The sequence below is a fragment of the Lonchura striata genome, chromosome 14, assembly GCF_046129695.1.
Source record: "Lonchura striata isolate bLonStr1 chromosome 14, bLonStr1.mat, whole genome shotgun sequence".
NCBI classification, from domain to species: Eukaryota; Metazoa; Chordata; class Aves; order Passeriformes; family Estrildidae; genus Lonchura; species Lonchura striata.
This window is the reverse complement of record NC_134616.1, coordinates 15,282,254-15,403,100: the sequence shown is the minus strand read 5'-3', so window position 1 is coordinate 15,403,100 and position 120,847 is coordinate 15,282,254. Positions and strand designations below refer to the sequence as shown.

General features: G+C 56.1%; 10 protein-coding genes across 17 annotated transcripts; 1 reads left to right on the top strand and 9 right to left on the bottom strand.

Annotated features, from left to right (window-relative positions):
* Positions 1-6,230: 6,230 nt before the first annotated feature.
* LOC110477974 (regulator of cell cycle RGCC) lies at positions 6,231-9,684 on the bottom strand. Of its 2 annotated transcripts, none has more exons than XM_021544245.3 (5): positions 9,626-9,684; positions 8,672-8,827; positions 8,127-8,207; positions 7,761-7,823; positions 6,231-6,748 (listed from the first exon to the last, which is right to left on the bottom strand). In XM_021544245.3, exons 2-5 carry the CDS (start codon positions 8,823-8,825, stop codon positions 6,741-6,743), a joined length of 306 nt encoding a protein of 101 aa, XP_021399920.2. In that variant the 5' UTR covers positions 8,826-8,827; positions 9,626-9,684; the 3' UTR covers positions 6,231-6,740. The 2 variants fall into 2 exon arrangements, with proteins under 2 accessions (XP_021399920.2, XP_031360621.2); XM_031504761.2 differs by having other exon boundaries at positions 8,672-8,860; positions 9,626-9,667.
* Positions 9,685-14,200: 4,516 nt separating this feature from the next.
* Positions 14,201-21,342, bottom strand: ARHGAP36 (Rho GTPase activating protein 36). Its single transcript, XM_077786622.1, has 9 exons — positions 21,197-21,342; positions 20,706-20,713; positions 19,529-19,591; positions 17,523-17,741; positions 16,807-17,002; positions 16,231-16,286; positions 15,926-16,076; positions 15,336-15,484; positions 14,201-14,524 (listed from the first exon to the last, which is right to left on the bottom strand). Exons 1-9 carry the CDS (start codon positions 21,309-21,311, stop codon positions 14,201-14,203), a joined length of 1,281 nt encoding a protein of 426 aa, XP_077642748.1. The 5' UTR covers positions 21,312-21,342.
* A 3,004-nt stretch (positions 21,343-24,346) lies between these two features.
* Positions 24,347-49,192, bottom strand: ENOX2 (ecto-NOX disulfide-thiol exchanger 2). Of its 4 annotated transcripts, none has more exons than XM_077786571.1 (15): positions 49,141-49,192; positions 41,615-41,753; positions 40,092-40,223; positions 38,356-38,511; positions 37,456-37,662; positions 36,343-36,576; positions 35,280-35,492; positions 33,701-33,807; positions 31,528-31,642; positions 30,979-31,160; positions 30,341-30,448; positions 29,497-29,553; positions 28,411-28,519; positions 28,061-28,146; positions 24,347-26,779 (listed from the first exon to the last, which is right to left on the bottom strand). In XM_077786571.1, the coding sequence occupies exons 3-15, from the start codon at positions 40,186-40,188 to the stop codon at positions 26,648-26,650; spliced, it is 1,803 nt and encodes a 600-aa protein (XP_077642697.1). In that variant the 5' UTR covers positions 40,189-40,223; positions 41,615-41,753; positions 49,141-49,192; the 3' UTR covers positions 24,347-26,647. The 4 variants fall into 4 exon arrangements, with proteins under 4 accessions (XP_077642697.1, XP_021399899.1, XP_021399898.1 ...); XM_021544224.2 differs by having other exon boundaries at positions 41,615-41,752; positions 49,130-49,190; XM_021544223.3 differs by lacking the exon at positions 49,141-49,192 and adding an exon at positions 45,926-46,283 and having other exon boundaries at positions 41,615-41,752.
* Positions 49,193-52,777: 3,585 nt separating this feature from the next.
* On the bottom strand, positions 52,778-53,923 carry GPR119 (G protein-coupled receptor 119). The gene has a single exon (XM_021544244.2). The coding sequence runs from the start codon at positions 53,816-53,818 to the stop codon at positions 52,778-52,780; it is 1,041 nt and encodes a 346-aa protein (XP_021399919.2). The 5' UTR covers positions 53,819-53,923.
* A 2,616-nt stretch (positions 53,924-56,539) lies between these two features.
* On the bottom strand, positions 56,540-63,608 carry SLC25A14 (solute carrier family 25 member 14). 3 transcript variants are annotated; one of them, XR_002466681.3, is made up of 9 exons: positions 63,498-63,608; positions 63,268-63,415; positions 62,475-62,569; positions 60,700-60,785; positions 59,795-59,870; positions 59,248-59,372; positions 58,010-58,145; positions 57,578-57,658; positions 56,540-56,969 (listed from the first exon to the last, which is right to left on the bottom strand). XR_002466681.3 is itself a non-coding variant. In XM_021544242.3 (9 exons), the coding sequence occupies exons 1-9, from the start codon at positions 63,559-63,561 to the stop codon at positions 56,928-56,930; spliced, it is 873 nt and encodes a 290-aa protein (XP_021399917.1). In that variant the 5' UTR covers positions 63,562-63,608; the 3' UTR covers positions 56,540-56,927. The 3 variants fall into 3 exon arrangements, 2 of the variants coding, with proteins under 2 accessions (XP_021399917.1, XP_021399918.2); XM_021544242.3 differs by having other exon boundaries at positions 59,775-59,870; XM_021544243.2 differs by having other exon boundaries at positions 59,775-59,870; positions 63,342-63,415; positions 63,498-63,532.
* A 349-nt stretch (positions 63,609-63,957) lies between these two features.
* RBMX2 (RNA binding motif protein X-linked 2) lies at positions 63,958-66,156 on the bottom strand. Its single transcript, XM_021547794.2, has 6 exons — positions 66,140-66,156; positions 65,945-66,060; positions 65,822-65,873; positions 65,624-65,753; positions 65,343-65,523; positions 63,958-64,800 (listed from the first exon to the last, which is right to left on the bottom strand). The coding sequence occupies exons 1-6, from the start codon at positions 66,142-66,144 to the stop codon at positions 64,394-64,396; spliced, it is 891 nt and encodes a 296-aa protein (XP_021403469.2). The 5' UTR covers positions 66,145-66,156; the 3' UTR covers positions 63,958-64,393.
* A 274-nt stretch (positions 66,157-66,430) lies between these two features.
* Positions 66,431-69,660, bottom strand: RAB33A (RAB33A, member RAS oncogene family). The gene is made up of 2 exons (XM_021544240.3): positions 69,400-69,660; positions 66,431-66,931 (listed from the first exon to the last, which is right to left on the bottom strand). The coding sequence occupies exons 1-2, from the start codon at positions 69,625-69,627 to the stop codon at positions 66,473-66,475; spliced, it is 687 nt and encodes a 228-aa protein (XP_021399915.1). The 5' UTR covers positions 69,628-69,660; the 3' UTR covers positions 66,431-66,472.
* Positions 69,661-71,393: 1,733 nt separating this feature from the next.
* Positions 71,394-74,916, bottom strand: MARS2 (methionyl-tRNA synthetase 2, mitochondrial). Its single transcript, XM_031504805.2, has 3 exons — positions 74,715-74,916; positions 74,256-74,590; positions 71,394-72,623 (listed from the first exon to the last, which is right to left on the bottom strand). The coding sequence occupies exons 1-3, from the start codon at positions 74,914-74,916 to the stop codon at positions 71,421-71,423; spliced, it is 1,740 nt and encodes a 579-aa protein (XP_031360665.2). The 3' UTR covers positions 71,394-71,420.
* Positions 74,917-74,992: 76 nt separating this feature from the next.
* AIFM1 (apoptosis inducing factor mitochondria associated 1) lies at positions 74,993-89,830 on the top strand. Of its 2 annotated transcripts, none has more exons than XM_021547807.2 (17): positions 74,993-75,088; positions 77,093-77,220; positions 78,896-78,971; positions 79,588-79,617; positions 80,043-80,155; positions 80,248-80,378; positions 80,944-81,034; positions 81,639-81,723; positions 82,459-82,535; positions 82,923-83,031; positions 83,668-83,775; positions 84,590-84,678; positions 84,759-84,899; positions 85,505-85,647; positions 87,646-87,770; positions 88,289-88,485; positions 89,618-89,830. In XM_021547807.2, exons 1-17 carry the CDS (start codon positions 75,022-75,024, stop codon positions 89,687-89,689), a joined length of 1,782 nt encoding a protein of 593 aa, XP_021403482.2. In that variant the 5' UTR covers positions 74,993-75,021; the 3' UTR covers positions 89,690-89,830. The 2 variants fall into 2 exon arrangements, with proteins under 2 accessions (XP_021403482.2, XP_021403481.1); XM_021547806.2 differs by lacking the exon at positions 77,093-77,220 and adding an exon at positions 76,182-76,324 and having other exon boundaries at positions 74,995-75,088.
* Positions 89,831-94,279: 4,449 nt separating this feature from the next.
* Positions 94,280-117,604, bottom strand: BCORL1 (BCL6 corepressor like 1). Its single transcript, XM_021547816.3, has 14 exons — positions 117,577-117,604; positions 110,180-110,318; positions 107,476-107,566; positions 104,672-107,224; positions 104,238-104,412; positions 103,691-103,771; positions 103,089-103,535; positions 100,856-101,085; positions 100,563-100,769; positions 100,318-100,484; positions 100,054-100,199; positions 99,127-99,204; positions 95,698-95,851; positions 94,280-94,666 (listed from the first exon to the last, which is right to left on the bottom strand). The coding sequence occupies exons 2-14, from the start codon at positions 110,263-110,265 to the stop codon at positions 94,390-94,392; spliced, it is 4,692 nt and encodes a 1,563-aa protein (XP_021403491.2). The 5' UTR covers positions 110,266-110,318; positions 117,577-117,604; the 3' UTR covers positions 94,280-94,389.
* Between the last annotated feature and the right edge of the window lie 3,243 nt (positions 117,605-120,847).

Here is a 120,847-nt window from a genome sequence, read left to right as displayed (position 1 = left end):
CATCCAAAGGGTTTAACCCCTGCGGGGACAGGCACTCCACCACTGCCCTGGGCAGCTGTGCCAGGGCTGGACAGCTCTTCCCACGAAGGAATTCTCTCCATATCCAACCTAAACCTCCCCTGGCACAATCTGAGGAGTCTCCTTTTGTTACCTGGCAGAGGCAATGCCCACCCGGCTGCACCCTCCCTCCAGGAAAGTGCAGGGAGAGGAAAGGTCTGTCCTGAGCCTCCTTTTCTGCGGGCTGAGCCCCCCCAGCTCCCTCAGTCGGGGTGAGCTGCTCCGGGGGGAGGAACACGGACCCCATCCCCATTTCCTGCCCATTGTTTTCCACGCTCAGGAGCACCACCAGAAGGAAGAACAAATCCCCCTGGCTGGATGTGGAGCCCAGCCCCATGCCAGCAAGGCAGGGACAGCCCCAGGCTGGTCCCAGCCAGCCGGGAAGGCACTTTGTGGAGGGAAACAGGAAACCCTGAAATAGCAGAAGCTGGAAACACGTGGCCAGGGGGAGCTGGGAGCATCCAGTGTCCCCCCAGCTCCCTGCACAGGCCCTCGGCATCATTCCAGGATTAACCCACTGCCTCTAGTCCTATGGCAGATCCTCATCTCCCACCCACCTGATCCCAGCAGAACCCGGCCCAAAGCGCTGGGTGCTCCAGGAACCATCCCTGATTGCTCTGGGTCACCCTGGATCCAGCACCCCACTTGGAGAGGGCGCCCAGGGGAGAGGTGCTCCCCTGGCAACCCTCAGGGAGGACACAACCAGCTCCTGCTGCAACCCCTACTGCAATGCCAGGCCAGAGCTCTGTCCCAGAGAATCAGGGGACCCAGAACTGCGTCTGAGCTGAGCACACCGAGGGCAGGCAGGGAGGAGGAGGGAAGGGGGGGATGCTCCAGAGCAGGCACGGCTGCAGGAGTGAGCAGCAGGATGCTTCATCCCCCTGGCTCTGCACAGAGGGGCTGCCAGCAATGCCCACCCAGCACTGGCCATGCAGGGCTGACAGCTGGAATGCAGCTGGAGCCAGCAGAGAGCCAGGAATAATGGCTTCAAACAGACAGAGGGCAGGGGTAGACGGGATATTGGCAAGAAATCCTTCCCTCTGAGGGTGGGCAGGCCCTGGCACAAGGTGCCCAGAGCAGCTGTGGCTGCCCCTGGATCCCTAGAAGTGGCAAAGGCCAGGTTGAACAGGGTTTGGAGCAACCTGGGACAGTGGAAGATGTTCCTGACATGACAGGGGGTGGAATAGGATGTTAAAGTTCCCTCCCAGCCCAAACTAATCTTGGATTCTACAAAAAAAAAAAAAAAAGTAACTATCACAGCCAAATGGGAAAAGCTGAAAACTACAATCTGAAGTATTCAGCTTCACAAGCTGAACTTTACAATCTAAACATTCCCCACAGCAGTTGGACAGGCAGGACACGGGAGGGACAGGTGGGACACAGCGAGGAAGGAGCATGGCTGGGCACTGTGCTCCCAAAACACAAAGAATTGTATGGGAACAAGCAGATATTCCACGTCCAAAGCTGGAGCAAGCTGCTGGCCTCTGGGCACGGAAATGGGGGATTATGGTGAGGAGGGTATTTGCAGGCTCAGCCCTTGCCTGAATGGAAGCTTGGAGGCAGGGAGTGGTGGCACAGGGCTGGATTCTCCTGGAATTGGATTAACGGGTTCAGCTGTGAGGTTAATGCCACTCAGCCAGCAGGGAGCCTGGCCCGGTTCTGCCACGACCCTGCTGCTCCCTGAGCTCGCCCTGACCCAGCTCAGGCTCGGCACCGTCACACCGAGGGATGGCAGCAGGGCTGGTGGCATCAGGACAGCTCCTGACGGGGCAGGGGGTGGCAGGAGGGAGGTCAGGGGCAGCATGGCTTCTCCTTGCTCCATCCCGTGCCCCAGCCCAGCAAAGCTCCAGCGGCCACCGGCACGTGCGGCTCATCCCTGGCCGCTCCCGGGGGACAGCGCGGCCAGCCCCGGCCAGGGGAGCAGAACAATCCCGGGAAGTGACCGGACCGGGGGGACACCAGGGGACAGGATACCGTGCTGGCCACTGTCACTGCCATTGTCTCTTTGGATGAGGTCAGAGGCTGAGCGGGGAACAGGCCGGAGGAAGCAACACCGAGCCCAGATCACAGCGCCCGCCACGCTCTGAACCTCACCGGGGACTCGGGGGAGGCTTCTCCTTCCATCCGTGGGGGCTGGCACCCCTGGGAGGGGCAGCTCTGCTGTCCCCTGGGTCACCCAGAGGCTCCCCAGGGACACCAGGAGTCGGTGAAATCCCAGCACTGCGGAGGATCCTCCCAGCTCTGGGGTGCAGCAGCAAGCCCTGGCAAACCCAAAAGGATCCAAATTCTCCCTGTCCTGTAAATGTGGAAAAATCCAAAAATCCCTCCATGCTCCAAAGGCTGGAGCCCCTCTGCTCTGGAGCCAGGCTGGGATAGCTGGGACTACTCACTTGGGGTAAAAGAAGTTCCAGGGAGAACTCAGAGCCCCTTCCAGAGCCCAAAGGGGCTCCAGGAGAGCTGGAGAGGGACTTAGGACAAGAACAAGGAGGGAGAGGACACAGGGAATGGCTTCCCACTGCCAGAGGGCAGGGATGGATGGGATACTGGGAAGAAATTCTTGGCTGTGAGGATGGGCAGGCCCTGGCACAGGGTGCCCAGAGCAGCTGTGGCTGCCCCTGGATCCCTGCACATGTCCAAGGACAGGTTGGATGTGGCTTGGAGCAGCCTGGGACAGTGGAAGGTGTCCCTGCCCATGGCAGGGGGTGGAACAAGATGGGCTTTAAGGTCCCTTTTAACCCAAACCATTCTGGGATCCCAGAAAAATATGTGAGGGGGCTTTACAGGACAGAAAGCCTGTGACATCCCTGAGGTTAGGTTGTCTTCCAAAATAGCTACAGCCTCTTTCACAATCACAGCCAGACGGTCTGGGCAGCTGAGGACTTCCCCTCCCCAGAGAGCTGAGGTTCCTCTCCAAATTGCAGAGTGACAACAGATTCTTTTAGGGGAACTCCTTCTCCTCCTCTTTCTGCCCCCTCAGTGGCTGGGGAGATCCAGGTGGGAGCAATTTCACTGAGGAACATCACACCTCGGCAGGGTGAGAACTTTCCCAGCTCCATCAGCCCCTGGTATGGACATGGTGGTCCTGCCTTGAGGGATGCATCCCTCCATCCCTTTTTCCTGGGGAAACGAGAGGGGGGAGAGCAGGGAGGTACAGGCAACCCCTGCCCAGGGGGGCTCCCTACAGTGGTGCCCTCCATGCAGAACAGGAAAGACATGACACGGGGCCATCTCCAAGAAGCTGTCACCCCCATGTCTCAGCAGGTCCATCTGGGTCCCCAGGAAGGCAGGAGGTCTGCTCCAAGCCAGAGCTGCATCCCCCAGCCTGGAAAAGGGGCTGCCTGGGGACCAGGGGAGGAAATGTGTGGGAGCCAGCGCCTGCTCCGCCAGCAAACACCCCTGTGGGCTGTGGCTGGGAGCTGGGCTTGTGGGAGCCAGGCTTGTGGGAGCCAGGCTTGGGAGAGCCAGGCTTGGGGGAGCCAGGCTTGGGGGAGCCGGGCTTGGGGGAGCCAGGCTTGGGGGAGCTGGGCTTATGTGAGCCGGGCTTGGGGGAGCCGGGCTTGGGGGAGCCAGGCTTGGGGGAGCCGGGCTTGGGGGAGCCAGGCTTGGGGGAGCCAGGCTTGGGGGAGCCGGGCTTGGGGGAGCCAGGCTTGGGGGAGCCAGGCTTGGGGGAGCCGGGCTTGGGGGAACTGGGCTTGGGGGAGCCGGGCTTGGGGGAGCCGGGCTTATGTGAGCCGGGCTTGGGAGAGCCGGGCTTGGGGGAGCTGGGCTTGGGGGAACTGGGCTTGGGGGAGCTGGGCTTGGGGGAGCCGGGCTTATGTGAGCCGGGCTTGGGGGAGCCGGGCTTGGGGGAGCCGGGCTGGCTTGGGGGAGCAGCTGCACGCTCCTGCAGCCGCCTCGCTCACGTTACCCACTTCCCGCTGCCACACTTCTGAGAAAACAGCCAGGGGCCCTCGGGGATGCAGCAGGGAGCAGTGACAGCCTCGCTGGTGGCCCCGTGCAGCGGCACAGCCCCACTCCAGCCTGGCCAGGGCTGCGTTGGATGCTTTTCCTGCTGTGGGGAGCAGGACCCTGGGGAGGAACTGCCTGTATGGCAGGACGTGCGTGTTCGCTCTGATGGATTTTGCAGCACCTCCAGGGCACGTGCAGGGCCACAGACCCTCTGACCCACAGACATTCCTACACACCAGAGCCTCCAGCTCATGGACCCCCCAGCCCCTCAGCCTTATAGCCCCGTGAGTGTGGGAGCAAGGTCAGGGTTCCTCCCAGGCTGCACAACAGCCCTTGGACAACTGTCCCTCCATGGGACAGTGGATGTCACAACCTCAATCTCAGGGCCCCTGTGGTGTGTCCCCAAGCTCTTGCTGGGGTTCCCAGGAAAAAGAATCCACCCCCTGTCCCCACAGAAGAGCCCCCATGCCCAAAGGGAGCTGTTTCAGCAATATGCAGAAGCCACAGAATCATGGGATCATTTAAGTGGGAAAAGCCCTCCAAGACCATCGAGTCCAACTGTTCCCCCAGCACAGCCAAAACCACCATTAATCCATGTCCCCAAATGCCACATCCCCATGTTTTTTGAGTATTCCCAGGGGTGGGGGCTCCACCATTACCCTGGGAAGCCCAGCACGGAGGTTTAGGATGATCTGCTGCCAGCACAGGCAGTCACAGTGACACCCCCTGAGCCCCCAGCCCCAACCCGAGTGGATGCTGACGTCTGTGTCACTGGGGCAGGAGAGGCTGGGACAGCTCAGCCATGGGGTGGGTGCCACCCACCCACACACCCCGAGGGGCTGGAGGAGCCCGGGGTGACACCCCAACCTTCTCCTGGCAACCCCCACAACAAACAAACCCCTGGAGCATCACCAGAGCTGTGCTGTGGCTGTGGGGTTATCAGCCTCAGCAGATCTGGGGCTGGAAAATATTTATTTTTCTAGCTTGGCAACATTTGCCACTGCTGTGGGGGTGGAAGGGGGCGAATGTCACTGGGGACAGTGACAGCCCGAGTGTCACTGTCACCCATCAGGACGGTGCTGGCTGGGGTGGGTTTAAAGCTCCTTCCTGCACAGGCTGGGGAGGAGCTGCTGCTGCCCAGGGCCAGGACAGAACAGAACAAACACCAGAGTCAGAGCAAGACAGCGAGGGCAAAACGCTGAGTGCAGTGACTCAGAGGGGAAAAACGCCCTCAGTGACACGGGGGTTGCTGCCATCAGCACGGTGGGACAGTCCCCACACCACCCTGGCCCCAGTGATGGGGGCTGTGTGTTCTCACAGAGGGTCACAGGCAGATCCCTGAGTGTCACAGACATTTCTGAGTGTCACCACCCCGGCACACACTCACTCTCATCTCCTGGCTGCCTCTCGGGGTCCATTTGGGACAGACATCAGTGGTCACAGCACACAGCACGGGGACAGCAACAGCCCAGAGTGTCCCCCTGCCATCCCTGCCACCCTCCTGCTGGACCTGCACTACCAGGCTGGGATCTGTGTGCTCAGAGCCTCCCCAGCAGCACTGAGTGCTGGGGCTGGCAGAGGGGGTGTCCAACATCCTCCTGCTCAGCACCAGGGACCAGGGATGAGGGCAGAAACCGAAACTGCCCATTTCCTGCTCAGACAAGCCACAGCAGAGCCACACGTGACCCTGCTCCGGTGGAGATGACAGGGAGGGAGGGGGATGAGCAGAACCACAGGTTCCTCTTCTGTCATCCCAGTGCTCAGGGTGGCACCTCCCGGGGACGGGAAACTCCAGGGGAAACACAGGAGGGGAATCCTGGGGGGACCCATCATCCACAGCCAAACCTCACTCAAAGCTCAGCTTGGCAGAGGGCTGCAAACCCACATCCCTGGGCCTTGTTCCTGGGCTGCTGAGGGGCAATAGCCAGGGGAAGTGGCACCAGAGCATCTCCCTTTGGAAGCAGGACCCTACATCCCAGAAGGGTGACAGGCAGTGGTCCATCTCCCTGAGCAGGCCTGGACTCTGCATCCTCTGCCACCCCAGTGTCCAAGCACCAAGGGGGAGGCAGGACAAGAGATTCCTGACATTCCTCTTCAGGAGGCACATGCTGCTGAACTTGCTTCCCTGAGGTTTCCCCCTTTTCCAGTGCCAGTCCCACCAGCTGGCAGCCCCAGGCATCCCTGCTCCCACTCTTGCCAATGGCAAAAAGATGGACACAGAGAGGCAGAGGTTTAAAATCCTGTTCACAGATCCATGTCCCCTCTGTACAGCACAAAATATATTTTTACAGTATTTACAGCAGCAGCTGGGGCAGAGGCACTTGGTGGGGGGGGCAGAGAGGGGCCCGATTTGGGGCTCCCCATGCAAAGCAAAGGTCAGCAGTGACAGATGCCACCAAGGAACCAGGCTTCCCAGCCTGGTGGGGACACGGGGGTCACGCTAACGTCCTGCAAGCTGATCTTCCCCAAAATTACTCTGGGGGCTTCAGCAGCAGCCCAGCTCCCCCCCAAACCCCAGAGCCACCAGACCTTGTCCAGGGCAGGGCCAAGACACCCAGGGCTGTCCTCTCCTGGCGCTGGCAGGGCCTTGCCACCATTGTCCCACGGCCGGATCCGTCCCCATGCCCATCCCTGTCCCCGGAGCCGTCCCCACCCCAGCCAGGGGTGCAGAAGCAGAGGCAGCATCAGGGAGACTCAGGGCTGGGGCTGCTCCTCTCCAGACTCCACGGCACAGCTCACATCTCTGCAGGATGACACAGAAGATGGTGACAGTCTGCAGGGTTAGAGCAGAAATCTGGGGCAGGGGGTCAGCTCTGGTCCCCTCCCTCCTTCCCAGCATGGCTGGGCCTGCAAAGGAACACTTCCCACCAGCCACCTCAATTTGGACACCAGGGATGGGAACAGATACCAGAGCTGTGCCTTACACAGTCTGCATGGGAGGAAATGTTTCTTTAACCAGGTTCTCTCTGCCTCCAGCCTGTCACGCAGGGCCCCTGTGGGAGGAAGTGGCTTCTGCCTCTGTTTCCCCAGCAAAGCAGCCATTGGGGAGCAGCCAAATTCTCCAAAGCTGCTGGGTACAGATGCCAGAGATGCCCAGCACAGCATCACCCCCCCTCTCACAGGGACACCCCCAGGCTCTTACCAGAAGGGAAACATCTGGAGGAGGAGAGCATGACCAACGGGCTGGGACTGCCCTCCCTGCCACCACACAGACCCACTCTCCTCCCTCCTGATGGGCTAGGTCAGGATACACCACAAGGGAAGATCCTTTTTTTGCTGCTGCTCACCTTCCCCACCAAGTAAAGTGCAGCCTCTGAGCAGCAGCTGGAGGGAGGCTGCAGGCAGAGGGCCACAGGCCTCTGTGCATGTTCCCAAAAACATCAGCAGCTCTGCTGCTGTTGGGCTTCACTGCCAGGACTAACCTGGCCTTCATGTCCCCAGTCCCCTCCCCCAGGCACCTGCACTGCACCTCATCTGAGGAAACTGAGGCAGCAGGGGGAGGAAGACACTTAAGCCATGGAATTTCTTCCCAAGCTGAAAGAGCTGGAAGAGGGAGATGACATCCATGACCCCTCCCCAAAGGAAGAACGGAAGGGCTCCACCACTGCAGCCATAATCAAGTTGCAAGCCCCCTGCAGCGGGACCCCCAGGCAGAGGAGGTGCTGGCCAGGCTGTGCCGAGTCAGGGGCAGCGAGGGAGCCCAGCCCAGGTGTCCCCTCCCCTGGGAAGGGCAGGGATCAAGGCTGGACATGTACCCTCCAAGGCTTTATCCAGGTCTGCGATGAACTCCTCCAGCTCCTGCGTGTCTCCGAGCTTTGCTAGTGGGGAAAAACAGGGTCAGGTCTTCCCATTCCCCCTCTCACTGGGAAGAGAGAGAGACCCCAACCCCTTGTTCCTGCACAGCTGCTCCAGCTGTGTCTGTCCCAGCCAGTCCAGCCTCAGCTGGGAAAATGTCAATCCCACTTCTGCCTCTTCCAGGCTCCTGCCAGGACACAGGGGCTCACTCCCACTCCCCAGGGCCCCATTGGCACCCCCCTCTCCAGGGCTGGCTGCCATTGCCAAGCCCAGCTGAGCGCAGAGAAGGAAACCCTGCAAACCCCTTTGGGTGGGGCCAGGCTCACCTTTGGTGGGATAAATGTCAGCTGAGCTGTTGAGGTGCTCCTCACTGGAGTTGAGGCTGCTTCCTGGGGATGTGCTGGCACCTGCAGAGACAGAGCATCAGTCCCTGGCCTGGGCACAGGCACCTGATGAACACTTTGCAGGAACACGGCCCGATCACACCCATGGCACAGGGTGGCACATTTTTGGAGACCCCATCTGCTCCTCTCCTGCTTCCAGGAATGCTTGGAGAAATGGAACTGAGTTTCTTTCTCAGGTCAAAGAGCACCAGAGGTTGTCTGGACACAGTTACAAGGACAGGGTTGTTACAGAGACCCGGGTTATCCCCAGCCTCTCACAGTGCTGCAGCAGCCTGCCTGGCACAAGGAGCCCTGGCAGATGTTGGCAGCTCCTGGGCCAGTATCCAGTGGTCATCCTCTCACCCAGCCCAGCAGGGCAGAGCCAGGCAGCATCAGCAGGAAGATGTGTTCCATGGAGGAACCACAGAGCTCCCACCCAGGCAGACACCATCCTCCCCAGGGCTCCTCACGCCCAACCCCAGACTCACTCTCCAGCTCATCGATGCCACTGTCATAGACCCTCTGTCCCGCTTTCCTCTTCAGCTCCTCCAGGTGCTGCTGGTACTGACTCGCAGGGCCCCGGGCGAAGTCCTCCATGACCTCGTCGAACTCCCTCAGCAGCTCACTGAGCTCCTCAGCCATCGCTGGGGGAAACGTGGTGATGTTGGGCTACCCACCTGGCAGGCAGGGCCAGCAAGAGCCTCTTGGGAGCAGCCCGGGCTGGGGAGGGGCAGAGCCAGGCTCCAGGTCCTGTCTGGTCCGAGCACACCCAGCTCCTCGGGCAGCTCAGCCTTCCCTCCAGCTCATCCCACAGCTGGGCTGGGGCCAGCCCAGTAAGAGCTGGTCCTACACAGGCTTGACAGAAACCCAGAAGGGTTTGATTAGGAAGGGACCTTAAAGCCCATCCCATTCCACCCCTGCCATGGCAGGGACGCCTTCCACCACCCCAGGCTGCTCCAAGCCCCATCCAGCCTGGCCTTGGGCACTGCCAGGGAGCCAGGGGCAGCAGGGCTGCTCCAACAGCCTGGCGGCACACGGAGGAACAGAGCAGGGCACAAACCCCGGCCGGGGCAGCCCGGGAGCCCCGGCTGCATCCCGCCCCGGGGGATGCCCGGGAGCCCGGCTGCATCCCGCCCCGGGGGATGCCCGGGAGCCCCGGCTGCATCCCGCCCCGGGGGATGCCCGGGAGCCCCGGCTGCATCCCGCCCCGGGGGATTCCCGGGACCCCCGGCTGCATCCCGCCCCGGGGGATGCCCGGGACCCCCGGCTGCATCCCGCCCCGGGGGATGCCCGGGAGCCCCGGCTGCATCCCGCCCCGGGGGATTCCCGGGAGCCCCGGCTGCATCCCGCCCCGGGGGATGCCCGGAGGATGCGGGGGACACAGGAGCGGACCCCTGGCGGGTTCCGGGAGGCGGCATCCCCCGGTTCGGCTCGGTACTCACCGGCTGCTCGGCTCCCCGCGCTCCGGTCCCGGCGCCTCCCGCTCCGCTCCCGCTGCTTTTGGCCCCGCACCGGGGCTGGGCGGGGTCCGCGGGAGGCTCCGCCCCAACGGCCGCGCGGGACCGGGGGAGTCCCGGGCCACCCCCCAAACAGCCCCTAACAAACACCTCCTAACACACACCCCCTAAAAAACACCCCCTAACACACACCCCAAACACCCCCAACAGCCCCTAACATACACCCCCTAACAAACCAACACCCCAAACACCCTCTAACAAAAACCCCTAACGAACACTGCAAAAACCCCTAACAAACACCACAAACACCCCTAGAAAACACCCCCTAACACACATCCCCTAACACCCCCAACAGCCTCTAACATACACCCCCTAACAAACCAACACCCTAAACACCCCCTAACACACACTCCAAACACATACCCCAAACACCCCCTAACAAACACCCTCTAACAAACACCCCAAACACCCTCTAACAAAAACCCCTAACAAACACCACAAACACCCCTAAAAAACACCCCCTAACACACACCCCAAACACCCCCAACCCCCCAAACAGCCTCTAACAACCCCAAACACCCCCAACAATCACCCCAAACCCCCTAATAAACACCCCCAACAAACACCCCAAACAACCCCTAAAAACACCCCAAACACCCCCTAACAAACACCCCAACAAACCCCCAAAACATCCCAAACACCCCCAAACAAACCCCTCAAACACCCCTAAACAAACAGCCTCTAACTCTCCCCATCCCATCTCGCTCCTGACCAACCCCGGACAGGAGGTGGAACAGGGGGGTCAGGCTCAGCTCCCGGGGAACACAGGACAGGGAGGGTCAAGCTGTGCCAGGGGAGGGTCAGGTTGGATATTAGGGAAAATTCCTCCACGGACAGGGCTGTCCTGCCCTGGCAAAGGGCCCAGGGCAGGGATGGAGTGCTTTAAATCCTGCTGGGATTTAAAGCCGTGTGGATGTGGTGCTTGGGGACATGGGTTGGGGTGGCCTTGGCAGTGCTGGGGAATGGTTGGACTGGGTGTTCTTGGAGGGCTTTTCAGCTTCCCACAGGTTTCCCAGAGAGCTGTCAAGCCCAGAGCTCTGAGTCTGGCCCTGCCCTGGATCCTGATCAGCAGCATGAGGGAGGTTTAAAAAAAGAGGAGCTCGGGCTCTGCTTTCTTTGCTGTTGGCTCTAAACCCACCCATGGATCCGAGCAGCCGGTCCCACTCCTGCAGATACTCCCTGTTGTAACCTCATACAAGCCCTAGGCCTGGCTCTGCCTGTGAAACCCCATGGTTGGAGGGGCTCAAGGGGGCTTTGGTGGGGCTGGAGCTAAAAACCAGCCAGAACCACCCCAACAGCAGCAACTGCCCCCAAAAACCAGCAACCGCCCCCCAAAACAGTGACCAGCTCCTGAGAGCCACCACACCCCCCCAAACTCCCCCAAACATTCACCATCCCCCAAATGCCACCACTGCCCCTAAAGCCACCACCCCCCCTCAAACAATCACCCCCAACAGCAGCAACCCCTCCTGTGCCAGCACTGGAGATCAGCAAAGATCAGGACAGAACCTCCCCTATTGTTCCTGAGGTGACTCCCAAGGCTTGAAGAGGCAAAGAGCCCATGGAAACAGAACCTGGAGCGTGACAAAAGCCAGCCAGCCCTTCCAGAGCAGGTCCAGAGCCAGGCCAAGGCTCCATGAATGACATTTGCAGCTGACTGGGGAGAAGGTTTATTTGGTGAGGCTGGAATAGAGCAGCTCCGAGCCAGCCCCGTGTGCTCCAGGGCTGCTCCCACGGGAGGCAGAGCAGAGGCTGTGGCCAGGCTGCCCTCAAGCGGAATTTCCAGCAATATCCCATCAACACTGCCAGGGATAAACCCCTACGGCGACTTCGATGGTTCTGGAGTAGCCAGAGAAAGCTGGAGCTTCCCAGTGAGCTCCCCCTGCCCCGTTATGGTGCTGGGAAAGAGAAATCCAACAGGACTTTTCCAGAAAAGAGCTGCCTCCTGTGTCAGCATCCCTGTTCCATCCTAGAATCATGGATCACAGAATGGTTTGGGTTAAAAGGGGCCTTAAAGTCCATCCCACTCCAGCCCCTGCCATGGACAGGGACACCTTTCACTGCTCCAAGCCACATCCAGCCTGGCCTTGGAGACTTCCAGAGATCCAGGGCAGCCACAGCTGCTCTGGACAACCTGTGCCAGTGTTTTACCACCCTAGGAAAGAATTTGAAAGGCTGGAGGCTGCTCTTGCAGCAGGTACAATAGCACCCAGAGCAGTGGCTGGACACAATGTTGGTTTCACAGCTGACACTCGAGTGTTCCGGTGGCCTCTGGATTTATCTGCTCCTCCAGACACAACAGCTCTGCTGCTCTTTGGAGCTTATCAGCTCCCAGGGGGTCTCACCGGCTATCTCACAGCACAGGCTCCCCCAGGAAATACTTCCCCACCCATCCCAACTGCTCTGATCTGCAGGGAAGGGACCTTTGCAAAATAAGAGCTCATCCCTGAGCAGGGCACCTGAGAAGGTCTGGGTGCCTTCAGGCCAGGACTGGGTGCAGGTGGTGGACTATGGAATACTGTTTGCAGAAGTACCATTTTATCCCCAGAAGTGCTCTGCTGTGGCTGCCCCATCCCTGGAAACATTCAAGGCCAGAAGGCCAGGCTGGATGGGCTTGGAGCAGCCTGCTGCAGTGGAAGGTGTCCCTGCCTGTGCCAGGCCTCACCACCCTCACAGGGAAGAATTTCTCTGAATATCCCATCTAGCTGTGCCCTTTAGCAGTGGGAAGCCATTCCCCTTGTCCTGTCCCTCCAGGCCCTTACAAAAGCATTTGGATAGATGGATAAGCTCCCTCTGAGCCGTCTCTTCTCCAGGCTGAGCAGTCCCAGCTTCCTCAGCCTGTCCTCCCAGGAGTGCCCGCAGGTTTAGGGATGATTAAATCCATTCCCCGAGGTGCTGTGAGAAGGAGGTGGCAGGGGAGGGCCGTGCTGAGGACATGGCAGTGCTTGGACCTGCAGGGAGGTGCCAGCCTGGCCGGTGACCCCCGAGTACAGCTCTGCCCCCAGGGCACAGGGGCTGCCCCCAGAGGGAGGCAGGGGCTGGGTTTTGCTGGGAAAAGCTGCCTGGTTTTGTCCAGAGAGCCTGGCCAGGGCTTGCTAGATGCCAACATGCAGGTTGAGGAAGGAGACGTTGCTGTACAGCTCCGAGGAGACCGAGCCTCGCTCCAGGCTGTGTGTCCAGCCGGGCCGTGCGGACGGAGCGAGGTCCTCCCCGCGACCCTCACGCTCTGGGCTCCTAAGGAAGCAAAAAAGAGAGAGATGCTGTTTGCAAATGCTTCTTCTGCTCACTGCACTCCCCAAATGGGCTCAAGCAGTGATCCCAAAGATTGCCACCCCCAGACAGTACCAAAAGGAATGTGAAGACAAACAAGAAGCTGTAGTATGGATCACAGAATCCTAGGTTTGGGTTGGAAGGAACTTTGAAGAGCATCTAGTCCATGGGCAGGGATACCTTCCATTGGACTAGGTTGCTCCAAGCCCCATCCAAACTGGTATGGAAGTGGCCTGTGGTCCAGGAAAACCCTTCCCACAGGACAGTTCATGTTTACTGAAGAGTCACCAGGTCTCCTGAAGGCTCTTGAGGATCCCCTGTTTTCAACCATGCCCTACCTCCAACCCCAGGGAGCAAACCCCCTCCTGCAATATGTGCCATGGTGGACCCAGCTCATGGGACACGAGGTCCTTTCAGCCCCACCACCTTTAACCTTAGGGAAGGGAATGAGCTCCAGTTCTGAGCCTCAGTAGGACTGTCCCATCTTGCACCCAAAATGTGGATGTATGGACAGCCCCACACAGACACACGGGGCAGGCAAAGACTGCAGGGAAACGTGGACACCAAGGATGGAGGAGGTTTGGAGAGGGCTGGTGGTGGAGCAGGAATCAGCGTGTGACACTGAGAGGGAGGAGCAGGGGAAGGGCTGGACAGGAGCCCTGTGGATACCAAAGCTCTGGAGAGAGCTGGCACAGGCTGAGGAGCAAACAGGGACAGCAGGGAGCTCCGGGGATGGGAAGGACGGAGTGTGAAGGGCTTTTGCTGGGGAGCTCGTGACCAGAGGCTGTAGGAAAGAGCAGTCTGGAGGAAGATGAGCAGGGTGTGCTGTCACCTGTCCCTGTGCCCTGAGGAGCCCCTTGGGAACTTCCTGCGCAGCAGGTACTCGATGACATCGGGGTCTGTCTGGAACAGCCTCCTCAGGATGTCACACTGCATCTCTGGAGACACCTGGGGAGACACGGCCACACCACTCAGGGGGTCCCTCTCGGCAGGAGGCTGAGCAGAGGCAGCCAAGGAAGGACCCCAGGATGTGGTCACAGACCCAGCATGTTGGTGTCACACCCCACACACCTCCCAGGCTCTGCAGGATCTCAGCCCCTGCTTTCCCCACACTATCCCCAGTCCTTTGGCTCCCTGCAGACCCCAAAAATTGCTATAAGGCTTTTTGGGGATCTGAAATGCCACATTCCAATAGGCCTGAGGGGACTTTTACTGCTGCCTGCAAGTGCACTATGGGAGGGTGGAGAGAGGAAGGAGCCAGAGCCTTCCCAGAGGACAGGCACAGACCGAGGTGTGCATCTCTGACAGGGACAAAATCGTTCCCCTGCTGCTCTTGGAAGAGTTCAGAGGGAAGGAGGGGCTGGCCTGAGGAGCCCCACGTACCATGAACAGGGAGTGGTGGTGCTCAATCAGCCTCTGGAGCACCAGGATTATGGCAGCGCTGTCCTCAAAGTTCAGGGCACTGGCATCTTTCTCTCCAGGCTTCTCCTTCTGCAGGATGTTGGGACCAAAGACTGTAGCCAGGTTTGACACTGTCATTTTATTCCCAGGGATCTACAAGGAAGCACAAAAGGAACCTGTGGACTGTGGATGCAGTGGCATGGGATGTCCCAGGATATCCTCACCCACCCCAGGGCAGGGACAGGAGGTGAGGTGAGGGCGAGATGTTGGTCTGGGTGCAGTTTGGTCCTCTCTGAGCTGGTGGCAGGGCCAGCACAAAGGGCTTGAGGTGCTGGAGCACACACTCCTCCCATTCCCACCTGTCTTGTCAGCGTTCAGGAACACACATAATCACAGGATATGATTATATGCAGGTGCTTTTATTGAGAGCTCTGGGAATGAGGGGTACAGACCCAAATCTGACTCTGACACGGCTTTTGGGCTGACCGTATTTTATATTCTACCGTTATATAACTTACATATGAATTATTAAACTCATATTGTTCTCTTGTATACATTGACATGAGTTTCTCGTCATTTTTTTAGGCCCCTGACCACAGTTTCTCATGATTATTCTTATGATTAAACAGTAATTATATTTAATTACGAAACAATCATCACATCTAACAATTATATCATTTATCGTGTACTAGCTACACAGGTGCAGTTCTAGCAAGGTACGCAGTCTTGCTGTACTTAGGGTGTTTATTTTCTTTTCGGGGCCTACTAAGCTTAATTTTCCTTTTAACGATGTTAAAACCCTTTTGCTATCAGTCTCACCTTCCCACCTTTTCCAACCACAATGATCCTGGGATTCCGTGAAGGATTTGTTTTTTTCCCAAAGCCTTCACCCAGGCTTGCAGCAGCTGTGCTCAGTGCCAGCCACAGCAGCCCGAGCCCCTTTCCCCCTCTGGAGCAGCCTTACCTCGTGGCCCTCGGGGTCCCAGGAGCTCTCGGCGTGCCGGGCCACCCGTGCCAGGAAGCGCAGGAGCCGGAGCAGGGTGTCGCTGTGGCACGGGGGCAGCAGGAACAGCAGCAGCTGCAGGGTGTCCAGCTGGGCTGGCCCCTCCAGGGCTGGGGGAGCAGCTGTTAGTGAGGGTCCCAGCCCACCAGGCACTTCTAGCCCTCCCCTGCATGCTTGGGAATGAGCTCTGGTGGGAGCCAGGCCGCTGTCCCACCCTTCATCCCATGGGATGGAGAACCCAGCAAGGGCTGTGGTGACGTTGGATACTGCGCAGCCCCACAGACTATCCTGGACCAGAGGGATTTTTATAGTCCAATTCAAAAGAAATCAAACAAAACCCCCACCAAACCCACTGTGGCAGTGCCAGGGAGCACAACACCCATCCCATCGCTGTGCAGAGGCTTTGGAAAAGAAGGGTGGTGACGAAGGATCCATTCCTGGCAGTGTCCAAAGTCAGGCTGGACAGGACTTGGAGCAACCTGACCAAGTGAGAGGTGCCCCCGACACAAACCCTCCTGTGGCTCTGCAGGCTCTGCTCCAAAGGTACTCACTGGCTGTGCTGAGGAAGGCTCCATAGAGCTCTCTGGGAATCAGGGAATCGGGCATATCCCGGAGAAATTCTTTGAGCAGGGCAGCCACATCATGAACACTTTGATGTTCATCCAAGAAAACATCCAGCCCTCGGTCAAACTCCTCCCTCAGCTTGGAGATGGAAGAAATGGGAAGGATGAAAATCAGTCAGTTTTAGTCTGTTTCAGACCTCTCCACACCAGTGTCAGCTCTATCCATCCCATCCACACGAGCCTCTATCCCTGACAAGGCACAGCCAGAGGATGCAGTCAATGTCCCCCTTTACCTGCTGGACTCTTTTCTTGGAGCTCCCGACACGGAAGATGCCAACAGTTTGGAGCCCTGGGGGACAGAGAGGTTAGTGCAGTGCATTCCCACGGCTCCCTGCCACCCTGGCTGCTCCTGGGAGCACCTCAGCACCATGGTTGGGCTTCTCCTGCATGGCTTCCCCTTCTCCAGGCAGTGAGGAAAAGGAAAGGCTGTGGAGCCATGAGATTTCCTTGGGTTGCCCATGTGAAGGGAGATCTCATCCCTACAGTCACTGTGAGCGAGGGCTGGATGTGCCGCAGAGGTTGAGGCATCAGGAGATGGTCACTGACACACAGTGACATTCCCTCCTCAGTGACATTTCCCTCTGGTGCTGCATCCAACCCTGAGGACTCTCCACAGGAGGCTTACTGGAAGATGCCCTGCCCCAGGACTCACAGAAGCATTCAGGTTGGGAAGGACTTCTAAGACCATCGAGTCCAACCTTTGGGTGAATCCCACAGTGCCCATTAAACCCGGCACCTCCTCCCACCTTGGGGGTGGCCAGGCCAGGATGTGCTGGTGGCCACACACAGGCAGCTTTTCCAGCCCTTACCGTGTGTCTCAAGGTGTGTGCAGCACCTGTCCACAATCCGTGGCACCTGCCAGGTGATGGGGTTCAGGCTCAGGGGCCTCTTCTTGCCCCGGCTCCTGCGAGGGCCCAGCTCGTGGGGGTGGGAGAGCTGCAGGGCCTCCAGCAGCTCGGACGCGTTGTCACTCAGATCCGTGATGGAATCCACGGACATGGCCCCCTGTGATGGAGCAGAGGGTGTTTGTAGGTGCAGGAATGACCCCACAGATCCATCACTGCCGTGACCTCATGGGTTTCTGGGAAAGAGCAGCATCCAGTGCCACCCCTGCCATGGGCAGGGACACCTTCCACTATCCCAGGTTGCTCCAAGCCCCAGTATCCACCCTGGATTTGGACACTTCCAGGGACCCAGGGCAGCCACAGCTTCTCTGGGCACCCTGAGCCAGGAGCTCCCCATCCTCATGGGGAAGAATTCCTAATTCCCAATCCCTGTGCTCTGGACCCTTAAATGTCCCCCTGGTAACCTCAGCTCCATAAGAGCTGCGCTAGTGAAGGTCCTCCCAGTCCATCTCTGAGGGGACTGGGGACATCACCATTTCCCTGAGGACAGACTGGGACAGGCCCAGCCTGGGACACAACCAACTCAGTCAGTCAGAAAAGCTCCTGGAAAATCCCATTTATTGCCCAATTCAGACCCCCCCATCCCACAGCACCAGCCCAGCCCATTTTGGGGACCATACCCTCCGCTGGCTCCAGGAGCTCTTGTCCAGAAGAGATGGGGAAAGCGGCTCCTCTGGGAAGCCCCCGTCGGGAGCCCGGATACAGCTGGTGCCCATTCCCAACCTCCTCTGCCTCTGAGCCCGGAACCTGGTCACCGTGGCCTCCACCTCCAGGCACAGCCGCCGGCTCCTGCCCACGGCCTCCTGCAGCTGGCGGCAGGCGCGGTCGTTGGCAATGACCTGGGGGAGCGGGACCCCGAAGGTGTGGGGAGAACAGTCTGGGGGAGACACGGGAGGAAGGGACAGGCACGGCAGTGAGGGAGATGCACGGATGAACCCCACGTTTCCTGCCCCCAGGAGCGCCTGGAGAGCGTGGTGCGTTCCCAAGGAGCTGCTCCTCCTGGAGAGCAGGAAAGGTGTGGTGGGACCCTGGTGCCAAAGTGCCAAGGGGGAGGGCACAGCATGGGAAACGGGGTGCTGGGGGGACAGGGAGGAGACACAAGGGCTTGCTCCCCATCAATGGGCTTGCTGGAGCCTGTCCCAGCATTTCCTGGAGTTTCCTTCCTTAAACTGGCTATAGCCCCATAAAGATGCCATTGGCATCTATGAAGCAACAAGTTCGTAAATCACAAAAAGATCCTTTCCAAATTCTAACTGTGAGAAATGGATTTGTAGAGAGTTCTCAGGGCCTAACAGAAGGCCCACACAGTATACATCCATATGCAAACTTTGAGAGAAGAAATGCTGACTAAGAAATATCATAGAATAAGACAAAAATTGTTGAGAGAAAAATTGAGCTAGACAAAAAGTCTCAAAAAATGACCTTACAAATAAGACTATATACTTTAGAGAAATAAAACTATGAAAAACGCATTATATTAGGATCCACGAGGGGTGCTTTTAGAGGATTGGCTTTAAGGCATCTACAGCATAGCTTAGCAAAAAGCTGATAGGCCAAGAAATGCTTATAGTGTATTGTAATTAGGAAATAGTTGTGATTGTGATGGTGTGCATTACAACATCTATATTGTTTCACTCTTCTCATGAGATTAAAAATCGAATAAAAGTTTTTAAAACACCTCTCAGATGCGTTTTAAGAAAAAGAAGAGTATTGTCCAACAAATTGGTGCCCGTGTGAGGACACAGATAATCTGGTTAAACTGTCTGACCTGTCAGAAAGCCTCGAGGTCATTTTTGTAAAGTGTTGTTGAGAGAAATGCAAATCCCAGGATCCTAACTCTTGCAAGAAGAGAGAAGTTGGATTTCTACCCTCATTGCTGCCTCAATCAGGACAAAGATCCAACAAGGACTTGCCTGTTATTCAACATCAGGTAAGCCTCAGGGAAGACGTTAGGACACAAGATGTCCAATTTGCCTAGAAATGTTTATAAACACCTTAAAGATCTGGTCAAATCTAATTGCTGTAACGTTTCAAAATCTGAGTTAAAGGATTTACTATTATGCATTCAGAAGCAGTTTCCAGCTGCGGATGAAGCTTCTATGTTATCACTCCCTCTCTGGGAGCTTTTAGGACTGAAACCATAAACACAGATCAAACAGCTGTTAAGTTGCTACCAGCATGTTGTACAATGATTGATATGTTTAAACATTCTACTAAATATTCTAAGTAAAATGTGAGGCATTAATGTGAGTAGTTTCCTTGCATGGGCTTTGTACTGGTCTGGAGAACCTCATTCCCACCTGGCTCTGCTCTAGGATTCTGTGTACCCCAGGGCTGTCACTGAGGTCCTTCAAGGAAAGCTAAGATAGAACTGGGGGCAGCAAGACTGGGGCAAAATGTGCAGGTAGACACATTTATAGGTGTTCACCTTGAAAAGGCATTTCACATTGCACATATTCCACACATCTTTCCGTGCCTTCCAGGCTCCATCCATTCCAAGAACAGAAGAACAACCTGTGATGAAGCATCCTGCTGGATTTGGGCACCTCCCACCCCACCCCAACAAAAATCACCCATTCCCCCTGAGAGCAGGGACCAAAGCCCAGGTAAAAGTGATGCTGCTCACCTTTCCTCTCCTTTGAGAAGCTCTCCAGCTTCTGCCGGATGGATTTAATGCCTTTGGAGCCATCTAGGAGGAGAAGAGAAGGGGAAGACTCAGCATAGGCTCCTGTCCCTCTGCAGCCTCCAGCCAGGGGACACTGCAGTGACAGCCACAGCCCTGAGGGGATCCAGGAGACCCCTGGGATACAGTGGGCAGCACAGGGACCAGCCCTGGAGATGGACATCACTGCCTGGAGAACAATCCTGGAGATGGGCTGCAGGTGAAGGAGTGGAGGGACCCCGTGGCTCTACACGAGCAGCAAGGCCCAGAAAGGCTTTTGGGAATGTTTTACAGAGCACAGACATAAAAAGTTGTACAAAACACCATCACAAATCCCATCCTGCTCTGGAGGACTCCCACCTCACACATCCAGCAGCAGCGAACTGAGAATTCACTCACTGCCCACCCTAAATCCTTCCAGGACACATCACCCTATTCTGGCTCATACTCTTCATTCCTGAGGAATTCTCTTCCTAGGAACAGCTTATATCTACTTGTTTGGGTTCTTTTGTAAGACTTAGAGGAAAGCTCTGACAGCTGGAATGAGGAACGTGAGCCCAGAAGCCAACATAAATTATCCAGCAGCACACTGACCAACAAGGAAGGAAATATTGGGGTTTGGGGTTTTTTTTGGCACTGCACCGGTCCCTAGAGGAGCTGCTGCTGCAGGGTGTCACTGCAAGCTGGATCACAACAGTTCAAAATAAAACAAAATAGAAAAGGAATCAGGATGTTTGTGGTCAAAGTCCTCCAGGGCTGGAGCCTTGGAGCAACTGGGACTTCTGGGAAGGAGAGGGGAGCTGTGCTGGACTCATGGCATGAAATCTTTGGGATATTAAGATGGGAAACCAGACTTGGGTGTCACATCAAGCAGTTGGTGCTCAGTGTGAGGCTGGGCACTGGGAGATGCTCCATCCATGGGAGAGGATTCCAGGGACCTGGGGTCTCCATCCTGCCCTGAGGTGGTGGGATGGAAGGGGGGCTGGAGACCCCCAGGCTCCCTCTGCACCACCAGCCCCAGCCCTGGTGAGCTGGTGGCATCCCCTGCCCTGCTGGGATGCCAAAAACAGCCCAGGGCACAGGAGGCACATCAAGTGGATAAGAAGTGAATTAGGGAAGGAGTCTGAAAACCACAACTCACTGGGATTGCTGGTGGGGGACACAGGCAGTCCTGGGAACCCTGACAGGGCCTCTGTGCTCAGTTCCTGTGGAGCTCCTAAATTTATCCACCCTTTAACGTGCCAGTGCATTATCCACGCTCCCAAAAGCCCCTTTCCAGCATCAGGACTTAGTGCTGGCCATGGATCCAAACAGCAAATCCCGTCCCACCCCAAGGGCACTCAGACAATCCCAGTGGAGACCTCGCCAAGTTGTCCCATCTGGTTTGGGTTTGGGAGGGTCACGTTCTCACACTGCTGCGGACACGCAAACCCCTCCAGACTGATTGGGCCTTCGGGGCTCAGAGGAAATAAAGGAGGAATGAGAAATCAAATGGACCAAAATGTGTCACAAATTCCATAACCATCATCCCGGGCTGTGGTGCAGGGTGAGCAGCATGAACGGCTCAGCCTCAGCCCCCCTTGGCAGGAAGGGGTCCCCTGTCCCCTCCTGTCCCCTCCTGTCCCCCTGTACCTCTGTCCAGACTGAGGTGCCCCACGGGCAGCCTCTCCTGCAGCCGGAACAGCGCCAGCTCCTGCAGACTGGCCCTCTCCAGCTCGGACAGGCTCTGCAGGGCCACGGGCTGCATCCCAGGGCTGGGGCCTGGCACAGGGGGCGAGCCAAAGGTCCTCTGGAAAACGCACCTGTGTGAAAGGAACACATGGCAGCGATACCTGCTTGGGGAGAGAAACACCTGGGAGCACCCCAGGGAGCCTCTGCAGGAGACATTTGTCCCTCTGTCACCTCTCCTAAGAGCCAGTGGGGCTGCAGATCCCCAGCCACATCATCTCGCTTCAACCTTCCAAGCAAAGGCCTTGGAGGCAGCAGGAGAAGAGATTTAGATTTGATATTGGGGAGGAATTTTTCCCTGTGAGGGTGGGGAGGCCCTGGCACAGGTGTGGCTCCTCTGTCCCTGGGAGTGTCCATGGCCAGGTTGGATGGGGCTTGGAGCAGCCTGCACTGGTGGAAAATGTCCCTGCATGGAAGGAGATAAGCTTTAAGGTCTCTCCCAACCCAAGCAATTCCACAGTTCCATGATTTATCTCTTTTAAATCACAAACAACTGCACACAATCAGAGGTGCTGAAGCCCTTTACCCCAGGCACAGGCTGGACTACAGCCCATGGACACACCCTGGACACCCCACCTGCTCCCCCAGAGCTTTGGGGAGCCCTCCCTGTTGTGTGCAGGCTCTGGGAGAGCCCACACGGGGACCTGGTTCCTCACCCCACACTGACCTGGCTGCCTCCATCCGGTGCCACCTGTGCCACCAGTGCCCCAGCACTGGCACCACCCAGCACGGTCCAGAGAGCAACAGCAGCCCCAGGGAGAAGATAGGACTGAGGTCAGAGTACAGGCTCTGAAAAGAACCTCCCCAAAGAGGCTTAAGGCAAGAATGAGAAATTAATGCCTGGAAGTATCAAGGGATGCACTGAGACCCTTGAGGAACGGGAGGAACAGGACAGGGCTCCTGTGTCAGTCTCTGCCACTTCCCTCCAGCCCCCCAGACTGGTTCCTTCTGGCCAGGTTTGAAATTTCAGTTTCTAAAGGTTAGAAATTGGAAACTTAGAAATTAGAATTTAGAAAGTTACATAAATTAAAGAAGAAAACAAATATAAAGGAGTTGTTCAGAGTTCCCTGTAAGGAGACACTGAAAAGGGAATTCAACTACATCATAGAATCCCACACTAGTTTGGGTTGGAAGACACCTCAAAAACCATCTCATTCCACCCCTGCCATGGGAGGGACGCCTTCCACTATCCCAGGCTGCTCCAAGCCCCAATATTCACCCTGGCCTTGGGCACTCCAGGGAACCAGGGGCAGCCACAGCTGCTCTGGGCAACCTGTGCCAGGGTCTCACCACCTTAGGAAGGAATTCCTTCCCAGTATCCCATCCATCCCTGCCCTCTGTCAAACTAAAGAGACACAGCGCAGGGATTTTTGTAACTTCCAACCTGCTCCCCCGGGGCAGGAAATTCCTTGGGTATCACAGATGAGAGCATCCCCACATGCCAGGGACAGCTCCTGAACCTCTGCTGCACCAGGAGCTCCCAGCAGGGTGGGAGCAGCTCTGCTGTGGGTGGATGCATGCATGGATGGATGGATGCATGGATGGGTGGATAAAGCCCTGGAGATACACAGTGCAGGGAATTACCTTTGTGCAGGTGAAGCTCCACACTCCAGCAGAGCCCATGGCCACATCCCTAGCCCAAGCAGAGTCCTGGGGGATGTGGCCATGGGGGGAGGAGGAATCCCAGTCACGAGAGGGAGCAGCAGAGGGAAGGCAGGAAGGAGAAGGCAGGAAGGAGAAGGCCGGACAAGCTGCTGTTTATCTTCCCAACCGCAGGCGCCACTCGAGGAGCCCTGTGACGTGCCACCACCACTGGCACTGCCAAAGCTCATCCTCCAGGAGTTAAACCCCAAACACCTGCCCTGCGTCTCACCCCAGGTGAGGATTTATGTCCCTGGGAATAGCTGAGATGGAGACCAGCACCTCCAAGGCAGAGGCACAGCAGCAGCGTGGGTGTCCCTGCAGGGGACAGGGATTGGTGATCCCTCTGGATCCCATGGGCCAGGAGCTCACTCAGCCTGCACAGGCACCAGGCTCCCCACAAGGAAGGAAAGGCCAGCCCACAGCAGGGGCAAAGCCAGAGCCCGACTAAAATCCTCCTCTGGAGGGGATGCCAGAGCATGAATCTCACAAATTCAAAAACAAGACTAGTGCTTATTTCAGGAAATCTCATGGGGAAAGCTCAGTGCAGCTGCCCCCTCCATTCCCAGGGAGCAGGGGCTGCTCCCCACTTTCAGCTGCAGTTTCTCTCTCCCCAGCTGGAGCAAGGGGCCCACCTTTACCTCGCCCGTGTCCTCTCACGCAGCACCAGCAGCTCCTGGAGCTCCTGGCTCTTCCTTTGGGACAATGGTTTTCACAGCAGCATCTCCTGCAAGGCTCCAGGGACCCTTCCAGCCCACAGGCAGGAGGAGAAGTGGGGAAGTGATGATGGAAAGGAGCTGCCACAGCCGAGGGGAGGAGAGAGGGGATGAGAATGTGAATTTTCTGCCAAAGAAATGAGAGCCAGAAACAACGTGTGGAGAGAGGGCAGGGCTGGATGGAACTGCACTTCCCACGCTGGACACGGAGCCTTGGCAGGGATTGCTCATTGCTCAATCCCCTCCATCCTCAGCTCTGCCTGCTCCCATCCATGGGCAACCAGGACACCCCTGAAGCATCAGCTGTGCTGCCAGATGAAACCTGAACTGGGAATGTGCTGCCTGGGCTGGCTGGGGAGGACCAGGGGATGATTCCCACCTCAGCTCTCCATGCAGACCTTCCTGGTGCTCCACCACAGCATCTTCCCTGTGACAGAGTGACTGGCAGGGTCTGGCACACGCAGGGTCCCTGCAGAGCTCTGCTGAGGACCTCATGGGGTGTGGATCTACAGCTCAGGTTGTTCCCAGAGGGTTGCAGACCTTGGAAAGCCTCCCAAACCTCTACCAACACCCAAAACTGGCACTTCCTTGCCAGTTACAAACCCATGAGCCCTTTGGGGGCCACAGCAAGGCTCCTGGCCCATAATCATGGAATGGTTTGGGTTGGAATGACAAAGAAAGCAGCAGGGCCAAGATCTGCCCATAAAAAATGTTTATTCCTTAAAAATACAGCATTCATCTGCAGGAACACAACTATTCAGAACATTTTTAAAGGGTTTTTATCTGCTCCCAGTGTGGCAAGCGCTCAGTGTTGGGAGCAGGGAGAGCAACAGTCCACGTGGGAACAGCCTGGTCCCAAGAGAAGGTCTCTGTCACCCATCCCTGGATGTCACCTCAGCAGCCTATCTGCAGGATGGATTGCTCCTGGGAGAAACCTCAGCCCCTCTGGAAAAGCTTTGGGAGAGGGGAAGCAGCAGGACTCTGGGGTGCTCTTAGCCCTGGCTCACTTTCACAGCACCAGCCATTGCCCCACAGGTCCTGGCTCCTCTCCCCTCTGCTGCCCCATGGAGCAACCTGCCTGCTCTCTCCAACAGCCCCCTCAGACCCCCAGGAAATGGCTCTGGCTGCCCACGGTGCCCTGGCCCCATCCCAGCTCCCACCCTGCAGCCAACAGAGGCTGGGACCCCCAAATCCTTGTGCTGGGGGAGCTGCCACGCTGGGGAGCCCAGCCCCATCCCCACTGATCCCACACCTTCCCTGACTCCGGGGTGCTCTCAGGGCTCTGCAACTCTCCTGATTCCTGGAGTGTCTTCCTTGATTTTCCAAGGAGAGCTCTCACTGAGTACAGGCCACCCTGCCCTCTCTCCACCTGGCTGACCCCAAGGGACAGGAGGCACCGGTGCCACATTCCCACCTAGCACAGCAGGGGTGTCTCCTCTGTGACCACCCCGGGCTCCCAGTGCCCAGGGAGAACTGGTGCCAGGCTCTGCCAGTGGGAACAACAACAAGGAGGATGGTTCATCGGGGCTGGAGGATAAAATCCAAGGAATGGAAGGGCAGGAAGAAATCCAAAGGATCTGGAGAGACCTCATGGCCATGGGGTGAGTGGGAAAGGGAGCAGGAGCACAGGGAGTGCTCTCCTCTATCCTTCCCATTGCAGGGAATGGTGAGGGGAGAAACAGAGCCAGCAGGTCAATAGCTGGCTCCAAGCCTGGTGTCCCCAGTGAAATTTTGGGGTTTTGGATGAGCAATTGGTTCACACAACACTGGGTGTCTGTGCCAGGTACACAGAACACACCAGAAATGTCCCTGTACTCACCTGGGCACCACCTTGGCCATGGCACAGGGTGGAGAAGTGCCTGGCAGGATGACACCAGGGTTGGGGATGTGTCACACATTCAGGAAATGCCTGAGAACAGGAACTTAGGAATTGGGGCTTCTCCCCAAAGAGGAGGTGGGATCAACAGCCCAAGTGAGGGGCACCAACAGCTGGGGCATGGGGAACAAACAGGAGAGGCTGGAACTGTGCCAGCTGCCATGCTGGGAGCACGTTGGGATGTCCAGCAGAACAGGAATACTGCAGGGGATGGCTGAGAGCTCTGCAGGTGACACCAGGCTGGGAACGTGCGGCTGCTGCGGGCAGGAGGATCCAGAGGCTCCAGGCAGGCTGGGATGGGCTGAGCTGTGCTACCCTGCACCTCTGCACAGCTGGGCAAGAGCACGGCATGCACTGGGAACACAAAGAACAGGACCAGGAGCAGAGGAGTCTGTGCTGCTTGAGCTTGGTCTCAAAAGCAAAGTAGGTGGAGGAACCGGGTGGTAAAAATCACCAAAAGCCAGGCTGATGTAGCTCTGCTCTATCCACATCCCCAGAAAATTAAACACCCTTCCCATGTAAAAGATTCCATACAGGCTGACCCACAGCAGAAGTGGCACTGCCAGAATCCCCCTCTGCCCCCACCCTCAGCTTAACTGCTAACAGAGAAAATAGCAAAAAAACGAAGCAATTCCTTGGCTCAGAGGCCCCTGAGCAATCTAAATCTTCTGTTTAAACATACCTTGTTTTTTTACTCATAGAAATATCTAAAAAATGCTTTTTTTTTCCCATTTGGTGATCTAGAAACCAGAAGATGCCCCTTTGTTGTGGCTTCAGGACAGTCTGTGGCTGTTTCTAGCAGAAGGAAGGTCGAGGAGGAGGAATTTGGGCACACAAGCACATACAACATTGGCAGAACACAGAGTCGACACGCTGTGCTTCAAAGGGTCAGGCAGGAGCTTTTTTCCCCAAATATATTGAACAGCACTTGCCCATTAACAAATAACTGATCAAAGCAGCTGCAGAACATGGAGGCTCTTCCCGTGCTGCTCTGGACTTGGTTTCACTTTTACACTTTGTACCCCGAAGCCGTGGTGTGAGGGAATCATCAGGAACAGAGGGAGGAGCATCCTGACTTTTCTCGGCATCCAATATCCCACTGTTTCCAGCATAAGCCAAAGCTCAAGTCATTTTCAACCCATCAAAGCCACAAAACTTCCACCTCTTCTCCAGGCTGGCCCCAACCCCGCTCAGCTCCTGCCGGAACGTGTTCTGCAGTCGCGTCATGAGAACTTCCACCTCGGCCGTGCAGATCTGGGGGGACACAGAGAAAACAGGACTGAGAGGGAAGATGGAAGCCCTGATGGCTAGTGATAATTCAGACTCAAACAGGTAGATGGCTGAAGTTCATCCAGGCTTTCCCTGAACTCCTGGAGATAATGTTGGGACACGAGGAGCTGTGACAACAGCCAAGACTGGGGTTGCAGAATGTGCAGAAGGAACCTGAGGTGTGCCCAAGGTCCTGCCAAGCCACACTCAGGGCTACAGGCAACTTCTGAAGGGCTCTTCCAAGGCTCCAAACCATCTTAAATTTTGTGCTCTCTGCTGATTTTCTTGGTGAGAATGATGGATTGGGAATAGAGGAAAGATATTCCCCTTACTTTCCTGTTGGCAGCATCAAGAAACCAAGTTGTACTTCCAAGTGCTCCCCCTCCTCCTGCCTCACCTCAGGCCCAAAGATCTGCTCAGGTTTAAAAACAACCTCCCAAACTAACCTGAGCTCCTACAAGAGTGAAGGAGGAGACAGAAGAGCTCAGAAGGAACACAAAGGACAATGGGAACAGCCCTAAAGTGTGAGCGAACACGAGGACCCTGATGCCATAGCACAGGTTAAAGGGTGGGCTCTGCACAGGAGTTCTCCCAAACAGGAGCTCCCAGGAACCCTTCTCTGAACTGTGGATACCAGAGAGGAAGTTCCAGAAGGCAGCTGAGCGCTATGATGGCAGTTTTATAGGAGCTCTAAACCAAAATAAAGGCAGCTGGTGGCTCTACAGACAAATTCCAAGCTAGAATGAGGAGATAAAATTATTAACTCTGTCTTTATAAGGCTGGAGTGAGCAAGGCCATGAAGCCATGTTTTCTTAGGAAAGGGTAAATTAAACATCCATTTATATACACAAGCAGCTGGATAAGTTCCAATCCCAAGATAGGATTCTCATGCCTGTGGGGCCTCCTGTCCCTGGGGCTCTTTAAGGAAGACAGCTGGAGACCAGGATAGAGGAGAATGAGATGTAATTCCTTCCCACATCCAGAAGCCTTTCACAGTTTCTCCCATTTACTCCAAAAAGGAGCACAAAGCCAGCGGGACATGGGAGTGCTTGGGGATGCAGTTAGTGGTGAGCCCCAAAGCTTTGGGCAACATGGGACAGTGGCAAGTGTCCCTGCCCATGGCAGGAGGTGGAACTGGATGGGCTTTGAGCTCCCTCCCAACACAAACCATCCTGTCATCCAAAAATTCACCCCGTCCCTCATCCTCTTCCAGCAGATTCCTGCAGGGAGCAGAGCCCAGGCCGCACTGTCCTGGCCCACACCCACCTTGCTGTCCAGGCGCTGCAGGTAGGAGCAGATGTACTCAATGCTGGCTCCAAACGGATGCACGTGCAGAAACGTTGAAATTATCCCTGGGGAAAGGAACACCACAAAGGTAATGGTCATGAGACAAAAGCCAGCTGGGAACACCAGCCCTGTGCCCCTGCAGGCAGTCAGGGATCACAAGGTCACACCCTGACCCCAGCAAAGCTCGAGGTTTTCCTCAGTTCCAGGACTCCCACCTCCCTTGGGATAACCAAAGGAGCCAGAGGTGGGCAGGAGGAGTGCAAGGTCACCTTGAAGCAGGTCCTCCCATTTCAGGTCTCCAGAATCACCACTGAGCAAGCAGAACTCACCAACTAAGAGAACTTCTCGTTCAGATTTCACAGGGCTGTTGCTCAAGGTCTTCTCCACTGGACATTCCTTCTCCTGGCTGCAGGCACAAACTCTAGACATGCTGCTCTCCTGCAAAACAAACCCACAGGGCATGTTCCAGACAACCTGGCACACCAGGAACTGGCTTGGGCAGGCTCCACAGAGCCTGCAGGGGTGTTCCCCAGGTTTTCTGAGTCACTGTATCCATCACTACTGTATCTGAAGTTTATTTTCAAAAATACTCCCAGCAAAGCACAGCTGTGTCCATGGTGCTGGGTGCCATCCACCAAGTGAGATGAAAAGGTCACAAAGCTCAGCAGATGCCACCACACACCCTGCATCAGCCCTGCTCCCTGACATGCCATCTGCTCCAGAAGGGCCTGGCTTTAAACAACAAAATACAAACCAGACCATGGCCTTGCCATGACTGATTAAGCTGCAGAGGTTTATTTTTCAAATGTCCATGCTGACACAAATGAGATTAATCAAATGCCATGGGGCTGCAAAGGGCTTAGGATCCGACTGTCCCTGACTTGAGTTTGTGGTACTGAATTAAAACAGAATTGGGCACAATTTATTATCCCTGACATAAACACAACAATGCAAGGACGGTGGCTGCACTAAAAGCAGACCTTGCTTTTATTCCCTAGTTTCATGCGGAATTCCAGTGGCCTGAGAGCTGTGGACAGCTATAATTGGGAACAGCTTCCAGTGACCAGTGAGATGGGCTGGAGGGAGGCCAGTGACCAAGATAGAACTGAATGGTCCCCTGGGTTTGCTCAAGTTCTTACAGCAGTGCAGTTCTCAGCTCCCAGGGCCGAGGCTGTGCCCAAATGGCCTGAGCTTCCACATTTGCTTCCAGAGGAGAAGGAGCAGCTCTGCCCTGTGGAAGCTGATCCAGGGACTGCAGCCCAGCAGCTGCACTGCAAACCCACAGCCTGCCTGCTCCTGAAGATCACAGAATCATGGGATGGGTTGGGCTGGGAGGGACTTTAAAGCTCACCCCATTCCATCCCCTGCCACAGGGACACATTCCACTATCCCAGCGCAGCAGCTCTTGGACTTACATTCCCTTGGCAGTCAGCTGCATCTCCCTCCTTGTCCTCTTCATCTGCCATACTCTGCTATATATGGGCAAAGGAAGGAAAGATTACTGATGATAATCTGTTGTTTTTGTTTTGAAGATCCTGCTCTGATGATTACTGGAATACACAAAACCATTTTTAGGTACTAGAAGGGCATTATCGTCCCTAGCTCCTGGCACAAAAAAGTGGGACTAAGGATGGAAAATGAGATAAACCCAGTATCAGGCTCTGTGGGCCAAGAGGGAAGTGCTGCCTCATGTTTCTTTTGTAATTATGTCTGTGCTATGGAGGAAAGGACCCAGCAAGTGTAGAGTCAGATCCACAATCAAATCAGAGAGGATCAAACCTGAAAAGCAGCACTGTGGATTTCTGTTTGCAATTCTGCAAGGATTTCTGTTTGGAATAAACCCAGTAAGAATAAAAATATTAAAACACTCACAAAAATTTCCAGTTCCCAAGTGTTTTATGGAGGGCAGATCTAAATGTGCTCCTAAACCACAGTTGAAAATATCAGTGTCTGATAACTGAGGCCTTTTTTCTTATCTTTTAAAAGCTCATGCTGCAGAAAACCCCATTCCAGATGTGATACCATTGTACACTGTTCAGTGACAGTCCTATTTGATTCATACAGTTGCTGAGATTGTCTCACAGGTACATGAAACAACTTCAGTCCATTCCATCCTGAAATTTGACCGGTAGTTTGCACTCACTTTCCAAAGACAACTGCTCAAAAACAGGGCTGGGCATTCTCACCAGGAGCAGAAAGACAGATGTCCTTCACCACAAAACCCAAAGACTGCACAAGGAAGACCTGCATGGCACATACCTGTTCTTTCAGGTTTTCTAGTAATGTTTCTATTTTAAGTTTGTCTTCTTTCACTTTTTCCAACTCAGCTTCTCTCTTTTTGTACTCCTCTTGGACTTTCAAAAGATGCTGGAAGAGTAAAAATAAATTCTTAACCTGCCTTCCACCAACTATTGTTTGAAGACCATAAAATTTAGAAGGGCTTTTCCATGAAGACCAGAGAGATCCAATCCAGAACCATTACAAGATCAAGTACAAAAGAAGGATCCACCTTAGAAACACCTTTGCCTATTAGCATAGAAAAAAAGCACAGTTGTGTAAACATTGGGCAGTAATTCTATCCCAAATGAATGGGATTTCCCACTTCCTAACCCAGCTGGTTAAAGACAGACTTGGTACTTTGGAAGTCACAGTAAAGAGCACACAAGGAATCCTTCAACTATGGATTGCTTTGGTGGGACTTATCAGCTTATACACAACCCCTGGTATCAATATTTACTTTGGTTGGTTTTTTTTTAGCAACACTGGACACAACAAAGTTGCTCCTCCCTACCAGTTTGGATCCTAAAATCCAGAGTGTTTTTCCAAGTGTTTCTGCCGCCCATCCCAGCCTCTTTCCCCTGCAGCACGGTCCCAGCTGTGGAAAATTCCAGGCTCACCTTCTGCATGCCCTGCAAAGCCTGCTGGAGGAGCTTCATCTGCTGCTCCTTGGTGGTGTCCTCGTCCCTGGAGGCCTTGCCCTGCTCCTGCTTGAGCAGCTCCACCTCGTTGCGGTAGGCGTCCAGCTGCCAGCGCAGGCTGTCGTTCTCCTCCTTCAGCGCCTCCACCTGCGACACCAGCGCTGGGGACAGCACAGCAATCAAACAGTGCACAGCAAGAAACCCCTGGCTGCTCCCCCAACCCTGCACACCGGCTCAGCAGCTCAGGTTACAAATCCTGAGCACACAAAGGAATGATATCCCAGCTGTTTGGGATATCACAGGGCTGGAGCCCCTCTGCTCTGCAGTCAGACTGGGAGGGCTAGGGCTGTCCAGCCTGGAGAAGAGAAGGAAGGATCCAGGGAGACCTCAGAGCCTAAAGGGGCTCAAGAAAGCTGGAGAGGGACTTTGGACAAAGGATGGAGTCGCAGGGCAAGGGGAATGGCTTCCCACTGCCAGAAAGAAATCACTGAAGAGAAGCATGTTATGAGCTGTAAAATGGGATTTTACCTGACTCCTCCGTTTCTTTCATCTCTGATGGATCTTCTATTTCTTCATCAGACATTTCCATCTCCTCCTCTCTCCGAATGCCCATCAGCTCATCATTGTGGATGTTACGGATCTCCTGGGGTTCAGAAGCAGAGAGGGTTTCAATACAGATTTTGAGGAACAGGTTGGCTGGATGAAAAGTTCCTGAAATCTAGGTCTGCAAAAAACAACTCCAGGACATGACTTAAAAACTGGCACAGATTATTAGATCAAGGGCAACATCCAGCACAAGTCACTTTGTCAGAACTGCTGGGATTACGGACTCTTCCATCTCCCTTCTGCTCTTGTGATGAGGCAGCTCAGCCTTGCTGTGCAAACCTTGAGGACCTGGACTCAGCCCTAGTTCTCTGGAGCCAAAAGTGCCAACCTGAGGTGGGACAGAGCAAACCAAGCTACAGCTGCACCCCTGCATGTATGGGGACCTCCTCAAGGTGACCCCAAAACGCTGAGAGACACTTTACCCAGCATTTGGTATCTACAATGAGGTGAAAGACATTTCAAATAACACCTAAAAATGTACCATATACTAGCAGCATTTTTATAAATATACAAGTATCTGCCAAAATCTGTACCAAGAAGCTGCATCCTGTGGCTTCCACCTTCCTTTAAGAGCAGTCCCTAAGCTGGGAGAGCGCAGCAGACTGAGCCTGGAAGCTGAAGTGCTCCTGCAAGAGGCCTCACCAGTGGTCTCACAGCCTTTTCCTACTGGGAGAACTTACCTTGGAACAAAAGACAGCTCCAACTGGAGAGAGAGCTCCCACCCCAGCCACAACCAGCAATCAGAAGGCAGGGAAGAATGGGAGCACTGGGCTCAGAGTGAATCTGAGTCAGATTGCACTTGGCTCCTCTGGTGCAAAAGAAACCTTGGTTCCTCTTTTAGCTGCTACAAAGGTTTGACTCAGTGGGATCTGGCAAGTCCCATAGGTACAGTCTCATGGGGAGATCACAGCTGGAAACTTCCCAGCCCAATGTGGGCATTTAGACTGTTCCAGCATGGTGGAGGATCAACCACCTGCTTGGTACCAGCAGGGCCCTGGCTGGGCATGATCCAGAGTCTTCCCAGGCTGCAGCTCTGCAGGAATGGCCTGGACACCCCAATCCATAGGAATCACAGGCCTGGACACCTCCAGCCTGCATGTCCCTGTCCTGAGGTGATCATGGATCAGCAGCCTCTCAGCTTTGCTGAGATTCACTCTGGATGTTAAATAATCTTAGAGGTGAAAGACACCTCCCTGCTTTGCTGGGATAGACTTGCTTTCCAAGTCTGGAGTAAGGAACTCAATATCCCAGACAAACCCAGAACCACAGGAAGATTTACATTAGGGGTAAGGAATGACAGCCAAAGGGAGCAGGACAGGGTGAAGGAGTGGGCTAAAACCTCATGAGACTCAACAAGGCCAAGTGCAAGGCCCTGCACCCCCAAGGTCGCAGCCAGCAGCATGGATCTCATCACAGCCCCCAGGACAAACATCTCCCCACCATCACCTTCCAATGTACACCCTTTCTTTACCTTAGCTTCTTTATTTCTGACATTCTGCCTGACTCCCTTATCAGATTTGATCAAATATTACTGGACTAAGAACTGTTCTTCCTCCTGCAGAAAGAGCAGTGGGAGTGACAAGCTTTCTTCCATCAGCTCCTTTCTGATCACCATCTTTAAACCACACATTTCATCATGTCACTTCATGGGATAAATACACAAGCATAAAAACATCCTCCCTCAAGCTTTCCAGGCTGTCCATCTGCAATTATTTTCACCCCAAGGTGGAAATACCACATAAAAATGAGATAAAATATTCTGACAAAACTTAAGAGTTGCTGGCTTTATCATCTCTCTAGAAACCCTTCTCTCTTCAATATTAAAACCAGCAGAAAAATCAGCATTTATTATCATTATTATGACTATTGTTGTGCACAACTTCCATCAGCAGACAGGTCTCAATGTATTGCTACTAGTGACACCAATATCAAGAGAAAATTTATTACCTGTACCACAAGAGCCTCCTGAGTGATTCCCACCTCACACTGTGAAGGAAGTGTTGTTATCCATGCGAGCATCGCGCAAACTGAACATCAACATCCTGACAAGCAAGAGACCGTGCTGGAGGATCTAACACAAGAAAAGATTACCAACCTCTGCTTGTTTGCACCACACGCTGATGTTCTTACGCTGAGCTTTCGTGAAATGGTCCCAAGCCTTTTGTTTGGAGGCAGAATGGTACACGGCCACTATCTGCTCGACTGGAGTGGCAAATCAGCAGCAAATCGGGCCCGAATAGCATCCAGAGAGGGCGAACAAGAGGAGTAAAGGAGTAAAAAAGTGGAATCAGGCAGGTGGTTTGGCTCCCCTTTTCTCATAACACTGCACTGTGCTGACGCTACACTCAGGGAGGGGGCTCAGTGTCTGGAAAGAGCCTTGTGGGCTTCACCAGGCCAGTGCCAAACGCTCACAGAGCGACGACCAACTGGGGCACGGGCTCTGCTCTCAGCTGGGAAAAAAGCAGGACGTGGAAAAAAAGGCAGCACAGGTGCTGAAAAATATCCAAATATGCTGTGTGAGGCTGGCTGAGAGTGTAAGTTCAGAGGGGCAGGACTCACCTCTGAAATGGGGTGATGAGCTACAACCACGAGTTGGCCTTTGGACAGTGCCACAGCCTGTGTGAGCTACAGGAACAGGACCAGGACCAAAGCAAAGGCACCAGCCATCAGCTGTTCTTGGTCCTGGGATTTATTCCTCCTGCTTCTCTAGAAAATTTAGAGGATTTGGAATACACAAAGTGTTTCTCCTTGGCCAAGAGCTCACCCACAGCACAAAGCACATCCACTTGATTTTTTCTACGCTTGTGATGCAGTACCTATAATTCTCACAAAATAAACACATCTCCCTGCTCCTTAGCTGAGATATCAGTCTTGGTTTTAGAGAGTGGAGTTACACTGGAGAGTGGAGCTACTGGTCTCTATTACTACTTACTCTGCAGTGCTCACTGCATGTCCCTCTGGACCGTGTGCCCGTAGTTTTTACCATTAACAGAATTTAAAATAAAAGAATAACATTAAAAAAATCAAGGAACAGCTAAAATTACTAGATACAAACCCAAAAGTTAAGAATGTTCAAAAGCTAGACAAGGGGCTCAAACAGAATTAGTACAATTGTGGAGAAGGTACCTGTAAAGTAGTACAAATATTCAGATTTACTAAAGCAAATATGTGTAAGAGGCAATGAATGGTCTGAAGAACAGTTACAAATCACATCCTGGAATGAATACAGTCCATGCCTCTTCCTTGATTTCCTGGTTTTATAAAGTACTGGGACTTGAAAGACCCAGGGTGTGCAACAGGGTGTTGGAAGCACTCTGCTGCTCCTACCTTTTGTGAACAAATCCTGCACACTTCGCTGAGGCACCAGATTCCCAGGAACTTACCTTGTCTGTGCACAGGAGGGGTTGAAAAGATACAGAACTAATAACAGATGATAATTAAGAGGAAATAAATTCAGAATTTATTCTCTCCTCCCCCCAGATGTGGACTCTTACTCCAGTAAAAAGTACCACACGGGATTTTTGCCAGGTTCATGCCACGTGATTCCAAAGCAGCTGGACTGCACTAAAGCAATTGCCACTTCTTTTCCCAGAGCCATTTTAGTGGGGTCTCTCCAGACTCTGGAGTCTTCCCTACACCACACAACCAACATCCAGGGTGGAGACACTACTCACACTGCACCAGGATCCCTGAGAGAGCCAGTTTGAACTTTTCTTTAGCTTCTTCCATCTCCTTCTCGTGAGCCGCCTTCTCGTTGATGAGCCTGCGTATGTGGCTGTTGGCTGACTGGATCATGGAGTAGAAGTTGTTGGCAGTTCTCCTGTTCACTTCCCCACGTTCTATCCAGGTCAGCAAGGTCTGGATGGCTTCCGAGAACTTGGTGTCATCTGCAGTGAGAAAGGACAACTTTACACCACAGCTCTGGGGTGGCCTGGGCAGCTTTCAGGTCCTGTCCTCAGAGCTGAACTGCTCCTTCAAAGGTCAGCATCCTTCAACTGACTCATCACAACTCCTGGAAGCAGAGAAGGATCTGAACATGTGGCTCTACAAAGGAAGGCAAGTCCAGCACCAAGCTGATGGAGTAAATCACCTGCTGAGGTGCAGCAAGAGGAGGAACAAGCACTAGAACTTACAGGAAAACTTCAGTCTACTGAGATGGACCCTTTTGTGAGAGGAAATGACCTTGAGTTCCAAAATCATCAGGTCACACATGAATCCCAGGCTTCCAAGAAGGTCTTACATTAGTCTTTCAACCTTAACCAAAGTTATGTGGAAGAAACTCATACTGAACAGTTTTGATTTGCACGAGTTTCCTGCACTAAATAGGTTCGTTCAGCCTTGGGAAAGTAAGATTTAAGGGAGACCTCATCACTTTGCCCTTGGGAAGGCTATGAAGATGGAAACTCCTCTTTTACAAGGGAGTCATGCGGAAAGGATGAGGGGGAATGGATACTCCTGGGGACAACTTTTCACAATAATAGCATTGTGAAAGTGCTGGACTCCTCAGGACCAGAGGCTTTCAAGACTTGGCCGGGCAGAGCGTTGGGCCATCTGGTCTACACCATGCTTCTGCCAAGAAAGGTCAGTCCAGGTGAACCTTCAGGTCCCCTCCATCCTGAGATTCTACAAACACGATTCAAGCGCAGGGTTTTTTTGACAAAAGAAAGAAGATAGCAGCAGAGCTGCTGCGCGCTGACCCCTGGAGAAGACAGAGCTCTGCCTGCCCACCCCTCTCACCTTTGAGCTTCTCGGCCACCACGCTGCACTCGTGGTCGGAGTAGTGGACGACGGGGGGTGGGGAGGGCGGGCGGAAGCGCTCCTCGGCCAGGCGGCGCCGGTGCCGCTCCTCCCGCGCCAGCATGCGCTGCTTGCACTCCCACTCGTACAGGTCATCCCGCGCCTGCGCAAAGTCCACGTGCAGCCGGCCCGTGTCCTTCTTGTCCGTGCTGGAGCCCAGCCGGATGCGGTAGCCTGGCAGGAGGGAGGGGGTCAGCAGGACACACGACTTACCTGAGGCTCCTGTGGCAAAAGGAGCCCAGATGGTTCGGCTAACAGGGAAAAAAACCCCACTAAGGCAAGCCAACCAGCCAAATAAACCCCCAGTAACGCAAGCCAACCAGCCAAATAAACCCCCAGTAAGGCAAGCCAACCAGCCAAATAAACCCCCAGTAAGGCAAGCCAACCAGCCAAATAAACCCCCAGTAATGTAAGCCAACCAGCCAAATAAACCCCCAGTAATGTAAGCCAACCAGCCAAATAAACCCCCAGTAAGGCAAGCCAACCAGCCAAATAAACCCCCACAAAGGCAAACCAACCAGCCAAATAAACCCCCACAAAGGCAAACCAACCAGCCAAATAAACCCCCAGTAAAGCAAACCAACCAGCCAAATAAACCCCCAGTAAGGCAAGCCAACCAGCCAAATAAACCCCCACTAAGGCAAGCCAACCAGCCAAATAAACCCCCAGTAATGTAAGCCAACCAGCCAAATAAACCCCCACTAAGGCAAAACAACCAGCCAAGTAAGTCCAGCCCACCACTCAGCAAAGTAGGAAGTACTGTCCATTGTTTTAGCCACTATCTACAGAACTAGCCGGACACTTATCCATGTAAGATGGAAACAGACTCTGCACCTCAGCCCAGTGTTTTGTCAACATTTTCAGGTGACAAAACATTGCTACCTTTCCTCTCAAGAGCTGTTTTCAAATATTTAAGCAGAAATGCAATGGCAGCAGAAGGCAAACTGACACAGCATCAGAGAAATCTGCCTCAATTCCATTGTTCTGCCTATAACACACCACCACAGTTCTGTCCCAGAATTTTAAGCTTCCTTCTGAGCCAAACACACCCACCAGACAGGTAAAGCGCCTTGTCCACCATGAACTCCTCAGCAAAGCGGATGTGGCAGAAGTTCTTCTTGCTTTTGCGGATAGCTATGACCTCCCCACACTGCTCAAACACCTCCATGATGATCTGCTCTGTCGCATTTTCCGGCAGGCCTCCAACAAACACTGTCTTGCACCCTGGGGGCCTCTCTCGTGTGGCTGGAGGGGGAAGATCTGAAGAGAAAAAGCAGAGCAGGTCAGGTTTTGGGTTGCCAGCACACATTCCTTCCACCTGCTCCTCTCTCCTGAGATGACCACACTTTTCTGGCTTCCTCCAAATAATATCTGTGCCACACTCAGATTTATGGAGTGGATCCACAACACTGCTGAGGTTCTGGATGAAAGTAAGTACATTCACCAGCATGTTTACAAAAAGAAGATCTTGGGAGTCTGGAGCCCTCCAAACACTCTCCTGAGTGCAGGAGGTTCACTAAGCTGCTGTCAAAGAATACAAGGAGCACCAGGAGCTCCCAACATTATCATGGAAGGTGCTAAAAAATCACAGCTTAAAAAACTGCACTAATGTAAATAATACACAAAAAACATACTCAGGGGATTCTCTGTGCTGCAACTGCACACATTCCAGATTTGTGTGCTTGAGCTACACCTCACACTGCAAATCAAACCATGAGGACTTCAAACACTCAGTAACTAGAATGGCTTCATCCCCAGTCCTTCTCAATCCAGCAGCTGAAAAGGCTATTTCTGGAAATGGCAAACAGTGACAAGAACAGGCTTTTCCTGTTGCTGTCACCCTCTTGCCAGCAGTAAGTCCCAGGAATGGCCCTTTTCTCACACACACCTGGGGTTTATATAAACATAAACACAGGGATATCCTGTAGAGACAAAGCACAAGCAGACAGTTACGTGGGTTAGGTGGGAAGAGAGTGCAGCTCTTGCAGTGGATGATCTCCTTCACAGCTGGCATGTCCGGAGGAATGGGAGGTGGGACAATCCCCAGGCCTGGCATCATGGGGTTGATGGGAGGGATTCCAGTCATCATTCCAAGAGCAGGATCAAAATCTAAATGGGAGAGAGAATAAGGGAGTCAAGCGTGGGGGGGTAGAGTCATACAGTGACTGTGAGCTCTGACAGCAAACGGGGAACACTCCCACACATGCCGGTGAAAATCAGGAACACGCCAGCATCAAACTTTAGATCTGTGCCCTTAAAATAATGTTTTAAAGCTATTTCATTGCTCATTGCCACAGCCAATTAACATTTCTCTGTTAAAATAAATTACTTCCTTCTATCCTTTGTAGACACTGCCTCCCATCTAGTGTCCAACACTTCCCAGAGAAGTTTATCCACAAAAAGACACCTGTGACACATGGGAACAGTGGAAAACCTGGCCCAGTTTGGTTGTATTAAGTAGTTCAGCAGCACAGACAGTTGTGACACAGGCTTAAGGGCATCAGGAAGAATTTGTACATGGAAAAGGTTGTCAGGCATTGGAAGGAGTGAAGTCCTCATCCCTGGAGGTGCCCAAGGAATGCCTGGATGTGGCACTCAGTGCTCTGGGCTGTTGACAAAGTGGGGATCAGACACAGGTTGGACTCGATGATCCTGAAGGCCTTTTCCTGTCTAAATGGTTCCAGGATTTAGGGCATCATCTCACCAAGCAGACAAGTGCAGCAATTCCAGCAGCTAAGAACCTGCCATTTCCTCAGTATTTTGAAACAGTCACGGCAAAAACACAGATCTGAGGCCAAACCTCTGCCACCAAACGGCATTTTTGGAGGAAGGGAAAAGAAACCTTCTTGTTCCAACTGTGAAACATGGATGGAGGAGTACATGGGAATTGTATCCTTATCCACAGGATAGGCCTGTGCTGATTTTTCCTTCATGGAAGAATATCAGCAGGAGAATGACACGGAAACACCATCTCTACAGCAAAGCCAAATGTGAAACAAGGCCTTGGGGACAGGAGAGAACTCTATTATTGCTGAGAGAGCTGGGGCTGTTCAAACTGGAGGAGAGAAGGTTGTGTTGTCTGCCAACACAGACACTCCCTCCCCAGGTGGGCAGGCAGGTCTTATGGCAGGGAGAGCGTCCTTCTTAGTGCAGCAAAGCACTGGAGCAGTCAGTTCCATTCAGGACTTTGATGTCCAGCATCCTGTACTGCTGGGAAATCAGGCACAGCTCAGCTCTGTTCCTACAGGAGCTCTTTCATCCAGTACAAGATGACTCAGCCATGCACACATATCTCACACTACAAGGTGGCCATTTCTGGAGCAGAATTCTCCATTAATTTCTGCTATATCCATTTTGCTACCCTGTTGCTTTCCTCTTCATCTTCCTCCCTTCCTTCCTTACCAGCCATTGCAGTTCAGTTTAGAGTTAACATGTCCCTGGATATCACTGGTTTCCTGACCTCTGTGTGGCACCCTCCTCCTCCACTGCAGGATACCTAGGGGTACCCCACAATAACTATTATTTGCATTACAATACATTTATTCTCATCTCCTCTGAATTCAGGTCTCTAAATAAACCACTTGCAGCATGAATGCATTTCAAACACAGCTCAATGTGTATGTGGTGGGTGTCTACCCAGCCACAGAGCAGCAGGCTGCTCCCAAAGAGCTGTGAGAGGCTCAGCTCACCAGGCAGGAGGGGCTGTCCTGTCATGCCCATGGGAGCCATGCCCAGGTTGTTCATGGCGGTGGCCCAGGCAGTCGGGTCGGACATTGGCAATCCCATCAGAATGGAGTCCAGGCTCAGATTTCTGCCACCATCTGTTGAGAGGAACATAAAAGTGATTAAGGGCTTAGAGCAGATCTCAGCTCTGCCCAGTGAGGCTCTGCAATGTCAGCACCCAAAACCAGAGCTAAACCCACTCTCAGGGAAGAGCCAGAAAAAAAACCAAACAACCAGTGCTGTGCCTCTAGAGCAGCTGGGATCTGGAAAACACCTTAAAGCACCTCAGTTATGGCTCATCCACTGCAATTAACAGCTCTAAGGGGCCTTGAAGGAACACTGATTAAAGACAAGGAGACACTGATTCCTCACAAGAGATTTAGGAACAAAGGACACATCCAGCAGGTATAAACTGTCAGACTGCACTGAACTGAAGGGAGCTGTCCCAGCAGGATCCTCCCACTGCCATTGGAAGCTTTCTGTCAGCTCCTCAAACCATCATTAAACTGTGCTGTAAAGTCCCTGATTCTCCTTCAAGGATTTTTAACTCTCCAGGGAAACAGCCGCATTTCACCCTCTCTTTCTGCAGCTAAGAGCTTTGCATATCACCCTCCTTCTGCCTCAGGTGCAGCCTCAACCTTCCCCTCTGCACCTGGAACCTCCCTAGGAAGTTCCCAGCTCATTCCCACAGACTGCTCTGTCCATGCTGTAACATCCCACCTCCATAGCACAAGCAGGTGCCACATTTCCCCAGTCACACTGGAGGAATTGCAGTTATCAGCCACAATATAGTATGAAAAGACATTATTCTGTGCTCCCTTTTTTCCCAATGCTCTGAGAAAACCTGAAGCTGGCATCTAGGAAGTTTTCCTTGCAAGACTCCTTGATCTGACATTACAATGCCATACAGTTCCTTTAACACTTTGTTTTTATGACATTATCTTAAATGTGAATGTCTCCAGTCATTCAGCCTGAGGTGCCTAATCCTGCTTTTAATTAAGCTCATGATTTTAATCTTGAGATTCTGGTCAATTACGAAATTACATCTATTTGGAAAAGTATAGAGAACCACAGAAGGGTTTGGGTTGGAAGGGACATGAAAAGCCATCCCATTCCAAACCCTGCCATGGGCAGGGGCACCTTCCACTACCCCAGGGTGCTCCAAGCTCCATCCAACCTGGCCTTGGACACCAACAGCGATGGAGCAGCCACAGCTGTCCTGTGCCAGGGCCTCCCCACCCTCACAATAACCCATCCACCCCTGCCCCCTGGCTGTGGGAAGCCATTCCCCACTGTTCTATCACTGTGTACTCCTCAGGGAGATCCCACAGTCCAAGCCTGGCTCCAGGCAGAGCCGTGGGGCTCCCCCTGCCCACCCTGCACAGCCACACCCACAGATCCAGGCCACTCTTCACGGATCCCTTGAGTCCTGCCAGCAGTGGAGCTGCAGTGGAGCTGCTAGCAGCAGTGGAGCTGCAGTGGAGCTCACCTGGGGGAATGCTGCTCCTCTTCCTCTTTCCCGGGCCACTTCCATCCTCAGCTGGGCTGTCCGACAGCCGCGGGCCAGCGGCGCTGCCCAGCCCCAGGGACTCGGTGCTGGCAGGGTCAAAGGACAGGTGGTTTAAACCTGAAAGAGAAAAGCACACTTAAGAGACTTGACTTAAACTGGTTTGTGATGTTTGTGGACCACTGCAGTTAAAGAAATGCCCAGTTCTGGGCACAAGCAGCACTCCAGGTCTTGAAGGATTCCTGATTTCTGGTCCCGGCTCTGCCTGATCTGAATGTTACACAATAAAATATTACTCACTAGCACCAGTTCCACCACCCACACAAACCAAAATGCCTGGGAGTGTAAGCAAGGGGAGCATCTTCCTGGGCTGAGCAGCACTTCAAGCCTGGAAACTCAAAGGACAGGATTTTTCCCAATTTCTTCAGTCCAGGAACACACTGTTAAGAGTTATTTAAGTTTCACCAGTTGAGAATTCACCTGGAGTGATTTACCACCAAAAACCAAGGCACAACTGAGAACACCTTCAAATCGAGAAGATGCTGATGGAATTGTTGTTCAAAGAGTCTGCCTCACAACTGCTCCTGGTCATGGCTGTGGAAGGGGCTCTGGGATGCACATCCCAAAAAGGGGAGCTCCAGATTCCCCCTGGCTGCACCCTTCTGTCAGGGAGCTGTGGAGAGCAAGGTCTCCCAAGAGCCTCCTTTTCTCCAGGCTGAAAAGATGGGTCCAGTGCCCTGAACTGACCACTGAGTTCCTCACTCCACCTTCTGTCAGCACTTGCAGGGATGCAAGACCAAAGGAGTATTGAAATATCAAGTTTGATTTATCTTTGTCTCAGCAAATTCACCCTGAACAGCCAATACAGGAAAAAAAAATATTTTTGTGGACCCATATAAAGTGATAAAAATAACCACATTTCTAAGGTGCTCTGTGTTCCCAGGGGAATCAGCAGAACTAGGAAGGCAGCAACAATGACAGTTATCCCATCCCAGGGCACTAATGGGCCGAGGCATTTGTACCAAAGCTTCCTCCAGACCCTCTGCAGTGTTGTGATTTCTGTTCCAGAGGATTCCACTTCCAAGAACTTAATAAACATGGCTGCTGGGTCTGGCTGTAAATAGCCAAGTGGGTACAGGGAGCCTGGAGGGCTCCTCTCCGAGCCACTGAAAGCTGAGAACACAAGAAGCAGCCAAAAAAACAAGGACTATTCAGCTGGCAACAACAATAGTCACGCCCGGCCACGCAGGATGCCTACAATGCTGTGTTAAAGATTCCAAAGTCAAAATATCATGGAGGTCATGAGGGCTCGGGAAAACAAATCTGAATGCAGCAGGTTAAAAATAGAGAGGTTGTGCACAGGGAAGACAGCAGGAGGAAGGAAAAGGAGCAGTTCTAAGCTTACATTGGTATTATCCATGTGATAGAAAAGGCAAAATTGAACTTGAACAAGAGTTTTCCTGCATTTGGGAACAGGGAAGGATGGAGAGAAGCAGTGGGACAGCCAGACAGTGCTGTCACCAGCATGGACAGACACCCTGCTCTGGCTGAAGACAATGCTTTGGAGACACCTGGCACTGAGCAGCACCTGAATGCCAATGGACACTGCTCCAGCCGGTGCTTCCCAACCCACTGGGGAACACAGGCAGCCACTCACTCCAAAGATTTCCAGCCCTGGTTTGAGCAGGAATCTCAAATGTCCCAGCATATCCCCAGGGCCAGCTGATAGCCAGAAACAAAGCAGCCATCACCTGGAAGGCTCCAGGTGGAGACACCCTTGTGACCTGGAGAAGGAGCCTTGTCCTCAGGGCTCCCCAAAACAGGACCAGCTACCATCCACCAGAACCTAACAACAAACATCAAGCAGAAAACTCCTTGGGAAAGCTTTGCTCTCATTTCACCAGGATGGAGAAAAAGCAAATGTCCCAGAAAAGGGCAGTATGGAAAGTGGGTGATAGAAACTGTAAGAAAGGGACCTTGCTTGCTGCTCTCTAGCAGCATGGTTTGATTCAAAAATTAAAACAAGCCAGAGAGAAGATTCCCACCACACTCTGGAGTAAGAAACCCCTCATTATATCTGATTTGCCACCCTACACAGGATAAATGCCATAAACAAGCCAACTTTCAGACCCACCTGCCACTCTCCTGTCATCTCAGCGAGCAGCCAAAGCTCCAGCCACACCCCACTGGGTACAGAGAACGGGCTCAGAAGAAAGCTGAAGCTGCAGAAAATCCTCTCTCCTGGGCTCTGAGCAGGATAAAAGCTGACAGGCTCAGCCAGTACAGCCAGGAGGCACAAACAGGAGCACTTCTCTGTCCTTTGTGCCAACCAGAACGAGGTGTCCTTGGCCATTCCAAGCTGCTCTGCTCAGGGGGGAAGGCACCAGCACAGGAGCAAACCACAGGGGTTTGCTCAGTATTCCTGTAGTAAGCCAGCCTGGAAAGGCCAAAATAAGATTTCTGCATTTGCTGGGAAATGCTACAGAAGTGGGGAGGAGAAAAATCTGGGTTTCCAGCAAGTGTCAGAACTGGTGTCAGCACTTCCAGAGCCATATGTGGCACAGGTGTCAGTGTGCCCTTCATCTCCCTGTTCCTATCTCCAGGAATTTTCAGAAGAGTCCATTTTTAAGAGTGAGACATGAGGCACTGCCATAACGCAGTGACTAAACATTTAAAAATAAAAACTTGCACTAGAAGATTCCTCAGCAGAAAAACGGATCAGGGAAAGAAGGGGGGATGCTGAAAGATGAGCAGAAGGCGACTCTGAGCAAGGCCTCTCCCACAGCACAGCAGGTCCTTGTGGGTGGTTTTCCCCTCTGGAAACAGGTGCTGAGCTGTGCCTGATGGGAAGAGTCCACAGCTTCCCACTGGCCTAAGGAGCACAGACAATGCACAGTCCACAGTCCCACTGGGCTGGGATTAACCCAGGTCTGTGCTGGGGCTAAATACGGCTGCAGCTTCCACAGCAGAGCTTCAGAAAGGGGCTGGGGAGACAGGAAAGATCTCAATGTTCCAGGCATAAATCAAGGGAAGTATTCATCCTCACTGGGTCCCGTGCCAGACCCGGGACAGGACTTGGTTTCCCAATCCTGCTAACAGAGCTGGGCTATTTGCCTTAATGACCAGGGGAAAAATAAACCCCAAAAAGTCACTGAGGCAAACTGAAATACCTGTTTTAAGATTGCTTCCATTACCAAGAGCTGGAAACACTGGAAATCACAATCAAAACACAGGATTGTGCAGCTCCTGTGCAACACTCCTGGGACCACTTGCAAACAACACAGCAGCCACAGGGCTGCCACCTCGGAATTTGGGCAAAATGTTCCCTGCAGGGTTCAGGAACATTCAGTTAAGTGGTGGCACGAGCTCTGCCACAAGCCTGGCACTGCTCTGGAGCCACAAGCTCCAGCCACAGCCTCACTCTGCCCAGGCACTGAAACAGCTTTTATGCTGTCCAACTAGTTAATAAACAGCAGGAACATAAACCTCTGCCCAAAAACTCAAATTACAACTATTACTAGGTACTCCAACACGTCACACACCTAAAAGCCTTTCAATGATACACTCAAAAAGCCTGTGCAGGCTGGTGCTTGTATGGTCGTATTTTGGAGTGCCCTGGAACCCTCTCTGCTACACTTGGTCACACTTTGGGGTGCCCCAGCTCCCTCTGAACCCCTCAGGTGACATTTTGGGGTCCCCTAGCCTCCTCTGAACACATATTAGGCTTCTCTTACTGAGCACCAGGGGAACTCCAGAAATGGGCTGACACAGGCTTTACTATAAATACGGATTTACCTTTTGCCAACATTGGCAAATTTAGGGAATAAGCAGTGCTCAGTGTGAGCAGGGTGCCTGTTTTTGGGAATAAACTGGATTCTGGGATACCCTGTGCCACTGATTACACAGTTCTGGTTTTAAACCCTCAAGAAATTAACTTGAGAAGACACCAAAGTACATCTGCAGCAATCGATTAGAACACAAAAGAGCCCAGCAGGGAAGGCAGAGGAGAGGGATACCAAAGCTTTGAAGTTACATTTTGATCCCAATAATTTCCTTTTGGAAAATAATTCCCAGGTTCAAAAACTACTGCTGGGCTCATGCATGCTCCTCTACCATACTCCTGGCTCAATTATCACCAGTGGAGCTTCCCAAACACGAGTCTGAGCCAGGAGCTGGCCAGGCACACTGATGAGAGCAGCACAATTTTGACAGTGACTTCTGTCAACTCCAGATAATCCTGCAGGGCAGCAGGAGCCGTGCAGGGAATCCCAGAACCTCCCCCGACTGTGTTACCTGCGAACTGCACAAGGAACATGGCAAGATGCTCATCGTAAGGCAGGAGTTCAGACAGTTCTCCCACTGCTCCCAGCTTGGCTTTGTGCTTGAAAATCCAAGTGCCAGGCTGAGCTCCCTCACTCAGCTCCCAGCACAGCAGGAAAGCTGGGACCCAGTGACAGCAGAAGTGCCCTGGGGCAGGCAGGACAGCCCAGGCGTGAGAGCCCAAGCTGGCCCAGAGCTGGCACCCAGCAGCTGCATGTGTCACCATCCATCTCCTGGGACTGACACCCATAGGCAGATTCCAGCATGCAGGGGATGGAGGCGGGTGATCAGGTGGAGAGGCAATTAACAGCCAGAGCATCTGAATTTGCCAGGGATTTCATCCATCACTGCTCTAAGCACTGGCACGCAGCTCAATAAACCCTGTTTGCATGCCCGAGATTAGTGGCCTTTGCACCGAAAGATTAATTCCTGGTAATCCTTGATGGTAAGAGGCACACTGCTCGCTTTCCTTGATTCTGGAAGCTTGTATTCGGAAGAAATATATTCATTTCAGGCAGCTAATTATTCTAGTAGAGCTCTATAAAACCAAGAGACACAAAGAGCCCCTTCCTCCTTTGTGCCTGAGAATGTAGCAGTCAGCAACCCCAGTCATGGACACCAGCCTGCAGAGTTTTCACAAAAATACAGCCACAGCAGCAGTAACAGGGGAGTTTGACCAAGTCCTGTATAAGCTGTGCTCTTCATTCAATGTTGCAACCCAAAACAAAGGGAAAAACTCCTTACCAGCATGTGTGTACACATATGTGTGTCACCAGCAGCGACCTAACACAACCCTCAGTGCTTCCCAACAGTGAAACTTGCCATGCCCACCACACCAAATTATTAAATAATCCATGGAATGTTTTCAGGATGCTCACAAGGCTCTGCCAAACCCCCCTCCCTCTGCACACACATCTAGGAATTCTAACCCTGGCATTTCCAGGGGATGAGCTGCTCCTGCTCCAGGGGGTGCAGAGCACACGGCTGCAGGCAGCTCAGTCCCATCCCCTTCTGTCCTCCCAGACTCCCTCAGCACCTCTGAACAATGCTCAACAGCTCCTATCTTCAGAAATATCTTTTGGAAAAGCTAAAAGAAAGCTGATGGGCAAAGGGATGCAGGACTAACTACATAGAGCTACTGGGAAAGAAAAAAGGGGGAAGAAGGAAAATAAAAGAGGAAAAAAAAAAGGGGGAAGACACAAAGAAAACTCCAGTAAAGCCAGCAGTCAGGATCATCAGAAAATCCCAATGCAAAAGCTTGGATTAGTGGCCAGAGAGCCTCGTGGAAAGGCAGCACCAACGTGAGGGAACTGCTGCCTGAGAGTGGAGGAGCTGGACAGGATGGACATGTTGGAACTGGAATAATGTCAGCAGAAAAGTTGGGGATTAAGGGAGAAATCTCACACCATCTTTGGAAGGTATACAGAATACCTCAGTAGCAACACTGATCTTTGCAGTGGCTCGGTGACTGAACCTCATCCCTGCTACGAGCTCCAAACACATGACCTTCAACACAGAAACCTGACCTCAACCCAGCTCCCACAAAGCTTTCAACAACTCAACTCAAGGGCCTTTTTAATTAGATCCTCAAAGTTCCTCAAATAAGCCTTGAAGAAACAGAGAACCCAACCCCTTGGCTTCCAGCACAGGAGGAGTACAGCTGGAGTAAGAAAGAACACAAGTTGAAGGGACAAACTCCTACCCCGGGTCACCACCATGCTTTCCCATGGTCTCACAGCTCTGCTGCAACTTTCTGCAGGAAAATACGAAGAAATACACTGGATAATTAATGTAGCAACAGGGGAGGTAGGGATGGTGTAGACTAACAAGGAGCTTACCCAAGGATTAATGTTTGTGTAACAAATACGTAGCACTAAAGAACAAAAACATCTCCACGCAGCATGACCTGGATGAACATTACTGGAAACATCACACAGCACCAAAATACAGGGAAAATAAGAGAGTAAGAAACACATAAACCAAAGAAGCTCAATATAAATGCTCAAGGAACCAAATAAATGCATGCATGTGCATGTATGAGTTACAGCCCAGGGCTGTGGGAGAGTTACAGCCCACAGCAGCTGTGGGCACCAGCACGAGCATCCCCAAAGCTCCCTGTGCTGCCCACGGATCATCTGCTGTGGCACCACAGACCCAGCGCAGCGTGAGGCTCGGGGGAGAGAGCACAGCCAGGTGCATCCCACCTCGGGGGAAGCTGCTGCCAGCTTCACTGCCCACCCCTTTTGTAAACCGCTCACGCTTGGAACATCAGAATTGTTTCTTTACATGCAGCCAATTTCTCCTTGTGCCATTTTCACAGGATCATCGGGATTGAAAGAGACCTTCAAGATGATCCAGACCCACCAGCACCACCACAATAACCCCTAAAAAACACCCCAAATGCTTCTTGAATACTTTCAGAGATGGTGCCTCCACCCTGAGCAATTTATTCCATGGCCTGACCGTTCTGGTAGGGAAAAGACTGTTGCTGATTCCTAACCTGAACCTACCTTGGCACACCTTGAGGCCTGTTTCCTCTCACCTTGAGCAAACACGACGTGGCACAAGGTCCCGACCCCCCTGGCTGTCCCCTCCTGTCAGGGAGTTGTGCAGAGCCAAAAGGTCTCCCCTCGGGTCCCTCCTTTTCTCCAGGCTGAGCCCTTTTCCCAGCTGCTCCGGGTGCTCCAGACCTTTCCGTGCCATTCCCCTTCATTTCTGATGAAATTTTAATGCCCGCTTTGAAGTCTACCACGGAACCCAAACAGCGGCCCAGACACTCCCCAGGTGGAAACTTTCCCACACAGCCTCCCCGGCACTCAGACGGACGCGGGGCCCTGCCGTGTCCCCGCCGGCCTTCCCGTAGTCCCGAGGCTGGTCAGGCCCCCGGCGAAACTCCCGGGCCGGCGGCGCGGAGGAGGCCGCTCCTGCCCGGCAGCGGCCCTGAGGGCAACGGAGAGCGGGGCGGCCCCTCCGCACGCCCGGGCCCCGGCGGGGGAGCGCTCCGGGCCCGTCCGCGGCTGCCGCCCGCTGCGGGCCGGCCCCAGCCAGCCGCCGCTCGGCCTCTCCCGCCGGGGCGGGGCGGGGCCGGGGCCGCCCTCGCTGCCCGCGGTCAGGGTCGGGGTCAGTTCAGGGTCAGGGTCAGAGTCCCGGTTCCGCCCCGCCGCGCCCCGCACTCACCGCCCGGCCCCGCCCGGCCCCGCCCGGCCCGGCCCGGCCGCTCCCGCACGCGCCGCCGCTTCCGCCGCACGCCCCGCCCCGCCCCGCCCCGCGCGCCCCGCGCCGCGCGCCCATTGGCGGGGCGGGCGCTGCGCGCGCACCGTGACGGGCACGTGACGGCGGCCGGCGGGGCGGGAGCGGGTGGAGCGGGACCGGCCACGCCCACCGTGACAGGCCACACCCCCGGCACCGGCCACACCCACCGGCACCGGCCACGCCCACAGAGATCGGGACCATCCCACCGGGACCGGCCACACCCCCGGGACCGGCCACTCCCACCGAGACCGCGACCATCCCACCGGGACCGGGACCACCCCACCGGAACCGGCCACACCCACCGAGACCGGGACCAATGCCACCGGCACCGGGACCATCCCACCGGGATTGGCGACCCCCACGGGACCGGGACCATCCCACTGGGACTGGAACCATCCCACCGGGACCGGCCACACCCACCGAGACAGGGACCATCCCACTGTTACCGGCCACACCCCACCGGGACTGGGACTATCCCACCGGGGCCGCCCACAACCCAGCCTGACCGGAACCATCCCACCAGGACCGGCCATGCCCCCGGGACCGGCCTCACCCACCGAAACCGCGACCATCCCACCGGGACCGGCCACACCCCTCGCGACGGGGACCAATACCACCGGGACCGGGACCATCCCACCGGGACCGGCCACACCCACCGAGACAGGGACCATCCCAGCGGAACTGGGACCATCCCACTGTTACCGGCCACACCCCACCGGGACTGGGACCATCCCACCGGGTCCGCCCACAACCCAGCCTGACCGGAACCATCCCACCAGGACAGGGACCGCCCCACCGGGATTGATAACATACCACCGGGACCATCCCGCCGAGGCCGGCCACACCGACCAGGACCATCCCACCGGGACCGGGAACATCCCCAGCAGGACCAGCCCACCGGGAACGGAACACCTCACCGGGACAGGGCCGGCCCCGCAGCCGCAGCTCTGCTGCTGTCGCCCTCCTTTCCACCCCGGTTCTGTGCTCGCCCCCCGCGCCACGTCTGCTCCCTGGCCTCGGGCAGAGCCGCCCCCGGTGCCGCCCCGAGCCCCCGGTAGCGGAGCAGAGACCAGCCGGGCACAAGCGCGTTTATTCAGCGCAGGGCAGCAGTGGGGCAGCGCCCTCCATCCTTGCCGGTCTCGGTGTGGAGCAGGACGGCTCCATCCCCTCCCTCCACGGCCGCCCTGCGCGCTCCCGTGCAGCCGCTCCCGCGGTGCTCGGTGCCGCGGTCACCGCAGGCTGGAGCGGGACAGCGGCAGGGGCTCTCTGGGATGAGGGATGGGAACGGCTGCCACTCCGGGTTACCCCAGCAGCATCTGTGTGTCCCGGGATGGAGCCCCAGCTGTGCCAGCCCGTGGCTCGCAGACAGAGGAGAGGGGTCAGTGCCACAGTGAGATGCCCAGAAAGGGACACTCCTCTGCAGGAGGAGTTCTGCCTCCAGCTGCACCCTGTCCCCCACCTGCACAGTGTCACAGAATCTCAGAATTTGGTGTGAATTAGAACTTAAAGCCCATCCCATTCTGACCCTCTGTTATTGGCATCTTCCACTGTCCCAGGCTGCTCCAAGCCCCAACCTGGCCTTTGACATTTCCAGGGATCCAGGGGCAACCATAGCTTCTCTGGGCACCCTGTGCCAGGGCCTGCCCACCCTCACAGGGAACAATTCCTCCCCAAAACCCCATCCAACCCTGCCCTCTGGCAGCAGGAAGCCATTCCCCCTTGTCCCATCACCTCATATTCTTATTCAAAGTCCACATTTTCCATCTCTCTTGTAGGCTCCCTTCTAGTGTTAGAGGTGTAAAGCCACTGCAGCGTGTTCATGGCACCGAAGAGGCTGCCTGAGCCCTGATCCCACTTGCACAGGGCTCCTGCCCAGGCAGGGCTCCTGCACAGCCCTGATCCCACTTGCACAGGGCTCCTGCCCAGGCAGGGCTCCTGCACAGCCCTGATCCCACTTGCACAGGGCTCCTGCCCAGGCAGGGCTCCTGCACAGCCCTGATCCCACTTGCACAGGGCTCCTGCCCAGGCAGGGCTCCTGCCCCTCACGCTGATTCAGACCTGCAGCCTGGCCAGTTCAGTGATGGACTCACGCAGCAGAGCCAGCAGTCAGAAAGCTCAGGAAGCAGCACAAGGCCCATGTCCAAAGTTGTTGTCCCTGCTGGGCCCTGCTGCAGGAAGGCGTTGGAGGGAGGCAGAGGCTCAGAGAGGATGAGGATGATCAAAGCCACAGCTGGCAGAGCTCAGGCATCACCAGGAACAGGCAGCAAGTCGCTGGCGCAGGGAGATGATGGGCTGAGCCCAGAGCTGAGTCGGGCTGCATCCACCCCCCAGATCCCCCTACAGCAGCCCCCAGAGGCAGCCTGCTCTGGGCAGCCTTCCCCCAGGTTCAGTCCGTCCAGCACAGCAGGAACGGTGTCTGCCACACGGGACCTGGTCCAGGCCTTTCCCTGGCCGAGGGGGATGCCACAGAGGGCCTCTTGTTTAGGGTCTTTTAAACACACTTTCATTTTTGACTCTTTCTCTAGGATGGGGAAGACCTTAGCTTCATGGCAAGTTCTGGAGGCAAGTGGATACAGCTCTGAGCCTTTGTGTCTGCTAGTGGGGCAAGGACAGAGGTGGGAACAGCTGCTGTTTCATGCAGAGCACCCTCATTTTCAAAGTAGTGTACTTTTTTAGCAAATAAACCTCTTCTAAGGGAAGTTTTCTTGCCATGTGGATGAAACAAAATGATTTTATGAGAAGCAAGTATCACTACAGCCTCTGGCAGGGGCAGCCATCTGGCCACTAGGGCAGAAGGGGGGCTCCTATGGGCAGAGTGAGTGTGCAGGGACCCTTCCAGTCCCAAAACCTGATGGGCACAGCAGCTCTCCTGTGGGGATCTCTGAGGCAGCCAATCCTCCCTCTCCTTGTTCAGCCAGTTACTCATTTACTCACTTTACAGCCTGGGTAAACAGTGACAGCAGTGCCCCCCTGCCCAGGGTTACACCACCCCCACACAGGCATGGCCACTGCTGAGTCCTCTTTGTCCCCCATGCTCAAACCCACCCCCTTCACCTCACAGCCCAAAGCAGGGGTGGCCCTGTGTAGAACTGAGAGGTGAGTTTGGGAAGGAAGGGGGAGCACCAGTGGTCCAGCAGAACTCAGGGATGCTCACAGCCTGCCCAGCCTCTGCTGCCAGGGCCAGGAGGATAGAGCCCTCCCTGTCCCCACTCCTGCCCCAGCAACGGTGGGTCTGTTGCCCATGGAGCCAGTGCTGCAAACAGAGGGGGTGCACACCTGGCAGGAGAAGCGATGGGAGAAGGGTCTTTGCCTACAGAGCAAGTGGGACAGCTTGGTCCAGGAGACACGGGGCTGCTCCAGCAGAGGCTCTCCAGAGAACACCTGGTGAAGCTGGCTGTGCTGGGGGCCATGGGGCAGTGGGCAGGCTGGAATTCGGCCGTGATGGTGTCTGGGAATTAACATCCAGACTGGTCCCACCCATCTGTGATCTCCTTCACAGCTGGCAGGCCCCGAGTTCATAGTCACAATGCAGGAGGGGAGCTGGCAAGCCAGAGACAGCCACTCCTTACCAAGTCAGTCCTGGAGCTCCAGGCAGGACACAGCAGGAGGAGCCTTGGTGTCCTTGCCAGGGAAACAGCGGCTGTTGCCCAGGTGGAGCAGGACCCTCCTCTTCACACCTGCAGCCAGCTGGGCGAGCTGGAACTGCACGTCCCTCTGCCAGTAGGAGTAGAGCAGGGGGTTCAGGAGGGAGTTGCCCATCCCCAGCAGCCAGAGGAAGCTCTCAATGACTTTGTAGGGGACGCATGCAGGGCAGGCCATCTGCACAATGCTGGCGATGAAGAAGGGCAGCCAGGAGAGGGTGAAGCACCCGATGAGCATGGCCACCGTGCGCATGGCCTTCATGTCACTGGTGGCACGGGGTGGGGGACAGCCCCCCCCCAGCCCCGCCTGCTCCACCTCCTGGATGTGCTGCACGTGCACCGAGGCGATTTTCAGCATGTCACAGTAGAGGTAGAGGAAGAGGAGAAGTGCGGGGAAGAAGCCGAGGCAGAACACGGTGAGCATGTAGGAAGGCTGGAAGATGTTGAAGAAGGAGCATTTCCAATGGTTGGAGACCCTCTGGAAGCGCGGGATGAAGACCGGGAGGAAGCCGACGATGGCAGCAAACAGCCAGAGCCCCACCAAGCACACCCCGACCCTTGGGCCTGTCACCAGCTGGAAATAGTGGAAAGGCTTCCGGATCGCCAGGTGCCTGTCACATGCAACCAGGGTCAGGGACAGGATGGAGGCAGCGCAGGAAGAGATCACAAAAGCCATTCTCAGGACGCAAAAGTTCTGGGAACGATGAAAGGGCCGGGAAAGCTCATCCATGGCCAGGCCCATGACCGTGAAGCCAACCATGGCATCCGCCAAGGCAAGATTGAGGACAAAACAGAGCCCCTTGGAGCCGCTCCTCCGGATGTGGCAGAGCAGGACAATGGCCACCGGCACGTTGGCAGCGATGATGAGCGAGGCCAGCACGGCGAAGATGGCTCCCAGGGCCCAGCTGGCCGTGGCTGCCTGATGTGAGACCCACCACAGCGGTGGTGCACCTCCAGCTCGATTCTCAGCCATCACTCACCTGGGGCCTCGCAGCAGGAGCAACCTGGCAGCCCCTCACTCTGCAGGGATCAGCAGGAGCCTGGGGAGCAGGGGTGTCAGGGGGAAGCAGGAGCTTGGGGAGCAGGGGTGTCTCAAGGGGGAGCAGGAGCTTGGGGAGAAGCAGGAGCCTGGGGAGCAGGGGTGTCTCAGGAGGGAGAAGGAGGCTGGGGAGCAGGGGTGTCTCAGGGGGGAGCAGGAGCTTGGGGAGAAGCAGGAGCCTGGGGAGCAGGGGTGTCTCAGGGGGGAGCAGGAGGCTGGGGAGAAGCAGGAGCCTGGGGAGCAGGGGTGTCTCAGGAGGGAGCAGGAGCTTGGGGAGCAGGGGTGTCTCAGGGGTAAGCAGGAGCTTGGGGAGAAGCAGGAGCTTGGGGAGCAGGGGTGTCTCAGGGGTAAGCAGGAGCTTGGGGAGAAGCAGGAGCCTGGGGAGCAGGGGTGTCTCAGGGGGAAGCAGGAGCTTGGGGAGAAGCAGGAGCCTGGGGAGCAGGGGTGTCAGGGGGAGCAGGAGCTTGGGGAGCAGGGGTGTCTCAGCGGGGAGCAGAGCTCTGCAGCCTGCAGAAGGGACTGCTTGACTCGCTGCTGTGCCTGCAGAGGTCCCTCCCCTCCAGCCACGTTTCCAGACAACCCTGGAGCAGGGGGTGAGCAGGGAGCACCTGGGCAGGAAGCTGCCACGGTGGCACATGGGGGGGTGGCTGTCCCTCCCAGGCACCAGGGGCTGGAGCAAAGCTGCGCCTGCTGACACAGAGGCTGGGAATGGGGACAAGCACAGAGAGTTCCCAATGTCCAGCACAGCTCGTGGGGCTCCTGGGGGTCACTGCCAGATCCAGGACATTTTCTTGCTGCTGAGACCAAGGGAACAGCAGCCCTGAAGGTGACCTGGTTACAATGGGGAAGAGTGCTGTTGAGAGATATGTGCTCAAACAGATGGAGAAACATCTGCCAGCCTGGGACAGCAGCATTCACAGCTAGGAACCTGCAGTGCCCTCGGCAAGCACAACAGGGAACCCAGGGTATCCTTGGAGAGGCTGAAACCAGAGAATTGCTGGAACCTGCAGAGGGGCCTCGGATCCAGGCAGAAGGCAGATATGGCCCTCCAAGAGCTGGTGTCCTCTGCCCACACATGGATCCATGCAGAGCTAACTGGCTGCTGCCTCTCTCTGTCCTGGAGCTCCCCCTGCACAGCCCTTCAGATCCCCAGGCTGGCTCCAGGCTCCATGACATGGGTCACATCCAAATGAGACTTTGTCCATCATTGACTGACCTCACTCCTGCAGGAGTTTGATGAACTTTGCTGTGATACTTCCAGTGAAATCTAAGTGCTACTAACAGTAAAAAAATAATGTTTCTATGTACATACTCACTCTCTTTGCTAGTCATGATTGTTATTTACCTAATAGTAACCTGTAACTAAGAAATTCATGAAACTGAAGGTGTTGCATCCTTATGCTACAGATTCCCACAACACCCTTTACACATCTCGGGGAGGACTGACCTTCACAGGGACTGACAGTGACAGCTCCAGCCCCTACACAGTGTCACAAGTCCCTTCTGCCTCGTGAGCTGGAAAAATCCACGCTGCCAGGAAAGGGGCAGGACTGAGCATCTGTCTGTCAAACAGTAACTGGGGACAGGCCGGGCTGGGGTGGGGCTGGAAGGGCACTGCTGGAGGGCAGGAGCTCGGAGTGGGGGCACTGGCTGCAGCTGCAGGGCTGGGAGGACCCTCCACAACACCCGGGCTCTGCACCACGGGAGGGGTTCTGGTGGCCTTTCCTCTACTTCCATTTGCCCAGGGAAACATTTGGGGAGCCTTTGCCCTGATGCTGGAGAGAGTCCAAACCCTCAGAATAAGATCAAGGATGAGGGAGAAGTGGCAGGGCAGTGAGGAGCAAGTACAGGCTGGAGCCAGTGCCTCTCCTGGTTGACTGCCACTTTTAGCTTTAATGTATTTCTACCTTAAACACCCCGGGAGGGCTGACTGGTTCCCATGGAGCCTTCCACGTTAGAGTTCCACCCCCCAGACCTGCCTGTGTGTGCAGGAGCAGGTTCTCACACACTGCCTGGCACGGAGAGCCCTGCTCAGGGCAGGATTTCAGCCCAAGCACAGCGGAGTCACCTTCCCTTCCCCTGCAGCTCTGACTTCCCTCCCATTTTTCCCAGTGGGATTTGGCTGAACATTCCTTGTGTGCCTTCCACACAAACTCAGCTCACAGCAGCCTCAGCCAGGACATGCTGCTGTGTCACCAGGGACCCTCATCCAAACCAAAGCCACCCCACGGAGAGGAAAGGGAGCAGGAACATAAAACCATTTGCTTCCATAGCCATAAACATTAAAAAATAATCAAAAAATCAGAAGAGGATGACCAAAATATCCTGCTCAGCACCAGAACCACCATTTTCAAGTGCTGAGCTCACCTTTAAAGCACAGTACCTGGCTTCACAAATTATTTAAGTAAAAATAGTGTAATAATAAGCAGGAATTTAAGAGATTGAGGCAAAATTGAGCTGAGAGGGTAACAGGGTCATTTTTTGACACTAACAAACTTGAGTTTACAAACATCCCTACTGAAATGAATCTTACAGATTGTTTTTATATAAGTATATGGAGAAAAAAGGTGTCTATAGCATGGTGAAAACTAGTTTCTGTGCTCTGCAAGGGCACACACCCCTGCAGTGAATGAGCACAGACCCAAACTCAAGCCATCCAGTCAATAAATAATTTAATGAAGTTACAAGTTCTGCAAGAAACATGATGACAATGGCACCTTCACAGGCCCCAGCCTCGCCCCACGGGCACGGGAGGAGACCCACACCTGCCAGCCACGAGCCACAGTGCCCCAAAGGCCACTGGAACACACAGATCTTCACAGAAGATATTCCTGCAGGCCCAGGCATGCAGACACCTCCGGGTGGGAAACATGTGGCTCCTGCCTGTGCCAGGCAGCTCCTGCTCCAGGGACCATGCATGTGGGGAGAGCCCAGCCCACAGAGATCAAACACCACGACATGGGGACAGTGGGATGAAGAGGGAGGTGGCAGCACAGCTCTGCTGCCAGCCCCGAGGATGATTCTGGGGAGATGAATGCTGCTCTCAGAAGGGGAGGCGCTTCAACTGCTCGTATGTGATAAAAAACTGAAAGGAGTGTCAAGGAATTGGGACAGATGAGAGGCAACTGCCTGGCAGGGTGGGCAGAGCATGCAGCTGGGCTGGACACCCACCCAGGGAGCTCCTTAAACCCACCCATGGTGTCCATGGTGTCCACGGTGTCCCTGTCCAGGCAGCACAACCTGACCTGCCCAGGCAGAACAGAGCTGGGGCACACGTGCTGCCAAGAGCGGGGAGATGGACCCAGAGCAAACCCAGCTTGCCCACACCACTGGGAGAGGGAAGTGGCTCCAAGCCCAGACTGGGAGCTCTTTGCAGGGAACTCCCCACCCAGTTTCAGCAGGCAGAATGGTCTGGCTCAGCACACAGCAGCACTGGTCCTGCACAGTCAGCACCTGCCTCAGCAGCAGAATGTTCCCCACAATTCTCTCCCAAATAAGAGCTCATCCAACAATCTCCTGCAGCCCAGGCCACGCAAGATCTCAGCCAAGCCCTCAGAGGCTCTACAGGAACCATCAGCAGTGCCCATTAGGGTCCCCAGTGCAGCCCATGGGGGTGTCAGCCCTGCCCTGCCCTTCCCAGCAGGGTTCTCCCCTTGTCCCACCCACCACCTCCCAGCAGCACAGGGAGGATACGATGATGTTCCAGGGACCCAGACGAAGCCAGTTGGGCCAGAAGCCTTTGTAGAGTGCAAAGAAGCCCTCACTCTTCCATGTCTGGGAGGAGAGACAAATGGATGAGGAGACACCCACACCCTGCCCACCTCCCTCCCCGGTGCCAGGTGTGCCCTGCTGGCCCTGCCCAGCTGCTGCAGGGAGCAGACGGGCCCGTGCAAGTGTGTGAGGCATCACTGGCAGTCTCTGAACCCAGCTAACTGTGTCATGGCCTGAATTTTGTCCCAGGAGCTGGGAGGATGCTCAGGCTGACTGTGGCCTCAGGGAAGAGACTGGGCCCTCTCCCTCCTCGCTGATGACACGTGTCACCGCAGGATCTCACTGCTCCCATCAGCATGGTGCTGAGACCTGGCCGGCCTCCCAGCACAGGGATGTGCCCACCTGTCCCCTCACCTTGACGAGGCCATCCAGAGTGCCCTTGTAGAGCTCCGTGCTGCCCACGATGGCACGCTGGTTCATCATCCGCGTCCGCACCACGTCCACAGGGTTGGAGGCGATGGCCCCCGCCAGCCCGCACGTGAAGCTGGAACTGCACACACCAAATCAGGCAAAGACAGTCCCAGACACGGCCAGACAGGCATAAAATACCTTCCACTAGACTTTAGCAAAGCAATTAGCAATGAATGTGAGCTGCACTACCTGCTTCTACCTGGGAAAGGGGCAGCAGCGGGGCTGCCACAGCACCCTGCAGAGCTCAGGGGAGGGAAATGCTCAGCTCAGCTAACCCTGAGCTCATCTGAGCCCACAGCTGGTCCCACAGGCACTGGCAGCCCTGCAAGGGTCCCAGGTGCTGCCCAGGTGACACAGACCTGAAGGCACCCCCTGGAAGTGCACATCCTTCCCACCAGAGCAAGCGTTTCTTTGGGAAGGAGGGAGGAAGAGCAAAGACACCAGAAAGGACCACAGAGCTGCCAGTGTCTCCCTCCACGGAGGGTCTAGTGCTCCTCACCCTCACCCCAGCTGGCACTGGAAGCACTGCAGCACCTGCAGCTGAGGAATGGAGGTGGAAAAGGACTCTGGTGTTCTCTGCCAGCCTTGCCCGGAGCAGGCTGACTGCAACACTGACTGACTGCTCTGGGTCCAGCCAGCCGTGTGCCTGCTCCTCTCTCAAGGCTCTTCCAGCAGGGGCTGCAAGATGACAGGCCTGGACAAGTGAGGACTAGGGACTGGAGCAGCTTTTGAGGGGTTGTTACACATAGCCACACACGTGGTATGAGCCTGGGTCATACCAGGGCACAGATGTGGGGCAACAGCATTTCTGTCATCAGCCAGCTGAAACCAAGCTGGAATTTCATGTCACCACAGGATTTCTGCCAGGTCCTTCCCCAAGGAGGTCTCTGGGATGTGGGGATGGATTAGTGGTGCCCTTGGCAGTGCTGGGGGAACAGCTGGACTCAATGGTCTTGAAGGCTTTATCCAACCTTAATGATTCCATACCTGCTGCTAACTCTGAGCTGTTCCAGCTGACGGAGCAGATCCTCTGGAAGCACTAACCCTGCTCCAGACCCTCTGGAAGCACTAACCCTGCTCCCTGCAGCTCCAGAGCACTCGCTCCATGAATGGTTTTGGTCTCTCCCCAGTCCCACCTGGCTCCTCTGCCCCACACCCCCAGGCCTGCAGCAGGTACTCACACGAAGTGGGCAAAGATGGTGTCCCCCATGAGGCCTGACAGGATCAGATGCTTCTTGGTGATGTCGTAGACTGGCAGCTCCACCCCCACCACGATGGCCGCTCGCTGGGCCGTGGGGACAACACCCTGTGCAGCACAGACACTGTCACCAACCACAGCCACATCCCCTGCAGGGCCATCTCCTGACAACCTTCCCTGGACCCTCCCTGCAAGCACACCAACTGCTTCCCAGCTTTGCTTCAAAGCCAAGGAGGATGTCTCCACCCTGGCAGCTTTATTCCAGCTGGATTAACTCCACACAGCTTCCCTGCTCCCAGCACCAGCACACAGGAACTAGGCTGTCACCCCCTCACTTTCTGCACCAATTTCAACACCAGAAAAGACTCTGCCCCCACAAGAACAGCAGTTTAAGGAGCCAGGAGGGGCTCCAGGGGCTCTTGCTACAGAACAACAGGACAGCACCTGCTTCCCTAAGATTTTTCTTAGTTCTGCTGCTGCTGGTGGGGGATTCTAGGAGCTGGTGCTCACCCTCCAGAGGCCTCGGGTACCTTCCTGCTGGTAGATGTCAATGAAGCTGCCAATCATCCCGCCCTGGAACAAGCTGCCCTGAGCCTGCATTCGGATCTGAAAGAAAAGGAAGAGTCAGCAGGTGGACATCAACACCTGTCCTGACACCAGCACTTGCCCACAGGGAGAGGACACCAGGGACAGAAGCTCCATGGAACTCCTGGGAGAAGGAACAGAGCAGCTAAGAGCACACACTGTTCTCCACCTCCCTCTCCCTGCAAACCACCCGGACAAGGATGGCAGCACGCAGGGGCAGCAGCAGGGTGGGGGCACAGGAACATGAGGAACAAGGCCTTCCCCCTGAAAGCAGTTCCAGAAGGGGAACTACACAGGCAGAAGAGAGGGAAGTTCTCCAGGCTCTCTTTGCCCAGAGCAGGGCTACCCTGAGCCCAGGGCACCAGGCAGTCCCCACTGGGCTCTGCTCACTCCATGTAACAGGCAGGCCTTTGGGGCAGTGCCAGCACCGTGACCAAGGGGGCAGGAGCAGCTGCTGCCACCTGCTCACCTGGCCCAGGTCAGGTAACACAGCTCCCACACCTCACCAGGACAAATGTCATGATCCTTGTTGCCCAGAGAAGCCCTGGCTGCTCCATCTCTGGAAGTGTTCCAGGCCAAGTTGGACAGAGTTTGGAGCAACCTGGTCTAGTGGGAGGTGTCCTTGCCCATGGCAGGAGGTGGAAGGAGATGGTTTTTCATGTCTGTCCCAACCCAAACTGTTCCAAGATTCTGTGATCTTTAAGAGCTGTATTTTTAAACAACATCTATTAATGACCCTGGGCTTTGGTCTCCATTCATTAAAAAAGCCCAAACAAGCAGAACTGGCAGCTCAGGGAGCACTGAGCTGCTCCTCCCACAGGTCCCACAGCCAGGCAGGAGCAGCTCTTACCTTCAGCACATCTGTGGGATTGGCCAGCGCAGAGGAGATGACCCCGGAGACCACCCCACAGATCACATTGATGAGCAACGTTTCATCTGCAAGCAAGGAAAGAAGGTCAGACCCTCACAGGAGGGGGCACAGTAGGAGGAAGCAAGGGCTGGGTAGAGCAGCTCAATTTTCAAATCACATGGTGAAGCTGCAGGAGCAGGGCCTGGGCAGATGCCACAGCCTGTGACAGGTCTGTCCCCACACCTGTCAGAGACAGAGGTGGCAGCTGAAACATCAGCAATGCACTCTCTGAGGGTCTGACTGATGAGAAGGAAAATCCTAGGACACATAAAAATTGTGAACAATTATCTGAGATTTCTCATGGCAGAGACGAGCCAGGACAGAGGCAGAGAGAGAGGGACAACCCAGCATTTCCCCAGACCCCTGGATTTGCCTACACACAGCCAGTTGGAGCCAGCTGAGGATTGAGAACAGGCAGGGAGTTAGATGTGATTAGTGCCAGGGAATAACCTCAGATTCCAGGCCCGGTGTTAGGGTGATGGTTACATTGGGAAAACACACAGGCCTTTGCTGGTACTGACCACGACACTTCCCAGAGGACACCAGGCCACTGGCTGCCCCAGGCCTGTAGGGAGACAAACATTCAGGCATGGAGCTCACAGCTGAAAAGGCTGGAACAGCGAGGAGGGTGTGGGGACCGTGTACACAGAACCAGGCAGGGAGAGGCCTTACTGAAGCAGGACAGCAGCCCTGAAAGGATCTCTAGTCACAGAACCTCCTGAGATGGAAGGGTTCCACAAGGATCACCCAGTCCAACTCCTGGCCCTGCACAGACCCCTCAACAATCCCACCCTTTCCCTGAAGTGCTGCCCAAACACTCCTGGAGTTCTGGCAGCCTTAGGGCTGGGACCATTCCCTGGGGAGCCTGGGCAGTGCCCAGCACCCTCTTGGAGGAAAAAAACCTCCTCCTGATACCAACCTAAACCTCCCCTGACACAGCTTCCTATCATTAGTGTGCTGCATTTCATCTGCCCATCCCGCTTTCCCAGGCTGGAACAGCATTACAACATTCCCTCATATCACAGCAGGGATGGAAATCTCACCTGCAGATCTCGGTGCTCCCTCAAGGAACATCCACCAGACTCTTTCTCCTCCACTCCCCAGGCAGGAGCTGCAGAGGGCACAGGTCAAGGGCACTGGTGGAACCTCACCTTTACAGTCAGGGCCAAAGGCACAGAGCTGGACTGCAAAGTTCCTATCCAGAACATGTCTGGCTGTGCCAGGGGAGGCTCAGGTTGGACATGAGGAGGAATTTCTTCATGGAAAGGATGGTCATTGGAAGGGCCTGCCCAGAGACGTCTGGAATCCCCATCCTTGGAGGTGTCCCAGGAATGCCTGGATGTGGCACTCAGTGCTCTGGGCTGGGGACAAGGTGGGGATTGGACACAGGTTGGACTTGGTAATCTTGGAGATCTTTTCCAACTTAAAGGATTCTGTGATTCTCCTATGATTCCGTGAAAGGAAAGAACCTGGCTGGAAGGTGTTGGGTAGGGACCACAGGCAGTGCAGACAGAGCACAGCGAGGTTCCCATCGGGATTTAATCCAATCCTTGTTCTCACTGGCAAAACAAAACCACAGCACCCAGTAATCGAGCTCCATTCCTGTGGGACTCTTGGGGTGGGAAGGACAGAGCAAGGAATGAGCAGAACACACAGCCCAGAGTGTGAGGGGGTGGAGCTGGGAGGTGCCCGTGCTGCCCTTCCCCAGCACCGACCTTCCATGCGATCCACGAAGAGCCGCTTCAGGCTCTGGTAGATCCCGATCTTGATGGTGCCGTAGGATGCCTGTCTCAGCAGTGCCGGGGCGATCCTGAGGGGGAATGGACCCTGAGCATCGCTGCGGGCCAGCCCGGACCACTCCCCACCCGCCCTCAAACTGCCGCGGCCAGGCACAACCCCGCTGGGGCTCCGAGAAACGCAGCTCTGCCCAGGTTATCCGGGATTGCCCCACGCACCCCAGTGCCAGGGGATGGCACCCACGCAGCCCTGGCCTCGCTCCCCGCCTCGGGAACACCGGGAGACTCCGCTCAGGGGGACAAGGCAGGGAGGGATCCAGGGGGACACAGGAGCGCACAGGAAATGGGGGCGCAGGACCGGCAGGGAGCAAGGGAGCGGAGAGATGCCGTGACAGAAGGTGCAAGAGAGGACCCGGGCTGGGGAGGGGGAGCCGGGACAGAGGCAGGGCAGGGCCGAAGGAAGCCGGGATGGGTGGGGGAGACCCGGGGTGCAGGAGAGGTCCCGGGGCGGGCGGAGGGAGATGCCGGGATGGAGGGGCGAACACGGCAGACGGGGCGAGGCTGCGGCCGAAGACGGAGCCCAGCACAGGCGGTGGGAGCGCCGGAGCCAGATCGGGGCAGGCACCGGGGGGGCCCGGTGGGTGCAAGGAGGCGCCGGGCAGGGGGAGGACCCGTGGCACATGGGCGGGTGTCCCGGTACGGATGGATGAGGCCTCGGGGGAAGCGGGGCCCGCTGCCGATGGGCCCCGAGGGGCCCGGCCCCGGTGCTCACCCCGAGTACAGGGCCCGTCCGCCCTCCTCGCGGCAGATGCGGAAGAGCGCGTGGAACATGCCCCGGTACCGCACCTCGCGGAACCGCGCGTCGGTGCTCTGCCCCTGCACCTGCAGCCGCGTCTTGGTGAGGTCCACGGGGAACGTGCCTGCGGGGACAGCGGCCTCAGCGCCCGCCGCGACACGTACCGGCCCCGCCCGGCCCCGCCCCGCCCGGCCCCTGCGCCTCACCGAACTCGGCCACGATGGAGGCGAGCCCGCCATACACGAAGGGTTTCCAGTTGAGCGCGGACATCGCATGGCGGGCGGACACCGCCGCCACCGGGCCGGGACCGGAACCGGAACCGGAACCGGGCTCCGCCGCGCCGCGCCCGCCCCCTGCCGGCACCGCGCCCGGGAAGCCGCGGGGCCGCTCCACCCCAGCCCCGGCGCGCCCCCCGCCTCCCTCTGGGAGCGGTCCCGGGGCTCCGGGGCGGAAATTCCCCCTTGCGCCTAGAACCGGCACGGACCGGACCGGAGGCATTACTCGTTACACGAACCAAACCCAGCTAAAGCCCCTCCCTTCTCCGCCCTGCGAATCCCGCACTCCAGCGCTCCCGGCTTTCCAGCCAAATAAGACCAAAATCAGCTAAGAAAAACAGATGACACCTCTTCCCTGGCCACAGACAGGAACACTGCTCCCGGAACCAGCTTCGCCCTAACAGCAACTTTTATTAAGAAACCTTTAAACAAATCCATGATAAATCACCCCAGCACAGCAGTGTATCCCTGTGGATACATCATGGAATCCCAGATGACACTGGGCCCAAACCTGGCCCAGGAGGCCAGACAAGACACCCAGCAGCAGCCTCCGCCCCCAGAGCAAGAGGGAGACACCACCCCAAGGGATTTAGGGAAGGGGATTATCCTGCTGCTGCTCCCAGCCTTCACTGCTTGACACCCTCCTTGGTCATGGGACAACCCACTGTCCCAGCCAGCAGCACGGGACGCATGGAGAGCCATGGCCCAAGGTGGGATGAGAGGCAAGGAGCAGCTCCCAGGTGAAAGGTCCAGCCGCAGCATCCCAGGAGCTTGGAGCAGGTTTAGGCAGGCTCGGAGCCTCCCTCACCCCAATGCTCACCGAGGGCTCAGCAGCGGCCGGAGTCTCTGCCAGAGCCCCGCTCCCTGTGCCTGGAATGGCGCTCCCGAGATCTGTCTCCCCTGGGGGACGTGTCTTGCCGGCTGCTGTGCCCGTCGCCCCTCCTGCCAGCCTCCTCCCTCCTCTCCCGCTCCTCCCAGGAGCTGCTCTGGCCCCTCTGCTCGCGGCAGTTCTTGTCCCCCCTGCTGTCCGAGTGCCGCTGGTGCCGCCGCTGCTCCTCATCGCGCTGCGTCCTGCTCCCGGAGCTCCTGTCGGTGCTCCCGCCAGCATAGCGCTCGTACCCGGGGTCCTCCTTCTCCTTCTTGATCTTGATCCTGGGATGGGGCTCCTCCGTGCTCACCCGCTTCCCAGCCTGTGGGCTCGACTTTGATCGTTCTGCTCTGCTCCGCTGCTTCTCTGGAATTAGGGTTCACATTTCGGGATTGACAAAACTCCAGGAGCACCTTGCTCCCCATGGCTCCCCTGCCACCATCCCAACTCCTCTTCCACTACAAATTCTCCCCCTCCACCTAATTTCCCAGCCTGCTTCCCACCTCAGGGAGATCCCAGTCCACTTCTAAGCACAACTTTTTCTCCTCCAGCTGCAGCCACCCCACTTCTCTCTTGAACATACACATCATGTTCTTCCCAGCAAAGCTGGGCATTTCCACACCACCAGGAATGCTGAGAACTTCCAACTTCCTTTTCCTCAGTAACACTGTGATCCACTTTGTGGAAAGTATCTCTCCAGACCTGAGGACTGCCTCATGGCCTCATGGCTCTCCTTCTTCTCCCTCATTTTTGAGCATCTCCTCAGCACTCTGTCACAACAACTTATTTCCACCCTCATTTTGTGCCCATTTTTGTTCCTCCAAGCGTCCCTCCACGCAGACTCCAGCCCCCAAACCCTACCATGGGCACGCCCACCTGGGATCCAACCTGCCAGCAACACTCCTCACCTTTCTGCTTTTTCACGGGCACCTCCTCATCCTCAGACGGGGAGTCGGACGAGGTGTGAGGTGGCGTTTTCACCCCACAGCCCTTGGCATCGAGGGCTCTAGTCACATCATCCCAGTCCTCAGACTCCTTGGGGGGCCGGTAGTTGGCCACATGGTCCACGCGGATGGTCCGTCCCTTGATCTGCGGGGCCGGGCTGTCACCGCCAGCTCCCAGCTCCCAGGGCCGCTGCCGAGCCGAGGGAGCACTCGGGGAGCCACGGCAGCACCTGAGCCCCACTCACCTTGATCCCATTGAAGTTATCCACAGCCAGGATGGTGCTTCTCTGGTCCTCATAGCACAGGAAGCAGAAGCCCTTGGACTTCCCGGTCTTCTTGTCCCGCACGAGGTTGATGTTGACGACCTCGCCGTACCTGTGGCACACGCACCGTCAGCGCCGCGGCAGCGCCCGCGGCGGCGGGGCCGGGGCCGCGGCACTTACTGCGAGAACACGCAGATGACATCGCCCTCCGTCAGCGCGTAGTGCAGCCCGCCTGCGGGGACAGGGGAGGGAAGGAACGGCTCACCGGCACCGCTCCCGTCCCGGCCCCGGCCCGCTCCCTACCCACAAAGATCCAAGCGCTGTCCTTGTACTCCGCGTGCCACGACACCGCCTCCTGCACGCCCAGCTCCGCCTCCCGCGCGTTCAGCTCATTGATCAGCTTCACCTTCGTCAGGGGGCTGCGGGCGAGGCACCATCAGCACCGGCACCGGCGGGACAGAGCCGAGCCCGGCCTTCCCCCACACCCCTCACACCTACTTCATGGCGGCGGCAGCGCGCACTGCGCCTGCGCAACGCCCGCCCCGCCCCGAGCCGAGGCGGACGTAGCCGAGTGTGGCCGAGTCGGGCCGATTGTAGCCGAGTGTGGCCGAGTCGGGCCGATTGTAACCGAGTCAGGGCAATAATAACCGAGATAGCCCGAGCGCGGCCGAACAGGGCCGATTGTAGCCGAATCGGGCCGATTGTAGCCGAGCGCTACTCGCCGAGCCGAGCCGATCGCGGCCGAGCCGAGCCGATCGCAGGCGGTAAGGCAAAGCAAGAGTCGGGGCGCAGGGGGCTCAGAGCCTTTATTGGGGTCCGGGCGGGTCCCGCTCAGCACGGGCAGGAGCCTTTCCCGCTGGCCTCCTCCAGCCGCCGGGGCTGCGGCTGGGGCTGCGCCGGCCAGCCCTCCGTGTCCCGGCAGGGCAGCGAGCGCTGCGCCTTCAGCCGGCACACCAAGCACATGAAAATCGCGTCCACGTTCTGGCTTTCCTGTGGGTCCTTGGCCGAGGTCTCAAACAAAAGCATGTTGTGAGCGTCGGCGAACTTGAGGGCCAGGCTGGATGGCACCTGGATCAGGTCTTTCAAGTCACACTTGTTCCCCACGAGCACCCTGGGGACGAGCGGGGGCACCGCGTGCCCGTTGCACTCCTCGATCCACGTCTTGAGGTTGGTGAAGGAGCTCATCTTGGTCACGTCGTACACGAAGACCACGGCATGCACATTGCGGTAGTAGTGCTCCACCATGCTCTTCCGAAACCTCTCCTGGCCAGCTGTGTCCCACACTTGCACCTGGGAAGCGAAGCAGACAAGGAAAGACGCTACAGGAGTGTGGAGCCTGGCCCTGGCAAGGCTATGGGGAGGGGGTTGCAGGAGGGCTTCCTGCTCTCTGGGCATGGTTTGGACTGGAAAGGAACTTAAAGATGATACAGTCCAACCCCTGCCATGGGCAGGGACACCTTCCACTGTCCCAGGTTGCTCCAAGCCCTCTCCAACCTGGACTTGGGCACTTCCAGGGATCCAGGGGCAGCCACAGCTGCTCTGGGCAACCTGTGCCAGGACCTCCCCATCCTCACAGCCAAGAATTTCTTCCTAATATCCAATCTAAACCTGCCCTCCCTCAGTTTAAGGTCATTATCCTGTCCTCCATTCCTTGTCCCAAGTCCCTCTGTGGCTCTCTTGGAGCCCTTTCAGGCACTGGAAGCATGTCTAAGGTCTCCCCTGAGGCTTCTCTTCTCCAGGCTGAATAAACCCTGCTCTCCCAGCCTGACTTCAGAGGAGCTGCAGTCCTCAGAGCATCTTTGCATCCTCCTCTGGACTCATTCCAACAGATCCATGTCTATTTGTGCACCAAATCCTACGCCATGAATGAGAATGCTGATGATTTCACAGAGGAAAAGAAAAAATGAGGAGGGGGAGCCACCCTTTGTGTAGGAGTACAGTGGGAGGGCCAGGAGCTCTGTGGGAATGGGTGAGGAGCCAACAGAGCTCATGGGGGAGGATTAAAGAACGAAACATCACAGATGACATTGTAGGGGGTCTTGGCTATAGACCACCTGGCCAGGAAGAGCAAGCAGATGAGATGCTCTGTGGACAGTGAGCAGCAGCCTTGTGTTTGCAGCCCCTGGTTCTCACAAAGAACTTCAGCCACCCCAATATCTCATGGAAGGACAGCACAGCAGAGCACAGGCAATCCAGAACATTCCAGGACACCATCGATGACAACTTCCTGACCCAGGTGACAGAGATGCAAGGAGGCCTCTGGGCTGGATGAGCAGACAGTGAGGGAACTGGCTGAATGTCATCTGCTCCTAGACGGTGCTGGCCAGTGACACCAAGTCTGGCTGAACACTGGTAACCAGCAGAGTGCCCCGGGGGTCAGTCTGGGTTCTCCTGGTAATGTTTTGTAGCCTGGAAGTGGCAATTTCCAAGTTAATCCAAATTGCCCTACCCATGGAGACAGTACCTGCCTTGGAGTCTTTCCAATTGAAAAACGCTGGCAAAGCAGAGCTGCTGCTCAGCCCTTTCAGAGCCAGTCTCTCCCAGGCAGAGCAAGAGAAGGAGGATCCTTGTCCACCTCTCACCTCCTCTCTAGGATACATATCCCAGGAAATGGCCAGTTTGCTGCACTGCCTCCCACTCCTGCCCACTGGAGCTCAAATAATATCCAAAGGTAGAAAACCTGGCAACATTTTCCAGCTAGTGGCAGCACACAGGCTCCATGCCAGCCTGCACCACAGCTCACACCAGCACAGCTCCGTGGGGCTGCACAGAGCCAGGGAGGGCAGGGAGAATGACCATCTCTAAAGGAGAGCGGGAAAAACATTCATGGACAGCCTAGAAGCACAGCTAAAGCTCTCACCCACCAACACAAGATTGGGTTTCATTGTGAGTTCAACTTTCAATCAGCCATCTGTCAGTACAGCAGTGATGTTTGTTCTTCCAGCACCAGTCTGATCCCCACAGCTGGGCAGGCCAAGCTCCACCACAGACTCTGCTCCCAGGGGTTTCCTACCAGTGGCAGATTGCTCTGACACACCAGCCAGAGCTCTTCAGGTCTGGGCTGATCATTCTTTACAGGTGTCACACAGCCTTCCTAAGAAAATTCATCCTGCTGCAATCGCAGCTCCAGGTGCAGCTGGGAGCAGGTTCCTGCACTGCTGCTGCCACCACTGAGCCCGCTGCCGCTGGCCCATGTGAGCTCTCCGCCTTCCAGTGTGGCTGCTGCCAGCCCATCACTCTCTGCCCCCCAGAGTCCTGTCCCCCATCCCACCGCAGCTCTACCCCTCCGCTGGTCCAGTGTTGGGAGCTGGAGCCACCCCAATGCTGCGAGGATCCAGCTGTGCCCATCGCAAGGGTGGCGGTGACTCACCCCGAGCCATCACTTCTGATCTCTGCATGCTCAAGCCAACCCCAGAAATAGTGACAAGGCAGCAGGGACTGGTCCAGGGCCATCTCTGCAACATAGGGATGAGAATTCTTCCCTGGCCCTGTTCCCTCTCTCCAGCTGGGCTGTAAGGAAAAGCCCCCAGGAGGGGTTTGGCAAGAGGCAGGGATGGGGACCGGCTGCCATCGCTGCTGGGGCTGCTGCCGGCCAGATCGGGGCCGGTGCGGGGCCCACCGGGGACAGAGCGGGGCCCACTGGAACCGGTGTGGAACCCAGAGAGGGCGAGCGAGCCCCGCCGGGGGCCAGCGCACGGTGTGGGACCCAGCGGGGGCTTAGCCGGTGTCGGCCGGCCTGGAGCCGGTGCGGGGCCCACCTTGATGCGCTCCCCCTCGATCTCCACCGTCTTCTCGCGGAAGTCCACGCCGATGGTGGCCTCGGTCTTGCCGGGGAAGGTGCCCCCGCAGAAGCGGAAGGTCAGGCACGTCTTGCCCACGTTGGAGTCTCCGATCACGATGATTTTGAAGATGCGGGTCTGCACGTAGGGCTCCAGCGCGGGGTCGGGGCCCGGCGGCCGCGCTCCGCCGCCGCCGCCCGCCGCCATCCCTCCCGCACCGCTGCCGCCTCACCGGCTCATCGGGGCGCGTCGCCCCGCCGACCGGCTGCGGCACCGCACGGCACCGGGTCCGCCCCGCCGACCGGCACCGGCACAGCTCCGGACAGCGGCACCGCTCGTCTCCGCCCCACACCCCGGCACCGGCACAGCCCCGCCCCGCGGACCGGCACCGGCACAACACGGCTCCACCCCACGCACCGGCACCGGCGCAGCCCCGCGTAGCGGCACCGGCACAGCCCCGCCCCGCACACCGGCTACGGCACCGCACGGTCCCGCCCCGCGTAGCGGCACCGGCACAGCCCCGCCCCGCACACCGGCTACGGCACCGCACGGTCCCGCCCCGCGGAGCGGCACCGGTGCAGTCCCACGTACCGGGACCGGCGCCACACGGTACCGCCCCACGCACCGGCTACGGCACGGCCCGTCCCCGCCCCGCGTAGCGGCACCGGCACCGCGCGGCTCCGCCCTACGCTCCCCGCTCTGGCACCGGCGCTGACCCGGCTCAGAGCTGCGGCCCCGGCCCTGCGCCGAGCCACAGACCGGGACAGAGTGCCTTCAGCCCGGGCCGATTCCCAGAGGAGCGGCGGGGACCGGCAGGGCTGCGGGCAGCGGGCCTGGCTCCTCCCGGGAGGGAGCAAGTGACCGAGGGGCACAGCGAGGCGGGACCAGACACCGGGGGACACCAACACCCGCACGTTCCCAGTGCCAAGAGCTGCCAGTGGGATCACAACCGCCGGTGCCAGAATGACCCTCTCCATGTCCAGCTGGGCAGCCACAGCACCCGTGTGCCAGCATCAGAGAGACCAGGAAGGGGATGTGTCCCTCCTGCCCCAAGAAACAGGGCAGTGGGGTGCCAGCACCCACGGCACTGGGGCTCGGGGGCCGCAGCAGGAAGGATGCACACAAGGATTGCAGAAGTGAGGGGAGCAGGTGACAATCTGCAGGAAAAAAGGAGAGCCATGGCAGGAGGAGATGAGGGGACTCACGTCAGCTGGAATAGGACAACATCAGGCAGTGGCACAGCAACAGTGGCACGGGAACATGGGACAGAGCCCCCCGGGCTGCATTGCTCCTGCTCACACAGCCCAAGCGATCCCAAAAGAACCCAGACCCCCAAAATAGGCCTCTGGAAGATGACTCCTCCAGTGCCAGCACCGATGGGACCTGCAGGAGCCAGAGGCTGGGAAGGATTTACCACAGACCCTCAGTGGTCACCACCACCCCAGAGTGTCAGTTCTTATCTGCTTCCAGCAGCATGGACATGAAACAGGGTGCATGAAGCCTTGCAACAGGTGGAAAAACCTCAGAAAGCTGAGTCATGAAACACATCCCCCCCTTTCCCACTCTGGTCACATCTGCAGATCCTGCACTGCTGAATGAGACACACTGTCCCACCATGGCACTGTCCTCCCCTAGGAATAAAGAGCAGCCACACAGGATTGTCCCCACTGAGGCTCAGACTAGTTTTGGCCCACAAAGGGAGCTCAGCTGAGAGACCCAATGGGCTCATAGAACCATTTCTGACCACTCCCAGCTACTTCTGACCTGGCCAAAAACCTGCGGACCAAAAGTGAGATGAGGACATTGCAGAGTGACCGTTCATCCATCTCCCTGTGCAAGGACACAATACAACACAACACAAGGAGGCCCAGGACCAAACCCATCACTCTTCATCCTCCCTGATCAAGCTGGCTTCCCATCACTCCACACCCCCACCAGGAATGGGAGGAAAGTGCTTTTAAACAAAGACAATGTTTTCCAGGAATTCCTGGAAGTTTTATTCACAGAAGCTGTTTGTCAGGGACTTGAGCTTCTTGCTTTCTCTTCTTCATAGTTTCCAACTTGCCCAGCCTGTGGAACAAGATGCCAGTGTCAGGTCCCAGCTGCCTCCCCTCGAAGGGACATGGCTTTCCATCATAGCGTGCCAGGAATGTCAGACCAGAGAGATCCCTCTCTCCTGGCCCCACAGCCAGCCGGGACAGCAGCTTGTCTGCCGTGTGGGGGACCACAGGCTGCAGGAGCGTCCCGTACACGCGCAGGCACTCCAGCGTGACGTGGAGGATGGTGTCCAGCCAGAGCTGCTCTGCAGCATCCCTTCGGTCCAGTTTCCAAGGCTTGTGCCTCTGGAAGAAGCCATTGGTCTGCCTCACACACTGGGCAACGCATTCCAAAGCTTTGTAGATCTGGAAGCCTTCGAAATAACTGTCCACCTGCGCAGGCAGCGAGGCCACCGCTGCCACGAGCTTGTAGTCCTCAACACACGCCCTGCCTGTGCCTCTTGCCTCCCCAGAACCCAGGACCTTTGGGAAACAGGCCTCTGAGAAGTGTGGGTAGGTGTTGCTGGGGTTAATGCTGGGGGCTGTTGAGCGATTCAGCAGCCCCCCGAGTGCATCTGCCAGCTCTGAGTTCACCAACTTCACCACCTTCTCATCATAGTAGTCACAATCCCTCTCCGGGACGCCCTGCCGCAGCAGGAAGTACCGGAACCCATCCACGCCGTACTGCCCCACGCACACGCTGGGGTCCACCACGTTGCCCAGGCTCTTGGACATCTTCTGGCCCCGCACAGTCCAGTGGGAGTGCACCAGGATGCGCTCGGGGGGCTCCAGCCCTGCCGCCAGCAGCAGTGCCGGCCAGTACAGCGCGTGGAACTTGAGGATGTCCTTGCCCACGACGTGGTGCACGGCTGGCCACCACGCGCCGTGGCTCTCGGGGTACCCCACCACGCTCAGGTAGTTCACCAGGGCATCCACCCAGACGTAGATGGTCTGTGTGGGGTCACTGGGCACGGGGATGCCCCACTGCAGCCGGTTTCGCTCACGGGACACCGACAAGTCTGGCAAGTCCTCGTCCAGCCAGCGGAGCACGCACTGGTAGAAAGGGTCAGGAAAAATGGCACGCGGGTTGTCCCGGAGCCAGTTCTGCAAGGGATCCCGAAATGCTGAGAGCCTGAACATGTAATTCTCCTCCTTGGTCCAGTGCACCTGGGACAGCAGAAGAGGAAAGGATTATGGCCCCAAGAATAGGATGACAATTTGCACACACTGTCCTCAGCAAGGAGGCTGTTGCACACTGCCCATATCTGTGTGTTCTCCCATGCCATAGGAAGCTGTCAGCACCTTTCCATGACTAGCAGCAACCTTCTTAGCCAAGGTACTGCCTCCTTGGGATCCCCAGGAACACACCTGAGGACTCAGGCACCTGGGATGGTTCAGCATCCTGCTTCTAAAAACACTGGTAACCGTGGGAAGGACCACCTTTCCACCTGCCAGGCTGATGTGACATCAGAAAGGAGTTAGGGAGATGAGAATACACCTTCTTGACAATGTAGTTTTGCAATAATAGTGGAAAATCATGAAAAGACAAAATGACAATGACACTGTAATTCCTGCCCTACTGTCACTCCTAGTGGCTCCCTTTGTTCTCCTGGGGCCATACTCCCCTTTTTCCTCAGTTTATGCTTTAATGCATCTAAGTCACTAACTTTGTTTGCTTACAGCACTGACAGCACTTCTCCCCCACAGTTAAATCCATTAAATGACACATTTAGCTAAACCAGTGAAAACGTGGTGGGTGGATGTGGTACGAGTGAGCTGCGTAAGGCACTCAGGCATCCATGGCTGGGTCAGCAGTCTTGCAGTGTACAAGGAAGACCAGAAGAGCATCATCAAAGACAAGCCGTGCATCCTCAGCCCCAGGCTCCACTGGATGCCAGAACTCACTCATTCACCAGAAGTCTGGGGTTTATGGCATGTGCAAACTCCCCCTTTTCCTTCACAAATTATCCAAGGAACAAACTGCCCAACGGCCTCTTTCAGGATGGAAATAAACCCTCCCATCCCTTCTCGCCACACTGCAAGAGCTTCTCTGATCCATGCACACTCCTGTTTCCTTGGACAGTTCAATACACAGGCGAAGCCAGGAATTGTTCTCAGGGTATGCTTGACTTTGAAATCTGCTGACTGTTTTAAATCTAAAGAATTACTACTTTGCCTGGAAACTTATCTTAGGTGCTTTCTCAAGAGTTACTATTTGCCAATATAGCCCTTTCTGTGTGAACCAATGCTCCCACATCCCAGCCTCATACAAACAGCACAGGAGCATAACCTGTGCTGAGCTCTGAGCAGGATTATCTGTAGTTGCTGGATTAAATCATGTAACTGCACACCTTCTAAGAAAAGAGTGGCAGAGATGCTTGGGAAGGTACTGCACTCCTGGGCGTGCCCATTCTGGCTGACCACGGGCAGGTGATGTTACAGTGCTTTAGGCAGGGCCAAAACTTATTTAAGAGATGGGTAAGTGTCCAGAGGCACAAACAGGACTGAAAGTTGGAACCCCTCAGTGAAATACACCGTTATCCTCCTGTTCAGCTAACTTCTGTCATCACTCCTGTAGAACAGCATTCCCAGGCTGACAGCCTGTGGACTCAGAAGGGGCTGAATCCTTCCCGTTGCACATAGCTGCAATGTGCACCTGCCAGGTGGGGTCTGGCAGCTCTCTGACACTCCACTGAAATACAGGTGAGTCTCAGCCAACACAAATTAATAAAAGCCTACGGGAAGCATCGAACACCCCAAATCTGGCTGGAGCAGAGCAGCAGGTCCGTAGCCCGTTACCTCATGGCCGGTCTCTAGGGACACCTTGCAGGGGCGGCCCTGGGCGTCCGTGCCCTCGGCCAGCTGGCTCTCGGGCAGGAAGCTCTCCTCGGGCGTGCAGTACCAGCCCTCGTAGGAGCCCTTGTAGAGCACCCCTCCATCGCGGAGGGCACCCCAGAAGTGGCTCACGGCTCGGCGGTGCCGGGGCTCGCTGGTGCGCGTGAAGTCGGTGTAGGCGACGCCGGCCTGGGTCAGGGCCTGGCGGAAGAGCCCCGAGACGCGCTCGCAGAGCTCCGCGGGCGAGGTCCCCGCCGCGGCCGCGGCCTGCTGGATCTTCAGCCCGTGCTCGTCGGTCCCTGCAACGGAGAGAGGCCGTGGGGAGAGGCCGGAGCCCGCGGCCCCGCGGGGACACGGGGGCCTGGGCACACGGGGAGGGGGCTCAGCCCCGGGGGAGGGGCTGGGACCGGGGGTCTCGCTGACCCGTGCAGAGCCGGGCCGGGCCCGCGGCGCGCAGGCGGCGGTGGCGGAGCAGCGCGTCGGCCAGCAGCGCCGAGTACAGGTGCCCGATGTGCGGCGGCCCGTTCGCGTAGAAGATGGGCGTGGAGAGCAGCAGGCGGCGGCCGGGCCCGCCGGCGGCGGCGCGGCGGAGCGGGCGCGGGAGGCGGCGGGGCGGCCGCCACATGTCGGCGGCGGCAGCGCCGATGCGCCGGAAGCGGCGGGAGGCGCGTGCGCGGCGGGGCCGGGCCGGGCCGGCGGGGCCGCGACCGAGGGACCGGCGACCGGCGACATGTTCCGCTGCCGCGCGGGCCTGGCGCGCGCCCTGCGCCCCCCGCCGCGGGGGCGCGCCCACGCGGGTCAGTGCCGGCACCGGGATCGGGATCAGCACCGGGACCGGGGCGCGCCGGGCGCCATTCCCGCCGCTGCGGGGCCGATCCCGGCCGGGAGCGCGGTTTGCGGAGGGCGCCGGGCGGGCGGGCATCCCGCGGGATCGGTGCGGGCACGGCCGGGCCCGGGGCGCTGCGGGAGGGGGCGCGGGCGGCGGAGGTGCGGGTGCTTCGGGAACGCGTTTGGGACAGCGTGAGTGAGCCGGAGCTGGCTCGGAGCTCGGTCTCTGTTCGGGCGCTGCTGGCTCTGCTGCGGTTTTTGTCACAAAGAGGTGCCTGCAGGCACGGGTGAGGCGGGTTTTGCTCTCGCCGGGCGGGGGCAGGTGGAGGTGGGGATGGAGAGAGCCCAAACCTCTCCCGGGAGCGTCGGCCGTGCTGGGAGCAGCGCTCGGAGCAGCGCTCGGAGCCGTCCCCGCCATCGCTCCATTCAGGGATGAACGGGGCCGGCCGCTGGCTGTCCTCCATCTCCATTTGGTGATGGAGGAATCAAACGCGGTCCAGCGGCTCGGCCACGGCCGCTCCTCGTCCGGTTTGTGCGGCGGGAGGTGCCTGCACCCGGATCTGCCCATTTCCACCGGGGATGCCCTTTTTGCCTTGCTGGTGGTTTTTCCCGGTGGAATGAGCTGTGTGAGCAGAGGGAGTTTGGTGCCGGTGTCACCACCCCTGCTGCCCGCCCTGGCCTGGCTCCTGCTTTTGCTGGAAGTGCATCCTCGAACAGGAGGGGCCTGGAGAAGGTGTTGGAACCACCAATACACATCTCTGTGCTCGGCCAGCCCAGAGCAGCTGGAGGCTCCAGCTGCAGGCAGCCTTTCCAGCTGCCTAGAGATGCCCCTGCTATCAGTTAGTTCAGTTACCCCTTGATGTGACAGATAATTTGGTCTCCACAGCTGCCCGGAGCACACTGTTGTGGCTCAGGATAATGCCCTGTGGTTGCTCAGATGTAGGGCTGGGTTTTCCAAACCAGGAATTTGTTTGGGTTCAGAACTTAGTCTCTAAATTTCCAGACCTACCTTTGTATTGACAGTGCTTTTGTGTTGTTTCTCCAATAAATTGTGTTCCTTAGGCACGTTGTTGCAGCGCTGGAATGTGCCCCCAGACCTGCAGCTGAGCAGACAAGTGGCTAGCAAAGGCGTGCCTGGGCAAAAGGGCAGTAATTCGGTTTTTGTCCTTATTATGGGCTTGTCCACCTTAGGAGCAGGTGCCTATGTAAGTAGAAAGGTGGTTCCTGGGAAGAAGCTGCAGTCCATCTCTCCTGTTGAGCATTTGCTGTATTCCAGCTCTTTTTACTCAGCTTTTGATTTCTGTAGCTTTATCTCTGTTTCCTCCTTCAGAAAACTTGAAGGGGAGCTCAATGGAAAGTAACTTCTTATGATTACTTGGGTTTTAACTGTAATTTCAGTTACCTTTTAAGTTTTTTTACCTTAAAGGCACTTTGGGGTTTTTTTGTTATGACCAGCCACAGCTGTCTCTGTTGTCTTGTATGGGACAAACAATTGCTTGTCAAATCTCAGTTCAGAACATTTGCTTAACTTATGTAAGTATAGCAAACCAACCTCCAGCTGGGGAGTATTTATGTTCTACTTAAAAAGGGCAAATGTTTGCAGCTTCACTGAAAGAGAAAATGACAAGATAGATCCCAAGTTTACACCACACAAATCTTTGTTTCCAAGCTCTTTCTCTAGGATGATCATATTAATTAAAAGTTCCAAATCCCAATTTTCTCCAAAGGAAGCTCCTGGGAAAGAGGAAAAAAATTCAAAGTAGTGCATGGAAGAAAAATATTTTCCTATTTTCTTTAAATATAATTCCTTCCTGTGCCCTGCTGCCCATTTTTTTTTGGGTTTTTTTTTTGGCAGACAAGGTAGCTGAAATTACAAAGTGCACTCTGCTTTTCCCAAGACCTGTTTAATCAAGAATCCTTCCTAATATTCAGCTCTTTCCCTCTTCTCTTCCATTGCCTGTCTTCCCCTGCAGTTTTGCAATGCCATCAGCTAAGATGCCCTTCTAGATCCCTGACGTCTTCAGGTGCTCCTGGCAAAGCTGGCAACAACCTCTTGTTATACTTAATAGTGGGAGGAGCAGCCACTGGGACAGGAGTTTATGTAAGATGCTTCACTAAAGGTGTTTGTGGGGTGGGAGGGTGGGCACCTGTCTGTACCTCCCACCCTGTAGCCCTTCACTTCCAGCCCTCTTTGTATTCCTGGGCCTCAGGTACATCATTTTCAAGGGACATTGCCAAATCATTTAAGGTGACAAATTGAATATTCTCAGGTGGTGCAGTTCTTAGTGGAGAAACTTGCCTTAGAATTAACCTTGCCACATTGAGTAAATCTAAACTCAAACTAGCCATCTTTGTGACTGTGTAAAGACATAAATTATTAATTATTGCACGTCTCCTGATATCAGTAATGTTGGCATGCAGAAAAGGAAATAATATGTGAATAAAACTGTTGCTAAAGGGAAGGAAAGACAACTTGTCCAACTTGGTGATTTCCTCATGGAAGAGCACTGAAACGTCACCCCATGTCCTGGCAGAGTATATTTCTGCTTCTAACTAGAAAGAACTTCACATTGTCCCATTGGAAATATTTATCCTTAAGGCCTGATCTGATGTTTTGCATAACAGTGTTTTTCCCTAAAGGATCGGATTTAATTTGTTGTATGCTGCCCTTTGGACTCACTTAAAACCTTCCTGATTCTCCTTGTAAAAGCAGAGGTGGTTTGTTAACCTTGGCTTTTCTGTCTTTGAGCAAGACTTTAAAAATACCTTTCTCTTAATTCTTCTAAACACTGACAAGTTCTTGTTTTCTAATATTTCCAACATTTCTCCAGTTCCCTGGACAGGCTTTTGTCCTGTGCTCTTTTTTGTGCCCATTATTAAATTCCTCCATTCTTGTTTAAAACTATTTGCTATAAAACACCAGCTTGTGAGGACTGGCAAATGAAATTTGATGCTATGCACATGATAGAGGTTATTAGGAAGGCTGGGTTTTGCCTCAAAGAAAGGTTTGCTTCCCTGTAATTTTTTTACCCTTGGGGAAAAATACTGGATTATGACCTGCTCCCAGTGCTTCCAGTGTCTTCAGTGCCTGTCCATTACCAATTTTTCTTGTAAGTTAATGTGATATAAGAGATGTTCCCTCCTTGTCTGTACCGGTAAATTGGACATGCAGGCTCTGCTTATGCTGTATCCTGAGTTTCAGAGTCAAACAAACAGCTCAGCATTCAGCTGGAAGAGATTCCACATCCAAGGGCCAGTGCCTGGAACAGCCCTGCTCCTGTGGCTCAAGGCCCTGCTGATGTCAGGGCTGTCCTGCCACCAGTGTGCCTAGAGAAAGCCAGTCAGGATGTTGGCTCTGCCCAGCTGCTCTGGGCTTTGGAAGCTGGGAGATGCTTTTTCTTTGGATTTGTCTTCTGTTTCTGCAGTCTTGTGTTGTGTCATGGCCCAGCTTGCATGCGGTCTTGGGGCTGGTTTGGCTGCATTTCCTTCACTGGAGCTGGTTCCCCTTGGAACAGGTGTGCAGCCAAACACCTGCAGGAAGGTTTATTGCTTCTGAGAAGCAACCAGACATCCAAGGCTCATTACACCTGGTGGAGCAGGTCATTTTCTGAGCATGTTCTCAATGGCCACCTTGTCCAGGGAGGTGTATTTTGCCCCACGAGTTGTCAATGGCCTTTCCAGCACGTGGGATGGACACAATCCTGTCAGGGGCAGCAGCAGGATGGTGCCTTGGTGCTGTAAGGTGCACTAGGTAAATGTGTCCTGTCTGTCTGCAGGTGTACAAAACACTGCAGGACAGCAAGGAGCGATACGCCAGCCGGCTCGCCAGGATATCCAGGCAATCCCAAGACAGTAAGTCCTCTGCCTCAGGTGGGTGCCAGCCTGCCAAGTCGGGGGGTTGGCTCTGTTCTTCATGAGCTTGAGGCCTCCAAAACAAACAGAACAGAGCCTCTCTGGAATCACAGATGTGCCTTTGTAAGATTGCACCTCTCAGTGTGTGCCATTGTTTTGAATTCCCATTCAAGGCCAGGTTGGACAGAGCTTGGAGCAACCTGGTCTAGTGGAAGGTGTCCCTGCCCATGGCAAGGGGGTGGAACTGGATGAGCTTTAACATCTCTCCCAGCCCAGCCCAGCCCATTCTGGGATTCTGTTTTCTGTGATTTCCCAGCACAGAAGACAGTGCTGGCTCCATGACCCAGAAGAGGCTGTTTTACAGACCGTCCTGAGGATGAAGTAGGATATCTCCTGGGGCTGATTTCTGCCATTTACTCCTTCTGTGGTAAAAAGAGAAAAAGTGAGCCCTGCTTCTGGCTTTTACCTTGCATAGTCTGGCAAGGACACTGATTCCAGAGGGCCTCGTTCCCTGGCTAGTGGAGAGCCTGTTCATCCTGGAGTGAGCCCTGAACTGCAGCTCCCAGACTACAGCCTGTGCTTTGCTGACTTAAGCCATGTGTTTCTTCCCTTTCAGGTGAAGGTGCTGCTCCTCAAGAAACAGCAGGTGAGTTCTGGTGCCAGTGCTTAACTGCCTGGTTTGTCCCTGCCCATGGAATAACCCCATGTTTCTCAGCAACAGGACCTGCCTGTGGGAGGACGTGCCTTCTGCAGGGCGATTCAGAAGTTGTCTCCTTGAACAAAATTACCAAAAACTGTGCCTTGCCCTTTTTTATAAACTGCTTACTGGTTGGCCAGTGCAGACTTTAGGGCTTGCTTAGAAAAACCAGTTTGCTGAAATCTGCCTGATTCCTGCAGGGAGCAGCCCTGGGGGAAGCAGCAGTGGGGTTCTTGGGAAGGGTACTGGGGCAGAAGGAGGACAGCTTCCAAAGGAAGTCTGGATGTGGAAGTCCCCTGGTGACATACTCTGTGCCCTGCAGCTGGGCTGCCTTGCCTGTATTTGCAGTAAGTTGTCCCATCTGTCACCTGCAGCTCCGAGCCCTCATCCCAAGGTCCCATCCCACGTCCCTTTCCTGCTCATCGGGGGAGGAACCGCTGCTTTCGCTGCTGCCAGATCCATCCGGGCCCGCGACCCCGGCGCGCGGGTAAGAGCTGTCCTGCTCCTGCTGTCCTGCTCTGTGTGTGCTCCTGTTGGCCTGCTCTCACTCCAGCTGATGTGTTTCCTGGCCAATTAAAGGTGCTGATTGTGTCTGAAGATCCTGCCCTGCCCTACATGCGTCCACCCCTTTCCAAAGAACTGTGGTTTTCCGATGATCCCAACGTGACAGAGACGTTGCGGTTCAAGCAGTGGAATGGCAAGGAGAGGAGGTACGTGGCACTGCAGGTGACAGGGCAAAGGAGTGGTTAGTGACAAGGTGACAATGACCAAACTGTTATTGGGAGAGAACCATCAGCCAGTGGAGCACTGAGGGCAGGGAAGGGTGTGCTGGTGCTAGCAGGGATTGAGGAATTCTGCTTCCCACAAGAGCTCACTCAGTACTCAATACCTCTTGACCTTTGCTGTGATTCCCCTTAGATCTGTCCCTCTATGGGCAGGAGTCCTGGGAAATGAGTTAATAAAGATGAAGCTCCACAGGTTAGAGCAGAGGTCCAAGGACACGGGATCATACTTGATTTTTGTGACTTCTGTGATTAAGCCTTACTTGGTGGTTGGGCTTTATGATCTTTTTCCATCCTGACCAATTCTATGATTCCATGATCCAAACCGTAGAACTTCAACAGTGTGAAGATCCTAATTCTTAAAAACAGATAAATAACAGTGGAGCTTGTTGCGATGCACAGAGCTGTCTTTGTCTCATTGGAGTTGCTGAACAGCTGGATTTCTGGTATCCCAGAGCAAGGGGAACCTGTTTGATAATGGAGCTTTTCTCAGTATCTATTTCCAGCCACCATCTTTCTACGTGCCTGTCGAGGACCTGCCTTCCGTGGAGAATGGTGGGGTGGCAGTTCTGCCTGGCAAGAAGGTGGGTACAGCACTAGCTATTGTTCCTACAGCTCTTCCTGAACAGAACCTGCACTCTAAGCTGGTACTGAACCACTGGAATTGGAGGAATAGCAGTGACTGAGGAGGAAGAGAGAAGGATAAGTTTGAAGTCTGGGCATGGGACAAAAATATGTAGACCTTAGAGACAGGGTGTGACAAGTGAGAACTGGGCTGTGTGGGCTGGAGGGTGAGATGAGGAGAGCACAGAGATCAAGGTAGTGGGTGATAATGTGAGCAGGAGCACTGTGCTGAAGCAGCAGGAAGGTGGAGAAATTGATGGTGAACCTTCGGAAATATTTACATCCTTGGTTGTTTGTATGTTGCTATGATAAATGTCAGCGATTCCTCTTCCTGCTGAGCTGTGCTGTGTCTGAGCCCATTTCACACTCAGACCTTGGGAAGATCAGCCTGAGTTACGGTGACTCCCAAAGAAGTCTCAATTCCCACTTCCAGTCCTCTCACTTCCCCACTCCTGCCCCCCACCCCCTAAACCTAAAGGTGGGAGAATGTTTATTCTAAGTTTGTACCTCTGCTCAGTAGTCCATGAAGTAAAGAGCTTGAGCTCAGCTGGGTTCACTTTGCAGGTTGTGCACATGGATGTCAGAGGGAACACAGTGAAGCTTAATGATGGGACCCAGATATCCTACGACAAATGTCTCATTGCCACTGGTAAGTGCTGTGTTTTCTCTTGTTTCTGGTCTTGTGCCAGGCTTTTTATTTCAGTGACATTTAGCTAGAGATAAATTCTCTAGAGTATTCCCTGTGGAGTCAAGCTGGGAGAGCTGGGGGAGTCCAGCTTGGAAAAGAGAAGGCTTTTGGGAGATCTTTGAGCCTTCCAGTGCCTAAAGGGGCTCCAAGAGAGCTGGAGAGGGAATTTGGACAAGGGTCTAGAGTGACAGGACAATAGGGAATGCCAGCACGCAGGGTCAGGTGGGATACTGGGAAGGAATTTTTCCTGGGCACAAGTTGCCCAGAAAAACTGTGGCTACCCCTGGATCCCTGGAAGTGTTCAAGGCTAGACTGGACGGGGCTTGGAGCAGCCTGGGATAGTGGAAGGTGTCCCTGCCCATGGCAGGGGGTGGAATTGGATCAGCTTTAAGGTTCCTTTCAACCCGAACCATTCCATGATTCTTTGGTTGTATTTGAGAAGAAGTCTCTGTGGTGTCAAACATGATGTGGAGCAGTCACATGAAGGACAGTTGTGCAGATAGCCATGCTGGGATTTTCACCTGCCTTGCATCATCAGATTTTCTGGAACATTCAGGCAGCAACAGGGATACTGGGATATTCCCATACTGGAACAGTTTGGGAAGCACAATTGAGATCTGAGACAGCTTTGCACTATCTGGATACCCAGTGCCATGGCTGTGGTGTCAATAGTCTCCCTTCTCTCCTTGTGCACAGGGGGATCCCCAAGGAACCTGCCTGCCATCGAAAGAGCAGGAAAGGACGTGCAGAAAAGGCTGACCCTGTTCCGAAAGGTACCCTCCAGGTGCTGCCAGCCCCAGTGAGGCTGAATAAATCAGAGCCACTTCACCACTCTTTCCGTTTTTAAACTCTTCTGCTTTGGGTTGGGATGGTCCTGCCTTGGCTCAAATGCTTCCCTCAGATGATGCCCAGGAATCCATTGCCTGCTTATTCTTTTTCCCAGGCAAGAAGCCAGGGTAGAGTCTACTCAACCACTCACCTGCTTGCCTCAGCCTGAGAGCTGTAACAATATGTGGGATTATGGGGTTTAGGTATTTTTTAAAATTTTCCCTCCTGTGTGACTTTGCTGCACTTTCCAATGTGAATAAAATCCATTGAATATGACCAATATTGCCATTCCTATTAGAGAGGATTGGAAATGGGGGTAAATGTTCTTTCAGATTGAGGACTTCCGAAGGCTGGAGAAGATTTCCAGGGAAGTCAAATCCATCACAATTATTGGTGGTGGTTTCCTCGGCAGCGAGCTGGCCTGTGCTCTGGGAAGGAGAGGTGAGCGTGTCCCCAGCTGTGACAGGCACTGCGTGGCAGCAGCCTCACATTAGAAACTTCTTTTCAGTCCCCAACTGCTCAGTTTTTGCACAGACTCTGTGTTTGCCAAAAGGAAACAACACACGGGTATTTTGTTGCCTGTGTGGCCAAAGTTTTCCCAGTTTATCCCTCATGAGCAGCCCCTGACAACAGAGGTGGGAGCTCTGCGGGCCAGTGTGAGCTGCAAAGTCATTCCAGCCTCTGTAAAGTTACATTTGTTCTCTGTGCTCAATGCCACCCTCAAACTATGATTTTGGAGTTGGAACTGCATGATCTTTAAGGTCCCTTCCAATCCAAAGCAGTCCATAATTCTGTGATTTCAAAGAGGTGGTGAGCAGCTGGATTCTAACTGCCACTATGTGCGTAGGGTCTTTATGGTAATTTTTTTACATTTTTGCCAAAATACCAAGCGTTTTCCCTAAAAGTCTGTTATCTAGACTTCACAGGTATATGTGAAACAGTAGTCAGTCACTTTGTGACTCCTTGGGAGTCAGAACTCCCAGATTTGGAAACCTCTGTCAAGCTCTTTGTGTAAAGTGTGTGTGTTCCAACATCTGCTGCTGCTCTTCATCTTGCTGCTCCGTGCTTCCCTTCCAGCACGAACCCGAGGCCTGGAGGTGATCCAGCTGTTTCCAGAGAACGGCAACATGGGCAAAGTCCTGCCCGAATACCTGAGCAACTGGACCACGGAGAAAGTCAGAAGAGGTGAAGCTGCTGAGTGGGTTTGGGCTGGTGGCAGCCAGGCAGGTGCTCCTGAGGACATCCAGCTCCTTCCTGTCCCTGGAGCCTTGGGAGGGCTGGCCCTGCAAAGTGGCCCGGGTGCAGCACAGGGGAAGTTGCAGTTCAGGCAGCCTGGGAGCACAAAACTGCCACGAATCCTGGGCTTCTTGGCAATTCCTCTGGGAAGGCTGAGCAAACAGGCTTGCTGATGTCAGGGAGGCTTTCCTTCCCTGTGTCTGCTTCCCTGGAATGATCTCTGTCTATGCACACACATGGGTCAGGCCAGGTGCTGTAGTGTTTAGCTGATAAAGTCAGTAAGATTCATGACACCTTTTTCCATTTCCTGCATTAAGTGCAAAATAATCCTGTGCATTGGGACGTGGAGAGGGAGAGAGGGAGGAGGAATGTCATTGGGGTGTGGCTTGCAGGGCCTGATAACCCACAGGTCTGAGTTACTTTCTTTTTTGGAAGCTGCCTTGTTGGGCCTCTGGGTCTGGCTGTGGCACAGCAATAGGTAATTGAGTGTCCTTAGTTCCTGAACACCTGTTTTAGGGAATTCTTTTGGAAGTGGCCTTGTCATCACATGAGATCTACTTTGGATTGCCTTTTAAACAGCTTTCAGACTTTTAAACTGGGTTTCTCCTCGTGCTTCCCCCAGAGCTGCACTAGCACATGCAGCAAGGCTCGGGTGGGCACTGACTTGGTTCCTCACCCAGCATCTGTCTGCACCAACCACCTGCTGCAGGTGGGATCTGCCCAGCCCAGAGCAGGCAGTGAGGTGTCCTGTGCTCGTTTCCAGAGGGGGTCAACGTCCTGCCCAATGCCGTGGTCAAATCCGTCTCCGTCTCCGGCAACCGGCTGGTGATTAAACTGAAGGACGGCCGGAAGGTAAATGGGATAGCAGGGAGAGGGTCATGTTTGCAGGGGCACACAGGCAATTAACATCCTAATTATGCATTCCCAAACAGGTGGAGACAGATCACATTGTGGCCGCAGTGGGGCTGGAGCCCAACGTGGAACTGGCCAAGTCAGCAGGGCTGGAGGTGGACTCGGACTTTGGGGGGTTCCGGGTGAACGCAGAGCTGCAGGCACGCTCCAACATCTGGGTGGTGAGTGTGGGCACAGCCTCCCACAACATCTGGGTGGTGAGTGTGGGCACAGCCTCCCACAACATCTGGGTGGTGAGTGTGGGCACAGCCTCCCACAACATCTGGGTGGTGAGTGTGGGCACAACCTCCCAGTGCTGCTGCTGCTGTAGTGGGACACAGAGTGACAGGAGGAGGTGAAGGGGTGAACAGGAGCGAGTAAGGAGAGCAGTTGTAGCGCAGACCCAGAGCCTGGTCAGGCACTGCAGCCACCTCGTTGCCGTGGTAACCACGGCAAGTTTGGAATATTTATGCTGTGTAAGAGGAGTTGGGGTAACCTAAAGATAGCCTGGATCACTTGCTTGCATAAGAGTCTCTTGGTGGGCGTTGATACTTTGATTCCTCTGGAAAGCGTACCTCATGCTGGTTTATTTTTCCAAACATCAGGGAAAAATGCTGAGAAACTGGGAGTTGTGTAGTCCAGAGAGTGGGATGAGGTAGTGGTGGTGTTTGGGGTTTGTCAGAAAAACTCAGTTCCTTGTTCCACTTGTCCTTTTCCCGATGTTTTTTCTTGGGGCACTGGTGGAAGCTTTCCCTGTTATGGTGCTCACAGGATGGTTCTCTCCAAGGCAGGAGATGCTGCCTGCTTTTATGACATCAAACTGGGCCGCAGACGTGTGGAGCACCATGACCACGCCGTGGTGAGCGGGAGACTGGCTGGAGAAAACATGACAGGAGCTGCAAAGCCCTACTGGCACCAGTCCATGTTCTGGTAACAGTCCTTTCCTCTTTGGGGGTTCCTTGCTGTGGCCACATTGCAGGAGCTTGGACAGAATACACCTTGAGAAGCGTCTGTTTCCCAAGGGGAGTGAAACCACCTCAGCAAACACCTTGTACAGCTTCATGTTCCTAAAGCTCAGGTGGGGGAGGTGTTTGAGCATTTGCTGCTCTGCCCTCACCTCTCTCAAGTGCTTTCCCTTCCTGCAGATCCCAGTTTCTCCCTGAACGAGTTCCATTCTGCAGAACAAGGAGCAATACAGAACAGCCCTTTCCTCAGAGCAGACTGATTTGCAGGTTGAATTTAGCAGCAGCTTTTCTGTTATGATTATCTGAAGTTCCCCAGCCCAGTCTGTGGGTCTGAGTGTTGCACTTTGCTGTATTGATGTTTTAGTGGCAAAGCATTGCTGCATTGAGGTGTACCTGAAAAGTAGTTTTCCAGAGAGAGGTATCAGGAAAATGGGCAATTTTGCTATATTTTCCTGAAGTTCTTTTTAAAACAAATGTATGAGAACAGAAAAACAAAACAAAAAAAGCTTAACAAAAAATTAAAATCCAAAAGGCTGTTAGCTCAGCCCAATTAGAAATCCCAGATCCTGTTTACTAACAGGATTTCAAATATGGGTAAAAGAGTTTTAGTTTTTTCAGGGAAATTCCCACAGAAATATTTATTTATGACTTGCTGTCACTTACCTGAACTCTTGGTCTGTCCTGCTTGGATTCAGGGCCCAGAGTATTTATCACCTCACTTTTAAACAAGAAACATAGAGCCACAGAATCCTTGGGGTTGGGAAAAACTTCAGAGGTCGTCAAGTGCAGCTAAGGACAGAGACAGCCATTTCCCAGGGGTGCTTTCCCTTGGGATGCTCTCAGCCAGGACCAGATGCAGGTGAAGGGCTGTGAGTTGCAGCCCTGTGTTTGTTGGCAGGTGTCACACTGTGCCAGCCCTCAAAGACTGACACTTCCTTCCCCCGTGCTGAAAAGCTGGGAAATGACAGGAATTCCTCATGCATTTGTCAGCATGCTCAGGATCCTGATCCTCTTGGAGAGAAGGTTGTATGGAGACCTCACAGTGTCTTCCAGTGTCTGAAGGGGCTGCAAGGAAGCCAGAGAGGGACTGGAGTGACAGGATAAGGGGGAGTGGCTCCAAACTGACAGAGGGGAAATTTAGGTTCAGTATACAGAAGAAATCCTTCCCTCTGAGGGTGATGAGGCCCTGGCACAGGGTGCCCAGAGAAGCTGTGGCTGCCCCTGGATCCTTGGAAGTGCCCAAGGCCAGGCTGGATGAGGCTTGGAGCAGTCTGGGATAGGGGAAGGTGTCCCTGCCCCATGGTAGAAGAGTGGAATGAAATGGGTTTTGAGGTCCCTTCCGACCCAAATCATTCCATGATCCCTCCTGAGCTCCAGCTGATCACAGCTGCCATGTTACTGGTGTTGCTTGTGTTAACCTCAGTCTGTGCCTGAGGATTCTGGCCAGGGAGGTCGTGTTGTGCATAGATTCATGGTTTGTGATGCACCTGTTTCCTCAGCATCCTGGGAAACACTTCAGACACCTGCTACTTACTGGTCCCAAACCACAGCTGCTTTATCAACTATCAGCACCCTGGTTCAGATCCAGGTGCCCAGTTCAAGAAGGTGTTAGGGCAAGGTTTTCTTCTCTTTAGTCTTTTCTGAATGCTCTCAAAAATATTCACTGAATGATTATCTATGCTGCCAAGCCTGGTGCGGGCGGGTAACAGCACTGCCATCCAGCTGCCTCCCAGGGAGCAGGCCTGAAGGATTTCAAAGTTTTGGCCAGTGAGCTGGTTTTTCTGCAGCTCATGGCTGAGTTTGTTATGTCTTGACTCCTTGTTCCACCTGTGTGTGCAGAGGAGACTCCGTGTCTCAGTCAGCGTGTCAGTGTCCAGCATTGCCCATGCCATGCATGGATGGAACTGCCTTGGATTTGTCTCACTACTGCTACAAATTACTTTATTCCCTCTTCATTTCCTAGGAGTGATCTGGGCCCCAACGTGGGCTACGAAGCCATTGGCCTCGTGGACAGCAGTTTGCCCACAGTGGGAGTGTTTGCCAAGGCAACAGCAAAGGACACGCCAAAAAGTGCTACAGAACAGTCAGGTAGGGACTGGGGAGCCCCTGCACGTGCTGGTGTGGGGACCACAGAGCCACCCTGACTTCTGAGAGCACAAGGAAATAGCAAGCTGCTGTCTCATTTCTCCACCAAGCTTTTAAAGGCTGGCTTTGATATTAAAATGTGATTAAAACATTCCTCCAAGAAGGTATCAGGGAACACCTCTACTGCCTTGCAGACTCTCTCACGGAAGTCGGATCTCCTCCACAGCAATAAAATGATCAGTTTGGGACAACAGAGAGTCTGGATCCAAGCATGTTTATTTTGTATCTGCTGCCTGGAGGAAGCAGACTGTGCTCTCCTTTGCATTTGGGGGTGGAAGTTGGGGATTGTTGGTGTTATGCTCCATGTTGGGATTGTTTCATCCTTTTGTTAATGAAACTAACTTTTGGGGAATACAACTCAAAGGGAAACAACTCAGGCTCCTGCAGAACAGATTTTTGAGTCTGCTCTCATCATCACATGGTCTGCACTGGGTGTGTGACTCCTCCTATTTCTGCCCTAGGGACTGGAATTCGATCTGAGAGTGAAACGGAAGCGGAAGCCTCAGAAGTTCCGATCTCTCAAAGCTCTTCACCAATGCCTCAAGTCCCAAAGCAAGGAGAAGATTACGGCAAAGGTGTCATTTTCTACCTCAGGGATAAAGTCGTGGTGGGAATTGTGTTGTGGAACATCTTCAACAGGATGCCCATTGCTCGGAAGGTCAGTGCAGGGCGAGGATGATGGACGGGGGTGTGTTAGAGCAGGGCTTTTCTTGTGGAAAAATCAATCTGTCAATTCAAAGTGAGGATAAATAAAGGCAGATGCTCTGTCTGATGCAGAGCTGGGCAATATCCAATGGGAGCACTGTTCCAGGTGACTTACAGGAACTGTCCCTTGCTTTTTTGAATGTTTGCAGATTTTTTTTTCAGAAATAACTCAAATGAGGTGTGTGCTCCAAGCCTGCCTTGGCATGGCTGAAATTCCAGGTCTGTAGTGTAGGCTGGAGTCACAGTGACAGCACAGAAGTGAAAGTGTCCCATTTTTGTGCTGCTTTGTCCCATGTCCAAGTGTCTGAAAAAGTCTCAGATGTTACCATCCCAGAAACAGCCATCATGGCTGGGCTGGAGCAGTCCTGAGCAGAGGCTTGGTGTGTCACAGGGACTTGGTGTGTCCCTATCCCTGTGGCCTGGCCCAGACCTCTCAGCTCAGCTGAGCCAGACCTGGGTCAGGTTTTAACACCTTTGAAGAATTTTGGTTGTTTGAACCATGGGAGTAATGCCACACTACCCTTGGATGATCTGTCCCAGGACAAACTACTCATGGTGGAAGTGTTTGTTGATATCTAATCTGAAGATGCAATTGAAACATATTGCTTCTGCCATCCCTGTGGGAGATCCTGCCTTCCTTCCTTCCTGCCTTCCTCCTTTCCTCCCTTCTATCTTTCCTTCCTTCCCTCCCTCCCTCAGCAGTCCTTACCCTAAATCCATGTCTTTTCATCTTGTCTAAAAGTTGCAGGTTCAAGCCAGGTATCCTGGCTCCAAGTCAGGGCCAGGCTTATCTTTGCAGAGCTGAATCACTTTTTAAAATACTTGTTCTCCCTGGCTGTAAAGGGAAACCCAAAAACAAATCCCACAGGGACAGGAGGTTGGTTTTCCTGCTGTTCCTGTAGGCAGGTGATGGTACATTTAAGACTCCCGTGTGAATTTGGGTGTAGAAAGTGCTGTTGTGTTGTGGCTGTCTCAGTCTGGTGCTTCAGAGAGGATCCAAGGAGCTCTTGGCATTGGCTGTGACAGTCCTGCAGCACTGACTCTCTACAGGATGTGCAGGATTTAATGTGTTCTCCTTCTTCCAGATCATCAAAGACGGGGAGGAGCATGAGGACCTCAACGAAGTAGCAAAGCTCTTCAACATCCACGAAGAATGAATTCCACAGCAGGAACACCTGGAGGGAGTGGGCTGCTGGCTGTGGGCACCCCTGCACCTTGGGCAGCTTCCTGGGAGCACTTGGGAATATTCCACTCACCCAAGCCCAGTGTTTGCACCAATAAAGTCAGATTGTTCTAGTCACCTGCTCCTTCCTGCAACACTGCCTGGCTGGTGAGGAAAGGGGAGCATGCTGCCCCACTGGGGTCAGTTTTCCCTTGTGTGAGCCTTGGAGAAGCCTGCAGAACTCCATCTTTCCTTGCAGGAATTCCCACTGGTGAGCAAGCAGGCCTGCGGGCTCTCTGCCTGTTCTCCAGACTGTCAAAACAGACTCGACTTGGGAAAATCAATTACCAATCAAAATCAGAGCAGGATGATGAGAAGTAAAACATCTTAAAAACACTTCTCCTTCCTCCCTCCCTCCCTTTCTCTCCTGGGCTCTCCATTCTTCCTCCCATCATCACAAGGAGACAAGGAATGAGTGCCATGGTCAGTTCATCACATGTTGTTTCTGTCCCTGCTCAGGGAGAGAGGTTGTAGTCCTTCCCCTGCTCCAGTGTGGGGTCCCTCCCACAGGAGCCAGTGCTCCATGAAGTTCTCCAGTATGAGTTTTTCCCATGGGCTGCAGTTAAATCTTTTATCCCCAAGGTGTCACCACCATCTCCGCTGGGCTCAGCCTTTACCAGCAGTGGGTGCATCCTGGAGCCGGTGGCATTGGCTCTGTCGGACATGGGGAAAGTTCTGGCAATTTCTCACAGAAGCCACCCCAGTAGCCCCATTGCTGCCAAAACCTGGCTATGCAAACCCAACACACCTGACAGCTGCATTGGGTGATGCAGGGCCTCATGGTGCTCTTGGGCCGTTGTGACACTGCAGGTTCTCATGACACCAAGGGGCCATTGTGACAGCAGGGCCACATCCTGCCCGTGGGGTGTTTAAGGAGCCCCTATGGGGTACCAACTCAAGCAGAACACCTTGCTGAGAAAGCAGCTTCCCAGGACACCTGTGGAATAGGAGCCATGGAGGAGCAGAACCCCAGTCCCCAGAGCCCCAAGGAGAGGCACCAGCTGAGAGATGGAGGGAGAGGCCAAGAGGAGGATGGCACCAGGTGTGCCAGCACCCTTCCCAGACAGCTGCCTCCATCCGACACCTCTTCCTCCTCCCACACACAGCTGCAGCAGCCTCAGGGCAGCCAGGGCCGGTCCCTGCACCGGCTGACACTGCCCAGGAGCTCCCAGGGCCGGTCCTCAACCCGGTTGACACTGCCCAGGAGCTCCCAGGGCCGGTCCTTAACCCGGCTGACATCATCCCGGGGCTCCCAGGGCCGGTCCTTAACCCGGCTGACATCCTCCAGGAGCTCCCAGGGCCGGTCCCTAACCCGGCTGACATCCTCCAGGAGCTCCCAGGGCCGGTCCCTAACCCGGCTGACATCCTCCAGGAGCTCCCAGGGCCGGTCCTTAACCCGGCTGACATCCTCCAGGAGCTCCCAGGGCCGGTCCTTAACCCGGCTGACATCCTCCAGGAGCTCCCAGGGCCGGTCCCTAACCCGGCTGACATCCTCCAGGAGCTCCCAGGGCCGGTCCTTAACCCGGCTGACATCCTCCAGGAGCTCCCAGGGCCGGTCCTTAACCCGGCTGACATCCTCCAGGAGCTCCCAGGGCCAGGCCTTAACCCGGCTGCCATCGCCCTGCAGCTCCCAGGGCAGCCAGGGCCGGTCCTTAACCCGGCTGACATCCTCCCGGAGCTCCCTAACCCGGCTGACAGCGCCCAGGAGCTCCCAGGGCCGGTCCCTAACCCGCAGCTCCCAGGGCAGCCAGGGCCGGTCCGTAACCCGGCTGCCATCGCCCTGCAGCTCCCAGGGCAGCCAGGCCCCGTCCGTGTCGCGCAGCTCGCAGGGCCGGTCCCTGCGCCGGCTGCCATCGCCCTGCAGCTCGCTGAGCTCGGCGGGTACCGAGAGCCGTCTCAGCCGGGCCGAGGCGGGCCGGGAACAAGGCCCGCAGGGGCGCAGGTCCCGCCCTGGTGGCTCCTTGCAGCCGGCCCCCGCGGCCAGCGGAGCCGCAGCCCGCGGCCAGCGCCGACGCGGGAGGAGCGGCCGGGCCGCCGGGCCAGAAGCGGTGAGGGACAAGCACAGAGGGCCGGACAGGCCTCCCCTGCCCACACTGCAGGCACAGCAGTGCAGCACAGCACACTGCGCTCCTGTCCCAGTGACCTCTACAAATCCCCAACTCTCCTTCCAGGCCTCCATGAGGAAAGCAATTTCTGACCTACAGAGAAAGGCCTCTCACCGTGTGGAACAGGAAACCCAGACTGAGACCTGGGCACAAGAGGCGGATTCTGCTGTTCAATATGCTGAGCAGGAGACACAGACAGATAGTGTGGCAGAAGAGGAGAAAAATTCAGCTGCTCCCCTCATGGCTGACCAGGAGACAGAAACTGAGACTCCAACACAAGAGAAGTCAGCTTCTCCTCAAATCACTGACGAGTGGAGACAGGCCAAGGCCCACAGCTCTGGCCCCTCCACGGGCACTCACCAGCAGCTGCCCTCCCTGTTCCGCAGGGCATTCTGGCGCTCCCGCAGGGCTGGACAGCCTCGAGCTGCCAGTGCCCTGCAGGATCTCGGGGACAGCCGCTGCTCCAGGCAGCCACAACGGCCTGAGCGCAGCACACCAGAGGAGTGGGGATGGACAGCGCTGCCGCCCTACTCTTGGCCATGGCTCATTGAGATGAACCAGTTTTAATAAAATATTTCATTTCTCTAATCGTGCCCACCTGTGCCCAGTGTATCAGGAGAAAGTTGGCTGCAGGTGAGACCTGTGCAGAGCAGGAGAGCCCCTGAGCTCCTCCATCCAAGCAGAGCCTCGGCCTCTGCCAGGCTTCAGGTGCTCCAGCTCCTCTGGTTGACATCTCTGGGCTAGTGCTGGTGGCCAGCCCCCAGCTGAACCCTGTCAGCTCCCTCCCACCCACCTGCTTCCAAGTGAACATTTCAGATAATTCATCTGGTGAGTTTTCCCTATGGCTGCACCTCCTTAGCTTCATGAAGAACCTCCCGAGTGTGGGAGCACCTCTCCTCTCTCTTTTTAAGACCTGCCTTGACTGCTCCTGTACCACTTAGGGGAGCTCCTCTTGGTGGTGTGTGAGCAAAGCTTTCCTCCTAGTCCTGCCATCATGGCATTCCTGCTGCCCTTCCTAAGGAAAAAAATAACAAACCTACAGCGTTGCCCTGAGCTCCCTCTGCTCCCACAGGGGTGAGTAAAGGCAGCCAGGGGCCAGCTGCCCCACAGATGGGCTGGGGTGTGCTGGGACCAGACAGGGCTCCCCCAGCATCTGTGTTTGGGGATCACTGGGCTTGGCTGCAGTGTTCCCAGCAGCAGGCTCAGGCAGGAAGCTGGGAGGAGCAGTGGAGTCTCCCTGTTTTTCCAGCTGCGCAGACACATGGGCCCTGCAGGTCCCACAGGCCACTTCCCCTCTCCCTTCCCTGAGCCACAGACTCAGGCTGACACACACAGAAATCTGCCTGGACACGAAAAAAAAAAGGCAGGAGCCAGGGAGCCTGATGCAGGTTTTTTCTGTACATCAGTGTTTTTGACACCACAGCCTGTTGCTGCATATAATAAAACAGAAATCAGAAAGAGCAACCAGAATACACACCCAAAGGCAAAAAACCCTTGGCTTAAAGAAGGTGCTGCCGGGCCCTCGGGGGAAGGCTGGCAGCGGGGCTCCAAGGGGGGAAACGCCTGCCCTGGCTGGGGAGAAACACAACACAAAGAAAAAACGAACCAACAAAAAAAACTCACCCAAGGCTCCCGCTGCGGAGCGGGGAGAGCCAGAAATCCCCCGATTGTCCCGACCTCAGTCCTGTTAGCACCTGTACAATAAAACTGTACCGGCCCCGAGGCAGAGCAGCCCGCCCGCTGCCGCACAGAACGCTGCTCCCGGGAGCCCGGCGGGGCGCGGCGGCTCCTGCCGGGGCACAGAGCCTGCGGCGGGGCACAAGCTGCCGAAGCGGGGGACGCGCTGGGGACCGCGGGCTGCGCCTGCCCGGGCGGCACCGCCGGGCACAGGGAGCAGCAGCACGGATGAGATGGAGGAGGAGCACGGGAGGGGATGGAGCAGTGGGGCTGGCTCCCGGCTGGGGCTGAGCGCTGGCAGCGGGAGCCAGCTCCATAGCCAAAGGGAGGGGCTGTCCCCTGGCTTGTTGCCGGGGAGGGACGGGAGCCCCTGAGCCTGGCTGGCCTCGGGGCACGCTGGAGAGGGGCGGGGGATGGCCTCATCCCACAGCCCGGAGCTCACCATCACAGTGATACAGACTCAGCAAAAACAAAGAAAACATTACAAATTAAATACTAATTAAATAAATACTATGGAAGACATTGGGAGGGGGAGGGCAAACGGAGAGGCGCAGTTCCGTAGGGTCCGGCGGGGAGGGGCGGCGGCTCCCACCCCTCGCTGAGCCCCGTGCAGGGAGCTCCATCTCCCACCGGAGCTGGACGAGGCGGCGGCGGCAGCACCGCCACTGCTCGTGGGCGGGGGACCTCGGGAATGCCTTGGAGGCGAGGGTCCTCCCTCCCCAGCTGGCGGAGACCCTGAGGAGAGGAGGAGCGGCTGCTCAAAGACTCGGGTCCCTGCTGCTGGCGCTGAGAGAGAGCTGCTTCCCCTTGGTCCTTATTATTGCCTCGTGATGCCGGGAGTGGCCTGTCCCCGTCAGCTGCTCCAGGCCTGGTACTCCACCGCCGAGCCCAGCAGCTGCAGCAGCTCGGGCTCGTAGTGCACCAGCTCCACAGTCTCTGCCGTGCCCGGCGCCAGCTCGGGGCTTGCTGGCACCTCCTCCTGTGCCAGCACCTGGCTGAGGGACACCTGGCGCTGGAACTCTGCCCGGGGCAGCGTGGCCACCTCGAAGTGCGGGAAGCGGGCCTGGAATATGCGGGAGGACAGCTTCAGCCGCTTGAGCACATCAGAGAACAGGAACCAGTTGCAGGGCCTGCAAAGATGGCAAGAGCAGAGTGGTTATAGGGGTGGAGGGGGCTGCAGGCACGGTGCCCTCCCCCCTGCCTCCTGGCATGCTGGCCCTCCCCTCTGGCCCTGGCACTGTTCTCCATGTGCTGCTTCCCTCAGGAGCCCACGGACTGCGGCTTGATCACGGCCTCACACGTCACAGCTTTTAAAAAACTCACAGCCAGGCAGGGACATCGTGTGAAAGTCCTGCCTTCAACAAGGTCCTGGCAGCTTCCCTGCCAGCAATAAGCCACATGGTCAGGAAATGGAGCTACTGGTGTGGTTTATTGCTGGAGGGCATGCTGCATGTGTCCCTCTGCATGGGCAAACACTGGCAGGCACAGAAATTTGCTGCAGAGGAGTGGTGCTTTGGTTGATGCCTCTTCCAAGTCACCCTTCTGCCCCAGCAACACCCACTGTGTCACAGGGGGTGCAGGTGGGAGTGCTGTTCCAGTGCTGGGACTGATTTAGCCATGATGGAAAGGAAACAATCTCAGAGCCATAAGTGTGAGCTGCTGCTGAAGAAACATGGGTAGAACTAGCAGGATCAAAGGAATGAGAGAGGGGAGCTTCCTGACAGGCACAACACAGGGACAGGATGTGCCTGGCCATAGAGGGTGGGGGGAGCCCTGATGAGGCTTCCCTACTCCCTGAGAACATTCCACGCTGTGCCAAGCCAGGCACTGCTTCCCCAACTTCCCCAGTGCCACAGTCACAACTTCCCTCTGCTGTCTAGAGCAGCTGTGCCTGCCCCATCCCTGGAAGTATCCAAGGCCAGCTTGGATGAGGCTTGGAGCACCCTGGTCTAGTGGAAACTGTCCCTGCCCATGGCAGGAGGGTGGAATGGGATGAGCTGTAAGGCCCTTCCCAACACAAACCATTCTGGGATTCTGTGGTGATTCTATGAAAAAAAACACCTGAGATACATGGGCAGCTATTAACCCCACTGGAACAACCAATCTGCTGGGGCTGCAGCCACCTGTGGTCCCACTCAGAGCTCCAGGAAAAGGCACTCACCCCCGGGAGACCGACACTTGGAGGTTGTAGCTGGGAAGCAGCGGCTTGTCTGAGAACTCAAACATGAAGTTATCTGCTTCTTGCTCCTCTTCCTCCTGGTCTGAGCTCCCTGGAGGGTTGAGCAGCAGGTCGCAGCCGATGCTGTCCTTCCCCTCTGCAACAGGACAGAGGTTGGCACTGCTTGGTCACACACCAGTCTGTGCTGGCACTCCCTGGCCACTGCCACAACCCCACAGACACCTGCCCACAACATTCCTGCAGCCATGTGAGAATGGCACCCCTCCTGCTCCCCTCCAGCCCCTCATCCCAGAGGAAGATGGAGCAAGTGCTGGCCAGGTGAGGTGGGGAGAACATCCTGAGTCATGGCAGGAAGCTCAGGTGTGCTCTGGTCCCACAGGTAGGGCAGGGCACAGCCTGCACCATCAGCCACCCCACTGGTAGACCCCAGACTCTCTCCAAAATGACCTTGGGCCCTCTCCCATGCCAGCACAGATATCCTCAGCCTGGAAGAGCCTGGAACAGTGAGGAGGGAGGTGGATGTAGAGAGAGGCTTTGCCTGCACAGGCCCTACCAAGGAAGGCACAGTGAGCACTCTGCTCCTCAAGAGCTTCTCCACCCAGATCCCACCCTCAGAACCTCTGGCAGGTGATCCAGGGGGAGCCAGCACCTGTCTCAGTGGGGACAGCAAGGCTGTGCCACCAGAGACTAATCCAACCAAGCAACAAGCATGAGGGGAAATTTAAGGTGGATATACAGAAGTTCTTCCCTGTGAGAGTGGTAAGGCCCTGGCACAGGGCTCAAGAAGCTGTGGCTGCCCCATCCCTGAAGAGTCCAAGGCCAGGTTGGATGGGGCTCGGAGCAACCTGGGATAGTGGAAGGTGTCCCTGTTCATGGTAGAAGAGTGGAATAAGATGGTCTTTAAGGTCTTTCCAACTCAAACCAATGCATGATTTCATGACTTAGAGAATTTGCCTGGGTGTTCCAGAAGGCATCTGAGTTCCAGCAGGATCTGTGTCCAGAGGGGATGGAGAACAGCAGGCTGGATCCAAAGCCATTTAATAACAGGTAATTTTCCTATTTACCAATCTGCAAAGCTCCTGTTGAAGAGAAGCTTGCTGCCTGGATTTTATTATGAAGAGGTGTGAATAGTCTTAAGTTTGCAGAGTGGTGTTGTCCCACTGAGATAACACAGGAGAACTCCTAAAACTTCCAGATAAGACAGTTTAGATTCTACAGAGAGCAGTGAGACCCAATGTGTCCCTAAGCAAATAAACCAATCATGCAGAAGTTCAACCCCATACACAAGAGAAAAGGCTGAAAAAAAGAAAATCTTCTGGTGTACTGCACAAGGTAGTTTCACACACCCAGCTGCTCACCCAGCACGAGTGGGATTCCAGCTGAGGAAAACAGTAGATGACAGAGGACACGAGCTCAGGCAGGGTATTGGGGAAAGCCAGTTATTTCCTAGTGCTGCCAAGGGAAAAAATTCCCTAAGAAAGAGGGTGCTGAAATTGTCCAAATGTGCTGTAGAATAGGACAAAAATAAGTGATGTGATTATTGATCCAATGTTGCTGCTGGCAAAGCTCAGATGCCATCACTGAAAAACCTCAGATATCCTGAGCAACTCAGAAAAAAGTAATTAAATGCATTTAATGTGGCAAAAATAGGGCTCACTGTCTATCCTAAAAGCTCAGTCCTGTCCATCTGCCTGTGCAAAGGCTGGGACAAGGACAGGAACATTCTGTACCACTGAGGGAGACAATCAGGCACAACAATGCCTGTCCCAGGTGGAGACAAACCCCGGACTGGGACTTTGTGTCTGGAACTCCAGCAGCACCAAACGCAGGACACTGATGACTTTTCCACACCTCAGATATCCCACACCCTGGCTTCCTTCATTATCCTCCTGCCCCCAGAGAGTTGCAGACCTCAAGGAAAATGTGGACAGCATTCCTGCCTCAAAGAATAGGAACAGTTCAAGCAGGGCTTGGGATTTCTCCTGTATCCTGAGGGACATACAGTGCTTCAGCTGCTGGAGCTGATGGAAAGACAGATTTTAAAGGACTGATCCACGGGAGGAGGAGAGTTGTTTGCTGCCTGTGATGATTGAGAGCAGCTCCGTTATTCCAGAGCAGAACCAGGTACTTCCCTGCCCTGGGCTGTACCTGTTCCAGATAACCTGAGGTGACTGCTGAGGTACCTGAGCCAGAAAGGGACATTGCAGGACACACAGTAAACAGGCTGTAAAGAAACCATCCCATGTCTCAGGCTTGGGCACCCTGGTTTTTCTGCGGCTCTGGCAGTGTCCAGCAGCAGTGCCTGGCACAGCACAGGTGACACGGGGCTGGCACCACAGCTGCTGCTGCTGTAAACTGATCCCAGGAGGATGGGGAGGAGGGTCCCTTCCTGTGCCTGCTGGAAACACACCTGGCAGGGTAAGGGATCACTTCTCAGCTGGGTTAGCTCCTGCCTTGCCAGGCATCCTCCCAAAGTCAACACTGGGAATGTCCCGTGGATAGGGCAGCAGGAAATCAGTGATAAATCAAAAGGGGTAGTATCTTTAAAAATATCACAAAGAACAGCTATTTTTCTTCGTAAAGGCTTGTGACAGCTTTGAGAGTGAGAAATTCTGAAGAAAGAGGCTGAGATTTGAACTGTTCCTTGGCAGGGCTGAGGTGCAGCAGCCTACAAACAGTGCTCTCAGGAGTGCAGAATTTTTCGTGTTCTGGAATGGAAAGACATCAGGGTCTTCCAAGGACAAGTCCTCTTCCAAGAGCACCCTCCTGAATGTATCAGATTTGGTTTTGTTTCTGGAAGGATGTTGGAACAACTGGAGGTGAACAACTACAATCAACAAGCAGCCTCTCAGCCAGCATAAATGCTGCAAATCCTTACAGAGGGCTCGGGAGCACTAAACTTGGAAGGGACTGGAGGGATTCCAGTGTGCCCATGCCAGATCAAGAACACCTTCCATTGTAACCACAGTTTTAAAGAAGTGACAGCAGTCAGCCCTTCACTAGGAAAAATGCCTGGTGTTGTAAAAACAGGATCAACATCTCCCCTCCAAAGCAGGGGAGAGGGACAGGCAGCCCTGGGAACCTCAAAGTTCAAGACTTCTACACCTTGAAGGAATGAGTATGTCCTTCACCTTCCTTGGTGACCAGTTAGCAGGGGAGCAACAAGAACTGCTGCAAGAATGACATGCTTGGGATCGACAACCAAAGACCCTCAGGAATCAGCACTCGAAGGGATGCACATACTCAAGCTGAAGTCCCTCCCAGGAGCAACTCCCAGCATGTATCACCAGGGCAAGGTCTCAACCCAAAGCATGAGTAGAGAGGAATGTGGCCAAACCCGAGGGAATGACGTGTTTTCCACAGCACCACCTCCTGCTCTGCTGCCACCAACCCAGCCCGCGCTGCACTCACCGAGCACAGAGCTGCTGTAGAAATCCCAGGCTGTCCGAGGGTCTCCGTCACTGCGGCCCTGCAGATCTGACAGGTAATCTAGAGAGAGAAAATCGAGAGGGTTAACGACTCAAAGCATCATCCCGATGTGCACATCCACACATCCAGGGGGAACTGCTTCACCCCTGATGCTTTTCCCACTTGGGCATTATGGCAAAAGCTGAAGCACAGCTGCAGGAAGGGTGTCACCACTCAGGAGTGGACATCACCCCAGGCCCCCAACTAGGAAATGGGAGCTGAAAAGGGAAAACAACAGACAGTGTGAAGTGGCTTAGAAAGATTCATAGAACAGTCCTGAGCTCCAAATCACTATCCCCAAAACTTGTGTGAGTAGTTGACTCTGGAGGAGCTCACACAGCAGTGGGCAAAGAGACTTTTTTCATCACTGGAGATTTTCTGTCTTGTCTCTGTCTGGGAGCCACCTCTGGCTATCCCTTCCTTGCTTTTGTGGAGAAGCCACAACACTCGTCTTGCATGTACACAAATGGCACCAAGCACAGCCATAGGGATCCAAACTGGCCCTTTCTGCCAGCAGCAGTATTTGGGCAGGTCTTTTTTGCCATAGAAGGCAGCATCATTTGGCAACAAAAATCTGGGTTCAGCAGTAGAACCAGGGACTGTGGAACAGCATCTCCAAGCAGAGCACTGTCTTTAGTTGTTTGACCACAGTGCAGCCATCCCCTTCCACACTGAAACTGAGTTTTATCTTATATAAGAAACACATACAATTCTATAATTAAAGTTTGGATAGTAAAAACATGCTTGTGTGACAGGACAGAGCTAAATACTGAATAATTTTCTGCTCAGGCCCTTTCACACCCAGATTTGGCTCTGTATGCTGCCAGAGGGGAAGGTCTGGAGCACTGTGACCCCAGGTCTGGCACCTACCACAGAGGAAGTGCTTCATCACATCGCTGGTGGCCAACTTCACTGCTGTTTGCCCAGAGTATGTGGCCAGAGTGGGATCAGCACCATAGGAAAGGAGAAGCCACATGGTTTCCAGGTTGTCATTTGCTACTGCATCATGGATAGGCCTGCAAGGGAAAGGGACCAGTTTGCTAAGGAAATGCTCTGATTTGGGTTAAGATCAATTTAGTGATGACCAGCCTGAAGAACCCACTCTGCTCCCTGCCCCACGCTGTGCTGACTCACCTGGTGCCATCCTGGGCGCTGCAGTTGACGTTGGCGCCGTGCTGGAGCAGGATGTGCAGGATGTCAATCCAGCCGCGTGCACAGGCCTCATGCAGGGCTGTGTATCCTGCATTGTCATGGTGGTTCACGTCACTGCTCTTCTTCTGCAGGCAGTACAGCACCACGTCCTGCACAGCAACAGCACAACTGTGACAACCAGCCCGGGTGGGGCAGCAGGGGCACACGAAGGAGGGCACAGGACTCACCTTGTAGCCCAGGCGAGCTGCTCGCTGCAGGAGTGTCTCCCCCGCGTTCTTGTTCACAATCAGCCGCCGAGCTCCGGGGGGAACATTCTGGGCTGCAGGCAGCTCAGGGGAGCTCCCCGGGCTGGCCCGATGGGACTTACAAAGTGTCCACAAGTCCTGGGGCTTCTTCGGAGAGCACATTTTGGGCTGGTTGCAGCAGCCTTTCCCCTGGGAAAGAAAGGAATACAACTCCTTGGCACATGTGGCCATGACTCATGGGAGCCTTCTTTTGCCCTCATCTGTTCAAGTCATACCTTCCCCTCATCACAGATCCCTGCCAGGTGTTTGGTTTTACATTTGCGTTTTCCTGATGGTTTCTCTAGCTCTTCTTGGACAGGAGAGGTGTCGGAGTGCTCCAGGAAGAAGCCATTCCGAAAGTCCGTGCGTCCTTGAGATTTCCGGGGGGATGGGGATAGCCTGCTCCTCAGCTGCAGCTCTGTGCCTTTGCCCTTCCCAGACTCCTTCTGCTTCCGGTGCCTGCAATCTAAAGGAGAAATGTGAATGAGCGTGGAGCTTCTGCAGGTACCCCACTGAAGGTCACCCAGGCCTCTGCCACCAAGCAAGACAAACTGCCCATCTCTGGGAGCTGCACAGAAATCAGAGAAGTTGTGGCTGTACCATCCCTGGAAGTGTTCAGGGCCAGGTTGGACAGGGCTTAGAGCACCCTGAGATAGTGGAAGGTGTCCCTGCCCATGGCAGGCAGCTCACTGGATGAGCTTTAAAGTCTCTTCCAACCCAAACCTTTCTGGGGTTCCATGATTCTAAATCCAGCCCCGGGGCAGGGGCACTGCAGGAAGGAGAAGCAGAGAGAACACACAGATTCTCCCATCTGGGATGGACTCAGCATATTCATGGGACACACAAGAAAAGATGGGAGCAGGATTCATTGGGATATGTCTTAAAGGGGCAGGACAAGCAGGAGCTGTCTGTGAACATTCAGAGCTTGCTGCCTAAACATAACAGGCCTGATTTGCCCTCTTACATCTTCCCCTGAAGTTAAGGAGCACATTTAAGTTTTCATTAACACGCATCCAGTTAGGAAGCACCAGGATTCCTCAAGGGAAATCCAGCCTTGTCTTCCCTGAATGGAGGAATCCTGCTCACCCAATCCTGCAGCATGAGACTTACAGGCACTCCATGAAACGAGTAAGAGATCAGTTAAAAAGAGACAGAGGAAAGGACTTTACACAGCAGGGAGAGAACTTCAGGACTCTACTGCCACTGGAGGTGGCTCCAGGCCACAGCTTCTGAATCCAAACTACAGCAGGTCCCCTACCTGAGGGCTGAGTAAGCAGCCTCTGAGGGAAGCTGAACAGACAGACAGACACTCTTAACAAATGTAGTAAAGCTGCTGGCAAACCCTCCTGAATGCCATCGCAAAACTCCTTCGAGGCTCCTGTCCTGAACAGGAGGCATCCCGAGAGTGCCCGAGTGGCTGAGACACGGGGAAGCTGACTTGAAACTTTGTTTCTGGTCTTATATAGGTCTGCAGACACACAGGATAGTGTAACGCCGTGCTGGAGCAGATACCAGCTGCTGGGAGGACAGCAGCCACCTCCCCACAGCATCTCAGCAGCACCCGAGGAGTGCCAGTCTGCGCTCCAATGGGGCAGAAGGCAACAGGGCTGTGGCCACTTCATGCCCTCCGAGAGCACAGCCCAAGCATGCAGAAGGCCGGCACAAGTGCTGCCCATGATAGCTTTCCTCCTGAAATCACCTGTGTGACTCTGGACTACGAGCCACAGCCAAGCTCCAGCACACACCGAGCCACCGCGCACAGCTGGACATGTCCCACAGCCTTGACTGTCCCTGCACAGGGAGAGGGGACCGCAGAGACTGCTGCCCTCAGGGACGTGCTCATCATGGATTTGGGTTTCACGGAGGGTCTGCCAGTGGCAGAGGAAAGTGCAGGAGCAGTGGCAGAGCAAAGGTGGGCACAGGCAGGCACGTGTTCCTCCTCATGCCTACAAACCACAGAGGGGGATCCCCCATCACTGCACCCTCCTTGCTAATCCTCTTGCCCTTGTGCTCCCTGGTGCAAGTCTTCAAGTGGCCCTCACAGAGCAAGACAAAACCAAGAGCAGCCTAGTTGGATTGGGATAGTTCCACATCCTCCTTGCATTAGCACAGATTGCTGAGCATGGCTCCCAGGGACCCTACTTGTCCAGAAATATTTCACTGTGCTACCTCATCCCATTCTTGTTTTCCCACGCCCTCTGTCTTAATCCAAGGGTAAAATCAGTGTCTAATTAGCCACATAAATTGCTGTTTACTGCTCTGGAATTTACTGTAAATGTTTTTAAAAGAAGAGCTGATCAATTGAAGCAGCCCATGCTACAGCCACCAAGTCATTAAAAGTGAGGGAGTTTCATCATTACAAAAAAAATAATGAAAACCAAATCCCCCCAAAAATTCCATACATAACAAAACAAAAAATTCTCATGCTGGTCCCCAGTTTAGTACCCAAACCCCCTTCCCAGGTTGTACCTGCTTTGGATTTCCGCCTCCGGTGGGGATATCCCACTTGCTCCTCCTCCCGCTCAGTCAAGTATTCCCCTGTCTGGTATTTCCGATTTTTCTGCCGTCTCCTTTTCTTCCTTTTGATGTGGCCATCCTCCTCCTCCTCCTCGTTGGGCTCCCACACCTGCCTGGGTGATTCTGCTCTCCAGGGCAGCTCCCGGCTCCTCCTCGTGTGACAGCTGCTCCTCTCAGACACAGACCTGTCCCTGTCCCTGTCCCTGCGGCTGTGGCAGCGGGATGTCCTGTGGGATTTGCGTAGCTTGCGATGTTTCAAGGATGTCTCCTCCTCCGCCTCCTCCTCCTCCTCCTCCTCCTCCTCTTCTTCTTCCTGATCCTCCTCAAGCAATGGTAAAATCTCCTGACCACTCACATCACACTCTCCTGTCACACCAGCAGAAGAGCCAGCAATGCTTCCTGCAAAAAAGTGAGATTTCTAGCTGACAAAAAAGCCAAGAGGATCCACAAGGCAAAGCCTCAAAGCAGGACAAAATGCAGGGACAAGGTGATGTGAAAAGGGAATGCTCCCAGTCCAACCAGGACTGTCACCAGGAGCCTGGGCACCAGCTCACCCGACTGACTGCGCGTCCGGCTGCTCAGCACCACCGGAATGAAATCCCGGAAGTTGTTCTTGGGCTTCTTCTCCAAGTAACCTGTGAGGAAAATGGAGCCATGAAAAATGGATCACAGAGCTGGGATGTGGGAAGGGCAGTGCAGTGTCACCATAGCAGGGGCTGCTGTGATGGCCCCAGGCTTTAAATGAATGGAGGTTGGTTTAGATTGGACATAGGGAAGAAGTTTTTGAAAATGAGGGTACTAAAACACTGGCACAGGCTCTCCAGAGAGGTGGGGGATGTGCTATCCCTGGAAACATCTAAGGGCAGGCTTGAACAGGAGCAACCTGGTCTAGTGGAAGCTGTCCCTGCCCATGGCAGCAGGGTGGAACAAGATGAGCTTTAAGGTTCCTCCCAACCTCCTCCATTCTGGGAGTCTGGTCATGCTGCAGCTCTATTTTGGATCCCAACCCGGCTCCAGAGGCCATTTGGCTTCAGGAATACAGCAGTTTGGCCCCTAGGGCAGCCTTATCCTGCAGGAACCCACTGCCATTCCCAAGAGTACCTTCCTCGTGGCTGTCTCCGTGGTGAGCCGGAGATGGGCACTCTGTCTTCGCTGGCCTCCTACGCTTGCGCTTTACCCCAAGGCTGTTGTGATCCGTGATGGCACCTGGGCCTCCTCGGCCTCCCCGGCCTTCCTGCTTGCCGAGCTCATGTGGATTGCTGTGGTGTTTCTGCCACTGTGAAAGGAGGACATGAGCTGAAGCTGGAGCTTCCCATTGACTGAGCAGCACAAAAAAGACTGATTACACTGGTCCCCTCCAGCTTTTTTGACAATCCAGACACATTTTTGCCCTGGATAACCTGCAGCACAGGTCCATTCCCCCACAACCAGGCAATACCCAGGAGCACAGGTAGAAAGCCCTGTGCCTTCAGCTGTCCCCCCATGAGAGCTCCCTCCTCTCCCCTGACCCAGCAGTCCCAGCCCATCCCATGCACCTTCCGGCCATGCACGCTCCGGCTTCCCGACTTGCTTGGGGACTCCTCGCTGTCCTGCCCTTGGCACTTCAGTCTCTTGTGGCTCTGCCTGGTGTCCCCATTATGCTGCCGCTTGGCCTTGCAGCGTGTGCCACCCTCCTGCTTGATTTGCCCCGTTCCTTTAAGCTTGGCCTCAGCAAAGGCCTGGGGAGCTGCCCCGGCCCGCAGGCAGGTCACCGAGGGAAAGGACACATCACACTCCACTCGTTCCTTCTTGACCCTGCACAGATCCACCTGCTGTGCACACGGGAGGGGCTCCGTGGCCGCCGGCTCCTGGGAGCCCTTGCAGCCCAGCTCCTTGCGCTGGCCATCCGTGGGCACCTCCGGCACCATCCGCAGGCCCTGCTGCCCGGCCGCTGGCAGGTCATGTGACAAATACGCCGCTAACACTTGGTTTTTGGGTTTTGCATCTGGCTGTTTGAGGCTACAGCTCCCCTGGGGAGCCTCAGTCTGTGCATTGCTCTCCCGACTGGAGTCAGCCTCTGGCTGAGTGCACTCCTGACTCTTCGGAGCGTTGTCCGGCTTCCCCTTTCCCCCTTTCCCATCCAAAGCGCTGGTATGGAAAGCTGGACCTGCCTCCGGTGGTGCTGGGTTGGCTGGCTCCTCGCAGGGCTTGGGCAGGGCCTGGCAGCTCTTGCTCTTGGCCGCAGCATCTTGTTCGCCCTCCGGCAGGCTCTGGGCAGCCGCGCTGGGCTCGGCGGGCTGCACGCTCGGGAATGCCGGCAGCTTGCCTGCCCCGGCCGTTTTGCAGGGGCTGCTCTGGTTCAGGGGCAGCTGTCCTGCCGTGGGGATGCCGATGGAAAGCAGCGGGGTTTGATGGTACGGAGACCAGCCCAGAGGCAGAAGTTGAGGATTGGAAGGTTTTCCATTGATGGGGCATCGCGGGTACACACTTCCCTGGACAGGATTCCAGGTGGCGATGTCCTTGGACTGACACAAAGGAGCTCCTGGAGCAACTCTACCATGAAGAAGTCTCCTGGCAGGATCCTGCTGTCCTTCCGTGCCAACCTGGTTGGCTTTCTTCCCACAGGGAACGCCGGCACTGCGGGGCTCGCCCTGGTCAATGATGGAGATGGGCTCCTGCTTTGGCAGGTGGCGTGGGTCCCTGCTGAGGCTCACGCCGACATCCTTGCTGAGCAGCAGCGAGGCCGGCACCGGGTTGGCGACACCAACGTAAGTGCCGGGAATGGTGCTGATGAGTGTGGTGTTCTTCACCCAGGAGCCCTGCTCGCCGTTGCGCAGGACCTCGGGAAAGATGACCAGGGGTGGGGTGGTGCCGAGGCACGAGGTGACGCTGCTGCCCGTGGCCTGTGCCGCGCGCTGGGACTTGGAGAGGACGGTGGTGAGCAGCGCTTTGCCGCTGGTGTGCACGGGGGTGAGGATGGGCATGGGAGGGGTCTTGCGCTGGCTGGGTGGAGGCAGTTTCTGGCGGTTGGACTTGGAGGAGAGATCAAGAGGCATCTCACTGCACTCCGGGGACGAGACCATCTCACGCTCTAGCTGGGGCGGGGACTTCAGAGGAGACAGGGAAGTGGCAGCCCCCGGTGCATGTGGCTCGGCAGCTGCCGGGGCTCTGGCCTGCACAGCCGTGCCAGAGGAGGGAGCAGTGCTCCCACCTGGTGCTGGTGCTGCCGGCAGAGCCTGGCTGGAGGGCAGGGCCAGGCTGCTGCTGGACAGGGAAGTGCTCTCAGCAGCAGCCTGGGCACTACTTCCACCTGAGGGTGGGGGACAGCTGAGCTGATTCACCTCCACAGACACCACTTTGGCATCTGAAGCCAAGGGCCTGGTGACAGAGAAGGTGTAGGGGTAGGAACGCAGCTCTGGGGAAGCGATAATGCCCGGTAGGCAACGCTCGTTCAGGTAGGAAGGCAGGACAGGGAAGGTGAGTGTGGAGGAGACCCCCAGAGTGGCTGGGAGCGTGGCCACGCTGAGCGGCTGCCCGCAGCTGGGAGGGGGGATGTACACCAGCGACTGGCTCGGGCTCAGCACAGCCCCAGCCTGGAAGGGCAGGGGCAGCTTTTGCATAGCAGGGGCCTGAGAGGGGGGAAAGCAAACCCTGTTCAATGTGAAGGTGGCGGGACTAGAGGCAGAGGTGTTGCAGTTGGAGACAACCACAGACAATGTCCCTTCTGCCAGCACGCCTGGCCCTTGTGCTGCAGTGCTTGGGGGGGTTTTCTCCTTCCCAGAAGGCTCACTCTCTGGAGCCACAGAGCCGGCTGGGGCAGCATCAGCCTGCTTGTCGCTGGGAGGATCTGCTGGTGTCCAGGCAGCATCAGCACCACTGCTCTCCTGCTCCACAGCTCTGGGGGCCTCTGGCTCCTGCCCTCTGCCATCCCCCTGACCTGCCAGAGGGCCCAGGGCGTCATCTGTCACAGTCTTTCCCACACACTCCAGGTTTGGGTTGCAATCAGGTGGCTGCTCCTCCAGTTTGGGTCCAAGCTTTTCCTCCACCTTGCCATCAGTATTCAGCCCCTGGGCACTGCTGCCACCACTGCTGACTGCTGTGAGCTCCACCTGCAGCAAAAAGGGAGAAGGTGTTCCTGGGAGCTTTGCAAGGGCCACCCAGGGAAGCAGGAAGGATCTGCCCACCCCAGACACAGAGGAAAAAGCAGCAAACAGCTCTGCCCAAAGGAGAACATGGCTTTGCCTCACTGTGTATCTCTCAAAAAGAAGCCAATGAATCCACTAGGGAAAATGCTCCTGGCTTGGCCTATTCCGCCAGGGAATGGCCTTCTTGGACTCAGCTGAGCAGGCAAAGAACTCACCTCGGAAAGGCTGCTGCTGACACAAAACTCTTGAGACCCCAAGTGCTGGGAGCTGCTAGTTTTTGACTCCTCATCAGAAATGGGGGCTCTCCTAGGTGAAGAAGAATACACAGCATTATAAAACCCCAAAATACCCTCCCAGAATCCCACCCCTCCCTGTCCCCATGTGGGACAGTGGAGCAGCTGTACACCTTCCTTACCTGTGGCCACCCAGCCTCATCATGGGCCAGCTCAGCCTTTCCCAGTGTCACAGCCTGGTGCCACACACCTATTCCTGTCCCCTCCATTTCCCATTCTGTCCCACCACACCTTTCCATCCTCCCCTGAGTCTCATCCTGCTTGTCTTTTCCCCAACAGGCACCTCCTCATTCCTTCTGTTTCCTCCCTGTCTTGGGACCCCCAGCCCAGCCTAGCTGCCAGTGGGGACCTTCCTCTGGTGCCAAAGCTCTGTGGGCTCAGAAAGCCTGGACAGGAGCAGTGGGCATTCATAGTCACCCCAATGTGCCATGTCTTGCTGGCCAGTGTGTCTGGACCTTTCATCTCTGGAATGTGATTCCTCAGTGGAAACAAATTCCTTGTTGTTCCTTGACAAGGACTGTCACCTCTTTGGGACACTCCTTCCCTGGTGGTATTCACCAAGACAGCATTTCCCCAGTGTTTTGCTTGGGACAAGCTGCTAGTGCCAGCACAAAACAGATCAAGTTTGGATTCTGTTGATGATATAATTTCAGCCAGATTTGCTTCCTATATCCTGGGCTTTCGCAGTACTCACAGACACAGAACTGTGGGCACACGATTGGTTTTCAGACTCAGTACCTGCAGTGCTGGGGCCCTGTTACATACCCCTAGCACCAGGACCTCATTCTGGGCTGCCTCAGCCCTAGGACTCCGCTGGGTATCCCCAGTGCCAGGAACATTCTCTGCACCCTTTGCAGCAAGACCCTGCTCAGTTCCCCCAGTGCCAGGAACCTGCTCTGCAAGCTCAGCCCCAGGACGCTGCTCTGTACCCCTACTGCTGGGACCCTGCTTGGGGCTGTCTGCGTGCCACCCCCACCGACCTTCGGGTCAGTGACAGCCCGGTCGGTCCCTCCAGGGGCTCCCGCGTCCTCGGGGCTCCCCGGCCCGGCAGTCACAAGCCGCGGGGCGGGGACGGCAGCCGGGGCCAAGCTGCCTCAGCCGGCGGAGGGGGTGAGCGGGCCGAGGAACCGGAGCGGGCCGAGAGGCTGGAGCGGGCTGAGGGACCGGAGCGGGCCGAGGGACCGGAGCGGGCTGAAGGGCTGGAGCGGGCCAAGGGACCGGGGCGGGCGGGGTGCCGGGGTCGCGGGGCCGGAGCGGGTCGCGGGGCCGGAGCGGGCCGAGGGGCCGGGGCGGGCGGGGTGCCGGGGTCGCGGGGCCGGAGCGGGTCGCGGGGCCGGGGCGGGTCGCGGGGCCGGGGCGGGCGGGGTGCCGGGGTCGCGGGGCCGGAGCGGGTCGCGGGGCCGGGGCGGGTCGCGGGGCCGGGGCGGGCGGGGTGCCGGGGTCGCGGGGCCGGCGCGGAGCGGGGCCGCGGCCGGGCGCAAGGGGGAGCCCGAGCGCAGCCGCCCGGCCCCGCGGGGCCCGCCCGAGCGCGGCGCTCCCGGCGCTTCCCGGAGATTCGCGGCGCTTCCCGGTCCGGAGCTCGCTCGCCCGCCGCTCCCCGCACGGCCGGCGGGACCCTCTGCCCGGCTCCTCTCGGCTGCCCCGGAGCAGCCCTGAGGGCGGTGCGCGGTGTCCCTGCCGGGGCTCCTCCCGCGGCAGTGCGCGATGCCTCCGCACAGACGGGGCCCAAGGAATGAGATGAAGATCGGGGACGAGAGAGCGCCCGGGCGCAGTCCCCCGGCCTGCCCAAACAGCTCAAAATTTGACGCCCATTGTAAGCTCGGAGCAGCGCCGAGAGGCTCGGCGGGTATCGCCATCGCAGCCCTTATCTGCGGGACACAGAGCGCCCGGCGGTGCTGCGGGCGGCAGATCGGCTCTGCCCGAGCCAGACCCGGGGCTCGTCCCTGCCCACTGCTGCTGCACCGGCCTCAAGGGACGCCCGCCAGAACCCTCGGCACCCGCGGCCAGCGATGACAGCCACACGCTGCCTCTGTGCACATTAAACTTCCCTGGCTTTGGCAAACGCGTGAGACAGACACGGTGGTATTGAGGAAGCCACAGACTAGTCCGTTCTGAGAATAAGACCCCGAACTATGGGAATGAGCAGGCGATGCAAAGCGACAGAGCTTGGCTTGATCGATCCTACCTCCCAGCCACTAATCCTCCCTAATCTCCTGTTTGGTGGCAAGTCACAACCCTCCCATCTGATCATCTGGTTAGCACAAACCCTCCTGGGTCACCAAAAGCTTTTAGTTCAAGCTCTTTCCCTTCCTTGGCCATTGAGAGCACAGATCTGTTGAAACCAATAGCACATGCAGACAAGTTGGCCTTGTCAGCATCAAAGCTGTGGAGGTAACATAACCACACATGGGCAACAGATCCTCTGCCACTCCTCCAGCACACTCCTCGCTGGAGCAGGGGATGTGGGGACCCTCCTGGAATGCCAACATATCCAATACATCCAAATGTGGGCTCATTTGCACTTCGGGCCATTTTAGACCCCAGTGAAAAGGGGTTGAGTCAGCAGCAGCTCCCTAAGTGGCTCTCTCATGCCTGCTTTCCCCTGGCCGCCACCCACGCACCTCACCTCTCCTCGTTGAGGCCACACATGCGAATCCGCTCTGTGCTGGTCCAGTTGTGCACCCCGCTGTAGAGAGGTGCTGTAGAGATCATGACAGCTACTCCTCACCCTCCAGGATCTGCTGGGGCTCCAGGGACCACTCTGCCTGCAAAAGGGAAACAGAAGGTTGGGAACTCTCCTTGGGATAATCGATTCAACTGCCCTTTGAGAAAACTCATCCCCAGCTTTGCTGCCAGGCAGATGGGGAACAATGCCCCGGGATGCCACAGGTCTGGAAGAGAGCGAGGAGGAATCAGCAGTGCCTTTGGACAGAAACCACCCTCCACTCATCCTCTCCTTAAACAGTGTTACTGCCACTGGCTACCACGAGAGTTTCACACAAGTGTCTTCACACACACATCCCTTGAAACAATCCCCCACTTCTCCCTCCAGAGGAACCTCCAGCACTAGAAGATGCCAAGAAGGTGATGGTCATTTACAGCACTGAAACTTCAAGGCTGCACAAGACTCTCCTAAAGCAGCCCATGGCAGGTCCTAGGGGCAAAGGCTCAAACAAGGAGGGTCTCTCCACAGCTGAAGGCTCCTGCAGGGAGCAGAGGTTTGCCAGTGGTGCTGCCAAGGGTTTATCCCCTCCTTCTATGAGGAAGGTGCAGGTTTTCTTTGGAGTTATGGGTGGAAAACATGAGGGAATCCAGAGATCCAGGAGCATCCATGAGGCACCGTCGGCTGGGTGGAGCTTTCAGGGGAGAGCGCTGCAGCCAATCGTGCAGCGCTGGGTGTTGGAGCATTGAGAAGCTCTGCTGCTCCAGGGAAAAGGCAGAGGAGGAAGAGAGGATCTCCTGTGCTAACAAGTGTACTCAGCCAAGCCAAGCAGGATTGACTGCAAAAGGGAGAGAGATGCTGTCAAGGAGGTCCAGGGAAATACTAAACCCTGAAGGTAAAGCAGGCACAGAGCCACGGCAACGCTGTCGGTGCAGCGGTGGGAGTGGGAATTAGCTGGAAGCAGCACGTGATCCCCAGTCTCTGTCGGTTGTCTTTTGCCTGACAAACTCCTGGCGACACCAGCTCCGCACGGGACGAGCAGCGGCTTGTGCCATGAAAGGAGCCACACAGGGACCTGCCAGCCACAGCTCAAGGGACGAGCCACGGGGCTGAGCGGCTCCTCCGAGCACAGCTGCTGCCGGGTGTCCTCGCTGCAGCCTGAACGTGCCGGTGGGGATCCGAGGAGGAGGAGGAAAAGGGGCCAGGCACACGGTAGAAACGGGGGCAAGGCAGCTGGTGTGCCAAAGAGAAACCGACGGACCCATCTGCACGTACGAGGGCACAAGTGCGCAAACAGTGCACGGAAATCAGAGGTCAGGGGAAGAGGGAAACCTGCTAAAAAACACACACTGTGAGACGGGAGAAATCCTCAGTAGCGATGGGGGAGACGGGCAGACGCCAAGGCAGAGAGCAGGTCATACCCAAAGAGACCGAGGTGGCTTGGAGCAGGAAGGGGAGGAGTCTTTCGATGCTTGGAGAGAAATGCAACATAAAGGAAATAGGGGAACAAACAATCTGCGGGGATTTCACCATCTTAGGCTAAACTGAAAGAAGGGGAGGAGGAACGTTCTGCCCCCAAGCACAGCAGCAGTACAGATGTTCCAGGAGGAATCAAAAGGGACCTTCTGTGCAACGGGGGAAGGGGATGCATGCGGCTGCACGACGTGGAGCTGGGGACAAGCAGAGATCAGGCGTGACCCCGGACTAGGTCTGCCAAGGGAGGAGTGATAACGGGGTGCTATGGGGAGCTGGAAGAAGCAGCACGTTTGGAGTGCTCAAGTAAGAGCTGCTCAAAAGGGCCGGAACGACGGCCACAGGAGGAGAGCTGGGAGGACACAGTGACAGAGATCAACACTGTTTCATGGATTCTTGGCCTCTATCCTCTACAGACGAAGTGGGACACATGCCAAAGACAGGCATTTCACAGGGAACGAAGAACAGAAAAGAAAAATAATTCAAATATGAACCAGAGAAGGAATAAAACAGGGGACAAGCACCAGACATGGGTTCAAGCACAAACCAGTGGAGCAACAGCATTCTGAAAAAGGCAGACCAGGAAGTTTATTGGGAAATGCAGGGATGAGCAGCATCCCGATGCAACACTGAACCACAGAGAGCAACTGCAGCCTCCCTGGGTGAGAGCACTCTTAGCCGAGTCGGCACAAGGAAAGTGAGCAGATCTCCCATCTACACTGGTGCAGTTGGAAGCAACATTAAAGGGATGTAATTAAACTCATAGGAAACCCTTGGAGAACACAACTAGGGCATGGCTTCACATGCCTGTCTTCGAGCAGAAGAAGCTGTTGAGAAACTGTTGAAGCCCTTCTCTCCCCTCACCCCTTCAGTCATGTCACTGAAACCCTGCAATATCCCAGCAAACCTGACCAGGGCGTTGAGCTCTGTTTAAAACACTTTTTTTCTTTTTTTTTTTTTTTTCCTCCTGGCTGGACTGGTTTTAACCCATACCAGCTCCTAGATCAGCTTCACCAAGAGGGAGAGAGGGCAGAGCCTGGCACAGACTCTACTTAATCCACAACGTCTGCCAAAGGAAGTGTATACAAAACCACAGTCTTATTTTGATTTAGCTAAATAGGTGCTCGGCCAATTCTAATTAACGCCAAAGAAAACGAGTTTAGAATGAAGTAAGAACATCGAGGCATTCTGCGTGGGGAAGCTCATACGGTATTAAAGCTCCTTCACCTCCCGAAACAAAGCGTGTCCTAAGAACTGTGAGCAAGGAAGGTGCTGAACACGCTCACCTCCAACGACAAACCCTCTGAGAGGTTTGCAATGAAGTTACTATGGCGAATTAAAAGAAAAGAGGATTTTGTTCATTAAGGCAATACATCTCATCGTTTCGCAAAAGGAAACGATGCTGCTCCACAAACCCGCCTCTTCCAGGCTCTAGGAAAAGCAAAGCAGATGTTTTCCTTGCAGTGAAAGTGTGCAAGTGTGCTTTTACTCAGGTTAGTGATGACTTGGCTACCTATGGAAGCTCCCTTGGATTAGGTGAAGAAATTACTCTTCTAAAATAATGCTAAATAATAAAACAAGTTTCCAGAGATGAAGTTCTTCAGGAATGGACATTTTTAAACCATTATCTATTCACAAGTCCTCCTTGCAATGAAAGCCCAACAGCACCAAGACAACCATCATTTCAGGGCAGGCTGAGCAAAGGTTCCAGGACAACCTCCACAAGCATTCACCTATCAGCTCCCACTGCTGACAAGAATTAAGCCCATGCCATCTCCATGCTGACCCCTGTTAAACCCTGTCTGTTCCCTGGCTCTTGGGGACCCCAACTTGAGTTGCCTGAAGTGAGGCTGCCTAATTGTTTCCCACAGCCCCTGACAGTCACACCTCCCACCCAGTGTTAATGCAGCGAAGGACTTGCAAAGTAGATTCTGAAGCCATCCCATTGCAAGCCACCCTCCTCTCCCAATGACAGCAATTCCTTGGTCCAATCAGGTCCCCAGCCTGACAACTCTCAGCTCCTCAAGTACTCGCATTGGCAAACACGTAAAGCAACTTCTCGGGCTGGCACCAACCTGCCAGTCATGGATAGCCAAGGGTTTGCTTCTCACTGGGGAATTTGGTGCTGTTGGTGTTTGCCCTCACAGATGTTCCAACTACGTTGCCACCTGGTCTAACTCACTTTGATCAGATTACCCAGAGCCATGACCTCCTACAGCATCCACCTTATGGCACCTGTGGTGGAGTCAGGCCTACCAGTGTGGGAAGGGGGTTTTTCCCTGCTCCTCCCAGAGACAGCCTGTGCCAATCACTTCTCCACAGTGCAAACACATCCCTCTGTGAGACCATGCTGCCTTGATCCCCCACAAAAGACTTTCCACTGTTTTCCTGCTCCGTGCATTTCCAAGTACTGAAATCACTTGGATTTCAAGGCACTTACTCTTCCTCTCCTCCATGCCAACCCCAGCACATGAGCTACACACCAAGAGATGGACAGTGTCCCGCTGCACCCTGCCTAGGCAGGTGGGAGCTGACAGGTACTGAAACACCAGCAGCCTCCCCAGCACAAGGATTCCCCTCTGCCTGCTCTGGCAGGCACATCATTCCCAACATAGGTGGGAGAGCACCAAGCAAAGACCCAACTGGCAGCAGCCTGCTCCACTGCTGGCAATGGGAGCTCAGACAATGGCACCAGAGCACCCAGGGAGCACATCAGCTTTGCCTTTCCCCCTGCATGTGTAGCAGCATGAGCTGATTCCAGGAATCCCAGTGTGGGTCACTTGGTGCAGCTCAGCTGCTCCAGAGACTCTACGGACACAGTAAATGCTGCCCAGTCAGTGGTGCCTCCATCCATGCTGGCATTGAGTAGGCCAGCAGCACAGAGGAAGGAAAAGGACTTCCCAGCCCTAAGGGAAGGCTACCACATCTCTCGGCAGCAGGAGATGGGAAGGATGCTCTGGTTGCCCTCCCACAGCACCATGTGGCTCCTGTGGCCAGGGGACACTGCGGAAGGCCGGGAGCAATGCACTTTGACCCTGGAAACACACCCGCGGGAGACGCCTTTGAAACATTCATTCCCAGAGCAGCAAATCCTGCAAGGAAGGGGGTTTTATCCCCTGGATGGCTACAAAATATAAAGCGAGGTCAGCTGCGGGAAACCCGGGTGGGATTCAGCGCTCAGAGCACAGCTGGCCGCTTTGACAGGAGCGGGAGGAGCGGAATGCAGTGCAATGTGCCCTGCAGCTCTTCCTGGGGGTCAGCTGGGCCAGAAGGGAATGGTCTGCAGCGACAGGCAGGCCTCCTTCCCTTGTCATAGTTTGTTCACTTTGGCAATTCTTTGTTGCCATTAGTAACGCAAGCAAGGAATTCTACGTGTTCTGATATGGGATGGTCTGTTGTCCATCAGAGGCGCAGAGGGCCAGAGTGACCCCCCAGCACCTCAGCACCGAGCACCACTTTGGAAAACCTGGTGGAGTAAACCGATGGCAAAAAATTAAAAATTAAATCAAAAATCAAATCAAAAAACCTATGACGGCCCTATCACAGGACTCACAGCGAGCACGATATGCAATGAGGGAAAAATTTAAACAAGAAAACTAAAAAAAAGAGAACAGACTATTTTCTGTTATGTTACCACTCATGCAGAGGTCACAAACTGTAGGAGAATGGACCAGGAATGACTAAAGTGGTACAAAATCCAGCAAGGATGGGCCAGGCCGCCTCTGGGGCTGTCTGGGCAGAGCGGTGCCCGGCGAGGGCAGCCCCGAGCCGGGTTTGGTCCCCGCTGCCTGCACAGCCGCCCCGGCCGCTGCAGAGCTGAGCCAGGCTTTGCCTACACGCATTTGCCTAAGCTGATTTAAAGACACAGTAACACCACACGTAATTATAGATCCTCGGCACGATGAATTGGAAATAAAAAAGAAAAAATCCATCCCTATTTCAGGAAAAAAAATAAAAGTTTGCTGCACACTGGGCAGTGCTGTGATAATTGGTCCCAGCTGCTGGACAACTGGTGTCACTGAACCCTGGCTTGTCTGCAACAACCAGGCTGCCCCCACCAAAGCCCACAAATTTTTAAGGACTGAAAAAGAGCCATTAAGGGATGATAATATTCAAAAATGTATCTGACAAGGCGCACATCATCCAAAACCCCAAAAGCAGAGTGCAGCCTCCCATGCCTGGGAGCCAGACTGGTGCTCCAGAGCCCAGAGGTCCCAAAGGCAGCACTGAAGGCCAAACCCCGCTGGAGCCTGGGCTCTGACACCTGGAATGCACCTCCAGACCCGGGTGACAGCAACGCAGCCGGTGTCCTCGACTGGTGCCATGGAGCCTCCAGCCAGCGCTAGCACTGGGACCACCTAAACCCGAAGGGTGGCCGGGGCAATGGAAGCAGCACAGCGGAAAGGGGAGGGAAGGAAGGCAAGAGAAGGCAGGGAAGGCAAGGCTGCCACAGACAGGGCCAAAAAGATGCGGAGGAGCTGCGAAGGGCACGGGATGCACCGGCCCTGCCCTAGCACTCATCCCCAGACTCCAGGGGATGAGGGTGCCAGAGAGCGGATGCTCTGTGACAGGAGAAAGTCGCTTCGTCTCTATTTTAGCCTGACAGACCTTCTCCCGGTGCTCCTCTGAACCGGCCTCACCCAGGCTGGGATGAGGGGACCGATGTCGCTCGCCGAGGAGCCAGGACCCCTCCCGGTACCGGCACGCTACCGCGGGAGGGGTGGTTTCCTCCCCGTTGAGGGCGGCAGGAAGCGCCGCCTCCCTCGCCCGGTCCTGCCGCTGCCCGGCCATCACCGTGGGCACGGGCGGGGGACCGGCCGCCCCCGCCGCCCCGCCCCGGGCGTCGGGGGGCGTCGGCACGGAGCGGCACCGCCCCGGCCCCGGCCGCAGCCCGCCCCGGGTCCGGGTCCGCGGGGGTTCCCCGGCAAACCCCCCGCCCGAGGCGCGGCACGTCCCGCTCCCGAGCCCCGCGAGGCCACGGCACGGCCCACGGCCCCGCGCCGCCGCCGGGGCCCCGCGGGGCGGGCAGCCCCCCCTGCCCGGGACGCGGCGGCCTCGCTGCCGCTCCGGGGGCTTCGCCCCGCACCCCGCAGCCTCGCCGAGGGCTAGGCCCCGCCGTGCTGCCCCGCGCCCGCTCCCGCAGCCCCCGGCTCAACAGTTGCCCCCGGGGCCGCTCCCCGGCGGAGCGTCCCGCAGCCCCGGCAGCTGCGGCCGGGCCCCCGCGCTGCCGCACCGGGGCAGCCCCGGACATGGAGGTGGCGGCGACCGCGCTGCCCCCGGGGAGGGCTCTTCCGCCACCGCCCGGCACCCGGCCGGCCGGCACCCGCAGCCGAACCGGCCCCGGGCACGGCGGCGGCCGGGGCGGGCTCGGGCCACGCCGCCAAACTCCACGAGCGCCCGGCGCCGCCGTCCCACCGCCGCCCCGGGAGCGCCGCGCCGCGCGGCCGCCCCGCCCCGCCGCGGGACCCCCCGCACCGCCCCGGCAGCGGCAGGTGCCGCCGGTGCCGGAGCAGGAGCAGCCGTGCCGGGCAGGGCAGCGGCTCCGCCGCGCCGTCGCGGGGCGGGGAGCGGAGCCGTCGCCGCCGCCCGCTGCCCCCCGCCCGGCGCTGTCAGTGCCCGCCGCGCCCCCGCCGCTGTCCCGCCGCAGGACGTCGCCGGTCCCCCCCAGCCCGCACACCCCCCCCGCGCCGCCCCACCGCCGCCCCCGGGGGTGTCCCGGGACCGTTTCCATGGAGATCCCGTCCGGACGGCCGGGAGGGGGGGTCGGGCCACCCGCTCCCCCCCGCCTGCCCCCGTGTGCCGTGGGTGCGGGGCGGCGCGGGCCCGGGGTGCCCGGGCAGCGGGGGCCGGGGTCCAGCGCGGGGCGGCGCGGGGCGGTGGGTACGCACCTGCTTCCCGAGGCGGGCGGGCGGCGGGGGGCGGCGGGCCGGGGCGGGCCCCTGCCCCGGGCGGCGGGTCGGACCCCGGGCGCTGCGAGCGGCGGTTCGGCGGCAGCGGCGGCGGCGGAGGAGACACTGGCAGCGGCAGCCGGAGTGTGAGGGCGAGAGCGAGCCGCGGCCGCGCGGGCTGCCGGGAGCCGTAGTCCGTCCGCCGGGGCCGGGAGCCGCCGAGCCGCCCCGCGGACTGCGGGTCCCGGCGTGCCGCGCGCCCCGGCCCGCGCGGGGGGGCCGGTCCGGAGAGGGAACGGGCGGGCGCGGGGAGGGAACGAGGGAGGGAGCGCGGGGAGAGAGGGAGGGGGCTCCGCGCCCGGCGCGGCCCCGGGAGGGGCGGGGGTCGGGAGGCCGCCGCGCCCGGGGTTCGGCACCGCACGGAGCGGAGTGGCTCGGCACGGGGGGAGCCCAACGCACACACGCCCCGCACACACACACACGCCCGCCCGACCCCGCGCCGGGGCACCGGCTCCCGCACCGGGGAGCGACGCTCGCTCCGCACCGGGGGGAGGAGAAGGATGGGAGGAGGAGGCGGCAGCGGGGGCGGGCGCTCGCTCCACGCCCGGGCAGCGCCGGGCGCCCGACAGCGGGCAGAGCCGGACGGGCAGCGCACGGCGAGCGCGGCGCACGCAGCCCCGTTGCCCGCAGTCCCGATGTCCCCAGCCCTAGAGTCTTCAGCCCCGGTCCCCGACGCCCCGCCGCTACCTCGCCCCGTTGCCCTCCGCCCGGTACCCCTTGCCCGGAGCCCACCGCCGGGAGCGGCCGCGGGAGGGTGGGTGTCCCCGGCCGCAGCGGGGCCGGCCGGTTGAGAGAACGCGGACCCGCCTGCCCAGCCCAGGTGGGCGTGGGGCCCCCACCCCGGCGACGCTGCCGCTGGGTGACCCCCCGGGCCCGCTCCCCCCTCCGGCTCGATGCCCCGCGGGGCGCGCAGCGCTGCGGGGCGGGGGTCGAGGCGCCTCCCCCGCGCCATGCGGGACATCGAGCGGCACGGCACGGTGCGGCGGCCGCAAGTTTGTCACCGGTCCCCGCCCGCGGCACTAGGGCCCGCAGGCCCGGAGGCCGCCGCACCCCCCGTGGTGCCCGGCCAGGCCCGCTCCGCACCGTCCCGCACCGCCCCGGCGCTGACAGCCTCGCCCGGCCCGGGGCCGCGCCGCCCCCGGCGCCCGCACGGGCCTCGGAGACCGGCGGCCTCGCAGCGCCCTGGCGCGGCCCCGCCGTGCGGGCACCGGCTGCCCGGCCCGGCCCGGCCCTGCCCGGCCACGCCGCCCCGGGCTGTGCCGGGCCCCGCGCAGCACCGCCCCGTGCCCGCTCCTCTCCCGCGGCCCCTCGCCCTGGCCCCGCCGCCCCCCTCTGCCCGGCCCCCGCGTACCGGCAGCCGGGGGGGGGCCGCGGGGGTCCCTGCTCCTGCACGACCCGGCGGGGAGGGCGGGACCCGCCCCCCCGGCCCGCGGCGCGGGGGCTGCACGGGGACGGGCAGGACCGGCTGGTCCCGGGGCGGGGAGCGCGATGCCGCCGCGGCGTCCCCGTCCCTGCGCGGTGGCACCGCGCTCCGCCGTGGAGCGGCCCCGGGGGCGGGCAGGGGCCGGTGGCTCCCCGGGGCCGGGCCCCGCAGGGCTGCGGGGTGGGCTCGGAATGGGGCGGTGCTGCGGTGACCGCGGCCCGCGATCCTGCGTGGGGGCCGGGGGGGCTGGAGGTTGTCACCGTCCCGCGCCCGTGGCGTGTTGCTCGGACCCCGGTGGGCTCCGTTGCTGATCTCCATGGGGTCCGTGCTGCCCTCGCCCCTGCGGGACTCTTTTACTCCCGCAGTTTTGTCCATCCGATGGCGAGTTCTCTTCTTCAGCATTGCCACGGCCGGGGCCTCCAGGAGGTGGGCATGGGCTCCAGGGTGTGGCCACCCCGACATGGCACATCTGGGTTGGCAGCTACACCCAGGTGTCACCTGCCGGGAGAATCCTCTGCAGCCTCAGCCCCAAACCTTTTCAGTGCCTAAGGAGAGGAAAAAACATCTTACGCAGAGATTGAGCTCTATCTTTTGCAGAAAAGGCCACAGCAGCCTGAGGCAGGAGATGGCCTGTCCCCCTTTTGGGGCTGTGGGGGCTTGAAGAGCAGTTTGGGGCAGGGGTGTGTGGGCAGAAGAGTGCTGAGCTTGTGGGGCATGAAATTCGGGAATTGTAGGCAGCACTGTGAGGGGTGGCAGGGTGAAACATGGGGCTGCCAGGACCGTGGGAAGACAGAGAGCCAGGGCTCCACTGAGGAAGGCCATGAGGGAGGAAGCTCTTCCTGCAGAGGGGAATTACTCCACTTCTCCACATTATATTGAATCTTTTCCCACTGTTGCCTCCAGCTAATCTGTGGGTAAAAGAGGTTCTCCAAAAGGCATTTCAGGCTAGATGATGGTCAGAAATCCAGGCTGGCACAGCCTGAGACAGGCACATGACCCCAGGTTCATAAAGACCTGCCTTATTTGCATCCTGGTGCAATTAAAAACAGACAGTTTGAGTAACAGCCTCATCGTGCAGCTGCCTCACCCTATCCCTGCAGGAATCACATCCAGGGTTGCATGTGCTGCCTGGGAGAGCTCTGCATCCCACCAGCGCATCCTCTGACATGCCACTGCTCCTGCACCATTTAATTAGAACCTTTAAAATCTTCAGGATGGGATGATTTGCACCAAAGGACTTTAAAAGGTGGTGGTGAAAAATTCTGCGTCTTTCATGTTCCAGGGAAATGGAAAAATCTGGTGAATAAGGGGTATTCTCCATCAGGGAGTGGAGCTAATCAGGCACCAGTCATGGACTAACTAGAAGAAATGCCAATGGGAATGATCTGTTGCAGCAAAAATATGATAAAGAGCCCTCATCAATAATTCCTCAAGGGAATCAAGCCGGGCCTGGTGCTGCAGGGGGAGCTGGGGTCTCCTTTACCTCCCCTCCATCCTGGGGACACGTCCCCCAGGACGTCCAGCTGTGGGCAGCCCCAGCTGCTGCCTCACCTCAGCATTTCCTCCTCACCACCTTCCTGGGCAGCAGAACTTCTGCCGAGCTCCACAGGTCCATGGGCACCCATGAGCCCTCCAAGTGCTCAGGGCAGCCCCTGGCATGTGTGTCCCCTGCCTGCTCTGGTCCCCTGGGCCACCAGAGCCTGAGCGCTCAGCTCTGACCTGGCCTGCAGTACTGTTGCTGCTGCTTTTGTCATTACTGCTTCATTTTGTGTCCTTATTTTTTTGGGT

Bases quoted from the DNA above. Each gene is read 5' to 3' on its own strand.
- LOC110477974 (XM_021544245.3), bottom strand. From the start codon at position 8,825: ATGGCTGAGGAGCTCAGTGAGCTGCTGAGGGAGTTCGACGAGGTCATG. The intron at 8,208-8,671 runs GTGAGTCTGGGG...CTGTCTCTGCAG, and splicing joins TGGCATCGATGAGCTGGAGA to GTGCCAGCACATCCCCAGGA. The intron at 7,824-8,126 runs GTGAGCCTGGCC...TTTCCCCACTAG, and splicing joins TGACATTTATCCCACCAAAG to CAAAGCTCGGAGACACGCAG.
- ARHGAP36 (XM_077786622.1), bottom strand. From the start codon at position 21,311: ATGCAGCCCGTGGCCCTGCAGAGCCTGTCCGAGCTGGAGAGGGCCAGT. The intron at 17,003-17,522 runs GTATGGTCCCCA...GCTCCATCACAG, and splicing joins GCTCCTGGAGCCAGCGGAGG to GGGGCCATGTCCGTGGATTC. The intron at 16,077-16,230 runs GTAAAGGGGGAC...TCCATCTCCAAG, and splicing joins CCAAGAAAAGAGTCCAGCAG to CTGAGGGAGGAGTTTGACCG.
- ENOX2 (XM_021544223.3), bottom strand. From the start codon at position 46,271: ATGCTCTGGCTGTTAATTGCCTCTCCACCTGATCACCCGCCTCCATCC. The intron at 38,512-40,091 runs GTGAGCTGAGCC...TCTCCCATTTAG, and splicing joins AGGACAGCCCCTCCTGCCTG to ATTTTGATCCTGCTCTTGGA. The intron at 35,493-36,342 runs GTGAGAGGGGTG...TTCTCACTGCAG, and splicing joins GGTGGCCGAGAAGCTCAAAG to ATGACACCAAGTTCTCGGAA.
- GPR119 (XM_021544244.2), bottom strand. From the start codon at position 53,818: ATGGCTGAGAATCGAGCTGGAGGTGCACCACCGCTGTGGTGGGTCTCA.
- SLC25A14 (XM_021544242.3), bottom strand. From the start codon at position 63,561: ATGTCCGCGCTCAACTGGAAACCCTTCGTGTATGGCGGGCTCGCCTCC. The intron at 59,373-59,774 runs GTGAGCACCAGC...TGTGCTGCACAG, and splicing joins GTACCCGAGGCCTCTGGAGG to GGTGTTGTCCCCACGGCCCA. The intron at 56,970-57,577 runs GTATCCTCCCTG...CACTCCTTTCAG, and splicing joins TGGGTCCCTGGAACATCATC to TTTTTTATCACATACGAGCA.
- RBMX2 (XM_021547794.2), bottom strand. The intron at 65,524-65,623 runs GTGAGTGGGGCT...CCGGCCCCGCAG, and splicing joins ATAACTTCAATGGGATCAAG to ATCAAGGGACGGACCATCCG. The intron at 64,801-65,342 runs GTGAGGAGTGTT...CCCTAATTCCAG, and splicing joins GCCCGTGAAAAAGCAGAAAG to AGAAGCAGCGGAGCAGAGCA.
- RAB33A (XM_021544240.3), bottom strand. From the start codon at position 69,627: ATGGCGGCGGGCGGCGGCGGCGGAGCGCGGCCGCCGGGCCCCGACCCC. The intron at 66,932-69,399 runs GTGGGCCCCGCA...TTCGCTTCCCAG, and splicing joins TCGAGGGGGAGCGCATCAAG to GTGCAAGTGTGGGACACAGC.
- MARS2 (XM_031504805.2), bottom strand. From the start codon at position 74,916: ATGTGGCGGCCGCCCCGCCGCCTCCCGCGCCCGCTCCGCCGCGCCGCC. The intron at 74,591-74,714 runs GTCAGCGAGACC...TCTCCGTTGCAG, and splicing joins CCCGGCCCGGCTCTGCACGG to GGACCGACGAGCACGGGCTG. The intron at 72,624-74,255 runs GTAACGGGCTAC...CTGCTGTCCCAG, and splicing joins CCCTAGAGACCGGCCATGAG to GTGCACTGGACCAAGGAGGA.
- AIFM1 (XM_021547806.2), top strand. From the start codon at position 75,022: ATGTTCCGCTGCCGCGCGGGCCTGGCGCGCGCCCTGCGCCCCCCGCCG. The intron at 82,536-82,922 runs GTACCCTCCAGG...ATGTTCTTTCAG, and splicing joins GGCTGACCCTGTTCCGAAAG to ATTGAGGACTTCCGAAGGCT. The intron at 83,032-83,667 runs GTGAGCGTGTCC...CTTCCCTTCCAG, and splicing joins CTGTGCTCTGGGAAGGAGAG to CACGAACCCGAGGCCTGGAG.
- BCORL1 (XM_021547816.3), bottom strand. From the start codon at position 110,265: ATGATCTCTACAGCACCTCTCTACAGCGGGGTGCACAACTGGACCAGC. The intron at 107,567-110,179 runs GTGAGGTGCGTG...TTCTTCACCTAG, and splicing joins TGTGGCCTCAACGAGGAGAG to GAGAGCCCCCATTTCTGATG. The intron at 94,667-95,697 runs GTGAGTGCCTTT...CCATCTTTGCAG, and splicing joins CAAGTGTCGGTCTCCCGGGG to GCCCTGCAACTGGTTCCTGT.